The 144,179-nt window shown below is 43.4% G+C and overlaps 1 protein-coding gene across 4 annotated transcripts; it reads right to left on the reverse strand.

Moving 5' to 3' along the window:
• Window positions 1-26,916: 26,916 nt before the first annotated feature.
• Window positions 26,917-114,238, reverse strand: ZFP64 (ZFP64 zinc finger protein). Of its 4 annotated transcripts, XM_038572619.1 has the most exons (9): window positions 113,962-114,238; window positions 110,381-110,620; window positions 98,292-98,453; window positions 97,048-97,110; window positions 93,268-93,519; window positions 40,665-40,814; window positions 40,344-40,406; window positions 31,467-31,718; window positions 26,917-28,832 (listed from the first exon to the last, which is right to left on the reverse strand). In XM_038572619.1, the coding sequence occupies exons 1-9, from the start codon at window positions 114,005-114,007 to the stop codon at window positions 28,123-28,125; spliced, it is 1,938 nt and encodes a 645-aa protein (XP_038428547.1). In that variant the 5' UTR covers window positions 114,008-114,238; the 3' UTR covers window positions 26,917-28,122. The 4 variants fall into 4 exon arrangements, with proteins under 4 accessions (XP_038428547.1, XP_038428545.1, XP_038428543.1 ...); XM_038572617.1 differs by lacking the exons at window positions 26,917-28,832; window positions 31,467-31,718; window positions 40,344-40,406; window positions 40,665-40,814 and adding exons at window positions 85,690-87,555; window positions 111,084-111,166 and having other exon boundaries at window positions 110,381-110,614; window positions 113,962-114,197; XM_038572615.1 differs by lacking the exons at window positions 26,917-28,832; window positions 31,467-31,718; window positions 40,344-40,406; window positions 40,665-40,814 and adding an exon at window positions 85,690-87,555 and having other exon boundaries at window positions 113,962-114,194.
• Between the last annotated feature and the right edge of the window lie 29,941 nt (window positions 114,239-144,179).

Below are 144,179 nucleotides of genomic sequence, written 5' to 3' on the forward strand. Positions count from 1 at the left end.
GTAGCGAGGGTGCTTGGATCCTTCTTGAATGTGTGTTGTATAGAAGTGATATGAAGAATTAAGCTTATTTCCTAACAAAAATGGAAATCTCTCACAATTTATACAGCCGGATTTTTTCTTTTCTTTTTTTCTTTTTCTTTTCTTCTTTTCTTTTCTTCTTTTTCTTTCTTCTTTCTTTCTTTCTCTCTCCTTTCTTTCTTTCTTTCTTTCTTTCTTTCTTTCTTTCTTTCTTTCTTTCTTTCTTTCTTTCTTTCTTTCTTTCTTTTCTTCCTTCCTTCCTTCCTTCCTTCCTTCCTTCCTTCCTTCCTTCCTTCCTTCCTTTCTTTCTTTTTTTTTTTTTAACCACCTTCTGGCTTTTGTCGACTGAACCCCCGAAAGACCACGCAGAAGTCCGACAGGCCGGCACTACATAAATTCGTTCCCAGGACGGTCCAGATTCTCCAAAGGCGGGGAACTGAAAGACGCGGGCAAGGCTGTGCCTAGGAAAATGCACATTCCAGAAAGCATCCAGCACACACTCCCTAAAGGACTAGGCTTCCAGGCAGTGTCCTGCACATGCCTGGCAACTTCTTCTCCACCTGTACTTGGTTAGAGCTGCTGCCGCTTCCAGAACCTCCCAGAGCCGCAATCGGAGTGAGCACAAGGGGATGCCAATGTTTCCAGGTGAGTCTCTGGGGAAGTGTGTGGTCCGTTTGCTCTCTGGAGGGGGCCGTGACCAGTGTGGTCCCCGAACACTGGGGACCGTCAGCTGTGCTTCAGCAGGAGGAGGTGACTGGTGTCACAGGTGAAAGCTGATTGCGAGGGGAGAGGGGGTTAGGGAAGGGGGTTGGGGTCGGTGGGGGGACAGTTAAGGTGGGAGAGGCTGATCAGAGCTGAGTGGGGGTGGGAGCCCCAGAGGCATTCCTTCCTCCCCGTCCTCCTTTCCTCCTGCTTTCTCATCTACCCCCTCCTCCTCTCCCCACCCCTGCTCCCCCTCCTTCCTCATTTTGTTTCCAGTTGCACAGGGATCCAGCCTTTCTTCTCTGGGAATTCTTGATGGCTTCCCACCCTTTGCTTTTGTGTTCCATCCCCCACCAAGTCACTGGAAGCCGTGTCCCGTCCAGTTCCTAGTGTCGAAATGTTATCACAATTATCATTAAAAAGATCGAGAGGGCTGAATGGAAACACTGGCCCCAAACCTTCGCAACACAATATGTGACCCGCAAAAAGAAAGATGCCATTTCTTTGGCATCTTTGGCAAAGGTCAGATGACATTTTGGGGGTGGGTGGGTGCGTGGGAATAAAAAATGTTGCCTCTTAAAGCACCTTGGATGCTTTATGGACCTTTAAATTATTATCTAACCAGAGTATTAATACACAGCACAGAAACCCTCCAGGTATGAAGGTTCAGTTCAGACCTTTTCTTGGTTTGAACAAGTCCAGAGCACAAGCAGAAGTGTGACAACTCTACCCGACACCAACAGAGGGCGGTACACACAGGCTCTGTCTCTATTTTCAGGCGAAGGCACCTCTGATCCTCAGATGCGCTCAAGGATTAGAGCCAAAGACTAGCAGATCTCAGCCTCGGCCCACAGTCATAAATCAACCTAACCTGATTTTAAATAGATCATCGAGTCCTCCTATGTTGACAAATATATTCCTAACGACAAAACCAAAGCCTGTGTAAAGCTATTCAAAGTCAGAAAACTATCACCGATGAGAGAATTCCCTTACAACTGCACGTGTCTGGGTGTTTGTTGTGTTGCTTCCATTTCAATAAAATTACAACCAAGCGTTCTTTTTTTTTTTAATTTTAAAAAGATTTATTTATTGATTTGAGAGAGAGAGCACGAGCGGGGGTGGGAGAGAGAGAGGAGAGAGAGAGAATCTCAAGCAGACTCCCTGCTGAGTGCAGAACCCACCGTGAGGCTTGATCTCAGGACCCTGACATCACCACCTGAACTGAAACCAAGAATCGGATGCTTAACTGACTGAGCCATCCAGGGACCCCCCCCTTTAAAAAATTTTTAAGTCATCTCTCCACCCAACATGGGGCTCAAACTTACAACCCTGAGAGCAGGAGTCACATGCTTTTCTGACTGAATTAACCAGGAGCTCCTATAGTCAAGGTTTTATATAATTTATATTCTATTGACCAAAGGTTGGCAAAATAGGTCTGTAAAGAGGCAGTGTTTTAGGCTTTGTGGTCTATATAAAGTCTCTCTCATATATGTATATATTTAAATTTTTTATTTTATTTAAATTCAATTAATTAACATATGGAGTATTATTAGATTCAGAGAGAGAGTTCAGTGATTCTTCAGTTGCATAGAACACCCAGTGCTCATCACATCACCCTCCTTAATGCCCATTACCCAGTTACCCCATTCCCTCACTCATCCCCAGTCCAGCAACACTCAGTTTATTTCCTAGAGTTAAGAGTCTCTTAAGGTTTATCACCCTCTCTGATTTCATCTTATTTTATTTTGCCTTCCCTTCCCCTATGATCCTTTCTTTTTGTTTCTTAAATTCCACATGAGTGAAATAATATAATTGTCTTTCTCTGACTTATTTCGCTTACCGAAATACCCTCTAGCTCCATCCACGTCACTGCAAATGATATTATATATTCTTTTTTTGTTTTACAAATCTTTTTTTTTAAGATTTTATTTATTTATTCATGAAAGACATAGAGAGAGAGAGAGGCAGAGACACAGACAGAGGGAGAAGCAGGCTCCATGCAGGGAGCCCGATGTGGGACTCGATCCCGGGTCTCCAGGATCCCACCCCAGGCTGAAGGTGGCGCTAAACCACTGAGCGACCCGGGCTGCCCTGTTTTACAAATCGTTAACATAGTTTTTAGCTGCTAAGGACTAAATATAAATAGAGCCATTAGGCCTTTAGAAATAAAATCCTGTCATTTGTTGACTCCTGCTATTGACAATAACCATCTAAAAGACAAAAAAAAAAAATCAAACATAACTCTATTTAAAGGATAAAAGATTTGAGCATATGTTCATTAAAACATTAAATGTTAAAAACCATAAATACTTCATTTAAAAAAAAGATTTTTATTTATTTATTTGACACAGAGACAGAGACAGAGTACAAGCAGAGAGTGTAGCAGAGGGAGAAGGAGAAGCAGGCTCTCTGCTAAGCAGGGAGCCCAATGTGGGACTCGATTCCAGGACCCTAAGATCATGACCTGAGCTGAAGGCAGACACTTAACCAACTGAGCCACCGAGGCACCCAATACTTCACAAATATTTAAAAATATTTTTCTCCTATAATATTCAAAATTATTAAAGATAAAAGGTAAAATAGAAATAATTGGTATCAAGCTTCATGTCAGAATTATCTAAACAAAACTGATATATATATATATATATATATATATATATATATATATATATATATATATATGAATGTTTAGCAAAATCCCCTTTCATATTTAGGTTGTAGAAATAAAACTACTTTCAAGTCGAGCATTCAGTTTTCATCTAGATGCGAATGTTAAGAATCTAAGCGTGTTCATCAAGACCAATATCTAAGCAAATTGAAGAGTGATAGGAATTGCTCGATAGTGTGGAATGCTCCTCAGCTACCATGTGCCCTGGGAAAGCACGTGGCATGACTATTGAGGCAATGAGAAATCAGAATTTCTGGGGAGACCCGCAGCACCTGTATCTACAGTGTTTGTGCTACAGGAGGAGCTGCCCTAGTTCTGTTTCTTTTTTCTTTCTTCTAGTGCTCAGGTCCTCACTACACAGGGTCTGTCTCATGTTGGCAGCAGCGCAAGGACACATCTTCAAGCATCTAGAAGCAAGTGCCTTTTGTTTTGCAGACAGGGACCAGAGATGTAGAGAAGTGCTTCCCTGAGGTCTAGATGGTGTTAGCCACAAGAGCAGGTGTGTGATGCCACAGATGGCATGGTGCCACCCAAGTACCAACACTGAAGGGCAGATTTGCCCATGATGTGTAATAAATATTTTGCATGTGTATTTTTTAGTTAGAGCTATCATAGTGAGGAATTCAGGGCAGTGAGGAGTCCAGGGTCCCTCTGGCTCAAGGCTAATGGGAGACCAAAGGCTGGATTCTACAAACACCTCAAGTGTGAAGACATGGGGTTGAGGATACTTGGTCATGGAATCCAAGAGCAGACAGGAAGTAGACTGTGGTCATCTGGGGAGCCCATGCCCTGTCTCGAGAGGGCTGCCAATATTCTTCCCTTAGCAATTACTGACCTGTAGGAGAGCGGACCTGGGGTGGCTGGACTGTCCAATTTCTCAAGGCCAAATGTGGGGTATTTATGTGAAAGAATTGATGTTGATAAAGGTAATCCAAAATAAAAAACAAAAAAGCATGGGGGAGGTTCACATCTTTGGCTAGATTTGCTACCAAAGCCACTGTGATCAACCTTCTGGTCTATTGTACTTTGCTGTGGCTTGTGTTTATTTTCGAAGCATTTGGGGTCATTAATTCCTCATTTTGGATAAATATTAAAGCAATGACAGAGTCAAAAGTGTGGAGGAAGAGGAGGTACAGGATGAGGGTAGGAAAGAAAGTGATGGGCACATGGGGTCACATGTATTTCTGTCACTTAGACTCAGCAGGACATGGACCCAGCGATATCCTGCTTATAAGTAGAGAAGCTGCCGCAACTCAAACAGTTAATCTGTTTTTGGTTCTGCCCCTAAGTTCAGAGAAATTTTTTTAAAGAGAGCTTCATTGTACTTCAACTTATTTTCAGTAATAGGAGAGTGGTGCCAAATGTGAGCCTGGAGTGTGGAAGAATGAGGTCAGAGATCTGAGAAGAGTATTTTCAAGAGGTGTGAAGATTCAGGACATGGGGTTACATCCTGTGGCTCTGGAAGGGCAAACAGAAGGCATCCGGCATGGGAGCTGGGGATGGAGAAAGGGGAAGGTAGCAAATTATGTTTCGGGCCTCGTGGAGCACAAGTGAGATGCTGAGGGCGGTGATTAAGGGGTCAGATGGTCCCAAGTTCAAACCCTGGCTTTAGTACTCACAAGATGGAAAAGTTGCTTTTCCCTTTGAGCTTGTGTTTCATTGTTGGTAAGAGGGTGATAATGATGACCTACCTCAAAGGGCTGTTCTGGGCAATAAATGAGCGAATCAAAGTCAAGGTCTAGCACACACTCCACAGTAAGTACTCAATACATGCTGACTGCTGTTAGGAGGAGAATGGTCAGGGTTAGTGATGAGAATTTGGGAGTTGGCTGCAGAAAGGTGGATGGTTGACATCCGAAGAGGACACCTTGGAAGGGAGAGGGCATATGTATTTGGGGAGCGTATTTGGGGAGAGTAGAGGAAGGAAGCAGAGCCCTCAGAAGGATCAAAGAAGGAACAGTCGGGCAGAACAAAGGCCAAGACAGGGTTAAGGGCAGTCCCCTGTGTAAAAATAAACTTAGAGACTTATTTCAGATCAATGCTAAGTGAGAGTATTTGGTTAGAAGCTTCATAAACTTTAGGTTACTTAAAAATCACTTGGAAGGGGGAGAGGTTTTGAATGCAGATTTCCAGAAACCCTGGCTCTATAGTTCTGGGCTGGGGCCCGGGAATCTATAGGGGTTCCAACTGTAGATGGGCACCCAGCCACACCTGGAAGGACACCGCGTGAAGACTGAGCATTAAGCCAGGGAGGAGAGCAGAGTGGCCATCATCCTTTCAAGAATGTTAGTTAGGAAAAAAAAAAAAAAGAGAGAGAATGTTAGTTAGGGAATACCTGGATCTCACCCTCCTCCACTCATGCATTGAACAAAGGGCAGTCTCCAAGGAAAAATGGGTTGCTTGGTGAGTAAAGAAAGAGTTGGTGGCTGACAGTGTTTCTCTCTCCTTTATATGTATAATAGCCAAGGGGACTAGAACATCCGTGGCTCTGGGTTGTCATGGGTCAATTTAATTGGATGATTTTCATGTATTAAACCAGCCTTGCATTCCTGGAATGATCCAGCTCAGTCATAAGGGATAGTGGCAAAGAGACATATTGATCAGACTTCACTCTCAGGTTCCACGCTACCTTTCATCCCTCCAGATTTCATCCCTCCAGGTCATCCCAACATGACCTTCTAGCTGAACAGTCCAATAGCTCCCTATGACTTGAAAATAAATCCTTGGTCTCCTGGAGCAGTGATCTTCAAACTGTTTTTAAATAATTTTGAAATTTTAAAAATAATTTTTAAATATTTTAATTTTTAAAAAGTTTGTACTCCTGTAAATGTTGTAAAGTTGATATCTAAAATGTTTTCATGGGCAGCCTAGGTAGCTCAGCGGTTTAGTGCCGCCTTCAGCCCAGGGTGTGATCCTGGAGACCAGGGATGGAGTCCCACATTGGGCTTCCTGTGTGGAGCCTGCTTCTCCCTCTGCTTATGTCTCTGCCTCTCTCTCTGTGTGTGTCTCTTGTGAATAAATAAATAAAATATTTAAAAAAATAAAAAATAAAATGTTTTCACATGTTTAAATAGCTTACAAGGATTCTGAGGTGTTGTAATTATTCATCACATGACTTATTTAAATATATTTAAAGTAGTCTGAATACTGTGTATCTCCATGGTCCATCCATTTAAATAATATATGGATAAGCTGTTCTTTAAAAGTTGAGATTTTTACGACATTATTCAAGGAGTTTTTCTCCTAAAACTCGTATTGCAATTCCATTTCCACATGGGATTTTATAGTCATGCAATAATTATTTTTTAGCTTAGAAGTCTTATATTGATCACCCTGTCAAACTTCTTAGCAAGAAAATTTATATGGAAAGCTTAAAAACCTTTTTAACTTCCTTTGATCAGATCTGAGTTACTATTACAATGATTATTTTAATGTAATTGGTGCAACTGATGAAAACAAGGTGATGGCATTATAAAATCAGAATGCCAGAAGACTGCTAATTGTTGAAGCTGGGTCATGGATACAGAGGGGAACATGATGATCTTCACTCCTTTGTATATGTTTGAGATTTTTCATAATAAAATGTTCAAAAATGTGTGGGAGAATAAGTGTGCCATAAATTCTTAAATTTTATTGGCATTAATGTTTTAATAGGATGGCTACCACTTGAATGGTCTCTTTGGTGCCAATTAAGTAGCAACCACTATTACCAGGTTCTTGTGTATCTTTGCAGTGATAGTGGATGAGCACATGAATAAATGCTCATGTATATTTGATATGTAAATGGTAGCATAGTGTATGCGCATTTCACACTCCATTTTTTGAATATTTATTTTTGCATATGACCATGTCATATCAATATATATGTATACACACACACACACACACACACATACACACACACACACTCTTGCTTTTTAAAAATGTCTTCAGAGAATTCCATGGCATGGATGAACCATAAGTTATTTAGCCAGGCTCCCTACGTGGAGCATTTAAATGATCTCCAATCTTTTGCCTTTACAGTCCGTGCTACCATGAATAACCTCCAGAAAATATTGTCCTGCTCATCTCTGAGTTTATCTTAAAAGAAAAAAACAAGTTTTTAAGACCCATCTTAATAAGAAAATGGCTCCTTTCGATAGCCAGTAAAATACGTCTCATAGATTTAAAAGCAGATTAAAAGTGACTCTCTTGGCTTTCAGGTGAGATGGTTGTCCCCTTTCTGCTTTTCTAATGCAAGTGGGTCAACCTCAATGACCTAATTAATGCAAATCTCACTTCTCATTACTTATTTGCTAAATATATTTTTTAAAGATTTTATTTATTTATTCCTGAGAGATAGAGAGACAGAGACATAGGCAGAGGGAGAAGCAGACCCCATGCAGGAGCCCGATGTGGGACTCGATCCCAGGACTCCAGGATCATGCCCTGTGCCGAAGGCGGATGCCCAACCGCTGAGCCACCCAGGTGTCCCACTTATTTACTAAATATACAAGCACAGCTGATTGTTCCTTTTTCTGAAATGACAGAGAAAGAGAGCACTTATTGAGAATTTATGATGTGCGGGTCCCATGCTAGAAGATGTGTTGCATGAGATACATCATGGAGCCCTCACAACAACCCCACGACCTGGACACTGTTTAAATAATAAAACTGGGGCTCCTGGGTGGCTCGGTGGGTTAAGCCTCTGACTCCTGATTTCAGCTCAGGTCATGATCTGAGTCGTGAGACAGAGTCCTGTACCAGGCTCTGCACTCAATGGGGACTCTGCTTAGGATTCTTTCTCTCCCTCTCCCTCCTGCCCCTGCATGGGCTCTCTGTCTCTCAATCAATCAATGTAAATAAAATAAATATAAGAAAACTAAGGCTCTGAGAGTTTAAGTCACTCTTGCCCAAGGTCACATAGCTTGTAAACTGGTGGGTTGGAGGGAGAAAGAGATTTGTCCCAGGTCTGTTTGATTTCAGGAATTTCTCCATTGCCTCTGGAGTCCTACAATATATACCCATGCCACCTAAGCCAACAATGTCTTATACGCTTTTTGTCTCTTGAAGTGTAGTTGGCATACAATATTGTATTAGTTTCAGGTGTACAATATAGTGATTTAGTGTTTATCTACATTAGAAGGTGATCTCCATGATAAATCCAGCTGCCATGTGTTGCCAAAGTTATTACAATATTATTCATCTTTTTTTATTCTGTAAAGATTTTTATTTTATTTTATTTTAAAGATTTTATTTATTTATTCATGAGAGACACAGAGAGAGAGAGGCAGAGAGACAGGCAGAGGGAGAAGCAGGCTTCATGTAGGGAGCCCGACGTGGGACTCGATCCTGGGTCTCCAGGATCATGCCCTGGGCTAAAGGTGGCACTAAACCGCTGAGCCACCCAGGCTGCCCAAGATTTTTATTTATTTGAGAGAGAGAGAGAGAGATCACCAGCAGCTTGGGGGCAGGGCCAGAGGAAAAGGGAGAAGCCGACTCCCCGCTGAGCAGGGAGCCCTGTGGAGCTCAATCCCAGAACCCCAGGATCATAACCCAGAACCAAAGGCAGATGCTTAACCGAATGAGCCACCCGGGCACCTCTACAACATTAACAACTATATTCCCTATGCTGTACATTGCATCCCTGTGTCTTCTAACTGGAGGTTTGTACAGTTTAATCGTCTTACACACTTTTAAAATTACCTTTAGATTTATGGGAAATTGCAAAGACAGTACAGAGAGTTGTATGTATGGGTCACGGAGCTTCTCCTAATTAACCAACCAAGAAATCGACATTGCTGCAACACTGCTACCTAGAGATTTTATTTGTATTTTACCAGTTTTCCTCCTAATATCCCCCTTTTCTGTTTTGAGATCTAGAATACCACATCGCCTGGAGGATTTTCTATTCCTCGTGGCTGTTTCTTTCTCTGCGTCTCAGCCCCCCCCCCCCCCCACTTCTTGAGAGCAGAAAGGTTGCTGAGCGTTTAAGTCCATCCCAGGGCCCCAGGGACAGTGCTGGACTCACAACACGGAGCCAGTCACAACGTGACATGATTTATCGGGTTTGGACTGATTTATTAAGGTTCTGGCTGTAGAAGAAAACAGAAGGTTCCAGGGCTCCGGAATATCAGGTGTGCTAATGAACGTCCTGTAAAGCCGGGAGAGCACATCAGCACCTTGTCACCTTGTCTGCCAGGCGTTGGCGGAAGTGGGAGATTTGTTCCTAACACCAGGTCATTTCCTCCCTTCCCGGTCTGACCTCCCCGCACTTTGGGCCCCAGCCCTGCAGATGCCGTGAGCCAAGTCACTTAGTGACATCTTAAGGTGAGGCAAAGAACTGACGGGGTGTGCTGGTCCTAAACTCAGAGGGGACCCTCCAAATCCAGAGATCCCCTCCTTGGACGTCTTGCCACGTGGAAATATGAGGAGTCTAGACATTAAATGGATGTTTGAATATATTTTGTAAAGAAAAAAAATTTGCTGTGCAATGTTACCTAATCCCCATGATTATTATCTGGTACTGATTATCCATCATAAGGCTTTTTAAATCTGTAGGGTTCATCCATCTATTTGTTTAACAAATGTTCACTGAATACTTACTAGGTCCTGGGCACTATTTTAGGGGTTAGGTATAAGCAATAAATGATAGGGTCCCTAACCCCTTCCCTAAAAGCACGTATATGGATATGGGAAGCAGATCGATAATCAATCAGCAGTCAATAGGCAAGTGAAAAGTTGGCCAGTTGTGGTAAGTGTGACATTCATTTAGGAAGTATTTGAGCAACTTTGTGTGATAGACACTATTCTAAATCCTGCAGATGTGACAGGGAACAAAACAGTCCTGTCGCTTTGAGAAGACAGATTTTAACTTTTATTAGGGAGGGGATTTTATTTTTTGTTTTTTAAAAAGACTTTATCTTTTAAAATATAAAAAATTATTTTATATTTTAAAAATAGTTTATTTATTTATTCATGAGAGGCATAGAGAGAGAGGTAGAGACATAGGCAGAGGGAAAAGCAGGCTCCTCACAGGGAACCCAATGTGGGACTCAATCCCCGAACTGGGATCATGCCTTGAGCCAAAGGCAGATGCTCAGCCTTTGCTGAGCCACCCAGGCGTCCCTTGGGAGGGGATTTTAAATAAAGGGCGTCAGGGAAGGCCTCTCCAAGAAAGTGCCCTTTAATCTGAGGTCTAATAGATAGAAAGAGCTAAACATGGACAAAAGAAGGAAAAGGCATTCCAAGCATTTGGGGAAGCATTGCAAAGGTCCTGAGGTAGAAAACAGGTTGGTAGATTTGAAGAACTGAGAGGAATGAACATAGTAGAGTGTGGAGTAAGCAAGGGGAGGAGAAGGCAGCCATGCTGTGGAGGGAATGTTAGCCCACAGGAAATTGAAAGCCACTGGGCTAAATTGTCTGTTGCCCTTTGGACATATCTCAGAATCCTCTTCCCTGTGGGTTCCAGGTTAGAGACTGCCAATGGGACGCACTGCAAGCAACTTGGCCTGCAGAGGAAGAGAAGGGCTAGCTGGAGGTAGCTGCAGGCATGGGGTTGGGGTGAGGGTGGAGTGGGGGAGGTTGAGGCAGCTTCCTGGAGAACTTTGTATTAACTGTGGTGCTACCTACTTACCTACTGAGAGCTTTCTAAGAGTTCTTAGTACTTTTGGACAAAGTTTTGAAACTACCTGCTAAGGGAGGCCAAATCCATCTCACTGCCCATTGTGTAAATAAAGCTTTATTGGAATGCAGCCACATTCATTTCTTTTTTTTTTTTTTTTAATTATTTATTTATGATAGTCACAGAGAGAGAGAGAGAGAGAGGCAGAGACATAGGCAGAGGGAGAAGCAGGCTCCATGCTGGGAGCCCGACGTGGGACTCGATCCCGGGTCTCCAGGATCATGCCCTGGGCCAAAGGCAGGTGCTAAACCGCTGCGCCACCCAGGGATCCCCCCACATTCATTTCTTTTCCTAGTGTTCATGTCTGCTTTTGCGCTACAACAGCAGGATAGGGTGGTCCGCAAAATATTGACTTCCTGGTCTTTTACGAAATAAAGCTTGTCAACCTTACACCAAGATGTGGCAGGCCAGTATTCTTGATGGCTGGCTTTGAGCAAGGCTTCAGTTTCCCATGCTCAAATATGTAGTGATTTCTTCAAGGCTTCAGTTTCCCATGCTCAAATATGTAGTGATTTCTTTTTTTTTTTTTTAAGACTATTTAAGAGTGAGAGCATGAGTGGGGGGCGGGGGGGGGGCGGCGCAGAGGGAGAGGGAGAAGCAGACTCCCCAGGAGCAGGGAGCCTGATGTGGGGCTCTCAGGGCTCCATTCTAGGACCCTGAGATCATGACCTGAGCCGAAGGCAGATGCTTAACCGACTGAGCCCCCCAGGCGACCCTCGAATATGTAGTGATTTCTGTTCTCTCAACCCAACCTTGACACCCATTAAGGCTTCATGCAAGAGAATGATATGGTCTAAATAATGTCCTAAGATTATTCTTGTCACCGCCTGGAGGGTGAACGGGAGGAAGGCAAGGCTGCAAGTAGAGGGCCCAGAAAGAGGGGACTATCCAGATGAAATGTGACAGCTTACCAGGGAGGTGGTGGTGGGGGCGGTGGGGGGATGGAGGGAAGATGCAGGATACACTTTGGAGACACCCAGTAGCAAACCTAGTGCCCAGACAGACTTCAAACACTATTCTCCAATAAAAGAAACCTGTGTTTCTTTGAGAAATGGTTGATTCCATGGCTGGGGCCAGGAAATGTGCAAGATGAGCTTGGAACATCTTGTGATGCCAGGAAGTGATTAAAAAATGATGAAGGCTTTTCTTTTCTTCCCTTTTTTTTTTTTTTTTTTTTAAAGATTCATTTATTTATTCATGAGAGAGAGGCAGAGGGAGAAGCAGGCTCCCTGCAGGGAGCCCGATGTGGGACTCGATCCCAGGACCCCAGGATCACTCCCTGAGCCGAAGGCAGAAACTCAACCACTGAGCCCCCCAGGTTCCTGAGAGCTTTTCTTTTTAAGATTTTACTTATTTATTTGGCAGAGGATGAGACAGAGAGAGAGAGAACCAGCAAGCAGAGCGGCAGGCAGAGGGAGAGGGAGAAGCAGACTCCCCCGCTGAGCGGGGAGCCCAGCTCCATCCCAGACTCTGGGATCACAACCTGAGCTGAGAGCAGACACTTAACTGACTTTGGAGCCACCCAGGTGCCTGGATGGGGGGGTTTTGAAAGGACACGGGAGCCAATGTGAAGACCCCTTAGTGACCAAATCGAGACCGAACGGTCAACCAAATAAGTAATGAAAGTAATAAATGATTCAAGTCAACAACTGAATGAGTAAATGGGGGAGAAAGGACAGTGCTTCCTTACAGAAATTCCATGTAATAAATATGAAGAGAACGACAGAATTAAAAAAAAAATTGTCATTTGGCAGGCAACACAGGAATAATCACTGTGGCCACAGAGCATCGGTGGATGCTAAAGTGCAGAGCAGGGGGGTGGGGAGGAAATGAAGAGAAATGGGATATTTGCATGGTATCAAACAATCTCCCCACAAGGTATTTATTAAGGACAAAGGGGAAAAAATGTGACTTGAGAAGACAAACCCTATGGACACAGCCTTGAGACGGCACTGTAGCAAGTTTGTAGATTATGGGGACTGGATCCCCAAATCTCAGGTAATGTGGCCCCTGTCAACATGGGGTATCATCAGCTGTAAGAGGTTTGCCAGTCTTAGGGTTGGAAACCATCTCACCATTCTATTTTCCCCAGCCAGGCTCGGTCCAGCCTCTTGCGTACGGTACTGACCACATGTCTGTTCCTGTTGGTCACCTGTCCACAGCCTTTACCGCATTTCCCCCTGTTGGGTTGTCTTTTTTCTAACTGATTTTAAAGAGTTCTTTGGGGCTCCTGGACCTGTTATTTGTTTAATACAGGTGGGAAATATTTCACTCGGTATCCTGCTTGTTGTTTAATTTTGCCATGTGCCTTATTATTACTATTACTTGATATTTCAAATCTGGAGATACTCTACCTCTTTCTTTGATGGCTTTTGTTTCTTTCTTCTTTTAAAGGCTCCCATTGATTTTCTGACATTCAGGCTTTGTTATTTAATTTTTTAGGAGGGGGGAAGGGCAGAGGGAGGGAGAGTGAGAGTCTTAAGCAGGCTCCATGCTCAGCGTGGAGCCCCACGAGGGGCTCGATCTCAGAACCCTGAGATCACGGCCTGAGCTGAAATCAAGAAGCAGATGCTTAATGACTTGAGACAGTCAGGTGGCCCTAGGCTTTGTTATTGAATTAGTGGGGATTTATTTTTGCAACTAATGTAGGGAATCCAACTTTACTTTTTTTCCCCCACTCAGGAGTCGATTTCCCAGCCATGTTTATTGAATTGTCCTCCCATCTCTCTCTTTTGATGTTATATGTATGATTTAAATCTTCTACAAATTATATACCAATTTTATAATAAAATAAAATTACCTAAAAGGAAAGTAATAAAATCACATATTGAGGTCTCTCTCTCCCTTGTGTGTTGTCTTGCAAAGTGCCAGGCACACAATAGGTGCTTAATAAATATTGCTGAACTGAAGGCATCAACTTTTGTTTTCTACTTAACACGGTTATGAGTGATTCAATCTTCATTAGCTATGGCCTCATTGTGGGCATTTTGGGGTAGGATCAGAATCTTGGAGGTTTTGTTCTCTTAGTACTATTTTTTTTAGTGAAATTATACAGAATCCCACTCTACAGACATAAAACAAGTAATGTTGGGTGCCAGGAGTCTCTATTTTAAAAATGACACCAACAAACTGTATATAATCTTCATGCCCTCTCAGGTCCTTTCTCATTGATGGATTATTCATATCATACATTTTTAGCTATTCTTTTTTTTTAATTTTTATTTATTTATGATAGTCACACAGAGAGAGAGAGAGAGAGAGGCAGAGACACAGGCAGAGGGAGAAGCAGGCTCCATGCACTGGGAGCCCGACGTGGGATTCGATCCCAGTCTCCAGGATCGCGCCCCAGGCCAAAGGCAGGCGCTAAACCGCTGCACCACCCAGGGATCCCATTTTTAGCTATTCTTAAACTAAGTTACTTTGCAGCAATCTAGAATCTTTTCCCAAATAATTAAATGAAGTTATAGAAATGACTGCATGAGTAGCCCCTAAAGCTACTAGATAAGTTTTTCTCCTTCCTTCTTTTTAAATGTGTTGACTTTAAGGACTCGTTGGGGGTCGAGTCCCTCCCCCTCACCCAAGGCTCCCATTCATTTTCTGACATAAGGAGCTTTGTTAACTGCTGCACATTTCTGATTTTAAAGTTGCCCTCAGTTACTGAAAATCCGGCAAAGCTGTACATTTATTTTATTGTGGCCCCTACCCCCATACCCCTTCCTTGATCAGTGCTTTGTTCAGCTATCAAGAGTTACATTTAAATATAGAAGTAGCAACGGTCTTTGAGGCTATTAGCAATGAGAGATAATCAATTGGAAATGGCTCCCTGCTGGACAATTTTCAAGCCGAGTCATCACCAAAAACCAATTGTGCTGCCAGCTTTTGGTCATCATGAACATCACTGCCCAATTAGAAATTACAGTCCTATGACTTATATACAGGCAATATTTAATATTGATTAAGCAAATCAAGACACATGGGATAAATTCCCAACATGGGGGCAAAAAGTCTAGGTTTTTAATAATTTCCCTTTTTGCTGGTTACTAGAATCATTATGTGCTAAATAAAGTGGTGAAATTGCAGATGACTTTATGTCTGTACAGTGCTTATTCTGCTGTTGGATTAAGGGATTGATAAATTTTCTATTTGTGTATTGATACCTGGTCATTAGGATACTCATAATTCTTGAATTTTTTTTGCTATTCTTTTATTTACTATACTATATAAATAGTATAGTAAATGTCATTCTTTTATTTACTAAATTATGTAAAAATATGACCATATATTGATTTAAAAAAACTCCTCTACTAATGCCATTATAAGTTACTAATGCAATCATGATAACTAGCTTATCTAAATTAGTATGGTACTTAGCAAAATAATATCCAATTTTGGAGCAGGGGAAAGTAATCTTGGCCTCTCAGAATTGTGGATGGGTGTAAACTGGTCCAACCTTTGTAGAAAGCAATTTGGCAGCATTTAGCAAGAGCCTTAAAATGTTAATAACCTTTGACCCAGTAATTCGATTTCTGGGAATCTATCTGAAGAAAATAATCCTATATCGGAAAGAGCTTTATGCATTAAGATGATAAATACAACATTATTTTCAATTATAAAAAATAGAAAAAAAATTGGAAGAAGCCTGAATGTTCACTAAGGAAGTAATGAAAAATAACTTATATTTATAAGCGGTATATGACAACATAGGGAAATGTCTTACTACGTTTTAAAGAAGGGAAAATAATCATTTCAAATTGTGCATATGGGTAGTATGTTAGACTATGATGTAAAAACATACCAAGCACAGCAACAGACTATGAAAATAAAGCAAAAATGTTAGGACCTGTTGCCTGTGAATGTAGGGCTGGAGTTATGTTACTTTTCTGTATTATTCTGCATTTTCTGAATTTTCGACGATCATGAATTTGACTTAATCAAAATGATCGTATTATAATAGGTTAAAAGTTAACATTTTAAAATTTGAATATTTAAAAATTAACCTTTAAATATTTAAAGTGTAACATTTTCTTCTGGTATGAAATATAATAATAAATCATGTTGTCCTCTAGTACAGTATTCTCTATTCTTAAGAGATGGGTAACATTCTTGAGAAATATTTTATCAGAGGAAAGCACCGGAGTGGGAGGTAAACTATAGATAGAATCAGTGAACAGACTCACTGTATGACTGAGAATCTTTCTTTTCTTTTCTTTTTTTCTTTTTGGATGGAATCAAGGCCAGCTACTAAAATGACCACTGTACTAACTGAGTAAATTCCTATTTTATCCTGAAGTTAGAATCTCAGAGAGTAACAAACCCACGAAGGTGATCAAATCTTCCGGGCTCACATTTGGAAAGACGAGATTCTGTGCAATTCACAAACTGCCTCATAAAGAATTTTTTAAGTTTGTGGTCCAAGATTTTTCTAGAGACTGGCAGGAAAGGAAGTTAAAAATGTCCAGAAGTGGGTGGCGAGGGGTGGGGAACACAGGTGCAGAAGCAGAGCATAGAAGCAAAAATACGAGAAGGGAGATGTTGTTCATAGAACTTTTAAATTCCAAAGGACCTTATGTGCTTAAATTAATGTATCATATATATTTACAACATGGACATCAAAGTGAATAAGTGAGAATGTGGGAGATAAACTTAAAAGCTATTTTTATTATTTATGTAGTACTTGCTTGTTGTAAAAAGCCTAACAGAAGGCTATTAAAGTAATAAAAGCTCCCCTCTCTCACACCTGCTTCGCTTACCCCAATCACCCTTAAAGATATTTCGTATCCTTTGCAATATCCACACACATAACTTCTTTTTTGAATGCCAGTGGGGACTATACTGCACAGAGAGCTCGGCAACTTGCTTTTTGTTTACTGAATAATTGACCTTCAGCCATTATCCACATCAACACATATGGGTCGATCACACCTTTTAAAAAGGAAAAAAACCCTACAAAGTTTGGGTGGCTGTGTTATAATTTTGCCTGTGCTCATGGAAATTTTGGCTGTATCCTGCTAACTGGTCCCATGGACAATGCTGCTCTCTGCACACCTTTGTATGTATTCACTTGTATACGTAATCAAATTCATTCCATGGGAGAAACTCCTACAAGGAGCATTGCTGGCTCAAGCATAATTGCATTTTGCACTTTGGTAAATATGGCTAAATTCCTCTTCCGATGAGTTGCCCCCTCAGAGAGCACGAGTCTCTTTCCCCCATCTTTGGCTATGGAATTAAGTTTTGCTTGTAATACACAGAGGATTTCTATTCTATTGTGTCCACGTATTTGCAAGGTACAGGCATTTTTTAATTTGGCCAAAGAGAAGATGATAAAGGGCAAGATGTGTGTAGGTTTGTTCAAGTGTGAGCACTGGAAATTACTACCAACAAAATAAATCCAATGCAAACATTACGGAATTAATTCCAAAGTCACACATAAATGATTTGATTAAGGAAACTCTTGCACAGCCTAGCAGGCTTGGATAGAGAGTTATCTGCAGTTATTAACTACACATTTACAGATACAAATTATAATTAGCTAGCTCTTGATCTGGGGCTTATTATATGCCAGCTACTATTCCAGCTCTGTATATAGATTATTTTATTTTATTTTATTTTATTTTATATTTATTTAGTATATAGATTAATTTATTTAATTTTTGAGACAATTCTGTGAGGTGGACACCATTGATTCTCTTCATTCCATAGATTAAAAAAAGGAGGCATGGAGGTCTCATGCAATATAACCAAGATCATGCAGTTAATAAAATGACAGAGCCAGAATTCAACCCAGGCATGATGACTGCAGCCTCTGGGCTCTTCCCACCACCATGCTATATCCGAGGTTCATATTCAAGAAACAAGGATGCACTTTACAGTTATCCGCAAAGCTTTTCGTCATAGGATTCACTACAGGGCACATTCCTTACCTGCCCTTGGGTTGCAGGTGCTCCAATATCAAGACATAGCAATGGTGGCATTACAGGGTTTTAATTATTATTTTGCTTTTCAACATTTTCTCTGATGACCACTTATTGCTTTTCTCGGAAGAAAACAAAGTTGCTTAAAAAATACAGACAGTTCTTGAGGACGGGACACTGTCAATACCACAAAGCGGCTCAACCACCCTCCCTACCAACGGCCACTCGGCATCATTACACCAAACCACAAAAACCTCGTAGACACCAGAGGCAAAGTTTCAGAATTCCTGATTATAACATGTCATGTCAGTGTTTCACATACTTCGCATACAAATCTGGAAGATACTGCCCACCCACGGAATTTACTGTTGACTTGAGGCACCCTGGTGTCTGTATCCCTGGTGGAGGGGTATGACATGGGCAAACGAACACCACACGAACCCTGAACGTGGAATCCGACAACAGCTATTGTCTGCTTTGGGAAGGAAAAAAGGAAGAGAAGGTCCTCCAGTTGGGCAGGATTAGGAGGTGGCATTTGAAATAGGCTTCAAAGGATGGAAAGAATTCCAACAGAGAACGTGAAGACCCTGCTAAGTGCAGGGGTTGTTGGTACTCTCCTCTGATGCTTTTTTGTTTTCATTCATTTGCTCAGCAGTGCAGAGCACCTAACACCCACTGTCCCCACTGCCATTGGGATTGAGTGGAAAGACTAGGAACAGCCAGCCTGGTGGTTAACGCTGTGGGACCTCAGGTTGGTCGTTGGGGCTTCAGTGCCACCGACTCCACCACTCAGAACCTATGTGTCCTCGGAGAAGTTCCGCAGCTCCGGTTGATTCATGTGTAAAATGGGGATAAAAGGGCCTTTCTTGCCTCCCATCACAGTTCTTGTGATGATTCCATGACTGAAGGTAGGTAAAGCACTATGACAACAGCTGGCACACAGTAATCACAAAACCAAGGCAAGCTCTTGCCAGTACGGTGAGTGCCAACTGTTCTGGGTTAGGGCAGGGCGGGCAAGCCCCTTCTGAAAAGATCACGCACAGTCTTAGCTAGTTTAGGCTTTGCGGGACACGTGGTCTCTGCCTCTCCTGGGCCACTGCTGCACAAAGCAGCCATAGACAAGGTAAATGCATCGACGTGCTGTGTCTCAGTGCAGTGTTCCTTACGGACACGCATATGAATTGCATGTAGCTTTCCTGTGTCACAAAACAGTTTTTTTTTTCCCCTTTCAACCATTTAAAAAAATCTGAAAACTATGCTTAGCTCAAGGGTTGTACAAAAAATAGGTGGAGGAAATTAGGTGCTGCACAAGGGCTTGCTCTGTATGATTTCTCACGATCGCATGTGAATCTGTAATGATCTCACTCGTACGTTGAGATTCCAGTACAACTCTTTTACAAAAACAGGTGGCAGGCCAGATTTAGCCCCTGGGCTGTAGAGTGCTGGTCTCTGGATTAGCTTCTAGGTCCCTACTCTTCTCTACTAGAATTGTACACCCACAGCCTTGGCTGGAGAACTCCACAGCCTTCCCACCGCACAGGAAATGTATCTCCCACCTCTCTGATACTGGGCTTGCTGTAGCCAATGGAATATTGGCCGACAGGATGTGAGCAGAGGCTTTATCCAGTTTTGCTTTGCTGTGTGTGCTCCTGTGAGTGGCCATGAGATCATGACCATCACTGACTAGAAGAGAATGAGGAGATTCACAAAGTAGTCTGGAACCCAACGTGAAACCTGGAGCCTGGTCCAGTTAACCTAAAACCTAAACCTAACCCTAAGTGAGAAAAATAACTATCTGCTGAAAGCCCCTGTGGGTTTTTTTTTTTTTTTTTTGGGGGGGGGGGGGGTGTTGTTAGGCAATATTATTTCAGCAATGGTTGATTAACACACTATCTAACGCCCTGAGCCAAGCACTAGGGCACTGCTTTCTGGTCTTAGAGGCCTTTGTCAGGGGGTAGGTTTTGTCTGCTTCACTGTAGTCTCTGTTTTCCAGAGGAAGGACTATGGATTTGTAGCTTAGTCTGACTAAACAAATGTGGGCTTATTTTAATGGTTGACCATGCCCACCGGATATAAAAATGCAAGAGCTGTCAGAGGATATGTGTCCTATTAGTCTTTGCCTATTCAAGAACAATTTTTAAAACTTCAATACTTGTTTAAAAAAAAAAAAAGAAAGCTGATTTTTGGATCCGTGGAATCCTTATTGGAATGGTCACAGGTAATGTGCCATGACTTGCAGGGAATGCATCTCCAAGGTGACCACGATGGCCCTTTGCAGGAGCCTGTTGCAGAGGAGGCCCCCATGTAGATGGGAGGAGTAGAAAAGGAAAAGAGAATGGAGAGAGGTCGTTCACAAGGTGGGAGGCAAGGATCACTACTGCTTGGTGTGTGAGCCTAGACAGAGGGCCTTTGGCCCCATGCCCTGGTGCTTCCTGTGCCGACAATGGGGAGAATGACAAGGAAATGTCTAGGACCACTACCTGCTAGTGACTGATGACTTTTTCAGGAGCTCGATCTATAAAGTGGGGCCAGCATCACCTATGTTGGAAAGTTGCTGTATGGAGTTGAGGTGTTGGAGGCTCCCACCTGCCACTGGGAGCTACTATAATTGCCTTTGGCAGCTAACCCAATACAAAAACAGCCACGATGACAAATTTGAAATTAAAGCTTTTATGGATACAAAGACATTGCTAATGAGGAGCGCCTCTTGGAAGGGACAAAGAGGAACCTAGAGAGACTTCTCACGACACATCCTTTTTTCTTTCCCTAATCCATGTGTATGCATTACGATTTTAAAATACAAACAAGACGCTTAGAATGCAAGACTTTTTTTTTATAAACGACTTTCATAATTAGAAAGCTCGACACATCATCTTTCCTCAATAAGCGAACATCTGACAAATGTAAACTCACTTCATCTATCAGTTAGATGCTTGAGAAACACTGGAGTCTTTAATCACATGGATTCCTACACGGCAAAGGCTTTTTTTCTATTTGAACTACAACACAAAGGCAATATTTAGGAACAGCACACATCAGAAGAAATCATGCTCAAGCATTCTGTTCATGTCGAAAACAATCTAAGAAACGCAAGCAGTTTAAAATCAAATACCGTATTTTCATAAGCTGTTCTGACTGGCAGGGGTTGTAAACTATAGCTTAGGGACCAAACCCAGCCTATTAAAAAACAAAAGAAAAAAAAAGAAAAAAACCCCACACAACACAAAACCTTTCTACTGAGACCTGTAGGTCCATAATGCAGTTGTACAAAGTAACAGAGAGATCCCTTGTACCCTCTGCTCAGGCTTTCCCGGGGCAATCCACCACCTGTTTTTGCACAATCCCGGAGCTAAGAGCGGTTTTTAGATTTTTAAATGCTTGAGAAAACAAATCAAAGAAAGTATTTTGTGACGTGGAAAATTACATGAAGCTCATTTCACTGTCCATAAAGATTACCTCGAGCACAACTATGCATTCCTTTACGTATTGTCCACGGCTGCCTTTATACTACGAGGTCAGAGTTGAATTGTTGCAACAGAGACGGAATGGCCACAAAGCCTAAGATATTTACTACCTGGTTTACAAAAAAGTTTGCCGACCCCTGGGTTAGAGACTGGGTGAGGGTCAGGGAAGAAATGAGTATCTGGAATAAAGATTTTTTTCTTTCAAAGGCTGCACATTTCTAAAGGACATTTGCAACCATGGATGCCCTCAGATACCGATATTAGAGATGTCTTTCTGCACCTGGGGATGGAGGGATGGAAGAGGCAAATGCATCTAGTTTTTCTCAAAATCCAGAGATGTCTGTTTTAAAAGAACTCTACAGGGGGAATCAGTTTCTCTTACTCATAAAGGGATCTTTTACCAAAATGAAAAGAAATGAAGGTAGGTTGTTTCAAATCCATAGGTAACCACCAATACAAGTGAAACACTATTCCCCTCCTGGGACACTTAACACTAACAAGGGCAGAGGACTGTACACTGAATACTAGAATTAACTGTGTCATTCATGTTACCCGTGTGGCTTTGGCCAAAAGCTACACTCTGTGTTAGGCTGAAGACAGTCTTTTGCAACCTTTTAAGAAACATATGGTACAATGTGAGTGGGTACAGTGGCTTGAGAACTTCAGAATTGTTTGACACACGTACAATCTGTGTCTTCAATGGATCAAAGTCCCTAGAACTAAGGAGTGAGGATTGAGTCATGTTAAAGAGCTGCTTATTAGGAAAAGACCATGCACTGTACCACAAAGAGGGCATTTGGTGAAGCCCTCCTAATGCAAAGTATTTTGGGCAGGGCTGGTGGGGCTAAGTTTTTTTCTTTTTTAAAATGTTATTTATTCATTAAAGAGAGAGAGAGAGAGAGGCAGAGACACAGGCAAAGGGAGAAGTAGGCTTCATGCAGGGAGCCTGCTGTGGGACTCAGTCCCGGGAACCTGAGACCACAAGGAGCCAAATGCAGATGCTCAACTGCCGAGCCACCTAGGTGTCCCTTTTTTGTTGTTGTTTTAAGATTTATTTTACAGGAGGAGAGAGAGAATCTCTCTCCAAGCAGACTCCTTGTTCAAGCAGACACATTGCTCTCCAATGGGGGGTTTTATCCCAGGACCCAGACCATGACCTGAACTGAAACCAAGAGTCAGAAGCCTAGCCAACTGTGCCCCCCGGGGGGTAATTTTTCAAATGCTGGTGCTACTAGATCTAGTTATGATGGAAGCAACTGCAAATTCAAATTTGACCACAGACACCAGATCCTGGAAACTGCATTAGCATGAAAGGTCTTCACACAGGGGTAAGGGGACCATGGATGGAATTTACAGGGTCCAGGGGACCTGGACAGGAAAGAAGAATTGATTGCACTAGCCTCTAACTGAAATCAAGCATTTCTGTCAATTCTGGATATACGTACCACACCATGGTAGCATTAGCAAGTCAAAGTCAGTCAGGTATTTTCATATGACGTATGAAATATATCATTTTTCAGGTTCTAGTTATCTTGAAACACCATTACTACTTCAAAATAGATACTAGATCTGCTGCTAGAACTTATTTAATGCACTAAGTGTACATAATTCAAAAAATATTTTGATAACTATTTCAAAATTTTTTTTAAAGATTTTTATTCATGAGAGACAGGCAGAGACAGAGGGAGAAGCAGGCTCCCCATGGGGAGCCTGATGCTGGACTCCATCCCAGGACCATGCCCTGAGCCAAAGGCAGACATGCCAACCACTGAGCCTCCCAAGTGCCCCTATAATTGTTTTCTATTAAGCATCACTCAGAAGGTTTTCATAGACTTCATTGGACTGAAAGAGGTCCCGGACTCAAAAAAAAAAAAAAAAAAAAAAAAAAAAAAAGAAATCCAGCCTTAAGGCAGTATTGGATATTAGAAGGACTTCCACCTGCAGGCCTCAGATGTGGGTTCAAATCCCAACACCCCTGACTTTAGTCAGACGCTACAGTTATGTAACCTACCTGCATTGGAAGAATGCAAAGTTGGTCATGCCTGCAATACTTGCCCCAGCATGTGGTCAGACAGCCTAGGGCCATTTCTACAATCATCTAATGATACCCATAGTTGACTTTTTTCCCCCAATCCCACCACAGACAACATTCTTGCAGAAAGATCTTATCCTTTTTCTGCCTTAACACTCAGAACTCATATGGTCCCATTTCTGATTCCCCCCCTCCCGCCTCTGCCAGGGGAAGACACCCTATACTCAGTGGAGAACTGGACTGCACGTATCATGCAGGTATGTCTGGCACACCTGGGTTTTACTACCTGTACTAGCTGTATTTTTTCTGGAGGTATGTTCCCTTATTAGGACAAATGCAAATACCATTCATAGTGAAGTCTGAATGGAATGGTGCAGAGAAATGCTTGAACATCATGGTTCTCAGTGCTTGTTGCTCCTATGCAAAGCCCTGGGTAGCCAACCAGTGGCCATGACCGTTGCTGTACCAGCAATGCAGACAGGTCTCCTTCTTAGGTTCTTTTTTCTTCCTTCATAGGATCAGCAATGTAATTCGCAGGGTCTGATGCCAAATGAAAAGGCAGGACTCCTTGCTTAAAACTTCAGAACTTCAGGATGCCACGAGCAGAGCACATAGGTATAGCACGGGTGTCACGTCCATGAGGACAGCACCTCCACCCCCCTGCTCCCCACTGCTGTACATTAGAATCACCTGCAGAACTCCAGGAACTACCACTCCTCCTTCCCCCTAGGTAAGATTCCATATACCTAAGTGCTTCCCGGGTAACCGGGGCCACTGTTAAAACCCACCGGACTAGACTGACAGAAAACCTTGGACAATCGCCATGGGCCAACATCAATAAAGAGCAGGCAAAGGCAGCCCCAGTAAAGCCTTGACCAAAGAGAAGTGTTTGTATATTCAGGCATTCAGGATCTGAGCCACGTGTTTCTAGAAAAGTCATCTCCAACTTTTAGGAGGTTGCGTTACTGCTCGAGAGCAGAGAACACTCATGACCTAGTGTCTCTTTCCAGGTTTTAACTTGGCACAGCTACTCCAGAGCCACCACCTCCCCGCACCCTTCACATCAGCAATGGCTTATGACCAGCCAGGTAACCAGGGAAGGTCCTGGGAAGGGGTATGGCCCTTCCCACCTGCTTGGGGCTGAAGGCACTGCCATCTTGGACCACGTGGAAGATCTAGAATGGGTGAGAAGACGAGAGCCACATTCCCCAACCTCAGAAGGTCACAGTACTGGTTCTCAGTTATTTTCCAGTCTGCCTCCCTCCACACAAAACAAGAAAAGGACACACAGGTTTTGTTTTACACCAGTTGATTTTTATCATTAAGCCAAATGCCTGAAGCGGAGCATTTAGAGGAGCAAATGGAGAATCTGAGTCTTGTTGGATGTCAGCCAGAGAGTATGCCCAGAGGCAGGCCTTCCGCACATCCTTCCTCCTCAACCCCATTAACTTACATCAATAAGGCTTCTTTGGGATTGTCCACATCACCCTGTTCAGATCAATTATTACTTGAACAGAATTTTTCTGAGACCCAGCCTAGCATTTTGTTAGCATGGACTCTGGAGTTACCCTACCAGGGGCTGAAACCCAAGTCCGTTCTAGAAGGTTCTTCACCTTTATTATTTTGGTTTTTGCCTTTGGACAAGAGGCAGGGATCAGGGTGAGGTAGATGAGGCAGTCCCCTCAAGTGCCAATATAGAGAGTTGCCAAAAATCTCACTGACCAAGGTCAATGCTTTAATACAATTTTATGTGATAGGATCCAATCTACCCCTGCAGAGTTGGCCCTAATTCCCAGGCCAACTTCTAACACTAATTCACGAAAATACAGTGACTGACCTGTGAGCCAGAGTTTGTCAATTATTTCTTGGTTACAGAGCTTTTGGTGCCCCAGGCAAGTGCCTCCCTTCCCTTACCCTAGTCCCAGTTCTGGATGGCACTGGGAGAAACCAGTGATGGCAGGTTAAGTTCAGCATAGTGCCTGGCTCAGAGTAGGGACTCATGTTGTCATGGCAACAGAAATGGGGGTTTCATCTTTAAGAAACTAGATGCGGGGATTAAAAAAAAATCCCTTGTTCTGTAGTGTTTAGAAGGCAGCAGGAAACTAAGAAAAAAAAAAGTGAGGTCATCTGGATTTCTGGACTCTTCTCTGGAGATTTTATAGCCAATCTAAATACGGATCAGAAAGACCCGGTTTTTCCTAAGGCCTAATCTTGAACTCGTCTGTTGCATGAAGTAGCCCCCTGCCTTGAAGGGACACCCCCCCCCCCCAAGACATTTAGCATTCTCAGTACCTCTTTCCCACATTTTAAACACATGATCATTTACCCCATTGCTTTCACTCAATAGTTTGGGGGCTCAGGGGCCAGCAAGCTACAACCTTCCAAAAAACAGCCTTTTTTGTAAATACGGTTTTATCGGCACACAGCTATGCCCATTTGCTTACCTATTCCCAGCTCCTTTAGTTACAATGGCAGAGTCCAGGGAGTGTGCTACAACAGCAGAGGTGAACAGAATTGAACAGTTTTATCAGACAAAGGCCAGCAAAACTCAAAATATTTACCAGCTGGCCCTTGACTGAAAAAGTCCACCAACCTCTGGTCCGGGGGAAGACAAACTGCAAACATCCTCGATTTCCCTTCAGTCCCATTCTGACCTTGAAAACAGAGGCGCAGAAACTTGGTCTTTCTGGTCTGTACCAGGTCAGCAGCCCCTTAGGCCTTCAAGGCTGTTCCCCCCCCAGTTGTCATTATCTGCATATTTGAGGTCTCATCCTAGAAGGGTTAGTAGCCAGTTTACTCTCCCACTTCCTGAATTGTTTTACAAAGTTTTATCGGAATACAGACAAGTTCATTCTTTTTCTTCTAGCCCATGGCTGCTTTTGTGCTAAAACTGGAGTTTCGTCACATGAAACCTTATGGCCCCACAATGCCTCCAATACTATCTGATCTGGAACTCTTTGCGGACAGATCTTTGCTCTATGGGGAATCCCAAGTTGCTGGGTGATACCCAGGGAGAATTTCAGAGCCCTGAAGTCCATATGACTGGCAGGGTGGCGGGGGTGGGGGACGGGACCCAACTTTCTAAAAAGGTGGTTTTGGAGTTTACCTAAAGAGCTGTGATAGGAGAAGTTCGAGGCACGTTTACATGATTTCAATCTATGGGTTCCCACTTGAAAGGTCAACAGCCCTCCTGCTACTAAAAGAGAAACAAAGATAAGACTCGCGACAAAGGTGACAAAAGGATCTGTACAATGCACTGGCATGCAGTCACCAGACACTCCCCTGGACAATGGAAAAACCATTCCAAAGCAAAGATTAATTCTAACACGGGTCTCTGACATCATTTTCATCTTTTTCTCCTTATAACAAAGAGATCCGATAGTGTATGATCATTCATCTGCTGCCAGACTTAAGTCAGGTACATTCACACAGGATGCATAACAAAATCAGCTGCATATCCTTCATAAGTGAACTATTTATTCCCTTGTATACAATCTATAAAAGTTTTCACGTCTTTCCCCCCCTCGTTTACCAAAAAACAACATATCTATTTAGTCTGTTTTAAAAGCACAGATGTTTAACTTGATGACAGCACATAAGAATTTGTATTAAACAAAGATTGTACTTGAAGATGCCAAACAGGGAAACCACTCTGGATAAATCATATCCACTGGCATTCCAGAGCCTCCTCTAAGGTTTTTGCCCAAGTAAAATGTCCATCGACAAGACGTTTGGATTTTCATTTGTTGGTTCAGCAAACACCAAGAGCTTATTGGGATGAAAGACACTAAGCTCAGGCTGATTCATGCATCACAAGTCCCAGAACCAAAAGCCCCGGCCCAGGGCACCCCTCATCCTTTCTAGGTGAAGGATGTTAAATGCAGGTTCAGGATGGATCTGCGAGCGTTAGCTTGATCTCCGACGCCACCTACAGGTCACACTGCGTTTCCCCTTCGCTGCAGCAGGGAGACCTGAAGTCCCGCGCGCATCTGTGCATCTAGAATGCGTTACCGAACCATCCAGAATCCATTACTGAACAGGGTGGGGATGGAGAGCCCCACACACCTTAATCAGCCTAAATGGAAGAACGTAAGGAGAAGTGGAACGTTCCTCTTACATCATCCTACAGAGGAGTCTGCCTTTTTATTAGAAGACAATGATAAAAGGAACCACACCAAGGCATAAGGCGAACACTCCTAACCATCACCCGGGTTAAGAAATAGAACCTTTCCGGCTGTCCCCAGGCCCTCCACGTGTCCCCGCCGTCCTCTTCCCCTTCCGCTAAACGACACACATCAGTTTAGTTTCCTGCGTGGTCTGGAGAGTTTCATAATGCCATCGGAGGCGGGTGGAGCTTTAGGATCGGAATCCAGCATGAAACTATCCCTACTGGGATAGAGCGGCGCGCAATGGAACCCCCACCTTGGAACCACCGGGTCACAGCCAGTGGAGAAGGTGCACGGGGGGTCTCCGTGGTGTTGCTCCGGCCTGCCTCTCATGCCAGGGGCTGCAGCCGTGGCCTCCAGGGCCTGTCAAGTTGGGGCAGCCGACCCCACTGGAACTGGCAACTTGAGTCTGGCTTGATGGGGGTGTGGGTAGTGGGGGGCTGGCCCGCAGCATCTGTCTGGGATTCGGACAGCTGACCGCCCTCTTTGGCTGATCTAGAGGCACTGGCTGGGCTCCAGCGACGTCTCCAGCTGCCCCGTGGAGACCAGGGTGCCCAGCTGCCCCGAGGCACTGCTTTCGGGTGGGAAGGTGACCAAGTCTGAGTTCTTGGTCTCACTCTGGTCATTGTGCTGCTTCTTATGGCATCTCAGGGAGTCGTCCCTGACGAAGGAGGCACCGCAGGTCTCGCAGCGGAAGGCCCGCTGGGTCACTATTTTGGCCACATGCTGGGAGCTGCCCCCGCGGGCCCCTTCCTGGCCCTGCGGGGCCTGGTTCTCCGTTTTGGTCTCGTCCCTGTGCACCTTGTCAATGTGCTTGGCCAGGCTGCTGGGCCGCTTCGTGTCGAAGCTGCAGAAGTCACACTTGAAGGGGCGGTCGGTGCAGTGCACCCTGCTGTGGACGCGCAGCGCCGCGGCGCTGGAGCACGAGTAGCTGCACTCGGGACACTTCTCCGGGTGGTCGGCCTGATGCAGCCGGCTGTGCTCCAGGAGGTCCGCCCGGTCCCGGCCCTGGAACGAGCAGTGCAGGCACTTGAACGTGTGCTTGATGCGGATGTGCGACTTGAGGTTGGCCTTCATGGTGCAGCGCACGTCGCAGAACTCGCACTTGAAAGGCTTCTCCCCCGAGTGCACGATCATGTGCCTTTTCAAGTCCGAGCTGATTTTGAACTTGGCGCTACAGAGCCAGCACTGGAAGGGGGTGTCCCCTGACAATGGAAGGTGTGTTTCCATTAGAGCAGGCAGGCAAAAGAACTCCCTCCCTGGTTCCCCCCCTTGACCCCAAACATGCGTCAGATGCTTGGCCGCAGAGATGGTGAGGTCTTTGAACTCCCTAAGGCAGCCACTCACCATGGACATTAACTTCTTTTATCCTCAATCTTATGAGCAGGTACTATTAACCCCATGTAACAGAGGCTTACAGGTCAAATAGCCCGATTTTGAACTCAGGCACCATGGCATTCAAGTCCATACTCTTCACGAGGACACTTTACTTCCAAATCTCTTGCATTTCATGTAACACTCCAAAACTGGACACGGAAGACATGCAATTTATAACTGTTCCAAATCAAACTAGGACTTATTGCTTAGTGTTTTAAGCTCTACGGCATCCATTGATTGGCTTGCATTACTAAAGTTTCATGGTTACATACCTAGACGGAATTTTATTTATAAGATACAGAAATAAGGCTCAGGGAACAAATACTGAAAATCCATCGCCTCCTCTGTCCTCTGAAGGCACTGCTAAGGATTTTTAATTCTTTTGGAGGTTGCTACCGTAAAATCCTTATCATCAGTTGAACATAGCAAAGATGAGGATCTCACTTACCCTATACCACTTCCACCCCTCCCCTCTAGCCACTGCCACCACCACTGCCGCCGCCGCCGCCACCACCACCTCCTCCCTCCACTGTTGGGTGTGTTTTACTCCTCTGGCATTGTCTTCTACATTGGGTAATAGCCTCCTTTTAGTCCACCAGCTTGCAAGGTTTCTAGAGGATTCCCTTGTCCTCACTATAAAACCTCTCCCTACTTGTCAGGATTTTCACATTTGAGTTCAAGAACATTTGCATTCTGACCAGTGAATTCCTATGTTTTAACTAGTGTTAGAATCACACTCTAGTTTATGACTGGGTAATAGGTCATTCACCAGAGCCAAATACTTCAACAGAATTCCACCTACCTCCTTAGAGGGTTCACAATTTAGCTTGATTCTTGATTGGACTGTGCATGGAGGAAAAAAAGAATCTTGCAATAATCTCAAAAGTCACCCCGTCTTTTAGTGCAAATTTTGAGGTTTTTTTTTTTTTTTTTTTTAACCTTCAACATAGGAATCATCCTGCTATTTCCCTTTACTGAAATTTTATTAGCTATCTTCAAATATACAAATGAGAAATTTTGTTTTCTCCCTGGAGTTTATCATCCAGTAATTTCCACCAGCATGATAGCTGGAAGTTTGATTTCTTGCATATTTTTTGTCTTATCTCTATTTGTATACTTCATGTAGTTTAGCTGGGTATAGAATTCTTCATTCAAAATCATTTCCTAACTTTGAAAGCACTATTCCACTATCCCCCCTAGAAGCCAATTATTACTGAGAAGTTTTTCTAGGTTTGACTCTGCCCATCCATTCTGTCCTGCTTGGCATTTCATGAATCCTTTCCACTCCCATGGCTCCTTGGAAATGGGAAATTCTTTTCCCAATTTTCTCATTTCTATTTTCATTTTTTCCCCTAGACCTAGTCAGTAACAAAACTATAAGTTTGGTTTTTAGTGGCTGACCCAAATCAGTTTTTTCTTTCTTCTAATCTCTGGGAAATTTCTTTACCTTTGTAGCCAGCAACTCTAGTTTTAACTCATACTTTGTACTATTTTTTCACAGAACTCTTCTTGGATGCTACATTTTTGCTAATGGGTAGATACCAATTAGAACTGAAAGATTCTTGTCCATCATTCAAGTACTCTGTTAACTACAGCGTTTGTTAGATTTGGTGCATTTTAGATGACTCATTTCTTGCCAACGATTCATAATCCATAGTTGACATTTAGATTAAGGAAGAACAGACTGATTTAAGGATTAGATATAGGTGGCTATGGGTTTTACCTACTACTGGGCAGCATGGGCCAAATTGCCAATAGGCTTTAGCTTTTCCTCTGAGCTTTGTGGCCTTGGCAGTCTATATCCCAGTTCCAAGTCCAGAGCTCTCAGGGAATTAAGACACTGTCTAGAAAGATTGGGAGGCAGCCATAGAGTTGGGAGCCATGTATCTGTTGGAAGAGGTTTTTTGTTTTTAAACTTAGTTTCAGATGTCAGCACATTCCATCGGCTTGCCATCTTCATTGAAAAGTCTCATTTTCTGAGCCCTCTTATGAGCCCCCTAGTCCCCAATTTTCTGTGCCATGATGAATTGGTTGATTCTATCTATTGTTATTCAACAGGGTCTCACAAAGGGAAGATAAAGCTCTTTGGCACAAGTCTAATTTTTAGAACTAGAAGTCTGATTTGCAGTTCTAGTCAACTAATTTTGCTACATTTCTGAATTCAACCATGTGATCAGTTTATGTGAAATGTCTGAAACACCTAGCTCATATCAGACTTTTGAGATACATCCTTTGCTTAACGGCTGTATTGGGTACTCATCCCCAGCTGTGGCCTATGTAGTCAAGTTAGAAAACCCAGCTGTCAGACTTTCATGTTTTACTGAAAGTTGTCATCTTGGTGAAAAACCACAGAAATTCCAATTCCTTTACCTACTACAAGTCATTTTAGTTGTGTTTTAGTGAGACGAAGGTTAAGAAACTGGAGAACAAGTGAGGCACAGGTTTCCAGGCCAAGGACTTACCTGTGTGGGACCGCAGGTGGACGGTGAGCTGGCTGGAATTGCGGCTGGCGTAGGGGCAGAGCTGGCATTTGTATGGCCGCTCATCAGAGTGTATCCTCAGGTGCTTCTTGAGACTGCTGCTGTCCACAGCGGCGTAATCACACAGGTGACACTTGTGGGGCTTCACACTGGTGTGGCAACGCATGTGCATGGTCAGGTTGTCTTTCCGGCTGAAGCACTTGTCACAGAACTCACATTTGTGTGGTTTGTCTCCTTCAAACACATAAGGAAGATTCAAGGTTTTAAGGGTTTCTCGATTAAGATGACTGCAAAGAGATCTGACCAGGATGGCGGTCTGGACATATGGGTCTGCCGCTTTTGTCCAAATGCCCAGAAAGGAAGATACTGAAATATTGTTCAGAATGTTGGGAACGGAGAAGGTGTGCTATCCATTGATGGCTCACAAATTTTAAAGAATCCTAAGGAATAGATCAGATCAGATTGAAGGAGAAAAATCATTGGCCAAACCCCGTTTTGGGGGGGGGGGGGGAAGGTGTGGATATAGAAGCATTCAAGATCAGGTGTAGGGATCTTGGAACAGCTTTCATGGGTCAACAGTTGGTGAAACATATAGAATGGTCAAGTTGACTCCTCCCTTACTTGTACCAAATCATATAATGGTATCTACCCCAGGCTGTTAGATACTTCGAGTACAGATATTCGAAGAACAGAACCCATGGCCAGAGCATTTCCTCTAGTGTTCCATCCCTCCCCTACAACCACTCCAGACTGATCATATACAAATAAGACATCTATCCAATAACTACATGCTTGGGGGAAAACCAGAACCAGGAAGACATGCTCAACTCAAGAAGTGAGGCTCTAAAAGCAAACCATTTTCACTTCCATAATAATTCCTATTAAGACTCTCAAGACATTGAGTCAAAGAGCAGAAAGGAGGTCAAAAAAAGGACTTTGAAGTTGGAGCTCAAGAATCTCTCAGAAGGCTGCCCAAAAGGACAACAGGGAAAATATAAGACATGAAAGCCAGTTCTAGATGGTCCAGAACAGAGCAAATAGTTATTTCTCAACAGTAATGACAGTCACAAGTCTTAAGATGGTTTATTAGGAGGCAGGGTGGTACAATTTCAGAGGTCCAAGAATGAGCTCTTAGTTTTCTGAAATGCTCAGATTAGCATGTAACTCTTCAGACAATGGAAGCAGTGTCTGCAAAATTCTATAGAAATTATTTAAATAGACTCCTGTACTTGAACTAGCATTCAGTGGTAAGAGAAAATAAAGCCATTTGATGACTCAGAGCATCACACTTGAACTGTGTACATCAGAAAAAAGGAAGTGGATAAGATGTGGAATATAATAAAATGGAAAGCATTGCTTCCAAACCACAAGAGAACCATAAAAAAAAGGCAACAGGACACAAGTAAAAGTCAAACTATGTATAAGTAAAAACAGATTAAGTTTCCCTGCTAAAAGTTTTAAAACATTAAAAAAAAATCAGCTTAAGGTACATAAATATCTTAGGAAAATGCTTTAAGATAGGAGTGTCAAATACTGCGCAAGACAGAAATCCTGGTGAAAGCTACTAAAAAATTCATACTGAAAAGATAAAACCAAATAGATGTGACTCAAACTTATGAATCTGGTATGGTTTCACAAAAGGTCTTTCAGAAGTTAGGGTGTATTTTAAAACCATTTTCATTTAAGAAGAATCAAAATCAGATTACCAACTCCCTAGCGATGGGCAGGGAAAGCTCCACATGTCAAAACCCAGAGCCTAGCCCCGTTTTCAGAAAGTTTGTAGACTTAAGTTCATTTTTAACAAAAGGCTGGAAGCAAACTGTAATTCAATGTACTAGAAATAAAGAAACATAGGTAAATCAGATAAACAAAAAATGGTTAAAAAGGGAGGTTTGCTCAAGATACCAATACACCAGGGCCTTCGAGCTCAGCATTACTGCCTTTTTGGCCAAGTAATCCTTTGCTGTAGGCGGTTTTTAGCAGCATCTCTGACCGCTTCCCGGTAGGTGCCAGCAACACCTCCATCCCTAGTTTTAAGAGTCAAAAAGGTCTTCGGATTACTATCAAATGTCCCCAGGGCTGGGGGGACAAGACTATCTGGTTGAGAACCATTCCAACCGACATTGGGAAAGGAAAAAGGGACCACAGATCAAGTCCATCACAGCTTAAGTAGAACTTTACCCCAATAAATGAAGACTTGATAAAATGGATAAAGTTCTGGGATGTATCAAATTATAAAGCCTGAACCAGGATAAAAGCAATCAATGACCATTAAAGTTGCTAGGTCAGAGATGAACCCTAAGGTGAACTGTTTGAGTACTCACTGTCTCCTTTCCAGGAGAAAATTCTGCCTCCTTTTCCCAGTGACCACAGGTTTGGCATGTGAATTGTTCTATCTACTAAAATAGGACTGAAATGGAGGGATCCCTCTCAGGCAAATGCTTTTAAGACCTGATGTGTGGTTCACCAGGTTTCCCTTGCCCAGATGACCTGTAACATTCCAGGTCAGAGTTTTTGTTTTTTAATTTAAAAAAATTTGGGGGGGGGGAGGGAAGGGTAGAGGCAGAGGGAGAAGCAGGCTTCCTGCTGAGCAGGGACCCAGACACAGGACCCGATCCCAGAACTCCAAGATCATGACCTGAGCCCAAGGCAGACATTTAATCTACTGAGCTACCCAGGTGCCCCTCCAGATCAGGGAGTTCTTAATTCAGGGTTTATGGATAAAATTGGGGGGGGGGGGTCCAATACCTTGTATGGCAAACAATTACATTTTTATTTCTATTACCTCTAACTGGAATTCAGCATTTCTACCAATTATGCATTCAACAAACCCAGTATGGTACAAAAGACCCTGGGTCGATAAATGGGAGCCATGTTCATACCCTAGGAGATTTGCTGCAGTTCTCCTGAAGGATCATTTATGCTCATCACTACTTCACAATTAATTTAGGATCTAGTAGCTGATCTGCTAACATTAAATGTAGTTTTCTTCATGTTCCTTTGCATACTGATCATCTGGGGGTAAATAGGGGCTCATTAAAATGTGTTTTTTTCCCCCCCCAGCTTTGGGATTAATTGATGTGACATTAAGGTATGCAACGTGATGATTTAATACAAGTATATATTGAAAAAGGATTACCACTATAAGGTTAGTTAACACCTCCATCTCAAATATGTTATTTATTTATTTATTTATTGGGAGAACATTTAAGGTCTACTCTTAACATTACAGACTTGAAAGTTGCTAACGGAACCGTCACCACAGAGTACGTTAGCTCCCAAGAACTCATTCATCTTAGAACTGGAAGCTAGTACCCTTTGACCACCATCTCCCATTTCTCAAGTCAAATTTAGAGAAACAGAGTAAACAGTAGTTTCAGTATGTCCAGGTTGGCTCTGAGATTTGGGGTTTCTAACAAGCTCCCAGGTGATGCTGACACATCTTGTCTTTGCTACACTTCAGGTAGCCAGAGTTTATGTATTAAAATACCACACGTTTAGCACAGCTAGAACTTGTACTGAAATATAGTTGAATGTGACTTCATTTAAAAACATTCTGGAAAGGATTCAGAAGCTTCATAAAATTGCCAGGAGCCCACAGCAGAAAAAAGGTCAAGACTGCCTTCATCTGGCATGTTCCAGACAGGCTATTCCACCGGCCAGGTCCTGGACAGAAGACCACAAGGTGCAGAGTGGTGACGGGCTCTGGGAGACCCAGGGAGGGATGGAGCCATCTTCACTTGTCCCTGAGATGGACACTGTCCTAACAGCCTAATCTACACTCCATCCGCTGAAAGAGTCATAAGCAGAGAGCATTGCAGGCGTATTCTATCAGGCTTTCCAGGAAAAATGTTTAACATTCAATTAACGGTCTACAGCACAGGGAAAGAAAAAAAAAAAATGCCTCCACTCTTTTCATGACCAATTAACCCTGATTCTAATGCCAAATGAGGAAATAAAATAGGATAAAAAAAAATGGAAACACTAAGTCAATCTCCTTTACTAAGCTAAATAAATGCTACATGAAGGGTGCCTGATGGCTCAGCTGGTTAAGCATCTGCCTTCAGCTCAGGTCATTATCCCAGGGTACGGGGATTGAGCCCCACATTGGGCTCCCTGCTCAGTGCTTTTCCCTCTGCTTGTGCGTGCTCTCTTTCAAATAAAATCTTAAAAAAAAAAAAAAAAAAAAAAAAAAGTACACGAACATCTTGAACATTTAAAATTCAACTCTAATTTTCGATTAAAAATTTTCATCCAGGATAAACTGGCATTTGAGGTATAGAAAAGAAAGATAACTTTTAGAATAAAGGTAATAAAAACCCCCAAGATCAAGGCCTTGTTTCCCAGGTCTTGAATGCAAGCACATCCAGCTTTCTAACTTACTCTCCCCCAAATAAGCCCACAGCAAGTCCCTACTCTGGGCACACAGAGGTCCTGTTCTTTGGAGCTGCTCCTGTGTCTGCTGCACTCCCCTCCCCCTCTCCCCCTGCCATTTGCCTGTCAAACTGCACCCCTTCGGTTCTCAAAGTGCAGGGAGTGCCTGGGGGGTCCTGGAATCTCTTCAGGTGGTGTGGTCTGCAGTCAAAAGCATCTTCATACTACTAAGAGGGGACGACTTCATGGTCGACATTCTCTCTCCTGTGGGAGCACCTGGGCAGCCCTTGCAGGTGCCTGAGCCCGATCACCAGCCCCTGCCGACCCCCCACTAGCAGGATGGAGATGCATCAGGGCCACACCCTCCCACTAAACCCAGGGCCAGTTTCACTCAGGAACAGCCCTTCCAGCAGCAAACCCTATTCCTTACATTAAAATCTCTCCCCCTGAAGCTGAACACTGTCATGAAATGGGAAGTATGCAAACCAAAGTACGCTGGTAGTTTTGAGGAGAAGACCTGGCAGGGTGGCTGCATTGCAAATGAGGTGAAGAAAGAACAGACCCGCTGTGGCTTTTTCAAATCTGGTATTTGGCGAATTCTTGAAGAATGAATGAAGTCAGCCTGTCATTTCCAGGAGAATTACTAACAATGCTGTGGCAGTAACATTCCAGTTTTAAACCCAAAGTAGGATATGGAACATCTATCCCTTACCCCTGGTCTGCAGCTTCCTTCCTGGTGCTTAGCTTTTACTGAGAGTGGGAATATTAACAAGGGATTTTTTTTTTCTATTATAAAATGGGTCAGTGTCTAGAAGAATTATGTAAGTTGGTAAACCAGGATTCTCTAAGTGACCAACGTAGGCCACGTCAAAAAAAAAAAAAAAAAAAAAAAAAAAATCAGGCATGAGTAAGAGCCATTCAAGTGTATTCAAGTAAATACACTCTGAAACTAATATGTTAACTGGATTTAAACAATGAAATGTGTTACCTCTAAAAAACAATTGATTTTATCAATTCGAAAAGCTTATGGATGGGTCTTCAGAGTCTATATAGCAACTGATCCTTAAACTACCCTCAGGCACCTTGGGGTGGGGCTCAGTCCAGTAAGCAACGGATTCTTGGTTTCAGGTCATTTCTTCATGGGTCATGGGATGGAGCCACGTGTCCAGCTCTGTGCTAAGTGGGGAGTCTCCTTGAAGACTATCTCCCTCTGTCCCTCCCCCACCTACATTTTTTCTAATTTATTTTTAAAGACTTGAGAGTGAGGGAGAGAATGAGTCAAGGGGAAGGGTGGAGAGAGAGGGAGAAGCAGACTCCACACTCAGCAGGGAGCCCAACATGAGGCTCAATCCCCAAACCCCCATACCACAACCTGAGCCAAAGGCAGATGCTTAACCAATTAAGCCATCCAGGTGCCCCTCAAATAGTCCAAAGAAAAGCTACCCTCCGTTGTGTTTTGGTAGAATGTTAGAATTTCTCTGGAAAGGCTTTCAACAAAATATTCCATTTCCAACCACATGTGAGGCATCAGATTTCCTTCAGATATTTCAAAATACACGGCAATGGACTGCATGCAGCGGTGAGAATCCAGCTGACTTGAGGAAATTTGCAAAGATATAGATAATACCACTGCTCACTTTTTTTTTTGGGGGGGGGGGGAATTAGTTACTTCTCATAAAAGATAGTTATAAGGAGCTTCCGGGTTTTTTGTTTTGTGTTTTTAAGATTTATTTTTTAAGTCCTCTCTCCACCCAGCGTGGGGCTCTAACTCACAACCTTGAGATTAAGAGTTGCATTCTCTACCACCCAAGCCAGCTGGGCGGCTCTGGCTGCTATTTTAAGTGGATAAGTATTTTAAAGTTTGGTTTTTAATTTCTAGTGCAGTAGATATAGACAGCCACAAATTTGGGATAGGGGTGGGGAAGATCTTCAATCTTTAGATGTAAAAGGATCACACACAACACAGTGCTTTGAGCAGCACCACTGTATCAGTTTGGCAAAGGTGCAGCCGAAGCCTGAAGAGATGACCTGCACGTATCACCAGCCTCGGTCAGGGATGCCCTTCAGCCCACACACCAGTTCTTGATCTTGTAAGTAGAACCTTTGCTCTATGAGCCAGCCATGTGGCCAGAGTCAAGACTTCTTTCTCCCAGCCTTCATTTCCATAGCTAGGAATGGCCATGTGACTATGTTCTGGCCCTACAGACATGAACCCCAGTGACATGAAACTTGTGGGCAGTAAGCCAGCTCGGACCATGCCAACGTGGGCTACATCCTCAGGATGCCGAAGCAACAGCATAAGAGCCTGAGTTCCCAAAACCACAGGACTGTCTACCATACTTAACTCAGACTGTCCCAAGACAGAAATATCTTGGTTTTAAGCCACTATTAGGTCTCACGATCACAAGGGATACTACTTCTGGGTCACACCCTGAGGGAGAGATGCTGTAAGGCCCCCAGACCCCTCTCTTGTTTTTCACTAGTTAAAATATTCAGAGAACTAGAGCATTTGCCCTGGAGACGGAGAAATAGCTTTAGTATCTGCTAGAGAAGCCATCTGTCTGCTCCCCTCTGTATCACTGAGTCTGAAGCCCCACCCGTGACAGGGCCTTGCCTTCTTTCTGTATCCCCATCATGGTCTGTATTATTCCAACAAGACATTAATCCAACCCCTTCCTATCTTCCGAGGCCCGGGCACTGCTGACATTTGGGGTCTGGGAATTCTTTGTCATAGGGCCCAACCTGAGCATCGCTGGAGTTCGATGGCACCTTCTGGCCAGCTACATAGGGGAGGTCTCCTCTTGGTTCACGTAGCTTCTGCAGTCTGCGTGCTCCTGCTGACCTCATCCTGGCAGCCCTTTCAAGTTGAGGACCAAACTTCCCCTTCACTATGGTACCTCTCATGACCTACCTTTTCCTGGGAAAAAGGACCCTTTGTCCTATTTGCATAGGACGATGCCCATTTCACTAGATGCCGAGAAAGCGGTCCTCCTATTGGAGCTCTCAGGTTTAGCTGTGCATGAGGCTGCCCTTCTGGAAAAAACCTCCCTGCTCTCCTTGATGCCTGAGGTGGCTCATATCCCGCTAGTCACCAAGGATGCTGCTTGGGGAGGATGCAAGGCAGGGCATAGCCCATGGGAGGGATGCTGGGAGTCCCTTCCCTGCTAACGCTTTCCACTAGTTCACAGAGCAGTTGCCTTGTACCTGGAGATGAAACTATAGGTTGAGGAGGACAGTCATTCTACCAGCGGTGGAGTACCAAGTTGTGCTTAAAAGAAAGTGGATTATAAGCCACTTGGTTCGGTTTCTGTAAGAGCCAATCGATCAGTATCTTTTTTTAAAGAATCTGAGAGAAGGAATGGGTAGGAGTGGGGGGGAAGGGCAGAAAGAGGGGCAGGGAGAAGCAGACACCCTCCTGAGCCCAGGGCTCCACCTCAGACCGGAGATCATGACCTGAGCAGAAGGCAGTCAGGTGTGTGCCCCGCCCTTTTGTAGTCTTCTTTACGCTCAATGTAGGGCCTGAACTTCCAAACCCAAGATTAAGATCCTTGCTCTCCCAACCGACTAAGCCAGCCGGGTGCCCCAGAGACCACCAGATCTTAACTTTCACAGGCTCATACAGGGTCTACACCAGAAATCAAAAGGTGGGCAAAGTTTCTGTGAGGAGCCAGACAGTAAACGCCTTCAGCTTGATGTATCGTGCAGTCTTTCTGGCAAAGACTTAATAATGCCACTGTAGGGTCAAAGCAGCCACAGATGACAAATGACAAATTGTCACAAGCTGCATTTGGCCCACAGGCCATAGTGTACAGACCCTTATTATAGATCATAGAAATTCCTTTGCTCCGGCACATCTTATTTCTCTGTGTTCTCAGTAGCTGGCTGCTCTTAAGGAGGAACTGTTAAGAAGCAACTTTATTATTATTTTTAAAGATTTGAGAGAGAATGTGTGCACACAAGTAGGGGAGAGAAGGGAGAGGGAGACTCCCCACTGAGCAGGGAGTGCAACGTGGGACCCGATTCCCAGGACTTTGGGGAGTATGACTTGAGCCAAGGCAGGTCCCTTAACCCACTGAGCCAGCCAGGTGCCCAACAACCTTATTACTCTTACGTGAGATTTAATAGGGCCACAATGCCTCTTAGCCCTGCCTCACCAACCTCTCCAATGAGCTCACACCTTCCAAGCCTTTGCACTTGCTATTCCCTCTGCTGGAATGTTCCTCATCTGGTTACATAGCTATCTTTATAGTTTAAGGCAAGCATCTTCAGAAAGCCTTTCAGGAACAGCCTAGATCTGATATCCTAGGATAGGATCTCCCAGGATGGTCTCCTAAGCCTCTTTTTAGGTCACAGCCCAACCCGCCAGACCATTTCATGGGGCAGAGTCCATTTCTGTCCTGCTCACTGCTATATGTCAGCACTTAAATTCATATCCATTTCCTTTTTTTCGACATTAAAGTTTCAAACAAATGAATGGATACCTACCCGTGTGGATTCTCAGATGGCGGTCCAAATCTTTCATGCCATGAACAGTTTTGAAGTGGCAACCTGGAGGAGGAAAAAAAAAAAAAAATCAGCTTTTCTCAAAATACAGCCTCAAAAATAAGTTACTATAAACCTGAAGTTCTCGGGGAAAGTCACACCGAGCTCTGATGCCACAGGATGCTTGGAAGGCATAGAATGTTCCTGTGTGGGGATTACACGGAGTGTGACAAGGACTCCGAGGATCAGTCAGGCCCAGCTTGCCCACCAGTGACACCCCCCCACCCCCAGAACGGGCTCCGTACATTCAAGTTGATGCTTCACCTGGGTAGCAACAATTGAATGTCCTTTCTCCGAGGGTCACGGTTTGTTCCTTGGACTCTGAGGGGGGGGCCGAGGCAGGGGCTTTCTGGGCATCACTGCTGTCCGTGGAGGGACAAGTTGGTTTGGGAACATCATTATCTAGTTCTGAAGCTGAAATGGAGACAAAAAGAAGTATTAATTTCTCAAATATAACCACCATGGGAAGTCTTACAATATAAGCAGGCTTGTTTTACCTCCATCACCTCTCCAAAAAAAAGAACCATTAAAATGGAAAGCCATAGGGGACCTGTGTGGCTCAGTTGGTTAAGCAACTGCCTTCGGCTCAGGCCATGATCCCAGGGTCCTGGGATTGAGCCCTGCGTTGTTGGGCTCCCTGCTCAGTGGGGAGTCTACTTCTCCCTCCCTCTGCCACCCCCCACTTGTGCTTTCTTGCTCTCAGATAAAAGCCTTCAAAATTGAAAGCCACAAAAACTCTGGCCTTACAGAATTCCTTTCTTGAACTACCAACTTCCAGGAAATATAGGAGACAAGGGACATAGTAACAGGACAGACAACTGGCAAGGTTCAGGCTGCCAAACTTTGCAATGGTGGCTTCTCAAATGACCAGTGAAGACTTAGTTTGTAGATTTTTGGACCACAAGCTGATTTTATTATAACGATAACACGAATTACAAGTGGTACACAACAACGGCCAAATATTAGAGATGATACAAGGCTGGTCCAGCAATGTCAAGCTATTTTTGAAAGCTTACTCAATTTGAGTTGGTTTTGTCTCCACTCAGTAGGTCAGACCACACTTCAAGCACCACTGATCTCCTGGACAAAATGCCACTGCTTCAACAAATCATTTAGAGAGGGAGGAGGAGAAAAAGCCTGGAGAGGAGGAGGGCTTGCGTGATCAGGAGGTTACTTGGGTCCTGATTTTATTTTATTTTTTTTAAAGATGTATTCATTCATGAGATACAGAGAGAAACAGAGGCAGAGACACAGGCAGAGGGAGAAGCAGGCTCCATGCGGGGAGCATGATGTGGGACTCGATCCCGGGTTTCCAGGATCATGCCCCGGGCTGAAGGCAGACGCTAAACCGCTGAGCCACCCAGGGATCTCTAATTTTAAACATAAGAGCCATGTAAAACCATGACAAAGCCTGAACACTAGTTTTTTTGTTTTGTTTTGTTTTAGGGTGTGAAGATGAAATTAGAGTTTTTAGAGAACATTCTCCTAGTTCAGGGATGGTTATTTACAAGGTGTATAGATATCTGATTTGCTTCAAAACAATCCAGGGCAGGGGAAATAGCTGGACAGAAGAAACCAGACTGGCTGCGTGTAATGGATATTGAAGCCCAGCACCAGGTACATGGGATCATTTCCTGTGTAGAACTATGTGAAATTGACATTTTTTTGGGGGGGCCACAACGGTCAGATAGTTTCATGGGGTTCAACCTAATGTGGAGGTTTAAAACTTTCTGTAACAAAACCCAAGCATTCCTAAAAGATTAGAAAGTGAGTGCTTTCCAAATAGATTTAAACCCAAGGAACAAGAGGCACTGTGCTGTTAGTCGGAAATCTAAAACAAAATTTACTAGTACATATAAGTTAGAGGCCAAAAATTGGGGCTTTCTGCTCCAGATACAGAAGGTGGATTTTATGCTCAGTGAGAGGTTGGTTTCCCTTGAGAAGCTAGTGAATACGGTGAAGGCTTCAGCTCTGGGCACAGGGCTTGCTTAGCTATTTGCTAACAAAAAGACTTAACCTGAGCCTCTGTTTACTGCTCTGAAAAAGGATCACTGACCTGCTGTAGAGTTAACAATGCAAATTCTCAGCACATCACCCAGCCTGTGCCTTGTAAGTACTATTCAGGGATGGAGGACCTCAGGGGTCACAGCTTAATGGTGGTAGTGCTCAAAGTCCTATAACGGGCTCTGAACAAAGTGACCTAATCCTATGGGTCTCAACTGAGGGTCATTTTGCTCCCAGGTGACCTTTGGGAATGCTTAGAGATTTTTTTTTTTAAAGATTTTATTCATTTATTCATGAGACACACAGCAGAGGCAGAGACACAAGCAGAGGGTGAAGCAGGCTCCCTGCAGGGGGTCTGACACAGACTGGATCCAGGACCTGGGTATCAGGCCCTGAGCTGAAGGCAGCGGCTCAACCACTGAGCCCTGCCCCCACCAGGTGTCCCTGCTTGGGGACATTTTTGATGGTAATATGCACACATATAATAAGGAACACTGGCCCCTCACTGGTAGAGGCCAGGGATGTTGCTAAATAACCTACAATATATAGGAGAGCCCCCATACCTGTGTCAGTCACCTGAATTGTGGGTTTTAAATGTAGCTTCCCAGGGCTCACCCCAGATTACCAGGGGTGAGGGTGGTTAAGGATAGGTCCCAGGAACCTGCACTTTTGAAGTGCTGTCCGGGGACTGACACTCAGTCCTTGCTTCTCAAAGGGTGGTCCCCAGGGCTCCAACATCAGCATAACTTGGAAGCTTGTTAGAAATGCAGAACCTCAGGTCCCAGCCAACAGATTCCATCTGCACGTTAACAAGATCCCTAGGTGATTCCTATGCACAATAGGAGGAGCCCAACGCCAAGGCAAGGCTTCTCAAACTAGCGCATCAAGAGTACCTGGAGGGCTTGTCAAGGCTCAGGTGGCTAGGGCTTCACCTTTAGAGTTCCTGATTCAGTAGATCTAGGGTAGAGCTGGTAATTTTTCATTCTAACAAGTTCCCGCTGATGCTGATCTGGCAACTATCCTTTTCAAAACTGCTCAGTGAGAAAATAAACTGGCTCAGAGATGCTGAATAAAGGGTGCAGGGCTAGAAGTTTTCAGCTGATCAAAACGCACACTTGCCAGATCTGAAGGAAGCCCATCACTAGGCCCCTTAAGGGAAACCTTAAGAGGAAACCCAAAACCTTAGCAATTCATATTAAAGAAAACCATTAGACGGGTAAGGATTTTTAATCCCAGAGAAACCAAAAGAGATTGAAAAGTGAAATCGAAGAGAGAGGTTGTTAAGGCACTGTTTCAGGAACTAACTGGAAAGCCAGCTACGTTTCAAATTTCAGTTCTATCATTTATTAGCTGTGTGACCTTGGAGAAGTTACTCCACCTTTCCTGTTCCTCAATAACCACATCTAAAATGGGGATCGTGGCCCTCACCTCCTAGGTTTCGGTGAAGATTAAGTCCTTTAATATATGTAAAGGGACCTGGTACAGAAGTCAATGCTACATAAACATCGATTTTGTCTAATGATGTATACACACGAGCCACCAGATTCTGCAAGGGAGCAAAATGCACTGGGCCAGGAGACAGGCAGAAGAGATGGGGTTAAGGCGATAAAGCAGTCATCCAGTGCACAAAGGGCCTCCCAAAGAGACTTCCTTACTTTTAAACCTCCCAGAAGCCAAGCCAGGCTGGAAACCCACTCTCTTCTGATGATGAGCTGGGCCAGAGACCCTTCTAGCATGAAAGTGGGGGTGGACCACATAATAGAACTCAGTTTAGCACAGTCAACATTTTAGCCCTATGAAAAACCACTGTTCCTTTTAAGGTTAACCTTTTTTTTAAGTCGATTTTTTTTTTTTTTTTAATTACTGGTCGTGACTGAAGTCTACCTGTTGACCTGCTCCATTTTATTTCTTCCAAAAACCTATTTGAGTCACAAAGCCATTTGCAAATTAACAGTGGCCCACTCCTGCTAAATTTGAGGGGGGGGGGGGGGAAGGAGCCTAAACAAACCTCAAAAAGGAGGTGGACTTTTGTTCAGTTTGACGCACCTAAAATGCAGGAGGAAAAAAAACACCGCATCAGTTGGAAGGTTGCTTTCTCACTACAGTGGTGGCTGGTGCTTAATTCTGATTGTGTCCTGCTCCCACAGGGGGCATCCCAAGTTCCTCACAACGCAGAGCACCCTCAGCCTTGGAAACAGAGGGCGTCTCCAGGAGGCATCTCCCCAGCAGTGTGTGCAAGAACAAAAAGGAGCCCATGGCACTAACTGAGCAACAGCCAGGGGTCATTCAGGTTATGGTCTTTTATGATTGCTTCGCCCCAAGATTCAACACCCCCAACAACATTCTCCAGTTCCTCTTTTACAGAGGATCAGCAGGGGGCCCTGCCCCCTCCCCCAGCTCCCTTCCCAGGAAGACCCTCCCGAGGCAACGCGTGTCCATTACAATCCTGGGGCACAAAGGCAGTTAATGGTGTTTTGGTTAATGGTAGCTCCAGCCAGCCAGATTTTAGTTTTAGGGACTGTCGTTTCAAAGTAGCTTCGTTGAACGTCTCCCCTCCACCACCTCCTCGGGCCTGTGGTCCTCCAAGCCCACGGGACCTGCCTGCACCGTCGGAGGTGGGAGCCTTATTCGCGGAGACCCCCCCCCCCCCCTTGCTCCCTTTCTAGGCCGGAAAAACCCAGGGGGAGACGGAGAAAGAAGTTCACTTCGAACTAAGAGGTTATCAGCTAATCGCGAAGGTGGGGTGGGGGGGGGGGTGGGGTGGAGAGGAGATCGAGTGGAAGTTACGTTATCTTAATCTGAGGGCAAGATAATCAGAAAGGAAGCGCCTTAGAAATGCAGACTCCGCAACCCCACCTCACCCCCGAGATTCCAACGGGGGGGGGGGGTGCGCGAGCTAAGGGTGGACCGAGGCATTTAGCGGCTTAGCAAAGCTGCCCACCTGCAGCTTCTTCAGAAGTGGAGGCTCCACCGGCCACTGGGTGAGAAATGCCGCCCTGAGGGTTTAGGCTAGCCCCGGGGTCCCCCCTCCCCTCATCCCTCCTCTCCAGCCACCTGGCTGCCGGCTCAGCCCGCAGAGCCCGACCGTGCACTGTTCTGCTCAACGCACCCCTCCCTCCAGAGCTTCATTTAAAGTAAACAGGAGGGGAGCCCTGGGTGGCTCAGCGGTTTGGCACCTGCCTTTGGCCCAGGGCGTGATCCTGGAGTCCCGGGATCGAGTCCCGCATCGGGCTCCCTGCATGGAGCCTGCTTCTCCCTCTGCCTCTCTTTCTCTGATACACATAAATAAAATCTTAAAAAAAGAAGTAAAAGGGAAAGTCCTCCCATCACCTGTCGTACCTCAGGTGCCCCCCCCCCCCCCGCCGGCTGTAGCCTTGCTGACGTCCCCGGCCTCTGCGCTGCGCCTGCAGTGCCCTCTGCGCCCCCCGCTCCCCCCCGCCCCAGCATCTCCAAGCCCCTCGTCGGGTTTTTACTCGACGCCCACCTCCGCGAGGCGCTCCCTGGGCCGCGCATTTGCAGGGCCCCCTCCTCTGCGCCTCCGCGCTCACGCACCTGACCCCCGGCAAGCCGAGGGGACCAGAACTCCGTCTGCTTGGTCCTCGCCGTTGCCCACCCGCCCCCCCCAGCACCCGGCCACCCCCCGTCCCCCGGCCGCGCCGCCCCAGGCCAGCACCAGGAGGTCGGGGACCCGGCGACCCGGGCCGGCGCATCCTCCCGGGGACCCGCGGCTTCCCAGCGCAGGGACGGAGCCGCAGAGTTTGCCGGAAGACGGGGCAGCTGCAAGGAGGTGCAACTTCCAACGGCGCGGGGCGGGGCGGGGCGGGGGGCGCGGGTCCCAGGTCCCGGGGCGCGCGCGGCGCTACTCACCGGGCACCCCGGCGGGCGCGGGCGCGGCCTCGGCGGACTCCCTGCGCGCGGGCTGCGGCCGCCGGGGCCCGAGGTGCTGAGGCCGGGCCTGCTTGCGCCGCGACATGGCGAGAGGGACCTGCCTCCCGCAGCCGCCTCCCGGAGTTGGGCAGTCACCCCCCCGCTCCCCCGGCCGGAGCGCGCATGTCCCGGCAATTCTGCTCCTCTGCCGAGCCCGGGCGATTTATCAAGAACCCTGACGGCTGATTGGCCCGGAGCCAGGACCTCGGGGGTCCCCGGGCCGCGCGCTCCGCGCCCCTGCAGCCCTCACCACCTGAGCGCTCGTTAGAAATGCAGACTCTCGGGCCCCGCCCCAGACCCGCCGAATCAGAATCTGCATTTTAACAAGCTCCCCAGGTGATTCGCAGGCACATTAAGGTCTGGGAAACCGCGTCTGCATTTTAACGAGATCCCCAGGTGATTCGCTTGCCCATTAAAATTTCAGAAGCACAGCTCTCCTCCAACTTTCATGTGCGCGCGAATCACTGGGGATCTCGTTAAAATGCAGATTCTGACTCAGTGGGTCTGGGGTGGGGGCCTGAGCTTCGGTATTTCTAACGAGCTCCCAGGTGATGCCACGGCCGCTGCCGCTGCTGCACCGGCCGTGTTTTTTGGATTCTGGATTCTGACTTAATTAGTCTGGGCGGAAACCTGGGCATTGGTTTTTTTCTTTTTTTTTTTTTTTTTAAGCTCCCCAGGTTATTCCAATGTGCAGCCAAGGTTGAGAGGCCTGACCTCCAGCATCTCTGCATTTAAAATTTAAATGAGGCTAGAGAGTCTCCAACTGCAGAGGAACCACTTTATGGAGGAGTCCATTAAAAATGCAGATTCTGAAAGTTTTGGCTTCCGGCGGGCGGCCGAGCCCAGTAGTCTGTGTTTCTAGACGGCGCCCCCCTCCATCCCCCCATCCCCCCATCCCTGGCGCGGTGACTCGGGCGCCCCAGGTCTAGGACCACCCGCGCAGGAAGCCTGGGGCCAGCAGGGGCGCGGCCCGCCCAGCAGGTGACGGGGGCGTGGGTCCTGGGGGGCGGGTGCGCTAATTGGCGTTCATGCTCAGACTGGCTGGGACCTTGATGAGACCCGAGGGGGACCCCTCCTTGCAGCAGGTGAGCGACATCCAACAGGGAGCAAAGGAAGCCACCTACATCCCTCGGGTGTTTACTCTCTACAAATTGGGGAAGTTGCTGGAGGCGGGGCAGCGCCCTAAGCTTGCCCAAACCTGCGCGTCACGTGGGGGCCCTTGCGAGAAAAGAGCCGGGTTCGGCCTGAATCCGGGTTATCTCACAGCGCCCCTGCTGACAGTCTACGCTGTGGCCCGCCCGGCGCTGTGGGGTCTCAGCAGCCGCCTTTCGCCCGCCCTTCTGTGGGGTTGCCGGTGGCAACTCCTAGGGCAGGGCCTGTGAGATGATGGTTTTTTACGTTTCTCAAAAACTGAGCTGGTTTTCTCCAACTTCCGGCCGATTTTCACGTGGCTGAATGGATTTTAGGGAGGGTTGTGTAATGCCAGGTGATGTCACCCAAGGTTAAATGTACTTATTTACGCGTTTCCTTACGACTTTTTAGAAAAGCAATCTCTACCCTCCACGTGGGGGCTTGAACTCACCACCCAGAGATCAAGAGTCCCAGGATCTATCTATCCACTGAGCCAGCCAAGTGCCCCAAGGTTAAATTTTAGAGCCAAATAAATTTTTTTTAAAGCAACTTTAAAATTTTTCTTTGGGATGTGCATCTGCCTACCTACACACATGTATAAAGCCATTTGAGAACTTAGGTCTGTGCTTAGGGTTATCGTGCCTTGTGGGACGTCTCAGCAGAATACTGGATTCCCGCAGGGACAGGGGCTGCCTCTAGGGGAAGCTACCCAGCCAGAAGGAGGGGAGGTATCGGATACCTGCCTGAAGCGAGTATATGGGTTTATATTTAATATTTATATAGCATCTTGCCAGGTCAGGTGCACTCAGTTGGATTAATCCTTGGTACATGACACCTGGTCATTACTGATCCGTTGCTGGCTTATGTTTGTGTGGCTGCTTGTTTGTCCCAGGGCTTATTAGGATATAATAAATACCAGGGAACCCATCACCCAAAACTGGGAGCATAACCTAAACCCCACGTACTTCATTCCTTTGCTTTATCTTTTCAGCAAGCTCTTTTGCACCTACATGTAATCTTAAAACACCATTTTAATTTTTAAAGAACTTAAGGGTGTGTAATTTTCTATGAATCCCTCCCTCATTTATTATATTGCTAAAACCATCCAGATTGCTGTCACTGTCCTTGTCTGACTGCTGGGTAATATTCTATGGTGTGAAAATAGCACAGTTTATTCATCTGCCTTCCTGTTGATGGACGCTTGGGTTGTATCCCAGTCTTTGTGAATCGTGTGGCTATGATCTGGGATCCTTCTGAAGTGTCAGAGGTTAAGGTTAAGTGACTGTACACATTTTTGGATGGTAGGTGACTGTTTTAAGAGATTATGCCAAAGTGGTGGCGCAAGTTTACATTTCAACCAGCCAAATAAGAAATACTGGGGAGCCACGTCCTTTACTATACTCGGTATTTTCAGATGTCTTAATTAATGTACAGATGTCAAATTAATATTCAATGATATTTCACTATGGTCTGGATTTGCATTTTCCCTGCACGTACGGTTTCAACAAAAAACAAAGCAAAAATTGTTTTTCACAAAAGGACAGCAACTGATTAAATTTCTTTCATTTTTTGAAGGTATTGTTGTAATACTTCTTTTTTTTTGTAATACTTTTTAATACATCCGTTCAAAGTTATGGCTGTAAATTGAATTCACTACCATGATTGGTTTTAATGGCTTGACTTCAAGGGTCATAACTGAAAATCTGAAAAAAAAAAAAAAATACAGGTGTACCTGGCTGGCTCAGTCAGTAGAGTACATATGTGCCTCTTGACCTAGGGAGGGGCTGTGAGTTCAAGCCCCACGTTGGGCATAGAGCTTCCAAAAAAAAAAAAAAAAAAGAAAAAGAAAAAAAAGAAAAAATATAACTCATACAGTAGATATCTAAGTAAAAGCCGGGTATCATTCATTAGCTATGATAAGTCATGATTTTCCTCCAATCCCATTCATCAATTATACAAGTTGACTATTTGTTTTTTTTGAAATGCAGCTCATAAATTTTCATCTTCCCTGATACTCAACCTGGGGCCTTTGCCAATTAAACTGAAGAGGGCGCATCACTAGATCTTTAACAGATGAATTGAAACCCACTGGACAATGTTTAAACCGATCAGAAAATTCTGTTGCTTAAGTTTAAACACGCAGAATGAGGTTTTTCCAGGTGATACCTTTTCATTGTCCTTCAGCAACAAAATTACAGAACAAGGAAACTATGTCCAAACATGCATTTCAAAATACTTTCACCACAGGATGTTTCTCTAGGCAATGAGTTACTTTTTCATTCTTTATATATCATCTTGATCCTGAATTTTTTTTTTTTTTTTTTTTTAATGCTTGTGGGATGCCTGGCTCAGTGGCAGGGTCCTGGGATGGAGTCCCACACTGGGCTCCCTGCAGGGAGCCTGCTTCTCCCTCTGCCTATGTCTCTGCCTCTCTGTGTCTCTCATGAATAAGTAAATAAAATCTTAAAAAAAAAAAATGCTTGTTGGGTAGTTCCCTTCAAGAGAAAGTAAAATTTTCTTTTTTTTTTTTGAAAGTCAAATTTTCAATGCTTGTCACTTTTTAAAGGAAAAGTGGAAAATCTCTATAATTTTGATAACTTAAGTCTTTTGCCAAGAGATAAACGGTGCACTTATGAATTATATGAAGGATTCTCCTCATCTCTCTATATCTCTTTTCAAAGCATTATAAAGCCTGAGAGGCAGTAAAATGTAAATAACACATAGACTAGAGCCAGCATGAGTTAGAAAACTGGCTTTGTGACTGTATGGCCTCGGGAAAGCTGCTGTGTGCTCCAGTTTTCTCATCAATAAAATGGCAATGTTAACACAGCTAGGGCGAATGAATTTCTATACGCAAAGGACACAGGACAATGTCTAGTGCCGAGTCAGTACTCCCTAAGTGTTAACCGTGTCTATTTATAATAATAGAGTGAATGTATTAGTTTACTAATAAGTTATTAGGTATAACAATAGCTCACAGTCATCTACAATTGGTGGTTCCAATTAAGTAGGCACAGATATTGTTGTCCATGGGAACTAAATTGGAAGCAAACAAGCCTGTGTCTTCACTCAACCCTTCTGAGTTGCAGATTTTCCATTCTTTTCATACCAGTTTCAATATATGTATATTATTATTTTTTGAGAAATAGGGTGAGACAGCATGAGTCAGCGGTGGGGGGGGTTGGGTAGGGAAGGCAGCGGGAGGGGCAGAGGGAGAGGGAGAGAAAGAATTTTAAGCAGGCTCTCTGCCCAGCACAGAGCCTGACGTGGGGCTGAAGTCACAACCCTGAGATCATGACCCGAGTGGAAATCAAGAGTTGGATGCTTAACTGAGCCACCCAGGAGCCCCGTTATATGTATATTAAATGAGAACTTCATTCATTTAATATTGCTCAACTAATTGCTCTCTTTTTTAAGAGATAAAGTCATTGCTCACCTGACTTCCGTCTTTTCTGCTACCTTTCTCCACTATGGATACAGGAATGAATGAATAAATGTTTATCCAGGTACAAATAATTCCCCAAATGCGTGTAAAGGCAGGAGCAAATCTGACTCTTTTCTCTGCTAGGAATTTATTTGTTCAATTGATAATTTTTTGAGCTCATACTACTACCTGGCTCTGTTCTGGGTATGGGGTATAGAGTAATATGCAAGACAAAGAAGACCCAGCAGGGCAGCCAGAGAATGAATGAATGAGTGCATGAGGTCATGTCAGATAAAGATGGGTGCCCACAATCAAGATGACATGGGGTGGTAGGAACCTAGAGTGACTGGGTGGTATTGGGGAGGGTTGCTGAGTTTGGCTAGAAGTGACCTTTGAGCTAAAACCTGATAATAATAGGCAACCATGGCAAGAACCACAGAGAGCATTTCTGGTGGAGATAACCAACAAAGGCTCTACGGAGATCAGCTTTGGTGTGTTTGAAGCAAAGTAAAAAGCATTGGTGACCAGTTGGTTCCCAGAAAAAAAAATATGGCTCGTAAAGAGTTGGGAAAAAGAAAAAAAAAAAAAGTCCAAGCTCGCTTATGAAAGACATGCAAGTTAAAATACATTGAAATTCCATTTTTATCTTGTCTGAACAGGAAAGATTAAACACACACATATTCGCAAAGGTGCACATCTGCCACGATCCAGCTATTCCTCCCCCACACTGCACTTCTCGCACTTCATGAGAATCACCTGGGGACCTTGTTAAATGCAGATTCTGACTCCAGTGAGTCTCAAAATTTAACATGAATACAGATCACCTGGGGACCTTGTTAAGGAGCGGATTGCGATTTCAGGGCTTCTCAGACATCCACATGCAGAAGACTGACCTGGTGATTTTGTTAAAAGCAGATTCTGGGCAACCAACCTATAAAGAGGTATTCAGCCTCACTAATTATGAGGGAATGAATATTAAATAACCACAAATTCCTCTCTTTTCTCCCCCCATTAGATCAATAAAAATTAAAAATGCTGGTAACATCTACCGTTAGCAAGAGCACAGGGAGTTGGGTCTTCTAATGCATTGCTGGTGGGAGTGTGAATGTTTATAGCCACTTCAGAGGGCAATTTGGCAATACCTTTTTAAATGTGCCCTGCCAGTGATCTATTAATTCTGCTCTCCATGCATTCTCCAGAGAAAGGTCTGCCCATGCGCACAAAGGAGCATATCCAAGGATATTTGTGGCAACACCACTGTCGTAGTAAAAACAAAGCAAAGCAAAACAAAACACACACACACAAACACTGAGAAATAACCTAACTACCCAACAACAGGGGACCGGCTAGGTTAAATTAGGGTTTAGCCATACCATGGACTACCAGGCAGCAAATAAAATAATCATCCAGATTTATGTACACCAGCATGGCTAGAGCTCCAAATATAGTGCACTGAAGACAAAGCAAGTCCCACACAGATAGAGTCAAACACCTATTCAAATCCATATATGCTTTCAATGGTGAAATATAAAAATCCAGAAAATAAAAAGTACTAGAAGGATACGCACTGGCTATGTGTTAAGCAAGATGATGGCAGGGGTAGCAGCTTGAGGGAGGAAGGATTGGAGAGCCTCAGTGTTCTGTGTCTGGGTAAGAAGATGTGATCCTTAGTATTATCTCCTTTTTAAAAAAAAATATTTTTAAATTTATTCATGAGAGACACAGAGAGAGAGGCAGAGACATAGGCGGAGGGAGAAGCAGGTTCCTTGCAGGGAGCCCCGATGTGGGATTCCATCCTGTGACTCCAGGATCACGCCTGAGCTGAAAGCAGATGCTCAACAACCACTGAGCCACCCAAGCATTCCGTATTATCTGTTTTTTTTTTTTTTTAAAAAGGGGGAAGTATTCCCATATTGCTTGATAGTTAAATAGTGAAAAAGCAATAATTAAAATAACTAAATTATGGTTCTGTCATACAATGGAAAACATTCCAAATGACCATGACGAGAATGTTATTTCCTTGTGCACTGATATGCAGTGTTCAAGATATGTTAAGTGAAATGTTCAAAGGACAGAACACAGAAATTATGCTATTGTGTGTGTATGTATGTTTTTACACACATAAATTGTGCATATACAATGTACGTATATATGTATGTATGTTTTTACATACATGCACACACAACAGCATAGTGAAAACATACACATATAACGGCATTTCTCTATTAAATTGAACACACACAGATACACACAGACACATGAATGCCGAGGAGACCAGGGAACTGGTAACATGAATTATTCCTGGGGACTGCACAGCAGTTGTCTGAATGACTGACATATAAGGTATATACTTCTTGGCAATCTCTTAAGTTAAAAAATTTTAAGTCATAAAATTTGGCACACCCACAAGAGTGTAAAAAACACATAGGTGTGATTTATGGAATAAAGCAAACACCCTTATAAACACTCAACAACTTAAGATCTAGAACGTTCTTAGTTTTAGAAACTCTTTACATGTTCCCATCCATTAGCTTTTTCTGCCTTCTGCCACCTTCTTCCACTAGCTCTAATTTTGTGTAATTATTATTTAAAAATAGTTTTATTACTGTATGTCAACTATACTTCAATTAAAAAAAAAACCCAATAGATTTGTCACCTAAATAATGTTGCTTAGTTTTGCTGCATGGCTAATATTCCTTCCATTGCTTCTTTCTTTTTTAAAAAAGACTTTATTATTTATTTGATAGAGAGAGAGAGACTGAGAGTACAAGCAGGGGGGAGGGGAAGGGAGAAGCAGGCTCCCCACTGAGCAGGGAGAAGATGCAGGGCTTGATCTCAGGACCCCAAGATCATGGCTTGAGCTGAAGGCAGATGATTAACCCACTGAGCCACTCCAGCACCTCCTTCCATTGCTTCTTTAAGTTTGTGAGATTCACCATGGTGTGCAGGCAGTGCAGCTGATTTTTACTCTTGCATAAGCTCCACATGAATTTAACCACGTTTTACACCTTCAGTGCCAACGGGTGGTTTCCACTTTGGTAATTATGAGCAAACATAGCTGTGAAAATTCTTACACAGCTTTCCTGGTTCTTGTGTGTAAGTTGCTCTGTGCCCAGAATCTGCATTTTAGCAAGATCCGCCCCCCCCCCCCCCACGACTCTTGCGTGCGCTAAGTCTGAGGCGTGCAGCGTGGGGAGGAATAGTTGGATCCCAGCATCTGCTCACCTTCAACTTTCCTAGGAACTGCCAAACGATTTTCCCATGTGACTGTATCAATTTATGTTCCTATCAGCATATGTAACTTTTAGTTTTTTAATAATTTATTTATTTGAGAGAGAGAGAGAGGGAGCGAGAGAGCACAAGTGGGCGGGGAGGGGCAGAGGGAGAGGGAGAAGCAAGCTCCCGGCTGAGCAGGGAGCCCCATGCGGGGCTTGATCCCAGGATCCTGGGATCCTGAGCCGAGGGCAGATGCTTAACCTCCTGAGCCACCCAAGCGGCCCTCAACATATGTAACTTTGAAAATGAAAATGAAAGAAGAAAAGGGGGGGCAGGGAACTAGTTAAAAAAAGTCACTAGGGCACAGTCTTGGTTGAAAATATTAACAACCACTACACAGATCTTCACTTCTCCTTTCTGCTCCCACACCCCAGCTCCTCCCCTTCAGGACTTAGAATCTGAAATGACGAAATGAATTACTGGAGGAAGATACTGTGTGGGTGACACGGTGGATCAGGGCCTTTATTTGTAGAGAGAACAGCCTCCACTTCACCTGCTGGCTCCTACAGGTTTGGTAGTTCCTGAACTATAAAGGAATGTGGTCCAAGAATTAGACCTGGGGCAGGGTGTGGCAAAACTGGGGTTGCCAGTTGTCTTCCTTAGTCCTGGGGAAATGTGAATTTCCGATCCCTTTGTGGCAACACTGGGATCACCCAGACCAAGTGTCACCTGCAGATTCTCTGAGTGTTTCTATATGTCTTAGGCCACACAGTCACCCTGGCTCTGACACTGTCCACTAGGGTTTGCTCCAGAGCCGTTCCTTTGTTTAATAAACATTAACTGGGTTCTGTCTGGTTGTGAGACACCATGCTCACATCCAGGAACGCAACAGCAAGTCTTTAAGGAAGTCACGGAGCAACGAGGAGGGACAATGAGCAAACAGGCAGGTGCAAGACTGTGTAAAGGTAAAGGTTGGCACGGTGGTCAGAGAAAGCTTCCTGTAGCAGGTGGATTCAGGAGCCTGGATGTATAGGACGAGTAGGTTTTGGGCAGGTGGAGAAGTGAGGTGAAGAGGCTTTCAGGCAGAAGGGACAGTTTGTGCAAAGAACAGGAGGTAAAGAGATGGCCCTTTTGGAGAAACTCAGTCTGGCTGGAGGTGGGCGGAATGCTGGCAGTGAGGCAGAGGAGGAGGTGGGAGAAGGAGGTGCAACCGCCGTGCAAGGCCAGCAGGACACACTCAACCCTTTTCTGCTTCTCCTTTCTCCTCTCTTCCTGTTCAACGTGGACGCATCCAGAGGCGGATCCCAGGCTTGGTGTGACAAAGTGAAGGTTACTTCACCTTTCCTTACCCAAGAAGCAGCAACACTGGCAGTGGAATGACTCTGACAATGAAAACAGTGAACGCTCACAGACGCTCACTGCGTGCTGGGGGCTGCGTTAGAACATTCTACAGGGAGTATCTCACCCGAGTCCAGCTCTCCACAGATGTGTGTTTTGAGCAAGTCCCTTAACTCTTGAGCTTCAGACTCAGCTGTAAAATGAGGATAATAATTCTGCCAACCTCGAATGGTTTTCCCGAGTATTAAAAGGCAATGTGGGCACCTGGATGGCTCAGTTGGTTAACTTGGTTTCAGCTCAGGTCATGATCTCAGGATTGGGAGATCGAGGCCTCTGCGCTGAACATGGAGCCAGGAAGATTTCTCCTCTGCTTCTCCACCCCCTGCTTACATGCTCTCTCTCTCTCTTTAAAATAAAATAAAATAAAATAAATAATAAAATAAAATAAAATAAAATAAAATAAATAAAATAAAATGTATGTAAAGAGATCAGTAAACAATAAATAATGAAGAATATTACTTATAATTATTATTGGCAGTCATCCACCTACTCCCCAACACTATACTAACTTTGAAAACTACTCTAAAATATAATAACAATGATTGTAAATGTGATTGACCATAATATCTATATTGCACTAGGCATGGTGGGGATACATCTGTGAAAAAGACAGAAGGGGCTGTGTCACCAAATAAAAGTGACAAAACAGAAGGTTATTTCCGGTGGATGATGCTCCAAGAGATTATCTAGGGACCCATCTCCTAGCTTATTGCTATACTGTCCCCTGGAGTGTTTCTCTCAAGATGAACATCCACACCTATGATCTAGTCCATGGGAAGGGGCAAAGAGGCAAAGAGGAAGAGGAAGGCAAGAGGCTGCCCTTTATAGAGTGACCTAGAGTGTGTGTGTGTGTGTGTGTGTGTGTGTGTGTGTGTGTGTGAGACTTTCTGGTTGTGTCCCATTGGTCAGAATTTAGAGTCACATGTCACATGTAGCTGCAAGGGAGTCTGGGAATGTGGCTCTAATACGGCGGCTGTGTGCCCAGCTAAACCTTGGAGGACTTCTGGGAATTCATCCTACTGATATACAGGCACACTCATAAAATGCCTCCTCTACAAGATTATTCATTGCTGCACTCTCTGACATTGCAGAAGCCAGGATGCAACCCAAGTATTTGTTTACAGGTCACTTGCCAAATAAACTGTGGTAAAGCCACACAGTGGCATACTTTGCAGCTGTACAAAGAAAGAATGATGAATCTCTATATGTACTAATATGGTTAAGATTTTCTGAATATATTAAATGAAAACAGCAAGGGATAGAACTGTGTATATAGTATGCTACTTTTTTTTTTTTTTTTACAAAAGGGAAGGGGAAAATGGAAGAGTATATTCATATTTGCTTATGTTTGTATAGAGAGACATGGGAAGGCTATGGAGTGCAGCAATTGCTGTTGGCATCCCATACCTATCCTCTCGCCCTGGTCACCCTGGTGCATGCTGGAGTGACTTTCAGCTCTCAGTACTTAGCATTTTTTCCTCCCTGAGGGTTTTCTCTATTTGCCAGCATCCACTTTGCCCAAATGTGCAGCAGCCTGAAAGACATGGGCTATTAATCTCTTCTTACCACCTCAGGAGTGGCCCTCAGTCAGCAAATGCTGGGAGTTGGTGGATAAATACCTCAGCTCCCTTGCCCCACCACTGGATAACTCAGAGGCATCAGTTCAGTTCCTTCCTGCCTCCCAGGGGGTCCCCAGCAAGAGTAAGTGCCAGATGCCTGCAGTGGCAACTATGCCGATAACAGTCTGTATCAGCTCTTTCACTCCTTTGTGTCACTTCTCCACCTATCCCACTATATGGGTGTTTCCTGGGATCACCTCTCAAATAAGCTACTTGCTCTTTGATCCTTGTCTCAGGGTCTGCTACTGGGGAAGATCCAATAAGACCACAAAGAAAAAAAAGAAAAGGAAAGAAAAGAAGTTATCCATATGGATCAGGAAGGGACACAGGATGGGAAAGAGACATCTCAATATATAACACCCTATATTGTTTTGTTTTGCTATTTGAACATTGTGAATGGTATGAATTATTCACAAAAGAGCTCACAAAACATTAGTGATTCTAGTCCTAAAAAGAACACATTGGTTGTTGGGGTACAGTTAACAGTTTTGGACAGAGCCCTATTCCTGCTATGCTCATTTCTGGTTGATGCCAAACAACTTGCCACATCGCAAAGGTGTGAGTCCCCCCCGCAACTCCTCTCTCCCTTTTCTGTTAGGGGCATGAGTCCTAGGTTGCAAATGGAATGGGGAAGTTGAGTGTGATGGTGAATCTTGGCATTGCCTGTCTGGCAGTGTGCATGCGGTATGGACTGGTGTTGAATCCGTGACTTCTGGGCTTCAGTGTTACCACCTAACAAGTGGATACAATAAATACACATGCTGCTTTCCTCTCAAAGTTATAAGGAAAATTCTGGAGCTTATGGCTCCATCCATCAATCAGTCAATAGGGTAAATGTATTTAACTTGAGGTGCTGGGCTTATAAAGAGTCTACAAAGAACTAAAATGTATGATTTTTTTCACCAGAGACACTCACTGAGGAATAATGTAGCCTAAAGAATATTCAAAAATATAAACTTTTATTTTTTTATTTATTATTATTTTTCAAAGACTTTATTTATTCATAGACACAGAGAAAGAGACACACACACACACAGGCAGAGGGAGAAGTAGGCTCCATGCAAGGAGCCCGACGCGGGACTCGATCGTGGGACTCCAGGATCACACCGCAGGCTGCAGGCGGCGCCAAACCGCTGCGCCAAGGGGGCTGCCCTATAAACTTTTATATTAGACAGAACTGGTCAAGTCATAGCTCTGTAGCATGGAGTAAATGGTTTTACATATATCTATATGTAAATATCTATCATCTATCTATCTATCTATCTATCTTTAGATTTTATTTATATGAGAGGGAGAGAGCACACACACGAGTAGGGGTAGGGGTAGAGGGAGAGGGAGAAGCAGACTCCTCACTAAGTGGGGGAGCCCCACAGGGTGCTTGATCCCAGGACCCTGAGATCACAACCTGAGCCAAAGTCAGATACTTAACTGACTGAGCCATCCAGGTGCTCCCAAATGATTTAATATTTCTGGACTTTAATTTTCTCATCGGTAAAAAGAGCATTATTGCATTGTCTACAGTGTAGGGCTGCCAAAGGGTTGGTGAGATAGTAGTTGTAACGTGCTCAGGGCATTACTTGGCACAGAGGGAATGGTTAATGAAAAATCATTTTTTTTCTATGAATTACTAGAGATATTCAAGGCTTCCTTTGACTCAACTTCTGTAGTGGAGGGTCTACCATTCAGGATTGTATGTTTGCAATAATAAAACACCCTTCCTTTTGTTCCTTAGGAAGAAACAATAATTTGTGCCAAAGAATTGACAGTTGGGAGTACATTTTTATTTCAGCTCTAACTTTATCCAGGGGCTCAAATATCATGCTGGCTTTGTCTTCCTCTGCTCCTCTCAGCACAGCTTTGCTGTGTGTTGGTTCACTCTCAGGTACTTCTCTCATGGGGGCAGGCAGCTTCTGACACAGCTCCTAAAGAGCCCCACTTCCTCATGTGCTTGCTCTTGGCTAATCCCTTCCTCTTGGCTGAACCTAGAGACTCACTTCTAACAAACAGAATTTGGCAAAAGTGATGAAATGCACTTCTGAGATTACATTACAAAAAGACTGTCTTCCTTCTTACTCACCATATCTTGTTCTCTCTTGCTTGTCTGTTTTGAGGGAAGCCAGCTGCCATGCTGTGAGCTGCCCTATAGAGAGGCCCATGTGGCAAGATACTGATGATTGCCTCTAACAGCCAGTGAGGAAATGAGGCCTTCAACCCAGTGGCCCCCAGGTAACTGAATCCTGCCAAAACCCATGTGAATGAGCTTGGAAACAGATCCACACCCCCCAGCTGGGCCTTCAGATGAGACCCCAACCCTGGCCAACAGTTTGATTATAGCCTTGGGAGAGACCTTAAGACAGAAGCTCCAGTTAAGCTATGTTTGAATTTCTGACCTACAGAAACTCTGAAGTAATAAATATTCTTTGTGTTAAGCCACTAAGTTTTGGGGTAATTTGTTACATAGCAATAGATTAATAATGCATCTTTAGTTGGAGGTTGGGGGCAGTGCCAGCCCTATATCCTCATAGCTCCAAAGAAAAGAAAGGTAGAGAAAGTGCTCTTTTCGTGATCATTCAAACAAAAGTCCCAGGATTTAGCCCTTCTTAGGCTTGATTGGCTTATCATGGGCCAAAGGCCCATCCTTTAGACCAAGAGAAGGCAAACTATGGTCTGTGGGCCAAATTGGGCCACTGCCTGTTTCTACAAATAGGTTTTGTGGGAACACAAGCTTATTCGTTGATGTTTATTGTCTAGGGCCGTTTTTGTGCTAAGAGTGCAGAGTTGAGTAGCTGCAACAGAGACTGGAGGCCCCCTACATCTGAAATGTTTATTATCAAAGATTTCTGTTGAAGTCAGTAACTATTTCTGTTGCTTTAGAAAGAATTTGCTGACCCTTGCCTTAGACCAGTATCTTTGACCCAAGGTCACGGGATGCTTTCATTGACCAAGCATGGGACCATGCCTTCCCCTTATGGAGGGGGTGTGTCAGCCCCATTTGGAGCATATGGGCTGAAGGGGTGGTGGTGGAATGGATCCCCAAAGATCATCTAGGAAATGCTCAGCTCAGGGTAGGAGATAGTTAGCAGAGGGAGCAGAGGCTCAAGGCCTCAGCAGTGAACACTTATGGTTTTGTATAACCACACTACCCTCCTTCCTTTGGGAGCTAGTTGTGGGAATGGCAGTGTTGAGTGAGGTCATCTAGAGGATGTGACCACTGGTTGACCTGTGAGCTGGACCCAGCAACTGGAGGCTCCTCGCTCCCTCCTCAGTCCTTGAAATATGGGTTCTACTTGCCTTCTTGGCTCCCAGGAACTGCCCCAAGGACATAGCCTTGTGACCATCTGGATGGTCCATGACTGAACCAGTTAAAGTCTCTATGTAGACTTTTAAGGGATGCCTGTGGGGTGCAGTTGGTTAAGTGTCCAACTTTTGGTTTTGTCTCAGGTGATGGTCTCAGGGTCGGGAGATTGAGCCCCGGGGTGGGCTCCATGCTAATTGCAGAATTGGCTTAAGACCGTCTCTCCCTCTCTCCTTCCTCCTCCCCCCAGTAAATAAATAAAAAATATTTTAAAAAGATTTTATTTACTTATTTGAGAGAGGGAGAGCACAAGCAGGGTTGGGGCAGAGGGAGAGGAAGAAGAAGCAGACTCTTCGCTGAGCAGGGAACCCAATGTAGGGCTCAATCCCAGGACCCTGACTGAGATTATGACCCAAGGCTGAGGCTTAACCTACTGAGCCACCCAGGTGCCTTAAATAAATTTTTAAAAAAATTTAAAAATTAAGCTTTTAAGATTTGGCAGGAGGGTGCGGAGATCTATTTCTCTTGCAGTTACCCAAGACAAGCATCGTGTGCAAGTTCCCTTACTTATTAAACCTACCATGTACCAATCTGGAATGACTTGACTCTTCCTTCCAGTATGGAGCCAGTTTCAGATTTCCCAAGAAGCTCTCCAAGAAGTCTAGGATTGACAGCTAGTTATAGAAAGCTACTGATGGCCGGTGGGCAGGATGGGCTCGTCCTAGCTCACAGTATCCCCAGACCAGAGCTGCTCTAGCACTGGGCATGTGCCTCAGTGAACTATTCCTGGACTATGTATATGTCAAAGTATAGAGAGAAAAGGGCTGTCCTCTGGGTTTGCTGAATTGAGATGACATTAAGCTGGAGTTGTCTGTGCCCATATCCTTCTGTCATGTACAGAAAACCATCTGTAGGAGGAAAGAATAAAGCCAAGCAAAGGCCTGCCATGATGGGCATGATTGCAAAAAAAAGAAGCCATGCAAGACCGTCTCCCTGGGTTAGGTCCCAAGGTCCCCAGAGCAGCTATGACCCATGTTTCTTTCTCAGATTCTGGAAACTACCTAGTGTCTGTCCAGGAAATGTTCTTACTTCTGCTAGTTTTTATGTGTTTCCTGTTACTTGTAACCAAGAGTGTTGAAAATATTGAGCTGTAGAAAAAGACTAGAGAGGGGCTCCCCTCAACTAAAATCAGGAAAAAGCTAAAAACCTAGGTAGAAGCCATGTGGTATGCAAAATATAATAGAATAGAGGACGAGGTGAAGAGTCAAAAAAAGAAAATAAACAGATAAAAGTGGAATATCTGAGTCTCATCTACGGCAGAGAAAATACCTAAGAATTCCCAGAACTGATAAACTGTAGTTCTGGGGACGCCTCGGTGGCTCAGCGGTGGAGCGTCTGCCTTTGGCCCAGGGCGTGATCCTGGAGACCCAGGATCAAGTCCCACATCGGGCTCCCTGCATGGAGCCTGCTTCTCCCTCTGCCTGTGTCTCTGCCTCTCCCTCCCTCTCTGTGTGTCTCTCATGAGTAAATAAATAAAATCTTAAAAAAAAATAAATAAGTAAACTGTAGTTCTGGCTTCTGATCTCCTGGTGTCTGGTGGCCAAGCTTTCACTGTCATCACCTGGGTCTTACGACCATTTAAGCCTTGGATTAAGAGTCCCTCTAAGGGGATCCCTGGGTGGCGCAGCGGTTTGGTGCCTGCCTTTGGCCCAGGGCACGATCCTGGAGACCCGGGATCGAATCCCACGTCGGGCTCCTGGTGCATGGAGCCTGCTTCTCCCTCTGCCTAAGTCTCTGCCTCTCTCTCTCTCTCTCTCTGTGTGTGTGACTATCATAAAAAAAAAAAAAAAAGTCCCTCTAAGAATGAACTAATTTTGGGATGCCTGGGTGGACCAGTCAATTAAATGGATGCCTTTGGGTCAGGTTGCGATCTCAGGGTCCTCAGCCCCACATTGGGTTCCCTGCTCAACGGGGAGTCTGTTTCTCCCTCTCCTTCTGCCCCTGCCCCTGATCATGTTCTCCCTCTCAAATAAAGAAATAAATCTTAAAAAAAAAAAAAAAAGAATGAACTAGTTTAGAGGTGCCTGGCTGGCTGGTTCAGTTGGTTAAGCCTCTGACTTTTGCTTTCGGCTTAGGTCATGATCTTGGGATCCTAGGATTGAGCCCCACGTTGGGCTCCACGTAGAGTCTGCTTGAGATTCTCTCTCTCCCTCTCCCGCTGCACCTCCCCCCACTCATGCACCATCTCTCTCTAAAATAAATAAAATCTTAAAAAAAAAAAAAACTAGTTTAGAGGTACTGGCTGACTCAGTTGGTAGAGCATGTGACTCCTGATCTCTGGGTTGTGGGTTCCAACCCCACTCGGTTAGAGATTACTTAAAAACAAAATGTTAAAAAAAAAGGAGAATGAAGTAGTTTCACATCAGCTGATATAGAATGATTTCTAAATCTTTAGCTCCAGATGGTGGCTTGAAACTATTCCACCCTGTCAGGGTACTCACTGTGTAGAAAAAGTACCTGGCACATAGTAGGTGTTTAATAAACTTTATGGAAAAAATCCTGAAAGATATATTGTTAAATGGAAGAAAAAGGGAAAGAGAAGACCAGCTACAAGACCACTGCATACAAGACCACTTGTCTATAGAATAAGAGCCCATTAAAAAGAATCAAGAAAGAAAAGAAGGAAAATCTATACATATAAGCATATGTAAGCACATAATTGCTTTCGGGGAAGGGAGTCGAGAATCTGGTGTGGGAAGGAGAAAAACTTTCCATTAGATACCACATTGAAATGTTTGAATTTTTCCACTCTGTGCATTTATTACTTTTTCAATGAAAAATTTATGGTAATGGAAAGATCTTTGATAAAGCAAATATAGTATCACGGTGATTGAATCTTCATGCAAAGGATATGGGTGTTCACTAGAAAATTCTTTCAACTTCGCTGTATATTTGAAACTTAAAAAAAAATTATTAGGACATGTTTACTTTAAAAAGTTCCCCCTCAAAAAAATAAAAAATAAATAAAAAGTTCCCCCTCTGATGAAATCAAAGGCCAGCCCCGAAGCTGGTATCCATGCAGCTCTCAGAAGGGAGGGGAGTTCCCATGGCAGTGGTGGGGGGCATTTTTCTGAATAAAAATGCCAAGGTTTACACTGATAGAGGGGCTGAGTCTACAGCAAAGACTTCTATGTTGGTATAGCCTCAAATTCTGTCCATTGAAGCCCTCAGTTTTGGTTGGTACCAAGGGACCCAATCAAAGTGTTTCTCTTTGGGAATGTATCAGTTGGGGTTTGCTGGGGATATGCAACAGAAACTGTTGGCCACTTGAACCAGAACAGGAACTCCTTGGCAGCATGGGAAGCAGCTGAGTGCCTGCAGGGGCATGGAGAGCCTGGCCCAGGTGATGGGCAGAGAGGAAAGCTGGCCAGACAGGTGTAACCATGAATGACATACTATCTGCTTTGGATGCTGCAGGGAGACATCTCTGATACTGATGTGGGAAACCCCTAAGTTGTACCCTGTGCCACCATCCATCCCATGCTGTTTTGGCCTCTCTCTGCTAGAGTGCAGTCACTGTGAATGAACTCTGGTGTTTCCCTGTGATTTGTGCTGCTTGCTGCGTCTTGGGCAGAAGTATCTGACTGGCCAAGTATAGGTCCTGTGCTTGTCCTCCAGCTGCAAGGAAGTGGTGGGAGTAGCTGATGTTCCCCAGCTTGTACAATGGCAGGTAGGACACTGCCTTCCACCCAGGTGAGCACAATGACAAGCCCTCTGCACAGGAAGGAGTTGGCTCCTGAGCAGCCCTAGGGATGATGAGCACGAGCTCTTGACAGCTCCACCAAGGATACACAGGCACTGAGAAAGCGGATCATTAGTGCTGCCATTGTATATGGCTCCATAAATTGACTGCCTACTATGTGCCAGGTACTTCACATGTATTATTTTATTTAATCCTGCTTTATAAGGCTGAGGTAGGTATAGTTATTAGTCTCACTATACAGAAAAAGAAATTGAGGTTCACAGAGGTGAGGTCACTTGCTGGGTCATATCTCTGAGAAGATGTGGAACTGGGATTTGAACCCAATTCTTTCTTTCTTTTAATTTTTTTTTTCTTTTTTAAAAAGATTTTATTTATTTATTTGAGAGAGAGAGAGAGAGAGAAAGAGCACAAGTTGGAGGAGGGAGAGGGAGAAGCAGCCTCCCCACTGAGTACAGAGACTAATTTGGGGCTCAATCCCAGGACCCTGGGATCATGACCTGAGGCAAAGGCAGCTGCTCAACTGACTGAGCCACCCAGACATCCCAAGAACCCAATTCTTTTTGATTCCATGGCCCTTGTTTTGTTTTGCCTGCTAGGCAAACCAGGCAAGAGAGGTCTTTGAATGACTTCTCATCTGCTCATGGGTAATTTGGGTGTGTCTATGCTGTCTGCACTGCACTGGATTAGGTTGAAATATACTCTATAAAGATGACTGCCAGTTTGCTAACTTGCAAGAAATTTAATACTAAAAAAAATGAAATTCTCATTGAGCCTTCAACATACTCATCTTTAAATTAATCTGAACTCTGTCTTTCTGAGGACACTGGTAACTGAGAGTTAGCTCAAAATGAGCAGAATGCTCTATGGGAAGGTCTAACGTCTCATAAAAGTGGAGGCCATTCCAGCACGCATCCCTTTCATGTATCTTCTACTGGGAGGCATCAAGTCTCACAGCCACCTGGGAAAATGCTGCCTCTAACAAAAGATATCATGATGAAGACCAACAGGTCCTATGTAGATTGGGTAGGGAGTCATATGGGCAGGTTGTCCTTTCCCATGGAAGGAAATTGACCAGAAATTTAAAAAATAAATAAATAAAAAGGAACCAAGGAAAAAGAGGCAAGGCAAGATGGGAGGAGAGACCCACTATATTTGGATACAAATTGTACCTTCTCATCATAATTGTGTTGAAAGTGATTTTTAAGTAGTACTGTAGGAGAAATATCACTTAATTCATTCAAATAAATACTGAATCCTGGATAAGGCAATTCCATAGGCAGTTGTTTCACTTATAGTCTCCTGCATTAGTCACCTTTGGTGTGTAATAGGCAAACTCAATATCTCAGTGGCGTTCCAGAATGAGTATTTATTTTCTTTTTTATAGGTCTGTGAGTTCATTGTGGCTCTGCTGGCTATGGCTCAAGCGTGAGGTTTGGGTTGAGGTCAGTTCCATTGGTCTGCTGATTTCTCCTTGGGCCATCAGCCACATGGGGCATGTTCTTTTTATGACAGGTCATTTGAGAACAAGAGGAGAAGCCATACCATACAGGCACATTGAAAGCCCCTCATCTCATCAGGTCTACTAGTATTCCACTAGCCAGAGCAAATCACAGGGCTTTGCCCAGAATCAGTGTGGTGGGGAAGCACATTCCACCCCTCCAAGGCCAATGGGCAAGGGTGGATACATAAATTCCAGACCAGGGGTGGATGGTCGAGTTGGAAACAACAATCTACCACAGGGGTTAACATTGAAAATAGGAATATGGGATGAGCACTGGGTGTTATACTATATGTTGGCAAATCAAACTTCAATAAAAACAAAACAAAAAAGAAAATAGGAATATAGTCACAAAGTAAAGTATAAATGTATTGATAAAGACTGACAGATTTATACTACTAATAAATTTATGTCTAAAGTATTAGGCCAAGGGTGCCTGGGTGGCTCAGTGGTTGAGCATCTGCATTTGGCTCAGGTTGTGATCCCAGGGTCCTGGGATCAAGTCCTGCATCAGGCTCTTTGCTCAGTGGGAAGCCTGCTTCTCCCTCTGCCTGTGTCTCTGCCTCTCTCTGTGTGTCTCTCGTGAATAAATAAATAAAATCTAAAAAAAAAAAAATAAAGCACTAAGCTGAAAACCCAAACTTCAATAAGCTTTGTGGCATAGGACTTCTTTTTCTTGAAAAAACTAACCAGTGGGAGGTGACACAGTCCTCTTTGCCTCTTGTTGTGATGCTGCCTTCCACCGCTAGGGTGAAGCATGAGTCATTATTATTTTACAGCTTCTGGCTTCCATCCATCAGTAATAACGGCAGGTCAGAAGCTGATTCACACCTCCTCTCCCAGCATTTTTATCAATAATGCCTCCACACTCCGAGTTTGGATGAGGAACTATATGATCGTCTTATATATATGGTATAAATGTGGCATTTTTAAAATCCTGAAATAACATTCTGAGGTGCACAAGGTGCACCAATCTTTTTTCTCTTTTTCCCCCCTTTACCCTTCTGGAAAAATGCTCCAATTACAAATGACCTCTCTCCCTCCAGACCTTCATATGTTATCCTCCACCTTAGAATGTTCATCCCCCATTTCTCGGTTCCTCCTTTTCAACTGTGTCTCCTATTCATCACTTTGACTTTCCACAGACAGCCTCCCTTGGGCAGTCCAAATCTGGGTCATACAGCTTCCTCATCATCTTCTGTGTCCCCCACTAGAGCACTTATGTGCTGTGGCAAATGCGTATTTGCCTATTTGCCCTATTAGACCATGAGCTCCCATAGGGCAAGGATCCTGCCTGCCTGGCGACACCAATATCCTATGTTCACTCCTTTGGCAATTGGTGTTTGCTGAATGAATGCAATTGCTATTGCTGTTTTAATGAATATTGTAATATATGTCAGATATGCACAAAACACAGAATAATTCTCTCGTCAACCTCATGGTCTACCTGCTTCTCTTTTCATGCTCTGTCTTCTCCAGCTACATCAACCTCAGACACCACAGGCACATTTCTCTTTTAGGGTGTTTCCACTGGCTTTTCCCTCTGGGATTCTCTTCTTCATATCTACATGGCTCCCTTCCTCGCTCCCTCCCTCATTTCAGTCTTTGTTCTAATCTTAACTTCTCAGGGAGGTCTTCTCTGACCACCCTATTTAAAATCTCAAGCCCTCTCTCCATACGAAACTATTCCCCCCACTCCCCGCAGCACTCATCACCTCCTGACAACGCTTGACACACTTATGTATTCTGTTTACTGTGTATTGTCTGTTTCTCCACCACAGAAGGTGGACTCCACACAGGCAAGGATCACTCTGTGCTCAGTGATAACCTCCAAGTTTCCAGAACTGCACCCAACATGTAGTAGGTGCTCAAAAACACTGAATGAGTGAATGAATGAGTTCAATAAACATTTACTGAGCACTTTCTTCTGGGGGTTTAGAGTGGTCAGAATTAGTCTCAGCCCTCAAGATCCACAATTTTGGTGGAGGAAACAATGGTACACTGAACAATACACTGCTCCAAAGCAAGGGCTCAATTATACGATCTGGTATCCTCATAGCCCCTTGGGCCTGTTACTAGTTCCATACATGTACACAGAATGATTCTACCAATGAACTGCCAGTATCATAACAGTTGATAGTGTCTAGAACATTTACTCTATAGTCTCCCTTGGTCTAATAATTCAATAACACTCAGTTCCACCTTCAGAAATCAGTGAGGTAAGTCTCAGGGGAAGGATAGTACTGGAGAAATAGAGCCCAAGGGTAATGACCATCACCATTGCTCAAGAACCACAAAATCAGCATTAAAAACTTAACTACTGGGGTGCTTCAGTGGCGCAGTCAGTTGAGTGTCCGATTCTTGGTTTCGGCTCAGGTCAAGATCTCAGAGTCACGAGATTGAGCCTCACACTGGGCTCTGTGGTCAGAGTAGAGTCTGCCTCCTTCCCCCTCTCCCTTTCTCTCTCTAAAATAAACAAATCCTTAAAAGACAAAAAACAAAAAAAAACTACTTCCAAAATTAATTCTTCTAAAATGTTATAGCTAACTTTTGAAAAAGGAGATCGATTTAAAGAAGACGATGAAAAGTGCCATTTGACTTCTAATTTTTCTGTCCAAAAAGTCTTCACTCTCCTAAGAAGCTATATTTTAAAAATACCAATAAATATATCTTTGTTAAAAAAATATGATATGGGTAGCCCTTATGGGCTAAGTCAACTACAAGAAAAAATTTGGAAGGACCACAGATACTTTTCCAGGGGGCTAAGTAATGCCAGTGTTGTGCTGGTAGAAATGTCAGGACTTTCCTCTGGTTCATTCTTGATGTTTTGGGGAGTTGGTTGTAGGAGGCAGTAGTTAAATGCTTAGCAAGGACCCAGCCCATGGTAAGTGCTCAAAGGATGTTAGCTTAGTAAGAGAACTGAGTAGCTCTTGGCCAGGCACCTCTACCTTTCCTCTTTACCTGAGGGAGAAATGTGTCTATTCCCCTGCCATGTCCTATAATTTTCATGTTGGCCACTGGGCTAGAAGCCACTGCTTCGTCTTTGTGTTCATACAGAGATGGACTGATGTGACCTGCTCTCTACTGGATTTCCAACATGGGATTCTGGCTCCAGAATAAGATCTTAATCACTGTATGATTCAAATCATATCAAATCAACTAGCTGTGTGACCTGCTAACCCATTCCACTGCCCGGCCTCATCAGCCCTAAAATGGTGGTGGTAATAATAACTCTGTTAGGGGGCACTGCTGGGGACGTTCATTGAGTTAGTGTGATTCATGCAGAGTAACTGCTCAATATGTAGCAGGTATTTTCATGAAAATTCCCAAATAATTCTAAAAATTTTACTATATTAATATTTTTAAAACTAAGGCAAACAGTGAAACCACCCAAATTTCCATCAACTGCTGAACAGACAAACAAAATGTGGTCTGTCTATACAGTGAAATACTAAATGGATGTGAAAAGGAATGAACACTGATGTGCATTCCAACATGGATGAACTTTGAAAACACGATGTTGAGTAAGAGAAATCACTCACAAAAGATCCCATGTGGTATGATTCCAAATATGTGAAATGCTCAGAATAAGCAAAATCAGTGACATAAAGCACATCTGTGGTTGCCAGAGGCTGGGGAGAGGAATGGGGAGTGATTGCCCCTGGGGACAGAGTTTCTTTCTGGGGTGTCGACAATGTTCTGCAATTAGATGCTGGTAATGGTTGCACAACTTAGTGAATGTACTAAAATTATTAACTTATATAATTTAAAGGGTGGATTTTTATGGTGTATGAGAAATATCTTAAGAAAACTTTTGTAAACAGATCATCTAAGCAGAAGATCAACAAGGAAACTAGGGCTTTGGATGACACACTGGACCAGACAGAATTAACAAATATATTCAGAATATTTCATCCTAAATCAGTAGAATCCACATTCTTCTTGAGGGCATATGGAACATTCTCCAGAAAACATCACATGCTGGGTCACAAATCAAATCTCAGTTGGTACAAAAAGATTGAGATTATACTCTGCATATTTTCAGACCATAATCCTTTAAAACTTGAAGTCAACTACAAGAAAAAATTTGGAAGGACCACAAACACAAGGAGGCTAAATAGTATCCTATTAAAGAATGAATGGGTCAACTTGGAAATTAAAGACAAATTAAAAAAATATATGGAAGCAAATGAAAATGAAAACAACAGTTCAGAATCTTTGGGATGCAGCAAAGATGGTCCTAAGAGGGAAGTATATAGCAATACAGGTTCTCCCTCAAGAAGCAAGAAAAGTCTCAAATACACAATCTAACTTTACACCTAAAGGAGCTGGAGAAAGAACAGCAAATAAAGCCTAAATCCAGCAGGAGAAGAGAAATAATAAAGATTAGAGCAGAAATCAATGATATAGAAATTAAAAAAGGGCAGCCTGGGTGGCTCAGTGCTTTAGCGCTGCCTTCAGCCCAGGGTGTGATCCTGGAGACCCATGATCGAGTCCCATGTTGGGCTCCCTGCATGGAGCCTGCTTCTCCCTCTGCCTGTGTCTCTACTTCTCTCTGTGTCTCTCATGAATAAATAAATGAAAAAAAAAAAAAGAAATAAAAAACCCCAGTAGACTAGATCAACGAAACTAGGATCTGGTTCTTTGAAAGAATTAATAAGATTGATAAACCACTAGTTTGCAGTCAAACTTATCAAAGAGAAAAGCAAAAGGATCCAAATAAATAAAATCATGAATGAAAGAGGAGAGATGGAAATCAACACCAAAGAAATACAAACAAATATAAGAGAATTTTTTTTATATAAGAGAATATTATGAGTCATTATATGCCAGCAAATTAGAAAATCTGGAAGAAATGGATGCATTCCTAGAAACATATAAACTACCAAAACTGAAACAGCAAGAAATGGAAATGTGAACAGACCCACAGCCAGCAAAGAAATCAAACCGCTAATTAAAAATCTCCCAACAAACAAGAGTCCAGGGCTGGATGGCTTCCCAGTGGAATTCTACCAAACATTTAAAGAAGAAATAATGCCTATTCTGAAACTGTTTCAAAAAATAGAAATGGAAGGAAAACTTCCAGATTCATTCTATGAGGCCAGCATTACCTTGATTCCAAAACCAGAGAAAGACCCCACCAAAAAGGAGAATTACAGACCAATATCCCTGATGAACATGGATACAAAAATTCTCACCAATATACTAGCCAATAGGATCCAACAGTACATTAAGAAGATTATTCATCACGACCACATGGGATTTACTCCTGGGCTGCAAGTATGGTTTAACATTCATAAATCAATCAATGCGATACACCACATTAATAAAAGAAAAGACAAGAGCCATATGATTCTCTCAATAGATGCAGAAAAATCATTTGACAAAATATAGCATCCTTTCTTGATAAAAACCCTGCTGTGTAGGGATAGAAGGAACATATCTCAATATCATAAAAGCCGTATATGAAAGACCAGCAGTGAATATCATTCTCAATGGAGAAAAACTGAGAGCTTTTCCCCTAAGGTCAGGAACATGACAGTAATGTCCATTCTCACCACCACTGTTCAACATAGTAACTGGAAGTCCTAGCCTCAGCAATCAGACAACAAAAAGAAATAAAAGGCATCCAAATTGGCAAAAAAGAAACTCTTCTCTTGCTCTTTGCAGACAACATGATACTCTATGTAGAAAACCCAAAAGACTCTACCAAAAAATTACTAGAACAGATACAGGAATTCAGCAAGGTCGCAGGATATAAAATCAATGCACAAAAGTATGTTGCATTCCTGTGCACTCACAATGAGGCAGAACAAAGTGAAATCAAGAATCAATCCCATTTACAATTGCACCAAAAACCATAAGATACCTAGGTATAAACCTAACTAAAGAGGCAAAGGATCTGTACTCTGAAAACTACATAATGCTAATGAAAGAGATTGAGGAAGACACAAAGAAATAGAAGAACATTCCATGCTCATAGAGCATCTAAACATTCAATGCGATTCTTATCAAAATACCATCAACATTTTTCACAGAGCTGGAAAAATAATCCTAAAATTTGTATGGAACCAGAAAAGACCTTGAATAGTCAAAGGAATGTTGAAAAAGAAAGCCAAAGCCGTAGGCATCACAATGCCAGACTTCAGGCTATATTACAAAGCTGTGATCATCAAGACAGTGTGGTACTGGCACAAAAACAGACACATAGGTCAAGGGAACAGAATAGAGAACCTAGAAATGGATCCTCAACTCTGTGGTCAACTAAGCTTCAACAAAGCAGGAAAGAATATCCAGTGGGAAAATGACAGTCTTTTCAACAAATGGTGTTGGGGAAATTGGACAGCCACACGCGGAAGAATGAAATTGGACCACTTTCTTACACTGTACAGAAAAATAGACTCAGAATGGATGAAAGACCTAAATGTGAGATGGGAATCCATTAAAAACCTAGAGAACACAGGCAGCAATCTGTTTGACCTTGGCCACAGCAACTTCTTGCAAGACTTATCTCCAAAGGCAATAAATAAATAAATAAATAAATAAATAAATAAATAAATAAATACAAAAATGAATTATTGGGACTTCATCAAGATAAAAAGCTTTTGCACAGCAAAGGAAACAGTTGACAAAAACCAGATGACAACTGACAGAAAGGGAGAAGATACTTGCAAATGTCTTATTGGATAAAGGGCTGGTATCCAAAATCTATAAAGAACTTATCAAACTCAACACCCCAAAACCAAAAAATCCAGTCAAGAAATGGGCAGAAGACATGAACAGACATTTCTCCAAAGAAGATATACAAATGGCCAATAGACACGAAAAAATGCTCCATATCATTTGGCATCAGGGAAATATAGATCAAAACCACAATGAGGTAACACCTCATACTGGTCAGAATGGCTAAAATTAACAACTTAGGAAACGACTGATGTTGGTGAGGATGCAGAGAAAGGGGAACCCTCCTACCCTTTTGGTGGGAATGCAAGCTGGTGCAGCCACTCTGGAAAACAGTATGGAGGTTCCTCAAAAAGCTAACAATAGAGCTACCCTATGACCCCAGTAATTGCCCTACTAGGCACTTATCCAAAGGATACAAACATAGTGATTCAAAGGGGCACCTGCACCCCAATGTTTATGTGCAGCAATGTCCATAACAGCCAAACTATGGAAAGTGCCCAGATGTCCATTGACCAACAGATAAAGAAGATGTGTATAGTATAAATAGTATAAATGGAATATATATAAATATATATAAATATATATATATAAATGGAATATATATATATAGTATACAATGGAATACTACTCAGCTATCAAAAAAATTGAAATGTTGCCATTTGCAATGATGTGGATGGAACTAGAGGGTATTGTGCTAAGTGAAATAAGTCTAGACAGAGAAAGACAAATACTATATGATTTCACTCATATGTGGAATTTTTTTTTTAAGATTTTATTTATTCATGGGAGACACACACACACACAGAGGCAGAGACACAGGCAGAGGGAGAAGCAGTCTCCCTGCAAGGAGCCCGATGTGGGACTCGATCCTAGGATCACGACGACCTGAGCTAAAGGCAGATGCTCAACTGCTGAGCCATCCAGGTGTCCTTCATATGTGGAATTTAAGAAACAAATCAGATGAACATAGGTGAAGGAAAGGAAAAATAAGATAAAAACAGAGAGGGAGGTAAACCATAAGAGACACTGAACTCTAGAGAACAAACTGAGGGTTGCTGGAGGAGAGGTGGGTGGGAGGATGGGGTAACTGGGTGATGGGCATTAAGGAGGGCATGTGATGTCATAAGCATTGGGTGTTGTCCCCCCCCAAATTAACATGTGTAAGATTTAATTTTATGAATATACACAAACTGACAAGTATTAATACTTGTTGATAACACTGTAGAATACAGAGGAGGGTCTAGTACAAAGCAAGTATGTCTAGAATCCCAATTATTCAGTCAGTACATGTTCAGTAAGCACTTTTTATATGAAGGATATTCTGCTAGGAACTATGGAAGATGCAAAGAATGTTCATGGCGTTGAGTTCATAATCTAGTTGTAGATATAAAAAAAAGTGAAAATATTAAAAAAATCAATTATACAAAAATTTTCAAATTAAACCCATGGTTAATTGGGGCTAGAAAAGGAGGAAAGAAAGCTGTTATCTTTAGATGGTGTAGAGGGTAGGTTGCCATGGAAGTAGAACTCCATTGAAAAGAATTAAAGACAGTATTCCTATTTGTTAATAGTGCCCTCCATTATGGACTCTAAGAAAAGATTTTAGTGGGGCTTCACATATATAACCAATATATACTAATTTGAAATGTGTGTGCTTATATCAAATGACACTACAGTCAAGCCTCAGATAATTTAAATTTTATTTGTGTGCACATGCATGCGTGCACATACACATGTGCTCATTTTAACACCAAATATATCTTGGTCAAAATACACTGACTGCTAATAAGTATTCATCTCCTCACTATATAATTATGGAAATCAAATCTTTGGGGGCATTATATAAAGTACCGATGAAATTATCCTGTTTTCCCTAGACTTTATGGAGCACTGGGTATTATATGCAACTGATGAATCACTGAATTCTATCTCTGAAATGAGTATAATACAATATATGTTAACTAAATTGAATTTAAATAAAGAATAAAAAAATAGGGACGCCTGGGTGGCTCAGTAGTTGAGTGTCTACCTTTGGCTCAGGGCCTGATCCTGGGGTCTGGGGATCGAGTCCTGCATCGGGCTTCCTGCATGGAGCCTGCTTCTCCCCTCTGCCTGTGTCTCTGCCTCTCTCTGTGTGTGTCTCTAATGAATAAATGAATAAAATCTTTAAAAAAAAAGAATAAAAAAATAAAAAAGGAAAGTTTTTGTAATAAACTGGAGCAAAACAAAGATAAGTAAATATCTGTCTGTCCCACCTATCTCTTCTCCCTGTTGAATGAACCTTCTCTTGTATTCCTCATGTTGATTACAATGTCCCAGCCCCATTTTCCATTAGGGTCAGTGGGCGTCATGCTCAGAATCCATGAAAGTGTTTTCATTTCTTTTGAAATCAAAAGAAAAAAAAATGGGATATAAGCCAGCCTGGATTACCCATCTCTGTACCCATACAGTTGTAAAATATAATTTTAAGTGTGTGTGTGTGTGTGTGTGTGTGTGTGTGTGTGTGTGTTTGCAGGAAGGGGGCTTATGTAGGAAAAAGTCCCCACAGCCCAAGACAAAAGACTTCTGGTTCTATACCTTAATATTTCTTAACTGCCTGGATCAGAAAAATCTCCAGAGGTTCTAGATTTCTAATATAGATGATCAGGTCCCTGCCCAGATGCACTGTATTGGAATTTCCAGAGCTGGACTGTGGCTGTGGGCATGCTAACACGTTTTCCAGGTGATTCTTATACCAGGCAAGTTGGGAAACACATCCTTTTCAGCATAATGTGAGCTCTAAGATTACTTCCCTCGTGGGATGTTGGGTGCATTAAATGAGATTATTGTGTACAGCATTCAGCACTGTGTTGGCGAGTCAATAAATATCAGCTTTTATCACTGAAAATCATGAGTGCCATTTATTTAATAAATATTTATTATGCACCTACTATGTGCAGGGTCTAGTAGATCAAGGGTTAGCAAACTATGGCCCAGCACCTGCTTTTTGTATGATCTGTGAGCCATGAATGGTTCTCACATTTTTTTGAATGGTTGAAAAAAATATTTCCTGACATGTGAAAATTTTATGAGATTCAAAAAAAAAAAAAAAAAATTTTATGAGATTCAGATCTTGATGCCTATAAATAAAATTTTATTGGAACACAGCCACACCCCTCTTTTGTACTGTTGATGGCCTCCACACTCCATAGCTGAGTTGCAGAATTGCAACAAAGACTGTGGCCCACAGAGCTGAAAGTATTTACTACCTGGTTCTTAACATGGAGTGCTGAACCACTGCTCTAGGGCAAGGGTCTTCAACTAAGGTTCTTGTATTTTGGCAATATACAAAGATTTTTCAAAGGCATGATTACAGAAATCAATTCTCAGAATCTCAATTTTTGTCTGTACTTTTTCTTAAAATTGATCATTTATGAACACCCCCCCCCCCAACATACACACATGTCCCCTTGAATCATCTATGCTGAATCAATGCATGGAGCTATAAAATATCTGGGATAGCAAAAAGAAAACAACAAAAAAAACCAAAAACAAACAAACAAAAAAAACATGTTGGAAATCATGGTGTCAATGCTGAGAAATCGTTCCATGTCTGGGAGAGAAATCCAGGTGGTTTTCAGTTCTTTGCTTTTAAGAAAATTGACCCACTTAGTTATGATCAACCATTATGTGAGATTTTTCTAGTATTTAATTCAGAAGGAATTAAAATAATTGAGACTCAACACTATAACAATACAATTTCTGTTTCCATATCCTTATTTGTATGAAAGAGACTTCTCAGAATTTACATCAATAAAAAAAGAAAACAACTGAAAATTATCTTATTCTAATAGTTGGTAAAAAAATTTTTTTTAGAAAGTAATATACATCAAGGATATATAAGCTGAAAAAGAGTAGGTCTATCTATCGCATTAAGACACATATTACCAGTAAAATTTTCCTTATATTTAATAATTATCAAAATGTGTAATATATCTGTTATTTATAGCATACTAACAAAAAATTGTTTCTTTTTAAAAAAAAGTTTAAGTAATCTCTATACCCAATGTGGGCTCAAACTCTTGACCCCAAGATCAAGAGTCACATGCTCCTCTAAGCCAGCCAGGTACCCCCGAAAATTGTTTCTAATGATTTGGTATAGAAAAAATGTTGAAAGCTTGGAGCTCTATATAAATTCTTGTAGCCACTATGGAAAACACTGCAGAGTTTCCTTAAAAAAAAAAAAAACCTGAAACTAGAACTACCATATGATTTAGCAATTCCACTTCTGAGTATTTACCAAAGAAAATGAAAACAGTAGTTCAAAAAGACATTGGCATCCCTGTGTTCATTGCAGCATTATTCACAACAGCCATGATACGGAGCAACCTTAAATGTCCATCAATAGATGAATGGGTAAAGATTTTGTATAATACATATATAATGTATATATGAATATTACTCAGCCATAAAAAAAATGAGATCTTGCTTTTTGTGACATGAATGGACCTAGAGGGTATTTTGCTAAATGAAATGAGTCAGAGAGGACAAATGTCATATGATCTCATATATGAAATCTGAAAAGCAAAACAAATGAACAAACCAAATAGACTTTATAAATACAGAGAACAAACTGATGGTTGCCAGATGGGAGCAGGGGAGGTGCAGGGGATTAATAGGTACACCCCTCTGGTTATAAAATAAATAAGACATGGGGATCTAACGTACAGCAAGAGAATATGGTCAATAATATTGTCAAAACATTGTATAGTGACAGGTGGTAACTAGACATATGGTGGTAATCATATTATAATACACATCCATAATTGTATTATAATATACATCACTATGTTGTACACCTGAAACTACTAAAATATTCTATGTCAATTGTACTTCAACGAGAAAAAAGAAGCTTAGAGCAGTATGGTTATAAGGAATAAAACATTTTTGAATTTTTTCAAAATACAAAACCATAATTTTGTTGCTGAGAAGCAGGAGATGAGCAACAAAAAGTCTTCTAGATCATAATGTTCAAGCCCCATGTTCAAGACCTCCTCTCTATTCTGGAAGCTTCAAAGTTTGGTTCAGTCAATGTGATTGGCTAAGTCGAGTGAGGTAAGTCCCCACTTTTTTTCCTAGCAACACTGACACTTTGTCTCAATGTGACTGGTCACTGGATCTAAGGCATCTGAGAATTGGATGAGATTGATCTTAAACCCTTCATCTCCACCAGAACAGAATTTGAAGATTACTGAAGAGAAAAGAATCCTATGTCCACAGGTATCATTCATCTGCCAGGAAGAAAGAAATGCCAACTGAGGGGCCCGTTCTAAGGAATATACTCAAGAACACACTCTAATGGAATAAAGATAAGATCAGAATAAAGACGTGAAATAGGGAAGAGGAAGAATAGAGAAGAAACGATGGCAAACAACGTCTATTCTCATCTTTGGCCAAATCTAAGTAGGTGATGGTAACATGGGAATTATGGGACAAACCACAGGACAAAACTTAGCAAAAGCTTGGAAATAAGCTCAGGAATTGTCTCAGCAAAACTTGGAACTTGGGGAAAGGGAGTGGAGGAAGAGATAAGGTCCACGGGCCTCCTGTCATGGGGGAGGAGACTTTTAGTGGGAGGTTGGGGGATGGTTAATATTTATATTTGAGAGAGCAATAGAGAAATATAAATTTAAAAATCATTAGTGAAGCTTGGAAAGTAACTGCTAGCAGAAATGAAGACCTAGGCAGGAACTTTCAAGAGAACGGAGAAAAGCTAGAAAGGAAAAGGGAGAAAAAAATCACAACGTTCAATAAACAGTAAATATTCAATAGGACAGAAGTGAATGGAGGCACCTGGGTGGCTCAGTCGGTGGAGTGTTTGCCTTCAGGGCAGGTCATGATCTCAGGGCCCTGGGATCAAGCCAAGCATCTAGCTCTCTGCTCAGCGGGGAGTCTGCTTCTCCCTCTCCCTCTACCACTCACCCGGATTGTGTTCTCTCTCTATCAAATGAATAGATAATTTTTTTAAAAAGTGAATTACGAAGTCTATGTGACTGATAAATGCCAACAGTGTGAATTCTCCTACCAAGGACAAAGGGAGGCTGATAAAAGAAAGATAATAAATAACGGAGTAGGCAAAGGTAAGCCAGGCACATGTAAATAAATATCAAGTGGGACTTAAAATATTATTATGAGATCAAGTATAATTTAAGGTCAAAAGCTATGGAATGGAAAGGATAAGTATAGAATAAAGGGAAAAAAGGAAAATTGACAGAACATATAACAACTACAAACTCGTACACCTCAAACAACATAGGGCAAGGCATAATAAAACAAAACACCTTAGTAGTTATAAGAAAAGACTGGTTAAAAAAAAAGTAACCATGGTGAGAAGTTTACAAATACTTCCTGCAAAGTTTATCAAATAGACAAAAACTGAGAGAGGCTTGGAAGAACTGAGTAATTAAGTTAATGTGTTTATTTTTATTTATTTTTTAATGTGTTTATTTTTAAAAAAGATTTTTATCTATTTGAAAGAGAGAGTGCATACTTGCACACAAGCAGGGGAGGTGCTGGCAGAGAGAGAGGGAGAAGCAGATGCCCTGCTAAGCAGGGAGCCTGATGTGGGGCTCCATCCCAGGACCCTGAGATCATGACTCCAGCCCAAGGCAGGGGCTTAACCAACTGAATCACCCAAGCACTCCATCCCCCCTTTTAAAGATATTATTTATAATATTTATTTATAAATATTTATTATAATATTTATATATTACAAAATTTTAAATTTATAAAAATAAATTTATATTTATAAATATTTATTATAATATTTATTTTTTTAAATGTGCTTATTACATAAATACCTGCTGATCATAGCAAAAACTGGTCATGTCCATGGCCATAAAAAAAACCAAACAAACTAATAAATTACAAAAAGCACGTATTTTCACAGATCACATCCTCAGGCCCATGACTATCAGAAACTATAACCCAAATACAGTTTCCCAAATTGTAACTACTTGAAAAATAAGAAACATACCTTTCTATGGCTCTTGCATTCCGCCTGACAATCCACTAAACCAAGCAACCCACCCTAAAACTGAAATAACAAAGCATCTAGAAACTTATGAAAGAAGGATACCTCATATAAACATCTACAGGGATATGGATATTGGGAACATTTTGGAAAGACTCCAAAACAGGCAAAAAAGATGACTGGGTGTCCTGTTATCTGCTCTGGGTTATCTGCATGTGGTTATCTGAGCCTTTCTGCATGTGTCTGCGAATTCACTGTAGCATTTCTCATGGCCTACGTAACTATACGTGCACGGAAATCTCCTTTGAGCCTATTGTAACCTGTTGAAGCCAATGCCCTCATTAATATTTTCATTATAGTTCATCTACTAATATTTTATATTTGTGTGACAGTCGTGATTTTAACATTTAAAAACATGATCCTTTAACATAAGTGAGGTCACGATGGAAAATATGTAGCTTTAAATGTGTTCGTTATGAAAGGCTACAAATAAGTGAACTTACAGGAAATTAGAATAGCAAGATAAACTGAAAGAAAAGCAGGAAAAAGAATTAGTAAAAAGAGAAAAGCCAAAATGGATAAAATGGAGGAGGGCAAAGAAAGTAACTATAAGCAAAAGCTTTCATACTACTATTTTTACGTTTACTTTAATATAAATGAAAAATAGGGACGCGTGGGTGGCTTAGTGGTTTGGCACCTGCCTTTGGCCCAGGGTGTGATCCTGGAGTCCCGGGATCGAGTCCCGCATTGGGTTCCCTGCATGGAGCCTGCTTCTCCCTCTGATTGTGTCTCTGCCTTTCTCTCTCTCTCTCTCTCTGTGTGTCTCTCATGAATAAATAAATAAAATCTTAAAAAAAAAAAGAAAAATAGATAAACCCTTTGACAAACTTAGGAGAACTGAAAATACAAAACAAAAACAAAAACAAAAAACAAAAAAAACAAAAAAAACAGAAACTCTCCCCTCCTCCGAAACCATCAGTAATAAAGCTGATAGACTCACCCGCCAAAATGCCAAAGATTTAAAAATAATTTTAAGAGCATGTATAATGGAATCATAGAGCTAGCAATGTGAAAGCCAGAGCAAAGGGAATGGTTTTTTTATTTTGTAAAATATAAATGATCCAAACGGAGCCACATGGGTTATAAAACTTACACAGGCTGGTCATTGTGGAAAAGGCATGGAAGTTTTGTTGAGGATATGTAATGAGAAAGGGCAGCAGCCTACACAATAAACAGATCATTCCCAAGACAGTAAAACTATTGCTGAGTTGCTGAAAAAGAAGGAATGAGCCCCAATTTATTTTCAGAGTCACATCACCTACAACAAACAAACAAAAATCAGAGCACAAAAAAGAATCCCAGAGTTCAACTGCACTTATGGATAGAGTTGGAAAACTTTCAAGTGAATGATAGTAAATGCAACCCAGCAGTGTGTTAGAAGAAGCCAACGTGCCCATGAGGGCTTGCTGCAGGAACGCAAGGTGATTCTGTACCAGGCTATTCCAATTCATGACATCGGCATACTCAAGTGTAAAATCAAGGAGTTATGTCAAAAGATCCTGAAAGGATATTTGCTAAAATTCAGCAACTGACCCTGATACAAACTATAAGTGAAGATTGCAGTAGAAGTGACCCAAGTACTAGAAAAAGCACCACTCAAAGGAACAGTATATATATTATATTAACCCAGGAAATTCTGAAGCCATTCACATTAAAAATGGAGACATAAAAAGACATCAGCTGTACCAGCTTTGTTTGGAGGCTGTGGCTAATTGCAATTGGACAAGGAAACAAACGAAGTAGGATAAATGACAAGATAAAACACCGGGGAAAGGAGAGGACTGTATCATAACCGTCATAAATTATATTTATCAGAGACCAAGAGTTTCTAATAAATATTTACTGTCAAAAAATAAATAAATAAATAAATAAATAAATAAATAAATAAATATTTACTGTCAGTTAATAAGAACTTTTTAAAAAAGATTTTGTTTTTAAGTCATCTCTCCATCCAACATGGGGCTTGAACTTACAACCCCAAGATCAAGAGTCTCACACTCTACCAACTGAGCTAGACAGGTGCCCCAATTAATAAGAATTTTTTGCTCAATATAGACAAATATACCAAATATAGTTATTCTTTATATGTTTGTGACATTTATTTTAACATAGAAAAAATCTTATTTACAATTATAATAAAATTATATACCAATAAGGAAATACAGGACTCATATCATAAGAATGGATTGCATATGAAGACAACTATATGAATAGTGGTTACTCCCGGGATTTGAATAAAGGTTCTTAGGCATAAGATTTAACATATTTTAGAAAGTTATTATTTTTTTAATATTTTATTTATTTATTCAAGAGAGACACAGAAAGAGGCAGAGACACAGGCAGAGGGAGAAGCACGCTCTCTGCAGGGAGCCTGATGCGGAACTCGATCCCAGGACCCCGGGATCACAACCTGAGCCGAAGGCAGATGGTCAACCACTGAGCCACCCAGATGCCCCAAAAGTTATTCTTTTTATAAGTTCAATATCACATTGATCCATTTCTAATAAAAATTCTCAAAAGGCTTTTTTTTGGGGGGGGCTTGAGAAGTACTGGATAGAGTGAGCGCATTTGGAAGAATGAGTATCTAGAAATTGCTACAAAAATTTTGGAAAAGAATAGCTAGAGGGTGGCTTTATAATCCTAAAAGACAGTGAAGCTTTCCTTAATACTAACACAATAGATGTGTGCTGCAGACAAACCAGAGAAGATGTAAAGATCAGTGACACAAAGCAGATTCCTGAAACAGATTCAAGCATATTTGAGAACTTCTGTCAATAAGTGAAATTAGGATTTTAGGACCGAGGAAAATAATATTTTATTTAACAAACGGTCCTGGCATATGTGGGCCGCCAAATTCCCATGTCACACGTGCGCAGATTGGGATTTTTGCTGTCGTACGTTGCCAACTAAAAAAACAGCAAATATATTAAAGAAAGAAAAACACCTTTTTTTTCAGCTGAGGGAAGAGAGGACTGTTCCAGAAAAAAACAGGAGCCACGAATGAAGCAATAGGAGACCAGACTATAGGAAAAGAGAGTTTTCTGTGAGGTGACAGCACCACAAGAGCAATCAGAAGACAAAGGACAGGAGAACAGAAAGATCTGCCATCTATGACAGACATGGGGCTCGGGTCCCCAGTGCCCAACGACCCAAGGAAAAACATGAGGGAGAAGTGTTTTAGGTTCACAGACAAGAAAACTGCAAATGATCAACAAGTTTCTAGAGAGATGTCACAAATGCAAATCAAAGCAGCAGCTGGGGGACGCCTGGGTGGCTCAGCGGTTGGGCACCTGCCTTTGGTGCAGGTCATGATCCCGGGATCCAGGATCGAGTCCCACATCAGGCTCCCTGTATGGAGCCTGCTTCTCCCTCTGCCTATGTCTCTGTCTCTCAGTCTGTGTTTCTCATGAATAAATAAGTAAATCTTAAAAAAAACAAAAAACAAAACACACAAACAAAGCAGCAGCTGGGGAGATGCACCGAGCCCAGATGGCTCCTTTTACTCATCAGACCGACAAAACTTCGAGAGATGGCTAACACCCAGGACTAGTGATAGTTGGGGCCCACACCGCAGATGAGGTTACCGCTTCGAAAAAAGTTATCTAAAGGGCGCCTGGGTGGCTCAGTCGGTTAAGTCTCTGCCTTTGACTCAAGTCATCACAATCCCAAGGTCCTGGGATCGAGCCCCGTATAGGGCTCCCTGCTCAGCGGGGAGTCTCCTTGAGATTCTCTCTCTTCCTCTGCCCCCTCCTCCCATTGACTTGCTCACTCTCTCTTTCTCAAATAAATAAATAAAATCTTAAAAAAAAAAAAAAGTAATCTGAATCTATGCAAGTACAAACTATGGATGCTCACCGTAACTCCAGAAGCACAACTGAATGCGAGCAATCTTGCAGGAGGTTTCCTGCTGCAGTTGTGATGGCAAATGAAAACAAAACCACCTGAATATCCCCGAGTACAGAGACAGTGGAATAACGCATGGTATGTTCACATTACTGCCTTTTGCTTAAAAAAAAAATTAGAGATAGCTGTATTCACCTGCAGTACTGTTAATACATGGAAGAGTAAGAGCAACTTGCACAGAAATATACATGGTGTGATACAGTTACTAGAAAAATAGGAAAAAATCTTTTCTACACTACTGAGTCTGTGTATGTTAGTATGAATACGGAGAAAACTTAACATTCCTAACCGGGGGTAGGAGGAGAATAAGGAGGGAGCTGGAGATGATTGGCTCAGTGTTTGTACAATTGTGTATATAGTTTATTATAAGGAACAAGTTTTGCTGTTGTGGTTTAAAAAAATCCACTTATGCATGTGTGTGTATATAGAAATGCATGTATAGGTGCATATTGGAGGGTAGCAGCTAGCTAGAGATAAATTATATAAAGGGAAATATATCAACAGAAAATAGTGTGCTCCATTCAAACCCAACTCTGTAACTGGAGTGGAAACCATATATATACATAAACATAGAAATAAAAGAAGTTCATCAAAAAAAAGTCCATCAAAATGGTCACAATTTTGTGTCTGGGTAGTAAGATTACTAGTAACTTTAATATTAAATGTTTTTAAAAAATTTTTTAAAAGTTGTATTTTTTTTTAAGATTGATATTTATTTACATCATGCATGGGTGGAGGAAGACAAAAGGAGAGAGAATCTCAAGCTGATTTGGTGCTGAGTGCAGAGCCTGACATGGGGCTTGATTCCATGACCTAGAGATTGTGACCTGAGCTGAAATCAAGAGTCACTGGCTGAGCCACCCAAGTGCCCCAACTTGAGCTTTTTAAAATAATATAATGTGTTTTACATCTTTTCTACTTTGAATGCACATTACATTTCTAACCAGGGAACCATTCCTTTAAAAGTCGAAGAAAGGGGTACTCTGGGAAAGAAAGATATAGAAAACAGGTTCATGACAATAGAAGTTTCTTGGCTAAAACTGAATAGCTAAATAGTTTCCTAAGAGCTGTAAGCAGGACACCTGGGTGGCCCAGTTCATTAATCATCTGATTCTTGCTTTCGGCTCAGGTCCTGTTTTCAGGGTCCTACTATTGAGCCTTGTGTCAGGCTCCCCACTAGGGGTGGAGACTGCTTAAGATTCTCCGTCTCCCTCTCCCTCTGCCCCTCTCCCCCCTACCCCGGAGCTCCCCTCCTCAATTAAAAAAAAAAAGAGCTATAATCAATAATTCTAAAGCAGTGAAATTATTAAAATATGAACATAGCGTGCTGCAAGCTCTCATTTTCTTGCCAATCCAGTTAATGACTCATTATTACCGTTGCTAATATGACAATAAATTGTGGCAACACCCCCCTCCCCCAGAACTCTCAGAATTGTGTTCAAATATTAAGGATCAAAGAAAGAAAAGAGACAACGCAAACTTTATAGCTATTTCCTAAGGGAGGCCGACTTTTCCTATTTCCAGTAGGCAAGGCCTGAAGGTTTCCGCATCACCATTTTGTGTATTTCCTTAGTTTGTTATTACCAAAGAAATAAGGGGGTAGGAGGGTAATATCTTTGTGTACGAGTGAGATGATCGCCGTGAGACTGTTAGTAAGTTCGTGTGCTAGGAAAGTCAAAGCGGTGAGGGATCTGGTAAAAATATACGTAAGAGTTCTCGTTACATTTTAAATATGCTTCTCTCACAAGGGAAACCTCTCTGCACCCGACCTTGCTGACGCTCTGTGAGAGCATGTTTCAATCATTCCGTATGTTTAAGAGCCCACGATGAATTGGAAGATGATGCTAGAAGCTGGAAATTGTAGGTAACTACCCCACCTAGTTATGGCTTTTTTGGAGGTTAATTCTAGCTTGCTCTCTGGCGCCACCTACTGATCGAACAGCATTTCAACTCCCAAACCATAACCTTTGAATTTCTCTTTCCTCAGTAGAGCCTAATGCTTTGGAAAAACCTAGATGCTTTTCCAATCCCACTGCCTGGCCCCTGGGATTGCACATATATTGATATTTAAGACAATGGCATCCTAGAAAACCATCCTAAGGGTTAGTAGGAACTCACATCATCTTTGCATCCCTAAAGAGAAATGTCAGGTTTGTCAATCTCAAGTTTCAAAACGGAAATGCTACAGGTTGGGTCACTTTAGGCACCAGGCACATTTAAATCGACCGTGAATGCTTGTGTCACATTTACTGGAGGACTCAAAAGCTTTGTTTCTTCAAATCCTCTTTTTGGATAATTCACACCCCATCAGGTCCCAGTCATACTGTGACTCTCAAGAATCATTAACATTCAGTATATTTTACTCACGTATCAATTTATTAGGAAACCATTCCTTTTTTTTCTCATTAGCACTAAACATCTTTTTTCGGGGGGGGGGTGTCAAGTATCCACGTAACATCATGTAGAAAATGGTCCTCATGCCAACAGATTTGTATCCATGTACTAAAACACTAATAAGCCCAGATTTTGGGGGGCAGGGGTAATATTTCAGGATGGTGACTTAAGAGACGTTGGGAAGTCCCGTCTCCCACATAAATTTCACTAGATTGGAAAAAACCCTTCTCAGAACTGGGAAATCAAGCTGGACAAAACAAATGTATTCACTACTCAATGCATTTAATTCCAACCCCTAACTGGAATCATCTTGGCAACGTTCTACAACAGTTATAACACGGCGATTCAGAGGTGGTCTCAACATTATTACAGCATTTAAAAAAATTATAGTAAGCAGTATAAAATTACAATTTATTACAAGGGGAGGGGTTTCACAGCAAGCCTTAAAAACCTTAAGAGCAAACCTCTTACAGACTTCTATTTACGCCTTCTTTTTTTTTTTTGGTCACACCTTCCCCCCCTTTCTTTTGGTTTTTAAGTATTAATCTGGTATGGAATCTGCTGGACAGAGCAAGGCTGGGTGGGCTCCCCCTTGAATGATGGAGTAAGTCTGCTTAGGCAATTCTTGTTGGGAGGAGGAGGAGGAGAATATAGGTGGGGCCGTGGTGGCCACGGCGATGTTTTGGTCTCCATCACTCACCACTGTCACTTCAGCTGTCCCCTCCTGAATCAAAGCGTTAAGGCCTTCAAAGTCAGTGCATGTAATACCCGAACTGGTGATGAAAGTCTGGTTGCCGGAGCCTTCCTGGGGGCTGCCTGGGGTGGTGGGGATGAGCGTCTGGTGCAGGGTGGCCCCATCGGCCTGGTCGTGAGTGGTCAGCAGGACAGCGGGCTGGCTCATCGCGCCCGCCTCGCTCGGGCACCCCGAGGGCTGAGGGGGGGCGATCAGATTGACCTGGCGCAGGATCTGCAGCCGGCTGTTCCCGGGGAGTTCCTCCGGGTTCTGGGCCACCAGGGCGGGCGGTACGATGTTCACGGCGGCGGCCGCGGCCTGGATGATGGTGTTGGCCTGGGGCACCTGATGCCCAACGATGATCTTGACTCGCCCCTCGCTGAACTGGGGCACTTGGCTGGGCTGGAGGGGCACCTGCAGGTGGCCCACGGTGAGGGGGGCGGCCGGCTGCTTGCTGGGGTCTATCTGGAACTGCAGGACGGTCACATCCGAGTTCTTATTCTCGTTGTACTCACTGTGCTGCCTCTTGTGGCTGCGGAGCGAGTCCTCGCGCATGAACGAGGCATCGCATATGTCACAGTGGAAAGTCTTCTTGGCGTCCAGCTTGGCCACCTGCCGGCTGCTCTGGCGGCCCGCGTCTTTCCTCTCTGACACCTCGGTCTTCACCATGTCCCCGTGGAACTTCTTCATGTGCTTGCTCAGGTTGCTGGGCTGCTTGGTGTCGAAGCTGCAGTAGTGACACTTGAAGGGGCGGTCGGTGCAGTGGATGCGCTCGTGGATGCGCAGCGCCGCCTTGCTCGAGCAGGAGTAGCTGCAGTCCGAGCACTTCTCGGGATGCTCCGACTGGTGCACCCGGCTGTGCTTCCGGAGGGTGGCTTTGCTGTCACCCAGGAAGTCGCAATGCGGGCACTTGAAGTTATTTCCGCTGTGCTTGATGCGGATGTGCGACTTGAGGTTGCCCTTCATGGTGCAGCGGACATTGCAGAACTCGCACTTGAAAGGCTTCTCCCCCGAGTGCACGCGCATGTGCCTTTTCAAGTCCGAGCTGATTTTGAACTTGGCGCTACAGAGCCAGCACTGGAAGGGGGCGTCCCCTGTCAACACAAGGTGAGTTTCGATAAGAACAGGCAGGCAACAACCACAGCGGATTCCCCCCGAAGCACACACCAGAAAACCGCTTATACCAAAGGCGGGCGGGTGGAGACCTTCTAACTGCAGCTGCTAGCAGCCCCTGGGAGGAAAAAAAAGGGGGGCTGGGGGTGGGGTGGGGGGGCTTCTTTTCTTTCCCCAAACCTAAACCACCAGCACTGTTATAAAAACCCACAAGAAAAACGGGAGATGGAAAAGTGCTATTCAATTGTCCCAAATAAAATAGTACTTGTGAGCATACTCATGTTCTTTAAAACGATCAAGCTACCGTTCATTTTGCTAAAGGACCCACTCTGCTAGTTAACGGTTCACAGTTGTGTAAATTTTGCATCATCCGTTCACTTTGATTGAGTTACATGTTGTAACAGATTCGAGGACACATTTTGGAATCCGTCAGCTCCATGCTCACTCATCAGAATCGTCTGTATAAAGCGACTGAAACGCCCAGCTTACACTTCATGCAGATTTTTATTAATAAAGACGTGTTTATTGCGCCAAATTTATTTATCCCACATTGCCAGCTGCGTTCTTTACTTGTGAAGTTACGAAATCCAGCTGCTTGATTTTATTTTATTTTATTTTTTTATTCATGTTCGCTGAAAGATGAGCAGGCAAAGTGAAATTGCAACCATCTGAATGCACATGATACTCCAAATTTATTTCCTCAATGAATGGCAAGTCCGAATTATCTAAGGCACTGATAATTCAAGCAAATTGGTGACCCCGCCCATTTCAGTATTGTTAAAGCAAAGTAGCAGCTAACATTCTTCGGTTGCTTCCAGGATGGCAGGCACTCTGAGGAGCACTCCACAAGAATGGTCTCATTTGATGCTCTCAACATTCCCACGAGGTGGGTACTATTATCAATATTATTCTTAACACTACTGTACAAATGAGGCCTAGAGAGACTACGTAACTTGTTCACCGTCCCCCTGTAGTACGTAGCAAGGCTTGGATTCCAACCCAGGCTGGTTCCAAAGCTGGTATTCTTAGATGCTGGGTAATTATCTGTGCATATGCCTGATGTTCGCTTTCTTAGGCCATAAGCTCAAAGATGGGATCGTATTCCGGCTTTTTGGTATAAGGCCTAAAACATCACCGTAAGCTGCTTAATAAATGCAAGTAAGTAACGATGACAGGGAGCAAATTTAACAAGCTCCTAGAAAACTGAGAAGCTCAAACCTAAACAATGCTTTGTATGACTAAATACCACCAAGATCATCCACACTAAGCTCCAGAACAAGGAATGGTAAGCTATAGCCTGTGGGCCAAACCTGGCCCACAGCCTGTTTTTATAAATAAAATTTTATTGGAATCTAGACCACGCCCATTTGTTCATGTGTTGCTTATGGTTGTTTTACACTACAAAGGCAGGGGTGAGCGATAGTGACAGAGACAGTATGGCCTGCAAAGCCTAAAACATTTACTATTTGGCATTTTATAGAAAGTTGGCTGACTCCTGCCTTGGAATCTTATTCTTCTTTTATGCCATCAACTCCTTTTTGGCAGTTTAGTGAAATGCACAGATCTTTTCTTAGAATAATGTTTAAATACACAAAGTAAACTGAAATAAAAATCTGTAGGAATGCAAAAGAAGCCAAGTATATTGAAATAGTTATATAAAAAATTAAAAGAAAAAATTCATGATATAGCAATGTGTGTGCTTTAATAAAATCTTTTAAGTAATCTCTACACCCAATATGGGGCTCGAACTTATAACCCCAAGATCAAGAGTCCCATGCTCCACCAACTGAGCCAGCCAGGCGCCCCATGTGTGCTTTATTTATGCATTAAATAAGAAGCTCTAGTAGCAGATCTATAACTACAATAATTTCTAAATAGAGAAGAGCATAAATGATATATTGATCTATCTACAACAACTGTTATGAAAAGATCTGTGATCTCTGCTGAAGACAACTTCACAGGCACTATTCTTGGATCAGTTGCCAATTTTCATAATTGAAGGACACACCCAATTTCAACACAGGTTAGTGAAAATGAGGATCTAACTTTTTTTCGATGTAAGTTCATGGACCATCTAAATTCTATTCATGGATCCCTGAGTGGAGGTATCTGTATACCCAGAGTAAGAATCCTTACTTTAGAATATTCTAAATAGGTTTAGAATATTCTAATAGGTTTTCCTGTTACATCCCTGCCCAAATAAGTGACAGTCTTTTTGCCTTTTTTTTTTTTAAATAATCAGCAGAGGTGAAACCCAGAAACACCAGATAACCAAATCTCACAGCAGAGATGCAGAGTTAACAACACTCTTTGATATGAAAGCAAAGGTTTTAAATCCCTTTGTCATTTCTTTTTCTTTCTTTCTTTCTTTCTTTCTTTCTTTCTTTCTTTCTTTCTTTCTTTCTCTTTCTTTCTTTCTTTCTTTCTTTCTTTCTTTCTTTCTTTCTTTCTTTCTTTCTTTCTTTTTCTTTCTTTCTTTCCTTTTTTTTTTTAACCACAGATTTCTTAATTGAGGCATACTGGTCAGTAATTGTTCCATGGGATCAAAAGCTCTCCAAAACTAATGATTACATTTATTCCTGCCCAGTATGTGATCCTCACAGTGTCTAGTACCTAGTGGGGACTTAATGAATGTTGTTGAATGAATAAGCAACTGATATATTTAAGCCGACAGATCTTTTTTGAGTTTAGGTTGCTACTAAAACCATTGATGATGAGTCAACCCAAACGATCAAAGGATGAAAACCAAATCCTATTAATTTTACAATCTGTAAAATTTTCTAAATGCCACAGATTTATAAAAGGGAAATGAACATTCCGTGGAAACACTGCGTAAATGGTACACATTTAAAGTTTTAGAAAATGCACCTTTTCTAGACCAATTTGAAGATGCTACTATAAATGGCAAGTTTATCCTAAGAAGTCAAAAATGATTCTGAACCACTTTCATAAATGAGTCCTTTAGCTCATCTAACATAGGCTGGGGAGATTTCTGAAATACATCAGTTGGCCATTGGTTATGCCCATGTCTTAACTGGCTTTAGCAGATGACAAAAATGTTCCCAAAGCTCACCACCTCGCCTCCCTCCCTGTAGCCACGGCCTCTGCCATGTGTGTAGTTGTGCATTGTCTCCTGATAGGGACGGGATGACCTGCCATGACCCTCAACAATTGTGTCATTGGATTTGGCTGATAGTATCTTAAGTAGACTTGATATGAGGAACGGCTTGAAATGGGCTTGTGCACCGGGGTTTGCTTGCTTGTACCTCCATCAGCCTTCACCATGAGAAGAGTGAGGCTGGCTTAGCACGCTGGTCCCAGGAGGAGGGTGACAGAAATGTGGAGCAGAGCTGGATTGCAGCAGCCAAGACCAGTGGACAGACAGCTCACGGCCAGCAGATTCTCAGACATGTAATTGACTCCAGCCAAGATCAGAACTGCCTACGTGATCCCCAGCATGTCAACGGAAAAGACATGTCACCGCATCCACTGAGATTTTGTGGGAATATTTGTTCTGCTGCATTTGTGTGACAACAGGTAGCTAATACAGAGATTGGTATCTAGGAGCACAGTGCTGCCCTAACAGGAAATGAAAATATGTAGCATTGGCATTGGGATGGATGGTAAGAAAAGACTGGAGAAGTGGCGTGCACACTACTGAATGGCAAACATTTGGTCAAACTGTCACCTGCAGTAACTTAGAAGATAGAGAATATAATACACTTGTTCAATTTGGGACTTGAGCAAAAGAGATTAATTCTGGGCAGAACAGTGGAAGTGTCTCACGAGCTGCACATGATGAGGTCCTATAAGGAAACGAAAAACTCAGAAAAAGAAACGGCCATTTTCTAAATGGAATTTAGAGAGAATAGACCAAAACAAAGATGTGCTGGGTTAGATAAAATTTCTCACCTCCAACTAGCAAAAAGTCTTCAAAGTAAGACAGAAGTCTAGGGACAAAGATCATCCCCAGGGACGTGATCTCAGGGGGAAGACTGATTGAGAAATGATGGGTATGAATATAAGTCTCTTCGTAAAAATCTCCAAAAGAATTAGGTTGGCGCCAAGTAGGTGGACAAGGATTCCCAGGAACATCAAGGGATTCAGCCACAGAAGGTCATACGCCAAAAGTGCCTACAATGGGGTTCAGAGGAAAGGAGAGTCTCCGAAAGAATCGTGGGGTGGCTTTCGGCACGCAGATGCACAGGAAATTCATGAAATTTTGCACATGGCTCTACTGGCAAACCCGTCACCACCCTCAACTAAAAAGAGCCCTACTTTTAGTAGGCAGGAAGCAGGCTGAGAAAGTTTCACAAAAGTACATTTTCCACTACTTTTCGGAAGTGGCTCAGACAGGTGAAGGAAAGGATGCTGCAGTGGGCAGAGTCAGGAACCAGGGAGCAGAGCCGAGCCCCAACCAGGAAACATCTCCTGTCCCCAGAGTGTGGGGATGTGGGGACATTTGCCCAGAGGGATTCTGGTAACCTGTGGAGCAGTGATTGCCAAGTGCCGCCCATTCTTCCCCTTGCAAACAGGATTACTGGAATTACCTTGGCTCTGTTTCACCACGGTGCATCGGGAATGTAGGAACAGATGACTTGTCATTTACTTCAAAGGTCTCTGGGTCAAGAGAAGCCATATTCAGACCTGATGGAGATCAGACAGGATCCCGGTGTCTGAACCTGATCCCGTGATCGAATGTGACTTACATGGCTCTTGGGAAGACATGACTACACCTGCATGTCCCGAATTGTGAGTGATGGTGGAGTGGACTGTGGTTGCTTGCAAAATGGTCCCAATTCTTTATCCTTCCTCCTATCTCGGCCTTTGCCCTGTAACCTTGTGGTGACCTCCCACTGTGGGTGAGCCCAGCCCCACCACATAGCATGCTTCAGCCAACGGGATGCAAGCAGAAGCTTGAGATGGGCTTATCCACCGGCATATCCTTGCTTGTACCCCTGCCACTGTCATGAGAAGGATAAGCCTGGGGTAGCCCATAGGTCCAAAAAGAGGATGAGAGGCACGTGGAGCAGAGCCAGACTGCCCCAGCTAAACTGAGTGTACAGCCAGCTAATCCACAGGCCACAGATCCCCAGCCAAGGTCAGTGGACACCCAGCCTTTCCTGCTACATGTGATTGAGCCCAGTTAAGATCAACAGTGTCTAGCCAGCTGGCTAGACCTGCAGTGTGTGAGCAATAACCACTTATTATAATCTGCCACTGAGGTTTTGTTGTGGTTGTTACACAGCATCATTGTATCAATAGCTAACTGGTCTACTTGAAACGTGGATGATTTGTTAGGTTACCTACTCTGCTGCGTTTTTCCACAAAGCTGTCCCAGGCTGAACTGAGTTTGCTTCAAAAATGATCGAGATGCAGAAACTATGCAGAAATGTATTAAGAAGGCGTTGTTTATATTTATAGCTCTTCGTCATTCGGCTCACCTCCTCATTAAATACTTTACTAGTGAATAAGTTATAAAGTTACAGGAGGATACACAGGAGGTTATAAACTCGAGGTTTTTCCCTAATGGACTGAGAAAGGCACTTCCAGCTGGATGCAAAGTGAACCCGCAAACAGTGCCACGAGCGGACGTCCCCATTCGTGGACTTAGATCGTGACTCAGTGCTTTAAGGTGCTTTTAAGCAGCTGGAAGTGAGGAGCACAGCGCGAGAGCAGTACGAGGGACCTACCTGTGTGGGACCGCAGGTGCACGGTGAGCTGGCTTGAGTTGCGGCTGGCGTAGGGGCAGATCTGGCACTTGAAGGGCCGCTCATCCGAGTGTATGCGCAGGTGTTTGTTGAGGCTGCTGCTGTCAGCTGCGGCGTAGTCGCATGTCTTACACTTGTAGGGCTTCACACCCGTGTGGCAGCGCATGTGGGTCTTCAGCTTATCCTTCCGGCTGAAGCACTTGCCACAGACCTCACACTTGTGGGGCTTGTCTCCTTCAAACACACACACAGATGGCATCAGGAAACAACACTAACCAAGAAAGAGGCTTCTTTCCCCACTACCTTATGGGTAAAAGGACTATGTGGTCACTGGAGAAAATTTAGGAAACTCCAAATGCCAGAGAAGAAAATATGCCAAGACCTAACATCCCGGGAAAAGGGGAGTTTTTTTCCATTTTGCCTATTGTGATTTTCTAATTTTTCCTACATTCAAGATTGTTCCTAATTGGCCCCTATTCATTTTCTAATCAATTCCTTATCAATTAAAAATAGAAGGCCATGCAAACGTCTAAAGTAGAGCCAAGTAAAGTAAGGAACTGTTGATTGTCTCATCCCGTTCCCTCCTCTCGTCTTCACAGACACACGCTACAACTCAGAGGGTCTAAGTTTTCGGAGAGCTCCTGGGAAGGCAGCTCAAGGCTAAGCCTCGCCCGCAGCCAGGTGTCATTCTGCTACAACGTCCTCGCCCATGAAATGGCAGAGAAGGTAAATGTGTCCCTTTTGTAAAGGACGTGGTTTGTCTTTTATTTTTCTTTTTCCACTCTTTCTGCCAACTGTTTCCAAGATGTGGGGTGAACTGGCAGGGGAGGGCAGCTTGCCTGTAGAAGGCAGATCTGTGACATGATGCATTATAATGACACAGAAGGAACTTAAGTCCCTGGATTATCTGGTAGGACAGAGCCACCTGCCTACCCTAGACACCTGCTTACCTCCGGACACTTAGTTGAAAGACACATAAACGCCTATCGCGTGGGAGCTGGTGTTTGGGTTTCTTTGTCCTAGCAGCTTCGTTGACTTATACTCACTAATGTACATGTCAACTTACTCCCTGTGAACAACTGCTGATTTCTGGATGGATATCTTTTCAGTTATTTGTGTGTCTGTATGTATTTTTGGTACCAAAAACCTTTCTGGCTAACATCAGCTTAAATATTTTCTGAAAGGCACTGTGCCTCTCAATAATGGTTTTCCTTGATTCTCTCAAGAACTGGGATTAAACTCACAACTCTTTTGTTCTCTGAGCCAAACACAACAGTGCCTCCCTGTTGACTTTCTTGTACTTAAAATAATTCTGATCATGTTCACATCATGAAATAACTAGGACATGACTTTTAAAGCTTTTAAATACTTTTAAAAGTATTTTACTGGTTAATGTACCATCAATTATTGAACCAGTTCCCTATCAGGCCACTGAAAAGAATGAAGCACATATGTACTACTGATGTGGAAAGATGACCAATATTAAGTGGAAAACAGCAATTTGCAGTGATAGGATATATAATATTAACTTAATAAGAGATGGAAAAAGTAGATTCTGTGTGTTTTAGGCTCAGCATAGGTATGCCAAAATTTAAGAACGAGACACAGTAGATTATTAAAACTGGTGACTCTGGGCTTATATTGGATAGGGAAGCAGGTTGTGAATCAGGATTTCCGCTTTTTACTTTATATATTAAATATGTCTTTTGACCAAATCCTATATAGCTAAGTGTTAAAGTCAATTGTCAGCCAAAGCTGATCACTACTGTCATAGAGCAAACATCTGGGATTTAAGAGTATACCTAAAAGTGTCTAAAAGATTATCATTTTATTAATAAAAAATGTTAGTAGCCAAATTTAGAAATCCACAAGCAATAATTTCTCATGATTGTCAGCGGCTGATTAGCTGCCGTGGTCGCCAGGCTGTATATGTGCCACACTGAGCAGCTGCCAGATGCTGGTGAAGGATGGTTTCCAGCTAGTTCTGCTGGTGAAGAGCTTGCCAGTGCTGCTCCTGGCCACGCCATCCTCTCTGGAAGTAACTAAGGTGAGGACACCTTGTCACCTCTCTGGCCTGAAGATGTTATTGGAGATGCTGCTGTCATGGAGAAACTATCCTACGAGCCCACACTGGGCCAAGTGCGTGTATAAGGTGCTTCCTGAAGGTGTGCAGAACCGGACTTAAGGTTGCAGCTTCGCTTATGTATTTACAGTGTTTCCTTAATCCTCATGAATAATGACAGCACTCTACTCTGGCAACGATGAGTATGCTATGCTTCACTTGACTGACGGAACTCATTAAACCCGCACGGAGATATTAATTTTTTATTACATTGAGAATGCTTATCAACACTTGAAACTTACTATTCTGATAATTAGAATAAATCCAAATGACGTGACACCATGAAGTTGGCTAGGATAGGATGGTGACCCCAGTATAACAAGGCAATCGCTGGCCATGGCCAACAAATTTCAAAAATCATTGCTGGGTACTTGATCTTCCAAAGGTTTGAGGCTAAATAGCAATCTTTGGGCAATTAGTGACACCCCAGCCAAATTTCAGCACACCCCTACCTTATACACACACTCTCTGATTCATATTCTCTCATTTGAATTAAGAGTATCTAATATTTGGTTAAAAATAGTCTAGGGACTCCTGAGTTGCTGGAACTCCTGGGTGGCTCAGTGCATGATCCCAGAGTTCCGGGATCAAGTTCCACATCGGGCTCCCTGCGAGGAGCCTGCTTTTCCCTCCACCTATGTTTCTGCCTTCTCTCTGTGTCTCTCATGAATATATAAATAAAACCTTTAAAAAAATAGTCTAAATGCAGTTCCTGCTCCATTCAGAAAATCTGGGAGACATAAAAATAATATATTAAAGAAAATTAAAATCACCAGAAATAAGCACATTTTTCTTTTCCATGCATCAACCTTTCCTTCTCCTTTTATTTTTATTTTTTTATTTTTTTAAGTAATCTCTACACTTCAGGTGGGGCTTAAACCCACGATCTCAAGATCAAGAGTCACAGCCTCCACTGACTGAGCCAGCCAGGCTCTCCATCAATCTTTCCCTCTCCTTTAAAAACAAAAACAGAAAATATTCACTTATTAAATTTCACCTTCAAAATGACAAAAATAATACACATATGCTGTGTGTCCAGTGATACAATGTAAAGATACATAAAGAAATTTACTATTTTTCTCCCTTATTCCTTTATCAAAAATTACACATACACATTTATAGGATCATCTCCTCAAAATGAGAATATGCACGTTTATTTATTTATTTATTTTTTAAAGATTTTATTTATTTATTCATGAGAGACACAGAGAGAGACAGAGACGCAGGCAGAGGGAGAAGCAGGCTCCATGCAGGGAGCCCGACGTGGGACTCGATCCCGTGTCTTCAGGATGAGGCCCTGGGCCGAAGGTGGCACTAAACCGCTGAGCCACCCGGGCTGCCCGAATATGTACATTTAAATTTTAGTTAATTCTGGCAGATTGTCAAAACAGTTGGAGCCATTCACACCTCCACCAGCTAAGTTTGCTCCTATCTGTTCCAGCACTGGATTTTATTGCTTTAAGCATTTTCTGCCAAAATCATGTGTGGAAACACCATCTTATTTTTATTGAATTTCTGTTTGTTTTCCTGTGACAAACAGTGAGGTTCTGTGTCTTATGATACGTCTGGCTCGTCTGGATCCCCGGCTCCTAGCACTGAGCACACGTTCCCGGCAGATGTGTCAAAGAAATGTCACTTACCAGTGTGAATTTTTAAATGACGCTCCATGTCCTTCATGCCATAGGCAGTCTTGAACTGGCAACCTTAAAAAGGCAGGAAAAGATTAATTACAAGGGAAAACAGTAATTTAAAGGTGGAGAAAGCTGGCAGAAACTTCCTTAACCAAGTGACAAGGGTAAACCCCACAATAAAGAGGACAAACAGGTATCATGTGCCGTCTGATACGACGCACGAAGGATACACATCACTTCTGTGCTTCCCAGCCAAAGCGCAGAGCCTAAATCTAATCATGAGGAAATATCCGACAAACTGAGGAACATTTTACAAAATAACTGGCCTGTACTTTGCAAAAATGTCTAGGTCATGAAAGACACAAGTTTAGGATTCAAGGAAACTAAAGAGATAGGAAAACTCAAAGCAACATGTGATCATGAATTAGGTCCTAAACCAGGAGAAAATGTTTTTCTTTTGTGATAGAGGACATGAATAAGAAGCTAGTAAGATATTAATAAGGTCAATGGTTTGATAATAGTGTATATAAATGTTAATTTCCTTTCCTTTTTTTTTTTTTTTAAGTAAAGTCTCTGCCCTACATGGGACTCAAACCACGACTCTGAGATCGAGTCACATGAGCCAGCCAGGTGCCCCTAAGTATGAAATTCCTGATTTTGATGATTGTGCTGTAGTTTATAAAAGAACTTCCTTGGTTCTAGGAAATATACATTGAGGTATTTAGGGGTAAAAGGACATCATGTTTGCAACTTACTCTAAAGTGGTTTTGGGGGAAAATATGTATTTATAGAAAAAATGATGAAGCAAATACAATAGGTTAACATTTGGGAAACCCAGATTAAAGGCATACAGAAATTTTTGTCCTATTTTTGCAACTTTTCTGTGAGTCTGAAATTATTTCCAAATAAAGATTTTTGTTTTTGTTTTTTAAAGGAAACAGCAATCTTTCTGGATGTCTCCCTAAGCTTAGCACAGAAAGAAAAACACAGTAACCTGGATACTCATGAGTCCCGTTTCAAAGGTCCACGGCTGTAAAAATCGTCCACATGCATGGTGACCAGGGACAGCGAGAGATAGGTCGTATGTGATGATGTAAATGCTGGTGGGCTCTGGCTTTTTTTTTTTTTTGGCTCTGGCTTTTAAGCCCGGCAGTTTGGAGCACATCTATACCCAGTTGTCAGCACGAGCGAGAGCCCTAGAATCTGCTAAATGTCACATTCTCTATGCAAGCCGGACACAATGCTGCCTATACCTGGATAGCAACAGTTAAGCCTCTTCTGAGCAGGTGGGGCTGTGGGCTTTTTGGCACGTGACTTGGCAGGCAGAGAGATGACAGTGGCTGTCTGGTTTTCATTGCTTTCCGTGGGCAGATATGTCTGATAGCCATGTTCAAACACAAATTCTGGAGCTGAAACTAAAAGATGATTATTAGTTTTCATAGTATGAATACCCAACAGTTATTCCCTTTGCCTACCTTCCTTTGTAGAGAATGCACAGGCTAAACTGCTTTCCCAGTCTTCTCTGCCACTTAAGAGTAATCCTGTGACCCCATTCTAATCACTGAGACACTAGAGAACATTTGTTGTTCTGGGGCTTCTGGACAAGATTTTCTCCCTGATTTAAAAAAAAAAAAAAAAAAAAGCATTTGAGGAAAGCTCATTTGTGCTGTCCTGGTTGCCCATATCCTAGGTCTGCTGGGGAGAGGAGGTGATGCCTGGATCTGTGGCAGCCGTTCTGTAACCATAAGAGGAGAGCAGGAAAATCTGCTGTTGAGCCAGAGCTCTGAAACTCTTCAAATCTAGACCTATTAAATAAACAAGAATTGTCCCTGTCATTTATACCAGGCAAGCTTTCCATTATCTCCAGCCAAACGCATTTGGTACTTTCATAAGCTCTATCACAAAATCCTAGCAAACAGCTGGAAAGAAACTGATCAAGGGAATTCTGGCCCAAACTATAAATACTCTCTAAAAACACAAGTCCTCCTAAAAGAAAGCCTTGTTTTCTTACTGAAGTCTTCAGAGGAAAAAAAGAGAGATCAAACACCTTTATCATCTTTATTTTTGTCATCATAAAAGATAAAATAAGCACTCTCAAATTTCTTTCTCTGCTTATACAAATTTTCGTGACTACTCTGTTAACTAAATTTATGGTTTTGGGTTTGGAAATCTTTTCTTCCTTTATTTTACATAATTTGTCACATGGAGATCTGGTTTCACATGAGGAGTCCATATGACCAGTGGTAGTTTCTGTTCGTTGGGTGAGTTTGTCAGGTTGAGAGGCCCTAACGACGTCTCTGAAAAGCCACTGTCACATTCTGTTTCCCCAACTTCAGTCACTGAGGCATCACCTTCAGCATTTCTGCCATTGTATTTATAGAGTCTCCTTATTAAAATCAGCCCCGGCCTAATATTACTACTTATTTTGGCTTTGTCTAGAGCATAATGTCCATGCCATGGGTTTGTGGTACTAGTTATATTTTCTCTTAAAACAAACATCATCTTTCTTTGAATCTAAAATCTTGTCTAAGATGCACCATTATTTTTTGTACAATAAATTAAAAAGCTGCCAACTTTATGATGCAATGCTTTCACATTCCTTATTTTACATTTATTGATATTCCTTAGAAATTGTACATTTATTGAATGCATTATTTTCGGTTTCTTTGGACATTTGACAGGAAACCCAGGTTCCTTATCTCCACCTCTTGAGCACCTCTGGCAATGACAGCATCACTGATGCATGTCCAAGAACACCCCGTTTCTACCAGCATTTGCTACTTCAGTAAATGGTTTCACGGTTTCAACTGCAATATGCAGGGTGAAGTTAAGTGGCTTTTATTTAAAGTTGGCCAAAAGATTCTGACAAACTGATGTCTGTCTTCACCCAAGTGCCTTGGAGGCCTGGATCAACCACACCTGCCTCTTGTTGAAATGTTTCAACTACCCTGTGGGTTTTGGCTTTTGCTCCTGCTTCCCTTGCTCTGCTCAGTTCTCAAAGCAGAGGGGTCCCCAGCCAGCAGCACTGCACTTATGGGGGGAACTTGCTACAAAGACAGATCCTCAGGCCCCGCCCCAGCCCCCTGAATCAGAAGCTCTGGGGTGGACCCAGCAAGCCTGTGTTCTAACAAGCCACCCTGAGTGTTCTGATACATGCTCAAGTTTGAGAACCACTGGCGTACACGATTCTTTTCCATGAACCTCAGCAGTAAAACTTAACCCAACTTTGTCTGATTCTGGGAATCCATCTTTCCTGTTTGTTGCTTTGCAAGAACTGCAGTTGTTCCTCCAACAACCACCCTTTGCTTCATGAATATCAAGTGGACCCCCGCTACTGTTTGCAAGTATTTCTGGGTACACAGTTACTTTTCATCTTTAACTGGAATCATCACACAGTTATCTTGGAAGATGTTTCAACAATGAAGCTCAATACACGGAGTTCCAAAAAAAAAAAAAAAAAAAAAAGCATGCCACTCTGCCAAAGTGACAAAAACGTGTTCAGCCATGTTCAAGTTTGTTCACAGGCTCACAAAAGACTTTTTTTTTTTTTTTTTTGGTGACTGCCTATTGGTTGACAGCAATCTCATTGATTCTGACATGCTCCTCTATTTCAGATATGTTAAAATCTATCTTCGAATTAATATGAGGCCAAGTCTTGCCACTTACTGTGTGTGTGTGTAGGCCAGATACATAACCTTTTGGGTTATTTTTTAAGATTTATTTATTTATTTCAGAGACAGAGCATGCAAATGAGTAGGGGGATGGGCAGAGGAAGAGAGAGAGTGAGAATCCAAAGCGGATCCCACACTGTGTGGAGCCCAACGTGGGGCTCGACCTCACAACCCGGAGACCATGTCCTGAGCAGAAACCAAGTGTTGGTCGCTCCTATGTAACCTCTCTGGGGCTCACTTTCCTCACCTGGGGGATGGGGATAATTTCTATCCCTATCTCCTAGGGCTGTGGTGCAGATTAAAAATCAGGCATGTAAAATTGTTAGTGCCGTTGTCATTATTCACGACCTTATCCAGCAAATATTTATGAAGCACCTTCCTTGTGCCAGGCACTCTTCTAGGCACTAGAGACACATCAGTGAACAAAAAGGACAACAAACCTGCCTTCATGGAGCTGACACTGGTTGGGAGTGGTGCAGGCAATAACTAAACATATGCTACACAGCTAATACAGAGCTAAAGGCTATGCAGAGAAATAAAGCAGAAAAGGGGCACAGGGAATGCAAGGGGGGAAATGCAATTTTATGTAGGGTCATCCATGAAAGGTGACATATCAGAATACGGAAGCACATACTTATTAATACTTTCTGTCGCAGGTGGAGGTGGCTGAAATTCAACAGCCAGCAAAGGGGCCTGGGGGCATCTCTTACCAAGTCTTGCTGGAGCCTCTTGGCTGGCTTTATAGAGGGTCATCCCCTCCCATCATAGATATCCCCACACCTGGCTTCTTTCCAGGCTGCCCTGGGAACAGCAGAGCCTATAGATCCCCCGGGGAAAGGCTTCGAATGGCTTTGGTCCTTGGGAGGTTGCCTCAGGCCTGGTGAAGTGTTTGTGTGATTTGATGTTGGACTCACCACTAATCCCCAGGTGTGTATAGTCCCACTGACCCGAGACCAACTCTTTGCAAGCACTCAGGGCCTCATCTCCCCTGGCTTGGCTACTAAAACCAGTCCCACATTTAGTGAGATCAGCCCCCCCTACCCCCAGTAGCTCACAGCCTCACACCCCTCCTGAGGGCTTTTGCTTTGTTTCTTGTCCCCCTGGAATTTCTCTTGCTGCCCAGTGTGTCCAGGTGTCCACCCGAGAGCCTGTTTGTTGTAGTCAGCCCTGGTCTGTAGCGGTAGCACCTCGGGTGTTCGGTGACTCAGTTACGATGCTGCTTAAAATGTAAGACTGTTATATGAATGCCACAGGGAACCAGAATCTTTCTCTCTGAGGTCATACCCATCCGTGTCTGAACCTGCTGGGCTCACATGGACCACTAGTCTAGCTCCTTTCCCACGAAGCTGCCCTTTGGATATCTGAAGACAGTTTTCACATCTTCCAACCCATTTTACTTCTCCCTTCTCTTCTTCAATTTAAAAACTCCACTTTTTAATTCTCTTTTTAAATTAAAAACTGTGTTTTTCTTAAAGATCTTATTTTATTATTTTTTTTTAAAGATCTTGTTTTTAAGTCATCTCTACATCCAATATGGGGCTCGAACATACAACCCTGAGATCAAGCATCTACTGACTGAGTCAGCCAGGCACCCCTGTATTGCTGCTGCTGCTTCTTTTTTTTTAAATAAAAGTAAACACTAATTGTAGAAAATCTAAGGAGTACAGAAAAAGAGTAGAGAAGAAAATAAAAGCTGCCCAAAGCTGCCCATGATAATATATCATATGACAATATATACCCCTTCATTATATGCTCATTATATAGTATACTTTTACTCTAAAGCACTTATCTCTACTGTGATTACATAATTAGTTGGGAAGTTATTTAATGACTATCCTCTCCTCCCCTTTGGCTGGATGAGCCACTCGAGGACACACCTGTTCTCTCCCTCACTGTCTCCCAGCACCTAACACAGAATTTGGCAAAGGGCAGTGGCTTAACAGACATTTGCGAATTAATGATCAACCTAATGGAGAAGATATTCTTTGTATACAGATTTTTAAAAGTATAAAACTGGCAATGTGGCTTAAATAATTTGTAATCTCCTTTTTTTTTTTTTTTTTTTTTTTTTTTTTTTGCCATTTGAAGCTGTTTGCCATGCTATCATTCATCCAAAACACAATTTCAAATGGCTGCCTACTACCCCTTCATTTTGGTTGTGGCATGGCTACATTATTTATTCCCTTGTCTTTGACAGTGAGTTGGCTTCTAGGTATTATTTTTATAAATAACACCTATGCCCAATTTTTAACTGATGTCCAGATTCTCTGGATACCTTCCTCTAAAAGTTGAAGAATTGGTCAGAATGCTATGGCCATTTAATTGCTTACTGATACATAATTATAAGATCCTTTCCAAAAATCTAAATCCATTTACATTCTCTCCTTTATTTCTGCTAGCTCGATGGCTATGTGACAGGACAAAATGAGATCAATTTAGTTTCATGTGCATTTCTTTCATAATTGGTGAGGATGGACCCCTTTCAACACTTTTTATCCATCCCTATACTCTCTATAGTGAATTCCCTGTTTATGCTATTAGCTCTTTCTTTTTCTATTGAATTTCATTTTTTTCCTCATTGACTTGTACATGAGCTTTACAGATGAAGGATATTACTACATTCTCATATATTCAAATCTATTGTTCTTTTCTTCCTGTTTCTTAACCAATGGTCTCCGGGCCTACGATTCACATTTAGGGTTCTGGATTCAACTGCAAACTCCAAATTCCTCTCCTGAGAGAAAGAGGTTTTCATGCCAGTGGTGCACATGGACCCCACCAGGCAAGAGACCCCGGGGCTGACCCTCCGCCAGGTTCCCATCCCTGAGTCCACCCCCATCTCTCTGCCACAGCTGATTGGTCCAGCAGCAGATACCTGACAAAAGCCGAGCCAATCAGACCCGCTTGCCCTTGAAGGTGAAAATTGGAACTAATATGCTGCAGTTTGGTGTGCACTTCTGGAAAAAAAAAAAAAAAAAAAAAAAGGAGGCATTAAATTGGGAGCAGTCAGGTAGACAAGCTTCTTGGGATCTTGGGATCCATCTGGGGAAGCTCTTTAAAACACAGATTTGATTCAGTTCTTTAACATGAGCCCCCATTGGCTGGTTCAAATTCCCAAGGCCCAGCTCAGAGCCATGGAGATGTTACCCTGGGGCAGAACACGGGGTCTGGGTATCTGCAGGGTCCACCGGGTCACAAACAAGTTTGAGAAACACTGTCATGAGGGCTCTTCCAAGGGTGGGGTGTATGCAGGCAAGAGCAGATTCTGCAGCCGGGTAGCTTGCATTTGCCACTTCGTGGCTCTGTCATCTTGGACAAGCTTTCAACGTTTTGTGCCTGAGTTGTTATTGGTAAAATGGGGATAATAACTCTCAGTACCTAATTTATGGTTCATACGGAGTGCTTAGAAAAGAGATGGCAAAGAAGCACTACATCAGGATTGGCTGTTGTTATTATTATTGTCAGATCCTCTGAGCAAATCATTAGTTTGTCTTACTAAATCGCTCACCTGCTCAACAACCTTCAATGGCTCCACAGCTCCTTCGGAATAAAGGCCAGAGCTGAGCATGACTCCTACCACGTAGGCTCTTTGTCATCTCTAGCCACTGTTACCAGATCTTGCCTTGAGCTTCCCCACCTCTAAACCACCATTAAGAAATGGTCCCTTCCCACTATCTTCCTCCCAAAGGCCAGTGAGTCCTTCAAGGGCTATTATACATTTGATCTCACTCAAATTTTCCCTCTGGCCTTCCCCACTGGGACCAATCTACTCCATTTACTCTTTGCACAAGACTATGCTTGTCACAGACGGCTGGTCTTGTATGTCTTACGACGGAATTCTCCTCCTTCACGGGCTTGAAATTCTCCAAGGGCAAGCAACACCCACAGTCAGCTCCAGCATCTGGCACACAAGAGTCCCAACACTGCCACTGCCGGACCCTCCCGAGGGGGCAGACCCCATGCCACCAGCTACATTCACACTAACCTAATTCTCACAGCTGCCCTTCCCCTGCGCTCACTCCATTAACTGTTTTATTGAGTGCCTATGGTATGTCAGGCCTGGTCCTGGAGGGTGATGGGGGGTGGGGGGGGGGGGAAGCAGGAAAGCAAGACTGATGAGGTCCCTGCTGGCAGGGAGGTTTACAATCCAGTAAACTAGAAATCAAACCACTAACTTGGGGCCCCCAGGCCAAACAGAGCCTTCAGATTCTCTTTTAAGGTTTTTAAAATCAACTGGGTGGGCTGGGTCTTCCCTTTGTCAACATCCTCTGGCCAGAGACCACCAGGGACACGGCTGTGGCTGTGGTTGAGTAAGTTGTTTACTTGGTGTGACAAGGGAACCTCATATCACGGGAGCCCTGGGGTAGTTCAGCAACAGGGCTGCTACAAAGGACTTATTCCCGGTTGTGGGCTCAGGTCAGATGAGGTGTGGGGAGGCTTGAGGAAGCCTGCAAGGGACCTGTCAAGAGGTGGGGAGAAGCAGAGGATTTGGTTATGGCTCATCTGGAATAGCTAGAGAAACAGGTGTTACTCAGAGCAGCAGAGGAGGGGATGTTGGGTATTTTGTGCCTTAGATGGGAGGAGGCAGGGGTCCTGTTTCGGTCTTGTTCTGCATGGTCCCAGAGCACCCAGCTCATGCTGATGTTTTGTGAACTGTTACGTTCAACAGGAGGACGGCATGGCCTACCTGTGAGAGCCAGCCCAGCTCCTAGTCCCACCAAGATGTAGCCGGCGATGGTTCCTGGCTGTCGGACTGCTTTCCTTTCCCAGCTGGCTGTCCACAGGCCCTCCCACTCCCCATCGTGGCATATCTGCAGCTGTACTCCCTGCCGCTGCCTGGCCTCTGACAGCATCTGAATCCATTTCTCTATCGAACTAAAGGCCGCGTGTCACCAAATTACTAGTTAATTGCAATGGAGATAAATAGGTGCCGGGAGGGGAGCGGTGAAACACCTAACCTCAGGGGAAGAGAGGTGGGGAGAGGGAGAAACCGTGGCTAGCTTCTAGGTGGAGGTGACTGCGCCTGGGACCAAAAGAGTAGGAACTAACCAGAAGGGGAGAGAAAGACCATTCTAGGTCAAGAGGTCAACTCAAAAAAAAAAAAAAAAAAAAAAAAAAAAAAAGAGGTCAACTCAACTACTATTGGCTGGGGGGCTCGTCATGAGCCAGGCACTGCATCCACATTTTCCGTGCGCTGCTTCACAGCCCCCTGATTTGGTAAGTAAGGAGAGCTAACCCTGACAGCTCTGAGTGTCTGGCATTTAGGAGCCCTGGCTAGACCCCTCGGAGGTGGGGACGGTCATGTTACAGTGGGGAGAACAGACACCGAGATCCTGTTACATGCCCAAGGTTACCTGGTCAGCAAGTGGCGCCGCGGGAATCGAACCCGGGCAATCTGGTCCGGACTCTTTACCAAGCCCGTGGCCTTTCTAGTTATTCTCGTCCTTACTTTAAAAACGAGACACCAGGAGCTCTTGTAATTCGCCATGGTCACGAGGCTCCTCAGTCCCTAAGTGGCCAAGAGGCCAAGTCACGGGCCTATCTCCTCGGCCCCCCGAGATTTTCAGGACTTAGGAAAGGCATGTGGGATGCTAATGGTTTTCACCGGCGTCGATCTTTAACGTCACCGCCCCTGTAGAAAAGTTCTTAAACCAAATGCCAAACAGAAGGCAGCTTTCAAAGCCAGCAGGCAGAGAATATGTTTTGCTTATTGTAAACTACTGTCCGACTATTATTGGACAGAGAAGGGGCAGAGATGAGCTGATTGGGGAAGGGTTTGGCTTTAATCGTGGCCTGAGAGGCACAGACAAGTTTGGGCAATGTCTGGGGGGGGGGGGGGGAGTATCTGGAGAAATCTGTGCAGGGTCGGGGGTCAGGCTGTGTGGCCTTGGGTGGTGAGTGACTTACCACACTGGCTGAGACCTGGAGTCCCCCAGGAGCTCGTTAGAAATACAGATGCCTGAGCCTCAGCCCCGGAGCCTCGAGTTCAGGAGGTAGAGCCCGGGCACCGGTATCTTTAACAAGCTCCCCGGGGATCCTGGGCCCCAGGCCGGTCGGGGAGCTGCACTAAGTGGAGCACAGAAGCCCACTCAGGTGCAGGGGGGGGAGTTGGGCCCAGAAAACCAAGTGAAACGTGTGAAAGGAGGGAAGCAAAGCGGGCTTCTGCTTGTTTTGTGGCAGAGAAATAGGAATGGCGAGGAAGAGCCGCTGGGTCAGGCAGAGACGGAACATACAGCAGATCTCAGCATCCGTCTGCCACCTGGTCATTAATCTCCACGTTAATAAAAGCCGTTGTTTCCTGGGCCCAATTATTCCGTCCCAGGCCCTTTATGTTCATTATCACAGAGTCCTCCAATAACACAATGATTACTAGGTAATTGGCATCTAATTCTATTACCTAATAGTATTAGGTGCCACTCTAACCACCCCCCCCTTTTTTTTTTTTACGGATGATAAGTATTAGGGAGCAGAGGGTGACTTGCCCGCAGTCTGGGGCTGGGGGTGGCAGACAGGGATGCAAGCCCAGCAGTCTGTCTGACCGTGTAGTGGGTGCCACTGTGAGCTGGGCACACGGAGGTCTCCAGGCCTGGCCTGAGCGTACAGGGTGGCCGGCAAAACCCAGGCTTGCCCACGGCGAGTGATTGCACGGTGGTGAAAACGCCAAGGGGAGGGTGAGCGTCTCTGAGCAAAGACCCAGGACAGAGGCAGGAGCGGGTATGTGGGTGTGGGGTCAGCTTTACCGATGGACGGGGATGGGGCCAGCGGCTCATTCCCTGAACCAAGACCCGCACTAGGGATCCAGGGTGGACACGAGGGGTGCAGGCCTGACCTCAGGGTGCTTACGGCCTAGTGATGGTTTATTTACAGGGACCTGAGCTGGCCTGGGGGAACAGTGTGTGTGTGGGGTCATGAAAGGGGTCTCTAAGGAGCGCCTTTAAGCTCAGCTCTGATGTCCACGTAAGAGTCAGTTCCAGGCAGATGGAATGACACATACACAGCTTCTGGGGCAAAGCGACGTTGCTCATTTGTTAGGTAGAGCACTTCATCTTGGCCGCTGCCACATAGAGCAAAGGGGAGTATCTGGAGATGAAACAAGACCCTCTGTGTGTCCACCCTCATGCCAGAGAAAGCTGGGAAAAGTATTTCAGGCAGAGGGGACAGTGTAAGCAGAGGCTCAGAACCCAGGAAGGTGCTTTGGCCACAAATAAAGTGTGGGCCTTGAAGCCTCCTGACACTGAGGCATTGTTTGAGAGTTTTCACACCCAGTGCGTGGGGTTACTGGGAGTCTGATGTTGAGGACCCTGAACAGGAAGATGACCATTAGGGTAAAGTCCAAAATGGGTAAGTCCCCCAACCGTCCTAACCTGGCTGTGTCTCCTCCCCACCTGCGGCTTCCCTTTGTCCAGAAGTAAAATAGGAAAGTTGTACCCAGGCCCACTGCTAAGGTGGCTTTTAGTTTTCACGCTTTCTTGGTGACTCCCTCTGGGATGATATTTAAGATAAACTCAGGAGAAAAGTGGGAGGTGCCTTTCTTAAGGCTTGGGAGGTGATCAGGTAATTATATTGCAATATTTAAAAAACTCAGCAGAAGCATTAGTTTGGATGCATTAAGGAGACAACCACGAAACTTTGCTTATTGTCAAAAAACTCAAACACCACACCAACACAAAATCAAGGAGATAAAAGTCCGTGCCCCCACGTTCGATGTTCTTTTCACCCTTTGGCTCCAGATTAACTGTACTAAACACTGTCGGAGAAAAGTCTGGGAAAGGCCTGTGGGCCCAGTCAGGCTTATTGATATATTTCGTTTGGCCAACAGAGTTTTAAAATTTGGGAAATTTTACAGTTTTCAGCTTCTCTGAAAAACCCAAGTAGCTGACTGTATCCAAAGGGCAGCTGTCCCAAGTCATGCATGCTTACTCTACTTAACCAAAGTCCCCACCCATCCCCATTACCTTACACACAGCTTACTTCTTTCGTTAACATTACCTGCCTTGTTCCTGTTCTAGAAGCTTGTCTTGAATATAATACTATGTGTGCATGCATACGTGCGGTTTTTTTTTGCAATTCTCCTGAGGATCTTTCTGTCTTTCTGTATCTGTACAAAGATCGGGGTCCCTTTTTAAAGGTTAGGTCATATTTCATTGTCTGAATATCTGAGGTTTATTCATCTAATTTTCTCTTGATGTACACAAAGGTTCCACTTTCTTTATAGCATATACTGGAGAGGAATGCCCTTATACATCTGTTTATAAAATTTTACGGGATAAATAGCAAGAAGTGGATTTACTAAGTAAATGTGTCTATGTACAGTTTTAAACTTGAAAGATTTAAAAGATATCACAAAATTGCTCAGGTTATAGGAATTGACATCCCCAGAAAAGGAAAGCAGTATCCTGTCCCAAGCCTTCCTTTGACTTGCATTAATTTAACTACTACGGTGACGGAGGATCCTTTTCTCTTCAGTGGCCTCCTTTATATACCATCTGCTGCCCTTTGAGGACTTTTTCACTGGGTTCTTTTCCTGTACTTTTATTGATTTTAGGAGTTCTTTATATATAAAGGACATTAAACCTTAGACATCTGTGCTGCAGTTTTTTCCCCCCAGTTGCTGTTTAGTTTTATACATTGTTTTTACTTTGGAAAAATTTAACACTATTTGTAGCCACATACAGGATTCTTTTTCTTTTGCTTGAGGGGGCCTGGCCTGTCTTCTTTGGTAGGCATAGTATTGAGATATACATAGAAAATTATTTCTTAAAGACTTTATTTTTAAGTAATCCCTACATGCAATGTGGGGCTCAAACTCACAACCCCAAGACCTAGAGTCACATGTTCCACCAACTGAGTCAGCCAGGAGCCCCATATATTTTAATTTAAAAATCTGAAAGCCTTTAGCTAAGGGATAATTCTGTTTCCCACAGGATCCAGCAGTGTCTGCGCCATCTATCTCATAAATGGGTGACTTTAAAGTTGTCTGTCTCGTCCCTTGAGACAGATTCTACAGGTGTAGGTATAGGTATGGGTTAGTGTGAGCGTGTGTATGTGTGTGTCTGCGTCTAATATTTACTCTAGAGCTTTTATGGTTTTACTGCACACATTTAAATTTTGGATCCATCTGTAAATTATTTTTGGTGGAGTAAATGAACACAACCAAGATCTAGGATGAAGTTTTCTATTTTCCTGGCTGGCAGCACAGGGGGTCGGGGGGTAACCATGCCTGTTGGTAAATTAAAAAAAAACAAAAAAAGCAAAAACAAAAGCACACCCCATGTTTTTTGTCCCTTTATAAAAATAATGCAAATTTGGGGATCATACCCATACTCCCACTACCCAGAATAATTACTTTTTTTTATGCAACGTATTTCCCACAAGTATTTTTTTTCTTAGTGTATATATATATATATATATATAGGTTTTTGTTTGAGAACTCTGTTTTTTGTCTGTTTTAACATGTGACAACATCTATAACTGCTAACAGCTCATGTTTTCACCCAGCAATTCCCAAACCTGGCTGGGCAGCTGGCTTCCCAGTGGAGCTTGTTAAAAATAATGAATCAGCAACCCTACGGGGTGGACCCTGGGAATCTATATTTTTAATAAGCTCCACGGAGGTGTTTGGGACATAACCAGGCCTACTCTCACCATCTCTCCCACCCTCCGGGCTGTACCTGTGATCGTCTGGGTCTCTGAGGTGATGGTTCTGGTGGTGGTCTGAGTTTGGGTGGCAGGCACTGTTTCTTCAGATACAAACTGGACCGTGCTGGGGGCTGCCCCGGACGTGCTGGTCAGCTGGCAGCCACTCTGCTTGTGAGCTACAAAGGCATCCAGGTTGTTAAACTGCTGCTTGCAGAGGCCACAGATGTGGATGTCGGGAGTAAGCTCAACCAGCACCGTTGTACCACCTGGAACTCCATGGGACAAAGCGGAAGTCACAGATTAATTAATTAATTCCAAACTGCTCGACATAACAACAGAAACCAGACTCATGTTAGAAAAAAAAAGGCACTGTGGCAGAGATGGCTAGTTGCTGGCCAGATGTCCATTCTACTCCCCTCTTCTCTCTTAGCAGCACCGGATGTCCATTCTACTCCCCACTTCTCTCTTAGCAGCACTGGATGTCCATTCTACTCCCCACTTCTCTCTCAGACCCAAGTAATGGCCAGTGGGGCGCGAGTGGCATTTCATGCAAGGAATCTTTTTGATGTGCAACGTTGCTTGCACTTTGAAGGACCAGTAGCCATGTCCTATCCCAACAAAAGGTAGTTGTACTTCCCAGTCCTTATGAAAACCAATCCCTCCACTTTTATACCCTCACCTCCATCCCCACCCCAACCCCATGAAAACTACTCAGTAATAATCTTGGTCCCTTACATGCTTGGGAACTTCTGGGAAGTTTGGCTTCCATGATAAAAAGGGATCAGACGTGATTGGCACTGGTTCCCTCTTCTTTTGGCCTGGAATGCAGATGGGATGCCAGGTTCTACAACCATGTTCTTACTATGGGGAAAATGCTAAGATACCTACATATGCTGATCCCTACCTCATCGATCCCCTGAATCAACTAATTCCAGACTTCTCATTAGGCTGGTATATAGTTCAGTTGTTACTTGTCGTCAAAGTTCATTCCTAACGTTTAGGGACATTGTTTCTCAACAGTAATGATGCCAAGAGTTAATACTGTGTTAACATTTGCAAAGCACTCACCACAATATCTGGCACTGTATTAGTGCTATGTAAATGTTGGTTAAATGAAGAAATTCAATTAATAAGTCTCTAATAGGACTACCTTAATTTTTATTTTTAAAAGTTTCTTTGCCTTATGATAAGGAAACTCATGCTTATAACAGTGAATCTGGAAGAAGCAGAGGGAAAATCACTCACAATCCTTCCACCTATGTGTACCATGAACATTACAAAATATTTTCTTTCATTCTCTTTATGCTTAAAATTTTTAAGATCATAATGTACTGTAAAATTAGTCTTTTCCCCACATAATATTGCATAAGCACTGTGCCTAGATCACTAAAATTTTTACAAGTATAATTATTTAAAGTATAATAAGCGCCTGAGTGGCTCAGTAGGGTAAGTACCAGACTCTTGGGTTTTGCTCTGGTCATGATGTCACGGGTGGTGGGATGGAGCCCCGTGGTGGGCTCTGAGCTCAGTGAGGAGTCTGCTTGAGATTTTCTCTTTGTCCCCCCCACCCCCAACTCTCTCTCTTCCTCTCTCAAATAAATCCTTAAAAACATATGTAATCACCTAAAACACACTATTCTATGTTATCTATGCATCATAATCTCAGTACTTATAGGGTCTTTTTATTATTTCTAATTTTCCTCAGGTCTAAATCACACGAGAACTACCTTTGTGCATATATATAGCTGGTATATATATGAAGCATAACTTTCTGAAAATTTATAAATATTTTCAATTTTCCCCAAGTCAAGCTAAGACAAGAAATCGCTGTGGGAACACAATCTGGTTGACTTGCTAAGGAGAGCTAGTCTGGGCTCTGTTGTAATGTTTTATAAGCTGTTCTGCAGAGCGCCCTGCACCCTAAGTACATCGAAATCAATGAATGGAAGGAATGAAGGCTTTTCTGTTCCCCTGAAACACTGCTTCCCTGGAGCTGAGGCGCCCATGGGACTAACAGGAAAATAAGGAACCAGGAGATGAGGTGACTGACATTGATGAGGATTCCTTAGTGATCTAACAAGACTGATACTCAGTATGAAAGGGTTTTAATAACCAATGCCTCCAGCATGTGGCAGACACACAAGTAACGACCTAGACTTTCTTTTAGAATCCTGACACTACAATTTACAAACCGTGACTTGGACTTGGTCTCTCCCATCTGTAAAATGGGTATAAATTTCTGTTTCACAGGACCATTAAGAGAATTAAGTAAGATTGCGCTTGTAAAAAGCCAGCACAGGGGGCCTCATGCCCCAGCATGATACGTGATGGGGTTATTCCCGAGACATCCTATTGAATGTGACATCCCCCTCTGAAAATTTGGAATGGTGAATATATACCTAACCTCCTGCATTTGTAGTGAGAATTAACAGATCAAATAGAAAACACTGGGTACAGGTAAGAGCTCAACAGCAACAAGAGAGAATTCCTTTATCTTCAATATGTTCTCCAAACCTGTAACAGCATCATAAACAATCAGGGTGCGTGCGTGTGTGTGTGTATGCGTGAAACACGGACATATCTGAGGCCACACCTAAGTCCCACTTCGGGGATACTGAGTCCTGATGGAGGTAGGATGCAGAAGGGGCTGGTGTTTAGAGAAATCTGTGCTTTCCACAACTTCTGCAAGGAATACCCAGCTAAGTTTGGGAGGCAATGTCTCCAAAACAGCTAACAAGCTGAGCGCTTACCATGTGCCAGGTGTCTGCAAACCCCCGTGCCAGGGGTGCGTTTCAAACTGTGTGCAACCGAATGGCTCAGGGTCTGGCCACAGATCCCCTCCCCCCACGTCCCCCATCTAATGGGTGGGGCCTGGGGAGCTTTTTCCTTTTTCCTTTCTTTTTCTTTTCTTTCTTTCTTTCTTTTTCTTTCTTTTTTTTTTAAACAAGCGCTCGCGCTCCCAGGTGGCTGGTCTGCGCTCAGTCTCTGGACCACACTTTGGGGAAACAATGCGGCGGGCGAAATCAGGTACTTGGATAAGGCTGCTGTCCTCACCAGGAAAATTACGACGAGTCCCAAACTCAAAGAAAGCGACCACCGCCCCATTCCCCATTCAGATCTCCACCTTTAATGTGCAAAAGGCTTTCCAGGGCAAGCCCAGCCCGCCAGACCTCACGAAACCCTCGGATCCCCACACTTCAAGGATTTCGAGCCACCGAGGCAGAAGCTTTCCCATCAGCGTAATCGCGGTTACCCCCAACCCCCCCCCAAACTCCGCCTGGAAGGGGGGGAGGCGGGGAATGCCCCGAGGGGGTGGCGATTGTCTGAACGGCGTGCCCTCCTCCTCCTCCCCCGCTCCCCGCTCCCTTGCAAGGGGTCCTGGAGGCTGGAGAGCGCCCCCCGCCTTGCGCGGGGCTGGGTGCCCCGATCCCGAGCCCACTCCGCGCGCCCCCTGCACGGCGCGCCCTCCGCGGTGCCCTGGACGCCGGCGCGGGGCCGTCACCCCGATTTCGGGGCCCCGGGCCTGCTCGCTGCGTCGCAGACGTGCTTGGGCCCGGGCCCCGGAGCGCGCACTGGGCCCCGGAGCGCGCACTGCGCCCGGAAAAGCACTTACTTTGCACCGAGCCCGGGAAGCCGTCGCCCTCGCTGCTCGCGTTCATGGCCGCAGACTGGGAGGCCCCCGGCCGGCCGGGGTGCCAGGCTGCGGGGCGCTGATCTACATGGTGCAGGGACTTTTCCTTTTATTTTTCCACACCCCCCAGCCTGCCTTCTCCCAACTCCGCCAGGCGGGGAGGACGGATGTAAAGCAAGCTCCACTTCCGCTGCCTAGAGGGCGCTGGCCCGGCCCGGCGGCCCCAGCCTGGCTTTGCAGCGGCGGCTCCCGGGGGAGGCTGCGGGCCAATCCCGAGGCCCCGGACCGCCGGGTCCCCCGGGATCCCGACCGCGCGCAGACGTCCCGGCGGGCGGGGCGACCGCGGGCGGCGAGCGATGCGCCCCAACCCCGGGCCGCGGCAGCCGGCGCCCCCCACCCCCACCCCCGCCCCCACCCCCCCCCCCCCCCACCCCGCGGCCGTGGCCCACGCGCCTGGCCTCCCCGGCTCGGGCGCCTTTGCACCTGCCGCCCTGGGACGCTGGTCCCCAAGGCGCCGCTGCCCGGTGGCCGGGATGCTCTGCCCGGGGGCGGGGGTGGGGGACCGCGCCGAGCTGCGGCTGGAGGGCGGGGTGGGGGGGGGGGCGCCGGGCTTGGGAGAAACCCCAGCGGAGCATCCGCGGCGGGCAAATCAGCGGAGCGCTGGGCGGGTCCCCGGCCCTGCTAGGGAGATAAAGAGGACAGGGATCACGTGCATCCCGGGAGTAACGACGGGGACCAGACGCCCGAGGCCCACCTGGCCGCGCGCCGTCACCCCGAGGGCTCGCCCCCCCCCCCCGAATGTCTGACTCCGTAAGTCTGGGGCGAGGCCCGAGAACGAGCATTTCCAAGTTTGCAGGTGTGGGTGGGTCGACGCTGTCCCCGCTGATCTGTGTCTACGCGGCCGACCTCACCTCCTGCAACTCTCTCCCCTTTACTCAAGACTCCCTCCGGCCTCGAGTCTCCTGCGGGGCTGTCCCCTCTGAATCCACCTGCCACCCTGCGGCGATCTCCAGTCCTTGCTCGATTCAAATTCACTGTTCTTGGAGAGGCCCGTCTTGGCCAGCCCTTCTTAATAGTACAACTCCCTCTTCCCCCACCCTCCCTGTCTCTCTGGTCTGCCTTTTCTTTCTTCTTAGAACTTGATACATTGAACGTTTTTTTTTATCTAGAGTATGTCTGTCTACCCATCAATGGATCGATTGATCTATGAGATAGATATGAGACAGGTGATGGATCTATTTATCTATGAGATAGATAATTTACTTGTGTATTACCTGTCCCCCCTTACACATTCAAAAGCTCCCAAGAAACTTTTTTTTTTTAAATCTCTTTGCTTCACTGATCTATCCCCAGCCAGTTGGCCTAGTGCCTGGCATATAGTAGGCTCTCAGTAAACATGACTGTATATTCCCTGCTGCCTCCTTTAAGGGTTTGTTCATTCCTCCAACAATTATTTATATATTAAAGAGTTCCAAATGTGCCAGACACTGTGCTGGTGCCTGGAGGTACAAGGGTGATCCGTATGATTTGGTACCTTCTCTAATAGAACTTGGCTAGTGGCTCGTGATTCAGTCGACACTAAATAGTCAAATCAACAGTGTGATTTTTTTTTCTTTTTCTTTCTTTCTTTCTTTCTTTCTTTCTTTCTTTCTTTCTTTCTTTCTTTCTTTCTTTCTCTCCTCTCTCTCTCTCTCTCTCTCTTTCTTTCTTTCCGATTTTATTTATTTATTTGAGAGGGAGAGCAAGGGAGGGTACAAGCAGGGAGAGTGGCAGAGGGAAACATGCAGACTCCCCGCTGAACGGGCAGCCTGAAGCAGGGCTCCAGATCTCAGGACCCTGAGATATGACCTAAGCGAAGTCAGACACCTAACAGACTGAGCCACCCAGGTGCCCCGCACTGTGATTTCTTAATAGTGATGATGTCTTAAAAGACCTAAAACAAGGTTGTGATCATGGCTGCAGGATTGGTCAAGGAAGACTTCTCTGAATTATCTCTGAATAGATAATAGTCAGAGAGCAGGTAATATTTGGAGGTGGGGGGATGGGAATGCAATTCCAGCCTGAAAGGTTGGCAGGAGCAAGAGCCCTGAGACAGGAATGAGCTGAATGTGAATTGGCCATTACCCACCATCCCATCGCACTTGGCACATCGTACTGCTTCCCTCTTGCTTTGTTCACAACAGCGCTACCTGCTTTCTTGAAGTTGCCCCCAGGGCTCTTCATCTGCTCCTCCCTCTGCCTGGATTGCTTTTCCTGGTCTTCTGCAGGACTGGATTCTTTCTGTCACCCGAGGCCAAATGGAATGTCACCTTCCTCAGGCAATTTTTTCCTGTCCCATATCTAACTCCTCTTGGCACTCTCCCTAGCTAACATGATCCAGAAAGGCAGCTGCAGCTTAGGGCAATGTTGATTTTTGAATGCTTGATAAATGTTCACATATGTGCACACCTGGGTAAGCCCCCCCTGGATCAAGATGCAAAATGTTTCCAGCCTCATGATCCTTTGTCAGTCTACTCTAGTTCCCCAAGCCCAGGTGAGCACCCCTCTGACTTCTGTTGCCACGGATTCCTTGTGTTGAGAGCAGCAGTCTTCATATTAACCTGGAGAGAAGAAACACCTAGAGGGCTTGAAAGACCAAATTCTCAAGTCCCAGTTACCTAGAGCAAGACCTGGTAATTTGCATATATTTCCCAAGTGCCTCAGGTAATTCTTATTGAGATGTAAGCCCAGATCTTAACCAATTGGTGGTTAAGTCTGTAGGTTCTAGAGTCAGCCTGTTCTACCACCAAATAAATCCTGGAGCTGCTACACTGTGACTAGTTAGGTGAACTTAGGCAACTGCTCTGTCTCAGTTTTCTGTAAGTCAAGATGATAGTAGCTACTTCATTAAATTATTTTTCAGAGGAAGCCAGGAAATGTGTATAACGTGCTTACAACAGTGCCTAGCTCATATAACTAGGCAACAAATCCCTGCTATTCTTATATTTTTAAAAATCTCTACTTGGTTATTATCTATTTCCCCACCAGACTGTGAGTTCCAGGAGAGCATAGACCTGGCTTATTTTAATTAACCCTGTATCCCCAAAGTCTAGGACAGGGTCTGGTACCCAGGGGCCTCAATACATTTTTTCATTGTTGAATGAATTTATGTATGTTTCCATCAGCTCCGTTTTTTTTTTTTTTTAAGATTTTATTTATTTATTTATTCATGAGAGACACAGAGAGAGGCAGAGACACAGGCAGAGGGAGAAGCAGGCTCCCTGTGGGGAACCCGATGTGGGGACTCCATCTCAGGACCTTGGGATCACGACCTGAGCCAAAGGCAGACACTCAACCACTGAGCCACCCAGGTGCCCCATCAGCTCCATTTTAAACATTTGCTACTATGTCCAGCCCATACCTTCTCTTGTATGTACCCATCACTACAGTGTTTTTTTTTTTTTTCTTTCTATATTTGTTTTTCCTATTGTACAAGCATGGCAAGTTCACTGTTAGAAATTTGGAAAAAAATACAGAAAATATAAGGAAGAATATAAGATCCATGTATAATCCACTACCCAAAAATAACATTTTTAAAAAAGTAAACTCTACCCCCAATGTGAGCCTTGAACTTAGAACTCCAAGATCAAGAATTATATGCTCTAATGACTGAGCCAGCCAGGCACCACCAGAAATAATATTTTGATTGATAAATATAACAAAACTCTTTTTTCTTTGTGTCTGTGTATGTCTGTGTATGCCTGTGTGTGTGTGTGTGTGTATATATATATATACCCCATATATATATAAACACAAGTTATATTAATATATTTTATAAAAATGATTTTAATTTACATGTTTTTTTCAATCTCCCTTTTTGGGTACATATTATGATCATTATTTTTGAAAATAACAGAATTAATACCTGGCTACCTGAGATCCCACCATCCAGAGATAAACAGTAGTCACATATATACTATATATCACTTCAGATTTTTCCACAGAAATATAATAGGATCATATGAGCTGCTGATATTTACCTATTTTAACTAAAAAATGTTAATTTCATGTGGTTCAAATCAGTATGATTCACCATATTAATATTATACTTCCAGTAGAGATTGCTGTTTGTGTACCCAACATTGTTTGTCTAAAATTCTGTTAGTAGCAGAATTTCTGATTTGCAGCTGAGTGCATGGCCCCCTGGAAGAAGACTTTTTTCCAGCTGCCTTTGTTGCTAGACATGGCTAGACCACTACATTCTCACAATGTAAATGAAATGTTGTGATGTAACTTCTGGGAAATCGCATTGACATAGCCATTTGATCCTTCTTTTTACCCCTCCCTTCCTTGCTTACAAAGATGTGATGGGTGGAGCTTCAGCTGCCATTTTGAACTATGAGAATAAAGTTATACTCTACATATGGTTGGGTAGTGAGATGGAAGTAGCTCAAGCCCCCAACTGCTTTGTGGAACTGTCAACTGGACTGCCTACTTTTACCTGAGAAATGCGTTTTTAATTTGTTTCAGCTACTGTTACTTGTGTGCATGTTCATGTGCCAGGGGTGTGTGTCTCTTTCATCTGTAGAGGAGTCAAATCCAAATCAAACACAATACTATGCACAGTGTTTCATAACTGGCTTTGATTTTGAAGAATTTTCCCAGTTCAGTTGGTGCATTAGAATCCCCTGGGAGGTTGTGAAATGTGCAGATGCTGCAACTCCATGTGTGGAGACTCTGCTTTAGTGCACTGGTATGAAGCCTGGACGGCAGTATAGCTGATAAGCTCCCTGGGTGATTGTGATGCTCTTGGTGTTTGCAAGCTTCTCCTTCTCACTGTTAGTTTTAATGGTTGCATAATATTTTATGATAGGATTGCATCATTATTTGATATGCTACTGAGTGTTGCTAATTATTTTTTAGATGTCATAAGTTAACATACTCGGTAGCTTTTTTATTGGTCTATATGAACCTATTATCTCTCTGTGCCAGCCATCCTGAACAGAGCTGCTAGGATAACTTGTTTCAACACCATTTGGAAGAGCTTTTCCTCCCCACTTCTTTTCACATCATTTTTTGCCAGCTGAACTTCTTGGTAAGAATTACATATATTAGAAAGCCTTTGCCTGACTAGAATGCTCATGGTTGCTTCTGTTTTTAAGGTTTTGACTACTTCTCAATTAGTAGATAAAATACAATTTACCAAAGGCAAACTTCCTGTAGGTTATCAATATAATCTGGCTACATGTTGGAAATCTAGACTCTAGAATAAATTTAAATCTGTTGCCAATGCTTTTGTTGTTGTTGTTGTTGTTGCCAATGCTTAAAAGATGGTAAATGTCTCATAAAAATTGGGATTTAAAGTGTCCCCCACCCTCCAAGTGGAAAGATCTGGCAAATCTGGGCCTGGATTATCTGTATGTGTATGGTAGCACTTGCCTGCGTCTGAGAAGCTTCTTGTTTGGGTGAAGCCCAGCCTCTCCAGTTTACCCCAGTACCCACTCCTCCCTGTTGCTTCTTGGTATCAGGATTGAGTTTCAGTTCCCTACATCATTGCCCTTATGCCACGTGTATTTGAGCTTATCCAAAATTTCTAGTATGTTTCTGATAGATAAGGAGATTTGTCCCTTCCTACAGTTTAAATATCTCTTTTGACTAAAAATATCTGCCAAGGAATTGCCTACCTACCCTATGTGTATTTTGCCATTTAATCCTCAAAACAACAGAGGGGTAGGCACTATTATCACTATTTTATAGATGTAGAAACTGATTCTCAGAAAGGCTTAATAAATTTCCTCCTCCAGTCAGAAGGCCAATGCAGGATGATCTCAGGTAAGAATCTTTGAGGGCAGGTAGCATAACCTGTAGAAGAACAGAGATTTGGATAGTGTTTCAAAATCAATATATCAGAAATATTTTCTTAAATAATTTCTGGGAGGAGATTTTCAGATACTTCCTTAAATTATTAAGAGAATACACATTTTAAAATTCTGATGATATTAATCATAACAAGGATAATAAGGTCATAATCACTCGATTAATTGTCATAAGTTTTGTGAGCAAAATGCCCTACTCTTCACAAGATAGTTCCTAATTTCAAGTAACCATTTTTTTTTCAATAGTAAACTTTTTTTTTTTTTTTAAGTAGGCTCCATGCCCAGGATGGCACCCAACATGAGGCTCAAGGTCATGACCCTGAGATTAAGACTTGAGCCAAAAATCAGGAGTCAGGTGCTAAACCCACTGAGCCACCAAGGTACTCCTTCCATAGCAAACATTTTAACAAATGTAGTTTCCTATAGCAATCATGCATAGTCCACTAAAAAGTAAGTTCTCAGGATTCCCAGGTGGCTGAGCCATTTAACCCCTGCCTTCAGCCCAGGGCATGATCCTGGAGTCCTGGGATCGAGTCCCACATCAGGCTTTCTGCATGGAGCCTGCTTCTCTCTCTCTCTCTCTCTTTCATGAATAAATAAATAATTTTTTTTTTAAAGTAGTTCTCAGGGCAGGAACATTTGTTTATTTTCTTCTTTACTGTATACCAGCAGTTATTAGAGATTGGTATATAAAAAGTAATGGATGGATAGATAGTATCAAAGCTCCTTTGGAAGATCACTCAAAGCAAACCTTTGGCTATTACAAGAAAGGATTTTTCCCTTTTTAGTTAAACATACAGACAAAAGTGTGATATGATGACCAAATCTAGAAAAATTATACCTTCCACTGAAATTGTATCGTAACTGGTGTGCAAATATTTTTAAACCTCTCTTACTTTTCGAGTCAAAGGCTAACAGGAATGGCTAACCCAGCACTTTGCACTTTCAAAGGCACTCCTATCAACCACCTCTCCACTCAAAGTTTGTCAAAATTATACAGAAAATTATGGTGCAAGGTTTCCACTATACATTTAACCAAAGTAGGGGGTCCCCTTACCCCGAGTCTGTTGTTCTCTGATCCATTCCCTGTCTCCTCTGCTCAGCTCTCCTTGTTAGGGCAGCTGACCCCCATCTGGGTTTTCTAGGTTTTGGGGGGTTTTTGGTTTCCAGCCGGGTTTGGTTAATGGGTGGAAGGGAAAAGCCAGAGTGTTGCTTCCCCTCTCTCTCTGTCTTGGTAGCTGTGACTGGGTCTGCTCTGTGGCCCCAGATCCCAGCCAGACTGGACCACTGTGGTCTCATCTCTGCCAGGTGACACTAATCCCTTGTCTCTGCAGACACCCCTTCTCCCTTTGTTCCCAGACTCATCCCTGAGGAGGAGGGGTGGTGCCTTCCAGCTGTTATTAATCTCTTGGTTGCCTAACCACTCCCATTTGGCTTTTCAGCTCTATTATGCTGTGTGTATCAAATTCCCTGCATTAAGTTTACACTTAAATCCTCAGAATTGCTTCTCTTTTGCTGATTAGGTGCTGACAAAGCTGTAATAAGGTTTGTGGGGCTTACAATTTAATTCTCACTTTTTTGGATGCTGCTTTGATTCCTAACTGGAGAGCCCCCCCCCCCCCCCCCCCCGCCTCTCCATGGAAACTTGCTGGGGACACACATGCTCAGGTACCTCCCAGATGGAGCAGTCTCAGGGCATGGGGTCCCCGCACGCAGCATGGAGACACCTTGGGTGACTCTAGCGAGCCCCTCCTGACTTCATCGGGGAAAGCTGATCCAGAATCTTTGAAGGGGCTCAGGGAAAAATGTATTCCAAAATTGATTCACTAACGATATTCAGCAACGACCTGCAATCCTTATGTAAACATAAAAGTCAACAAAGAAAAACTTGAAAGCTAAAATAAGTGCAAAACCCCCTCTGTAATAGGATATGATCAAGACTCAACCCGTTGTGCAGTAAGTGGTGATTACACAACCAATTATTTTGATGAGAGTTGGCTTTGAGTGTTGCCTGGCACCTAACCGAGGGTGGCACACCTGTGTTTTAGTAGTTATATTGACTTAGATAATTTCATAGGAGCAAGCAGATACAGGCCTTGCTTTTCCCCCATTCTTTTATATAGTTAATGCACGAACATGAAAATACTCCAACGGTATAAAAGGGTATACGGGGGAAAGGTGGGTACCCTTCAACCTCCCTGGGATCCCCCAGTTTCCTTTTTAGGAAACAACTGCTATTACCAGTTTCTTGGGTGTTCTTCAGAAGTTTCCTACGTATGTAAAAAAAAGTATATGTACACTCATCCATTTCTTTTGTCCAAATTCACTACAATGCATACAACATTCTATACCTGCCTTTTTTTGGCGGGGGGGGCTAACAATGTATCTTGGAAAATACTGACTAAGGGTGGTCTAGCCTCCTTGCTTCAGGAAGAGTTGTTTTCCATTGTCTACAAGCATTACTAAAATGTACCTAATTCCTGTTAACAGACATTTAGTTTGTTTCCAGTTTTTTGTTACTATGAACAATCTGCAACAAATATCTATGTCTGTTTTTTATATCTGACAGAAAAGAGTATGTTTGTAGAATAATTTCCTAAAATAGAATTGCTAGGTCAAAGGGCATTTAAAGTGGTGATGCATTCCAACAGGGTCGTGCCCCTTAGAGCCCCCTTCGGCAACTTGTTAGAGCACCGGTTTCACACTCACTCCCACAGTATTATCACATTTCTGATCTTTGTCAATCTGATGGGTAAAAAAATGCTAAGTTGTAGACTTAATTTGCATTTCTCTAATTGTAACACAGGCCTAAATTTAGGCAAACTAAAGCAAACTTTTAATGCCCATCTCCAAGAAACCAAAATGATGTGGTTACAATCTACATAATCATGGACTCAGAGGAGGCTCAAGGATAATGCATAGATGGTAAAGGAGACACTCTGTTCCAAAGTTTGAATGTCAGAGAGGGAATCTGAAAGCCCTCAGTGTGTTAAAAGTTAGCATGTAACACTTTGGGGTGTGTATTTTCCAATGGTGTTAATTCTATATTAAAGATGAAATGCAAATCAGATATTTGCTGAGCTGTTGGAACACTCTTCGTAACACTATGCTTTGAATACTACTGATCCAATTCTCATTTTAGCTGAAATCTAGTTCCCATTTTAGCTGAGACCCTTCCCTTCTTGTGGGAATCCATAGCTACTGGCGGATGTTTGAAAAAAAAATTCTTTTAACCTTTTATGAATATCTTTTTATACCCTTTTATTTGGATATAGTTTGACCCACATGAAGTTGCAAAAGTAGTACAGAGAGTTCTCACGTACCCTTTACCCAAATCCCAGCAAAGATAGCATTGTACTCTTTCTGAGTTGCAAAAAATCTTAAAATGTGGATTACTCTTAAATGTTTTTAACCCATCCACATTCATGGCCGTTCAAAAGGTAGTCATATCACAATTGTATTGATAATCCAGATTTTTATTAAAATGTCCTGGAAAGCATTTCAGTTAGGGCCACCTTTGCTCCTGAAATCAATAATCCCCCAAATACAAAGGTTTGAAGTCATGGAAACTGGCTGCTCATTCTCAAGTCTGAGATGGAAGGTCTCCTTCAAGGGCCTGGACCCTTTCCACCTTGTGGCTCTGTTGTCCCCCACAGCTGCATGTGGAGAAGGTCCAATCATGTCCTAAAATCCTTTGGTCTAAAAGATGCACGTCTACTTCCTGCTTATGTACCATCGGCAGAGCCTAGTCACCCAGTGGTTGCAAGGGGACCAGCCTGGAAGTGTAGACCCCGGATGGGGACCCCCCTTGTAAACTATAACTCTAGGCTGGAGGTTCTGCAAATTTTGATGGACAGACAGCTGTCTGCCACAGAAGGTTCTATCCTTTGGCTCAGATCATACATCGCCAAGCAGATCTATGAACCCAGGCTTTGCTTCAGCTTATTATTATTCAGCTAATTCTAGTGGAGGTTGGTGGTTTTGTTTTGGAGTCAGCCTGGTATCTCTTTCTAACTTCTCGTAACAGGATGACTTCTTTCCAAGTCTTCCTTTTGGCAAAGCTTCCCCCTACTCCATGTAACATCAATCACAGCCCCCAATCCCAGTGGTCACAAAGGCGTGACCAGACACAGCCAGTATCTCCTACCACATGACTTATCTGCAGCTCCTCCAAGCTTCTGTATCCTGTATAATCTGTTCTGTTTCCTATTTGAAATTGTTTCCCACCGTATGTATAGGAGTGGACCTGGTTTCCAGAGCTATAGTAGCTACCTTGTGGCCCTCACCTGGCGAGCTTGGGTGTGGAAGCTGGGATGCTAAGAACAAAAATAAAAGGAACCTGGCTTCTTGCTGATCTTACTGAGCCATTGGAGCTACTTTGATAGTGCCTACCTTCTGACTTTTCATTAAATATAATAATAAATGTCCTGATTTCAGCCAGTTCTTTCCAACTTTCTTTTTTTTTTTTTTTAAGATTTTGTTTATTTATTCATGAGAGACACACAGAGAAGCAGAGACATAGGCAGAGGGAGAAGCAGACTCCCTACAGGGAGCCCAATGTGGGACTCGATCTCAGGACCCTGGGATCATGACCTGAGCCAAAGGCAGACACTTAACCAACTGAGCCACCTGGGGACCCCTGAAAATGAACCATATTTCTTTATGTTATTTCCTCAAAATGTAAAAAACAGTAAGTTTTTGGAAGTAATTAAATGTCATAATTTTATAGAAGTTCTTGTAAAGTGTCAGATTTTTATTTAGTATTGTTTCTAAAGATTTAATTTATTTGAGAGACAGCATGAATGGAGGAAGAGGGAGAAGGAGAAGCAGACTCCTCACTGAATAGAGAGCGTAACATGGGGCTTGATCCCAGAGGGAGCCTAACACAGGGCTTGATCCCAGGACCCCAGGATCATGACCTGAGCTGAAGGTAGGTGGTTAACCGACTGAGTCACCTATGCACCCCAGGTGTCAGATTTTCATACAAGAAACTTGAATTTGTTCCACAGACATGACTTTTGTGTGTCAGACTTTTCTTTTTAATTTTTAAAAATATTTTATTTATTTATTCATGAGAGACACACGGAGAGACAGAGACACAGGCAGAGCGAGAGGCTTCCCTGCAGGGAGCCTGATGTGGGACTCGATCCCAGGACTCCAGGATCATGCCCTGAGCCGAAGGGAGACGTTCAATCGCTGAGCCATCAAGGCGTCCCTGGGTGTCAGACTTTATGATTCAAGTGGGTATATGCAACCCCTATTCAAATATTTTTAATGATGATCTTGTCACATCACATATTTGACAGGCACTATCCCTGAAAAGCTCTGTTAGCACAAAGAGGATACATAAAAGTACAAAACTATTTTTAAAAAAGATTTATTTATTTATTCATAGAGACACAGAGAGAGAGAGGTAGAGACACAGGCAGAGGGAGAAGCAGGCTTCATGCGGGGAACCTGACATGGGACTTGATCTCCGGCCTCCAGGATCACACCCCGGGCTGCAGGTGGTGCTAAACCACTGCGCCACCAGGGCTGCCCCAAAACTATTTTTAAAACAACCTTTCAGAAATTTTCAATACTAATACATTTAATTTTTTTAAATTTAATTTAATTTTTAGAGATTTTATTTATTCATTTGAAAGAGAGCAAGTGAGATCACAGAGGGAGAGGAAGAAACAGGCTCTGCTGAGCAGGGAGCCCAATGTAGGGCTTGATCCCAGCACCCCGAGATCATGACTGGAGCTGAAGGTCTGCAGATGCTTAACCAGTGGACCCATCCAGGCGCCCCCTAATATATTTTTTTAAAGCCTCTAATAGCAAACATCTTCTTTCCTGTCATTGATAAATATTGGCATTTCTTGTGGTCATGCAAATGGCTTTCCAGACCAATCAGACACACAGATGAAATGCCATGTTTCCCAATAGTAGTAAAGCTCCCACTTGCAGACCTCACAGGCATGGCTTGAGCGATCCCCGGCAGCTAGACTAAATTCACCAAATAGGAACCGCTGGGAAAGCAGAGCAGTAACCAAGTTATAAAAAGGACAAGAGATCGGGACCACTACCTGGAAATGGACCAACTGTTGTTCTGGCCAGACCACCCTCCACCCCACCAACCAACTTGGGCAACATGTTCCTTGGGCGTCTGGAACACAAAGTCCTTCAGGAGCTCCCTGGTGCCTTGGCCACTGCCTGCAGCAGCGAGTCCTGGAGTGTTGCAGTGGAGGTCCAGCTACTGGAGAACTTTCTCCGCCACCTTCAGCATGTTGGGCTCCATCAGGGCTGTCCAAGGGAGGACCTAAATGAAAACTCATGATGCTTTCTGATGTGGAGGGTCCACAGCTTTGGTAGTTGGTTTCCTTCTGGTTGCTAGATGAGAGAAATCCAAATTTGAATTGGCTTTCAACAAAGAAGGGAGTTTATGACTCTCGCTCAAGGCTGACATTATCAGAAATGGCTGTTTTTCTCTTTCTCTTGACCCTGATTTAGGAAAAAACAGATTTCTTCATGTGAAATTTTAAAATTTAGTTTTAATTTCTATCTGTGTTTTACAGGCATGCAATTTAAAGAGTAAAATCGGTCTGCAAGGCTGGTTATGAAGAAGAGTGATCTCCCCACCATTATTTCCCAGGCCCCAAAGGAATTGCAGTGTAATTATGTTCAGACAAATATTCAATGTTTACATCGTGTAAATACTAGTTGCAGCTGAGCCATAGTATATTCTGATTACTTCCTGTTCTGCACAACTTTTTGTTTTCATTAGGGTTCCTAAAAAATGTCCTTTTCTGTTTGTCTGCTTACTTTTTGGGGGTATTAACTCATCTGAATTAATCCCTACCCATTGTGAAAATCTCTTCTCAAAGTATTCACACACATGCCATTTCTGTGGATTTCATCTTTTGAAGAAAATTCTCCCATCTGGGTAGGAGCAGCTGAGCACCAATTGTCTGGAGATGGTGTCTCCTTCATCCTCATCCTCCCAGGATTTCTTATGCCTCTTCCTCATGGCAGACCATCTTGTTCGCTTATGTCTTTCATCTTCACCTTCTTGGGTTACCCTCTTTTTTGGTGTGCTAGGTTCCTGTGACAAAGTACGAGGGAGGTACATTTTAAGATGTAACACTTACATCCTCCTACTTCGTTGATGATTTGCATTGGAAATTCCAGGCTGGATAGAATATGACTCAGCAATAAGAAAGAAAGAAACTGCTGATAGGTGTAAAAACTTACATGGGTCCCCAAGATGTTATGTTGAGTGAGAGAAGCCCGTGTCAAAATGTTACATGCTGCGATCCCATTTATGTGGCATTCTGGAAAAGACTAAATGATAGTGATGGGGAATGGGTCAGCGCTTGCCAGAGTTTAAAAGGAGAGGGGATGGGGCACCAGGGTGGCTCAGCGGTTGAGCATCTGCCTTTGGCTCAGGGCGTGATCCCGGGGTCCTGGGATCGAATCTCGCATCTGGCTCCCTGTGGGGAGCCTGCTTCTCCCTCTGCCTGTGTCTCTGCCTCTCTCTGTGTGTCTCTCATGAATAAATAAATAAAATCTTTAAAAAAAGATAAAAGGAGAGGGGAGAGTTTGAGAACACGGGGGGCAACATGAGGGTATATTTTAGGGTGCTGGAAGTGTTCTGCATCCTGATTGCGGTGGTGGTCACCCAAACCTATACATGTGTTAAAATTCAGAGAACTATACACTGTAAGGAAATAAGATCTCATTATATTGTACTATGTAAAAAGACCCATTCTAGGGGCACCTGGGCAGCTCTGTCAGTTAAGCATCTGACCCCGGATTTTGGCTCAGGTCATGATCTTGGGGTCCTGAGATTGAGCCCTGCTTTGGACTCCCCACTCGGTGGAAGTCTGCTTGTCTTCCTCTCCCTCTGCCCGCCCCCCCCGCTTTCTCTCTCTGAAATAAATCTTAAAAAAAAAAAAACCACATTCTTTGTTAAAATTACAGCTAATTCTTATTATTTGCTGTAGTCATGTTTTATGGTTACCATGACCACTGAACCAGGGAAGAGCGTTCCTAGGTGAAATACGGGGTTGGGTCCATTTGAGCCTCTGGTCATGGTATTTTCATCAATCCTTCAATGCATAACCTTATGTGTGTTTCTGTTTAATGACGCCTTTATTTAATATTATATTGTCGATTCATTAGCACTGAACTCTGCCAACGGCACTGTTACTTATGCCTGAACAAACCTGATCTAACGTACTAACATTTTCTCAGCACATCCCAGCCTTCCTGTGCACAGGAGTAAGAGCCAGCACCTCATCACTGCTTGGGGCCATTTTATTACTATTATTACCGTTGTTTTAATTAAGTATTCTCTATACCCAACATGGGGCTTGAACTCATGACCCTGAGATCAAGAGTCACATGCTCCACCCACTGAGCCCGCCAGGTGCCTCTGCTTGGGGCCATTTTAAATAGTTTTGAAATCACAAACAAAAATCACAGGCACACAAAATGTGTAAAATGTGACACCAAATAGACTGGAAGAAGACACTGGCTCAACTGACGTGAGGAGGCAGGAAGTCACCATGGTTGAACCTTAGCGGGGAAGGTGGTGTCCCCCTTGCCCCTCTGCACATGTCCCTGCATGGCCAGGAAAACATCTCGAGCATTGATTTCAGTGTTAAAATAAATTTGAGCCAGTAGGTAAATTCCAAATACTGAATCTGGGAATAACGAGGATCAACTGGAATGGGCCCTGGGAAATTTGAAGTGTTTGTTCCATTGTTTCTGTCTTTCCCATCTCCCAGATGACCTACATCTGATGCCATTCTAATCATTGTGCTTTTATTTATTTATCTGTTAATTAATTGATTGATTTCCTAGAGAGAGAGAGAGAGAGAGAGAGAGAACAAGCAAGGGGATGGGCAGAGGAAGAGGGAAAAACAGGCTCCCCTCTGATCCCAGGACCCCGGGACCATGACCTGAGCCCAAGGCAGATGCTCAACCAACTGAGCCACTAACTAAGCCACCCAGGTATCCCAGATCATTATGCTTTTAGAAGAAAACTTGATTTTTCACTCTTTTAGCTGCATTTTCTTGTCCCTTAGTAACTGGAGTTTCGTGACAATGTTTACTGGTGGGTCCAGTTTCCGCCCACTGCACGGGGTACAGAGAGGAACCCCGTCATCTAATAACTACTGTCCTCTGCCATGAGTTGTGGCACCCTCCGTTGAGTTTTTTTTTTCTTTTTTCTTCCCATTTTCTCTGTCATCTTGCCAGAACCCTGGCATTTGGAACTGGAGCTCCTGCCCTGGTCCTGTCATTATGTATCATTTCTCTCTGGTTTTGTGACTTGGTCTTTTTGCTCTACCTTCTGGGATGTTTCCTCTACTGTATCTTTCAGGCTTTCTATGCAGTTTTCCATTCCTGCTCTCACGTTTTTAATTTCCCAGAACTCTTTTCTTGTTATCTGATTTAAAAAAAAAAAAAAGGCACCTGCTTCTTGTTTTGTGGGTGCGGTATTTTCTCTTCTCTCTCTATGTTGATATTTTGGGGGAGGGGCTTTCTTCCTCCTGCATCATGTGGTTTCCTCCAAGTGGCCTGATGCTTCGCTGCTTAGTTGTTTTTGCCTCTGTCTTTTGGGTTTCCTCGAAGGTCTAATGCTCTTTGGCTATCCAATCTCATTCTAGAAGGAGACACTGAAGCGCTGATTGGCAGCTCTGAGGGCAGGGGGTGGGATGGGCTGCTTGTCAAGCCTAAGAGCATCAGTGCAGGGTGACCTGGTGGGGCTGTGCCATTGCCCAGGCCTGCAGGTTTCTTTTTCCTACACCTGGCAGATTTCCCCGAGAATACTTGCCACTCAGCTGCCAGGAGGAGATCAGCCTTCTTGCCTGTGGTCTTGAAAGGTGGCAGGAGGCAGGGGCAGGGACAGCAGAAAAGGAAGGTCGGAGGTTTCGGGCATTGGTTTGTAACCCTCTCCTTGCCCTTTCTGTTTTCAGTTCAGTTCCTGTGCCTGAAGCTCCCTGTCCAGAGACCTTACACATCAAAAGGCACTTTGCAGATGTGATGAAATGAAGGATCTTGAACTGGGGAGATGATCCTGGGTTGTGTGGGTGAGCCCAAGGCAATGACAAGTGTCCTCACGAAGAGGGGCAGGAGGGCCAGAGTCACAGAAGGTGCATCAAGGGAAGAAGAAGTCAGAGAAGGAGATTTGGAGACACACGCTGCTGACTTTGAAGATGGAGGAAGGAGCCACGAGCCAGGGGATGTGGGTGGCAACATCTAGAAGCTGGAATAGGCAGGAAATGGATTCTCCCCTAGAGCCTCCAGAAGGAACCAGCCCTGCCAACACCTTGGTTTTCAGACTTCGGGCCTCCAGAACTGTAAGATAAGAAGCCACTTAGTTTTTTAAGCCACTAAATTTGTGGTGATTTGTTGTAGCAACTGTAGGAAACAACTACAATTCGATTTGCACAGTCATTTCAATATTCCTGATCTGTGACTACATCAGCTCTTTGGATTCCCCTTTGAATGGGTTCTAACACCCCCAAAAGGAGCCAGCCCTGCTAACACCTAGAATGTAGCCCAGTGAGACTTGAGTTTGGACTTCTGGGCACCTGAGCTATAAGATAATGAGTCTGGAGTGTTTCTAGCCCCTAGGTTAGTGGCAGTTTGGGAGAGCAGCAAGAGGCCACTGTCCCACCTCCCTCGGCTGCAGTGTACAGAGGGCCCTTTGGAACCCCAAGGACGAAAATGTTGGTGTGGGGAAGCTCCTGAATCCCTCTCTAACTTCATAAATAACTCAAAAGGAAGCCTGCAGCCGACACTAACGTTGCCTTTTATTGTATCAGGATCACTTACGTGGTTTTTGAAATGCATGCAAAGTCCCCAGACTGATTCATGTAGCAGAAATTGAACTAAAAGTGTGAGAAACGAAGATCCTGTTGGGTCAGCAGGAATGTCTGCCCGCGGGACATGAAAGGTTCCCAAAACCTCCTGTCTCGTCCTAGGACAGAAAGTCGGTGTTAACAAGGCCACGTCCAGGGGGTGTCAAAGGTAGAAGGAAGGTGTGCGGTGATAGTCAGACTTTAATCTTTTTGCCCACATCGCAAAGATGACTTCATGGTTGAAACATCACAACTGACTTCCTCTTTGATTTTTACCAGAGCTTTCGCTGTTCTCTTCATTTTTTTTTTTTTTTTTTTTTTTTTTTGCTGGCAGATATGTGACATTTTTTTTTCCCCAAAAAACTTACTCAGCACTTCAAAGTGTCATTACTCTTTAGTCCTGTGTCCTAGCATATTTGGCTCAAGCTAAAAAAGCAAAAAAAAACCCCAAACAAAACAAAAGTTGGCTTTGGTCTGTGCACTTGGCTGACCAGACCTAGAATGAAGAAGAAAAAAGCGAGCAGAATTGACTGAGAAGATGCAGGCAGGTCTCACGGTGGCTCATTTTTGGCCTAAGTCCTACATATTTATCCCTTGTTTTGTTTTGGTTTTCTTAATGGCCTCCAACCTGGGAACTACTTAAAAGACACATGAATAACTTAATTTAGACCTTGACTTTGGTTGTGGGTTGAATTGAACACCCTCCTCCCCAATATGTTGACGACTTCACCCCTGGTATTTGTGAATATAGCCTTATTTGGAAACAGGGTCTTGGAGGAGGTAAGTGAGGGTGAGATCCTGCGGGAGGATGGTGGGCCCTTCATCCAACAGGACTGGCATCCTCATAAGAAGGGAAGAGACACAGACAGACAGACAGGCAGACACACAGGAGAATGCCATGTGAGGACAGAGGCAGAGACTGGAGAGATGGAGCTACAAGCCAAGGAAAGCCAAGGACTGCCAGCTGCACCAGCAGCCAAGAAAAGGACATGCGACAGATTCCCCCCTACAGACTTCAGAGAGAACATGGCCCTACTGCCACCTTGATTTTGGACTTCTGGCCACTGGAGCGTGAGGCAATTCATTTTTGTTGTTTTAAGCCACCCAGTTTGTGGGGCGCTGTTACAGTAGCCACAGGAAATGAATATAGCTCATCGACACCGCACTACTGACATCTGGCCCTGGATAAGTCTTTGTCACTGGGGCTGCCCTGTGTGCTGTAGGAGCGTTAGCCGAATCCCTGGCATTCACCCACTAGATGCCAATAGGACCTGCCCACTCAGGACTACCAGAAATATCTGCAGATACTGTCAAATGTCGCCTGGGGACCATATCGCCCCTGTGATTGTGGTTGAGAGCCACCGGTTTATAGTTTAGGAATCTTCTGTCCGTTGCAATTATAGGGACGTAGCCAGAAGCACTGATTATAATGAACCTTGCTCATTCTTTTGGCCAATAAACCACTTCTAGCTACTGACTACTCTTGGTGGAGTGTATCTTTCTCAAACAACATCGCCAAGCTCTGCACTCCCTCCTGGCATGTTTCTCCTCTCTAGGCAGTTGCTGGACTTGGGTTTTCTGTGTTTCCCTCCTTGGGCCATGCTTAGAACACACCTGCCTCCGCGTGGCTGCAGACCGCCTGCCTCATGCCGTCTCAGGGCCATGACTTGGTAAAAAAAAAAAAAAAAAAAAAAAGGCAGATTTCTGGGCAGAGACTATTAACTCTGAATATATGAGGATGGGACCCCAGAACAGGTATTTTCACCAGCCTCCCCAGGTAAGTGACATGGGAGACATTCTAAGTTTGTGAACTACTGGCTTAGGAAGCAGAAAGCATCCTGAATGTAAATGGGCTTGTGTCTGTCTTTCATGTACATTAGAGAGGAACTTCTGGGTCACAGTTATGCTGTAAAGTCCCTTCAAATAGACTGTTTGTAGACATTTGTTCAAGATTTATTTAGAGGGAGGCTCAGGGCTGGGAGGGAGGAGCGCTGAGGATACCAGTCAGTCCCCCAGAAACGATTCAGAGCCGCGTATCCCCTTGGCTCACACCTGCTACAGGGAGCAGAGAACGTGAGTACTGGTGGGCGGCAGCCCCAAGCTCTCTGTGGCTGATTACAAAGAAGTCTGGGTACAGGGAGCCTGTTTCAGGGATCTGCTGCTTCAGGTGTCCCCAGAGACCAGGCTGTACCTGTCCTGCTCCAGCTCACTCAGCATGTGGCTTTTGTCTGTAGGTTAGTCATGTCACTCTTTTTTTCTTTTAATATTTTATTTAAATTCAATTTGCCAACATAGAGTATAATACCCAGTGCTCATCCCATCAATGTCATGTCACTCTCTTTCCAGGGGCCCTAGGTCTCCCCTGTACTTGCTGGTAGGCCTGCATCCCCAGATGGGAGAGAAGCAGAGAGGTGACCAAGGGGAAGGAGAGGAATGTCCTAATGGAGCCTCTCTGCCCTTATTCCAGGTGGGGTGCCCTCTCTGGGACAGTTCTCAGCTGACCCCTCCTTACATTTTATTGCCTGGGTCACATGGCCCCTCATAGCTGGACGGCAGGTGGGGGAAGTATGAGCTTTCCCAATCTCTATGGTAGGAGGTGATGAGTGGAGGAGAGGGAAGGTGAGGACCATAAGGTGACCGAGCGAGTCAGCCACAGCTCCCGGCTTCCCACCCGGTCACTGACCACAGCATCCCTACCCGGAGCCAGCCCGATTCCTGGCTCCTCGCTCATTAGGGAGCCACTCAGGGATGCCCCCCCCTTTTTAAAAAGATTTTATTTATTTATTCATGAGAGACACACAAAGGCAGAGACACAGGCAGAGGGAGAAGCAGGCTCCCCCAATGAGGGACTCAATCCCTGGACCCGGGATCATGCCCTGAGCCAAAGGCAGACGCTCAACCACTGAGCCACCCAGACATCCTGGAATTAGGAATTCAACATATACGTTTTGGGTGGGTATAAGAACATTCAGTCCGTGGCAGCTCTCTAGAACTGCTGTGATTAAGATGGGGGCCCCCAGCCACATGTGGCCACCGAGCCCTTGACATGGGGCTAGTCTAAACTGAAATATTCCACAAGTGTGAAATATACACCAGGTTTTGAAAACTCAGTACAAAAAAAAAAAAAAAAGAATATGAAAGACGTCATTAGTGATTTTTAATATTGGTGACATATCGAGATGGTATCTTTTGACTGTAGCAGGTTAAGTAAATATGTATAATCAAAATGATTTTACGTGCTTATTTTTGCTTTGGTAAAAACGTAGCTACTAGAAAACTTCAAATGACACAGATGGATGGCCTGTCCTTTCTACTGGGCAGAGCTGGTTTATACCCTTGCCCTCATGAGTTAAGGTCATCGGTTGGTTCTGGCCTTTCTGGCTCTACTTGATCCCAGACAAAACTGGCATCAGAAGCTTCAAGTGGACAAAGAACCCAAGTGCTTGACTGTCGGGCGTCAGAGTGTCCTGGATTCTGTGTGCAGGTCAACGGGATCCCCAAGGGTACGACGGTGCACTGATGTCGTCTGCTATAGTCCGTGTAATCCCTCTCCCGTGAGTTAGTTATAGTCTCATTTATGTCAGCTTTATGTATGTATGTAAGCATGTATAGCATGGAGCCCAATGCAGGACGTGAACTCATGACCCTGAGATCAAGACCTGAGCCAAAATCAAGAGTCCAACGCTCAACCGACAGAGCCACCCAGGCGCTCCCATATAAACTTCTTTTAACACAAAAGTTCATCGTGAGCAATAATATTGTGGCATCTCAGGCTTGGTACACTAGTAATATTTATTTCTAAGACCCATTTAAATAAACACAAAACTATTAGAGTAGAATCATATTTATCTCCTGTCCCACCTATGGTGCATATTTTGGAACATTCTGGCAAAAATCAGTGTTTGCTAATCTTCAGCAAAAGAATTCTTTCAAAAGAATAGTCAATCATTCTCTGATATGTGTAATTATGACTTTCCTTCTTTTCGATTTTATGAAGCCATTTGAATTCCTCCAATGTGTTACTTTGACACTTAATGCAATGTTTATGCAACAATCATAAAAATTAATTGTCTTCCTTCTTGAAACTATTTAAAATCCTCATCCTTGGCCTGCCTTATTGACATGTGCACATTAAAGTATGACTATGTGACAATAATAATTTTACAACAATGAATAAATGTCAAATTAATTATGTTAAAATAGTAATTTGTCTGCTTCCTTTCAAATATATATAATTATTAATTTTGAGGAAGTGTGCAGAAAATATTAAGTATATTGTCAGAGCTGAGGTTCAATCTCTGGAGTGATATTTATTTTTCCTTCTGAATTGTATTACTTGGGAGTTTCCTTTTTGTCAGAATCTGTAACTTGGTGGTCAGTAAGTTTTAGGGAAATTCCACACTATGTTTTACATTTCAAACCAGTGGCTAGGAGGTTTTAATGGCCATAATACCAGAACTTTCTGTTCATGAAAACTTTGTGGGTTTTCTTGGGGGAAGGGGGCAGATTTTCCTGTCATGATAAGCATTGTGCCATCTTCTAATTTTGTTTGTTTGCCAGAATATCTGCAGCTAAAAATAGAAAGCATGTGTCCTTCTTTTCATTTTTCAAATGTTGTCTTAAATATACATCCTTAGAGAGTCCTTCCCAATTTAGGCTTAACATTTTTGGTAGTGTTCTGTCTTCATCTCAGATGGTATAAAGAGATGAACTGAATCTCTATTTTTTTTTTGTAACTATACTTAGTTTATAACTTTTACACAAATGATGTATCACATATATATATTTTCACAGCATTTGGTAAATGGGTTTGGTGAAAACCACGGTGGATATTGTGGGCTTTGCGGAGATCCTTGGGGACTCTGGCAGGTTGAGGTGTAGCTCCCAAACGCCTCTCTACTGTAATATGGTCATATTGCAAAATTTCTTACTAGAAATTATAGGGTGCAGCATTCCCCATGATTTTCCTAAAGGCCTGGGAAACACGAGAGACAATTAGAGCTGTTAAATGTGGCTGTTGGCAGAGCCTGGAGACCGGGGTCTGTTCCCAGGGCCGCCCACTAGCCCCTGGGTGCTGGCTGCCTGCCGTCTCCTGCGGGGTCAGCTCACCTCCAATCTTCTGGGTGTGTTTTGGGTGAACCGCTCCTCTCTCTCCTAGGCTAGGACTTGCCTCTGAGCAATGAGCTCTCCCTCCCTCTTCCTTCCTTCCTTTCTTCCCCCCTCATTTCCCTTTTTAGAAGGCAGGCTTGAGACTAGGGTGAGTCCTGCAAGTGGAGGGAGGGCTCCTGTCCTTCCTTAAATTTTTGGTACGTGTTCAGCACGAGTTTTTTTTACATTAATTTTGATTTCAAAAAATATTGCATTAAAATATCATTGATCTTGATGACTGAGCTTTTTGGTGCCACCTTAAATTTTCCACCTGAGGGGAGGGTCTCACTTGCTTCACCTTAACACCAACCCCACTACCACCACTTCTGGGCTCTTTCCTGAGAAACTGAAGTACTTGCCTCCTGACAATACTCGGTGATTACCAAATACGGGTAAGGAGAATATGGGGCCTCATACTGCCTGTGTATGTTTGTATTTTTCCAACAAAAAATACAATTTTACAAATACAATACAAATATATATACATTTATGTATAATAGGGAAAGCTTTGTTGTATTGCTTTACATATTGATTATGTGTAAATGTAAGTATTAATAATAACATTTTTATTTTTTTAAGATTTATTTATTTATTTAGTTTAGAGGGAGGAGAGAATCTGAAGCCGACTCCCTGCTGAGCGAGGAGCCAGACATTGGGCTTGATCCCATCACCCTGGGATCATGACCTAAGCCGAAATCAAGAGCCAGACGCTCATCCCCCTGAGCCAGCCAGGAACCCCCCTTTTTTTTCTTATGTAGACAGTTTCACATTTACATTGTAAACATTTGGAAAACCTTTTTCCAGGCAGAATGGAAAAGATTAAAGTTACTCCTAAATCCCACATATAGAGGATTATTGATAATATTTTTATATATCTCTGTCTTATCTTTGGCTTGTGTGTGTGTCTGTGTGTCCATCTGTGGGACATCAACCACACAACAATTGATGTGAAGACATCAATTGGAAAGTCCCATTAGCATGGAGGTTTAGGACTTCAAAATTTGAGATGGCTCTTTTATAATATATGCAATAGGCACCTTTCACTCTTGCTTACTATATTACATCATTAACCATTCATAAAGTGATTAAAAATAAGTCCTTTTATGTCTGATTCTGATTACAAAATGCATGTTAATTTTAGAAAATTCTATGTTTGTATATGAATGTTCCCCACTGAAGTATCATTATACTACACATTCTAGGTTGCATTATATATATTTTTTAATTTATTTATGATAGTCACACAGAGAGAGAGAGGCAGAGACACAGGCAGAGGGAGAAGCAGGCTCCATGCACCGGGAGCGCGACGTGGGATTCGATCCCGGGTCTCCAGAATCGCGCCCTGGGCCAAAGGCGGGCGCCAAACCGCTGCGCCACACAGGGATGCCTGCATTATATATTTTTATGCAACAAGAAATCACCAGTATTTTTCCATGTCAGTCATATTCCATGATCTTTAATGGCTACCTTATATTCCATCAAATTAATATAGATTAGTGTCTTGGTTGAGATTGTGGGCTTTGTCTTCTTCTTCTTGGGTCTGTTCTCTGCTTTACTTCTCTCTCTCTCTCTCTTTTTTTTTTTTTTTTTTTTTTCAGAGAGGGCAGGGAGGGGAGAGGGCAAAGGAGGGAGAATTTAAGCAGGCTCTATGCCCAGTACAGTGCCTGACTCGGGACTTGATCTCAGCCCTCCAGGTGTCTCCCTGCCTCTTGCTAGCTGTGGATCTCTGACAAGTTATTGGAATGACTCATATTTCTGTTTCCATATCCGTGAAGATAGAAAGTTACAGTGCATACCTCTTGGGTTGTTGAGAAGAGTACAGGAGCCAATGTCCTTTAAGCTCCTGGAACAATGCCTAGCATTTTGTAAGTAATCAATCAGTGAGGGTTTAAAGATAATTTATTTATCTAATCCTCTCTGACTAGTTGTCTCCTACTTTTCTGTTCCTAAGGTCATGCTATGAGCATCATCTTTTTCTTAGGCTAAGTTCTTAGAAGTGGAAATACTGGACTACAGAACACAGATGCTTGTAAAGCTCATGACAGACAAACAGAAAGTGTCCTCCAGAAAGGTTATGCCAGCTTCTGTTCCTGCCATCAGCTGAAATATTTTCGATACCCTTTTTTGCCAAGGTAGATAGTATTATTATTATCATTATTATTTCACACTCCTTTCGCTAAATAATTTGCATTTTTCATTTCCTAGTCCCTGATACGCACCCCTGTTTTAGAATTATCCCCTTATACCTCAAGTAAGTGACATTTATTTCATTCCTTGCTGAGCCGGTATATAGACAAAGTGGATATTGTTTGAAGTGGTAGTGTCTTTTGTTTAAGTGGACACAGGTAACAGTGAATGCTCTTTCCCTCTTATCCTGCTCACTGCAATAACCATTGACAGGCTGTTTGCTATTCTTCTAGAACCTTCAAATAATCATTTAAAAATAATACCGTGACTGATATTTTCTTGTTGTAAAAATGCAAACAATCTTCAAATCTCTCTACGAGTACTTCTTTCTAGATGACATCTTGGGATTCCTACTGAATGCAGAATGCTTCTTGTGTTTACCACCGGGTCACGGATATGCCCACATGGGTATATGCAGATCTGCTCAATTTTTCAAAATGTCTGCAAAGCATTCTATATCCTGCTTATTTGACTCTAATCAAAATTGATTAGCTCTTCCCTATCGATGGACAATTGTCTCCAATTTGTTACGACTATAATTTGATATATTCGACATCTTTGTACATGTAGTTTTGCTTCTTTGTATGTGGATAAATATCTCAGTGTTCAATTGTTGAAGTGATTCGTTAAAAAATACTGATGCAGCCAGTAAACAAAGACAGATTAAAGATTTGAGACAATACAGTTGTAATCTCTCTTCTTCCCCTAGTGGTTGTGTGAGGTATTCCAGCATAAATAATAAATGTGCTTAATTAAAAATGGAAATTAACCAAACAAAAGAAGTCAGATTTCAGTTTTAAATTCCTATTTACAAACATTAGTTGTACCTTGTTTTTTTTTTCCCCCTGCCTTCGCTGTGAACTTTAATTTTTAACTGTAACCTAAACCACCTTTAAAACAAATCATTTATTCCAAAGGTTTGCGATGTCATAATTGCCTGGTTATTTGGATGATGGATGTGTCATATCTGAAAACAAACTAGTTATCTTGTGAGATTTATTTCAACATGCATTATCTGAACCACCAAAGATGAGAACACTGCGTGGATAAATATGATAAAAACTATGATGGATTTAGAAGCCTTGTGCCCAGGTTTGCTATTTCGTCATTTTTATTATATTGTTGGGTCAAAAATGTAAAAGAAGGCCAGCAAAGGAACCGTTAACGTGCCTCGTGGAGTTTGTGCCTGGGAAGCAGGTAATTCTAGCCTCGAAGCTCTTGAATGCTTTACAAGTAATAGGAACCAAGTGGGAAAAACATGTTTTATATTTTAATGCTGACATCCTCAAAGAAAAAAAAAATTAAAGATTCAGAATACTTGGCTGTGATTCAGTACCTAAACACTTCCTGGTGTTTTTCAGAATTCCCTGGAGACCTATAAATGCTCCTGTGCTGGAGGTATCCATTGTCGAGGCACACTTAGGCCAGTTTATCAAACTAACGAGCTCAAGAGTGATGCTATTTCAGGTTCAACTCCATGGGGGAGGGACAGAGAGAAAACAAAACCAAAATTCAGACAGGAGAGTAATCCTAAGGGCCAACCTGACAAAAAATTTATTAACTCCTACACACCAAATCTTACCCAGAGTGATACTCTTTGTGGAGATTCAACTCCACAAATCTTATGCTAGTTCCTCAAGTCGAAGCCTCGTGGATGAAGCACGATGGTTTTTACACCGAGTGATGTTTATGGGTCTAGACTTGAAAAACAGTACTGTATGGCTTTCTCCATGAACAGAATACTTGCAAATAACTGGGGAAGAGAGAGAATTTTTTTTTTCTCTTATGAGGTGCCTAATGCTTCATCTCTAAATTAACAGAAGGAGGAGGAGGAGGTGGTTCTAAAATTCATTTAGAAGAACTTCTCCTTTACTTTGGAATTCGAATGACAGGTAAGGTTGAGGGAAAAGAATGAATTTCTGTTTCATTTGTCTCATCGAAACAACCATTAAATTAGAATGAAATAATGCATAATAATGGGAAAAGAAAACAGAACTTATATAAATGTGTATTTCTTTTTTTAAAAATTATTTATTTATTTGAGAGAGCAAGAGAGAGAGCAAACAATCAGAGGGAGCAGCAGAGGGAGAGGGAGAAGCAGACTCCCCGCTGAGCAGGGAGCCTGATGAGGGACTTGATCTGAGATCATGACCTGAGCTGAAGGCAAACGCTTAACCAACTGAGCCACCCAAGTGCCCCATAAATGTGTTTTTCTTAAACGCTTTGCTATCCATTACTTTCTAGGTGAACTTAGGCACATGTTGGGTACACCTGTGTTGATAGTAACATATCATGTGATCTGAAGTGGAAAGGTGATCTTACAGGCTTGCCTCATGCAATGCTGAATTGTTTTGAAGTCCAACTGGTGTTTATTTATTTTTATTTTTATTTTTGTTTTTATTTTTATTTTTTTTCCAACTGGTGTTTAAATGGGTTCTTCCAACATTGTTAATGGAACGTGAAAACATTTTCTCAGAGGTGACTTACTACAGTTTGGTTTTACCATTGACAACATGACCAAATTCCAACCTTTGAGTTGTAAAGGTGTTATGTTAGTGCTTCAAATTTGGGTTCTTTTCGGCTGTTTTCATGTTCCTTCTTTTTCTTCTCCCCACCTGTTTGCCTCCTCCTGCAGCAAATTCACAGCCTTCTGTATTAATTGCATTACCTGCTTATTTTTAGGCTTTTCTTTGGGACACATTTTCCACATACAATTAGAATGAAGCATGAAACAATTTTAATCAGTCCATTTTTTTCTTGTTTTATGGTAGAAAAACTAAAGAAACGTCAACAAATAAAATCTAATATTTCCTACCCTTTGAATCTGTGCTCCAGAGAAGACATTTTTCCTGGAATGGCATTTAAAGAAAGAAAGAAAGAAAGAAAGAAAGTCAGGTAAAATGTACATAACTCTTGCATTCTTTAAACTTTAAGACGTTTTTACTTACATTAATGTTTGAAGTCTTTCCTCTTGAGGAACTAGCTATGTGCTTTTATGTTTTTTTTGTGTTTTTGCCTATTGGCCTAGGCTTCAATCGTAATACTTGGTAAATGATGATGGTAAAATTTATGTTCTTAGAACTTCAGGCCGTGATTCACTCTATTTTGGACCTAAACAAGAACAATTTCTTTCCCAACGGAGTGACCATGCCTCATATTTATCCTAGGTTCCTGATTGACAATTTTGGCCTTAAAAAGGCATGATTATCATGGTTTTTTTTATCATCAGTAATTTCATACACAAGTACGAAGCATGCAGATTTCCTCGTGCTCTGCACACATTTACTTATTTATCTTTCTGCTGTATAGGCTGGACACTTTTGGGAAGAAGACTTTAAATTTAGGATAAACTTAAAGCCTAGGTTTGCAACGAAGGACATGGTCTTTTGCTACAAGGCTGGAAACCAAAAGAGTGTGAAAAAGCCCTTCAGGGAAGCGAAGGCTGCTCACTTGAAATGTGTAGAGCAGGGCTTCTTGCTAAACGATAAGAAAAATGGTAATATCACCACCACTTTCCGTTCGTGCAACCTTTGATATTGCAGTCAACATTCATCTCCCTTCCCTACTCAATATTCACCTTCCCCCTCCTCTCACTGGATCCTAATCTCTTTTTTGAAATTATATTTCCTCCATGAGTATGATCAGAGTGTTCTGACCTCCCACTCCAGAGGCCAAGGAGGTCCCTTCTGGGAACTTCTTAATCCAGAGCAGCCAAGGGTAGACAAGTGGCCTAAGGCCAGCCAATCAGATTCTTGAATTGTGAGCATGACTCAGATGGAAAGATGGTCCGAGGGCAATGGCCCCTGATGGGTGCGCTGCGTTAGGTCCTGCCTTATTCCTGATCTTTGTTCATGTTGATTTTGCAGCTGTCCCACAAGTTCTGGAGGCTTCTAAATATCCTTCTGGTGAATTTCCTTTTTGCTAACCAAACCACGGTGGCCAGACACTTTCTGTTTCTTGCCACCAAAGAACTCTAACTGATGCAGCATGCATGCATTCACTGGACTGGGGTGGTGAGTAGGTATCATCATCATCCCCCTTTGACAGGGGTTCAGAGAGGCTGAATGACTTGCCCCAAATCTCACAGTGAGTCAACGACAAGAGCCATGATCTATTCTTGTAGTTTTGACCTCTGCTTTGGAGGTGCATCTGCAAAGGTAATTGAGATTTCCCTTAGTGGCAAAGCATGACTTCAATACCAAACAGCCTCATACTTGCCTCTTGGCTGGTGTCTGAAACTCTGAGCTTTATGAATGGAGGATAATAATACCTATGGGTGAGGGACAATAAGATCTACTCCAAAGGACTGTTGTGAGGACCGTGTAAGATAATGATCTGGGAAAGCACACAGGACAGGGCTTGGCATGGAATACATGCTCAATAAACACAATTCCAAAATGAGTAGTTACAAGATTAAGATTTGAGCTCTCTAGATGTTGTGTGGGCAAGCCTAGAGGAATAAAATTCCTTAGTAGTAGGAGAGCTTGTATGTTGGAGAAGAATCATCAGAACAGCAGCCCTGGCTGGTTTAATGAGGATGTGTGGTGGTCAGGTTGCTGGGCCTTTCCCATGCCAGGTGCCTACGTGTCCTGACCCCTTTGGGAGCCACTGGGTATATACATCTCTCCCTCCTTAAGGACAAATTGGCACAGCTGTTCCCCCATGAATATTTTTGCAAGACTTTGTTGAGTCATGCCCTTAAGCAAGGAGATATATTGCCCTGCCAAGCATATGAGGCAATAAAATGGGGGTGGACAGAGGTCTCTGAATTTGAATCCTGATTCCACCCCTCACTGGCTCTGTGATTTTAGGCCAGCAGCTTAAACTTCTGAGCAACAATTTCCTCTATGCCAGGGTTTGTGGGTGTCCAGCCTCCCCTTCAATACTTTTGTGAATCTCTGGGACACTCAGATCCAGTCACTATCTACTGGACAAGGAGTGAGGAGAAGTCTTGAAGAATGAAGTTTAATCAGAAGGTTTTTCGAATGGCAAGAGATGATCTCAGGCCAAGAGATGGGAGCTGCCCCGGAGAGCACAGCAGTGGAAACACCTGAGCAGCTGAGGGCAGGGCACCAAGCTGATTGGTTACAATAGTTTTGGGCAAGGCACTTTCTCTTCTCAAGTTTTATTTTCTCCAATCCTGTGAGAAGCTGGGGTTTGGTGAAGATTTCTTACACTGTGAACATGGACCACTAGCACTATGGGAGGTGATTTTGCTGCTACATGGACACTAGTTTGTTTGCTTGTTTGTTTGTTTCTTTCAAGAAAGCATCTTTGAATTTTTTTTTAAATTTAAATTCAGTTTAGGGCACCTGGGGGGCTTCTGTGGTTGAGCATCTGCCTTTGGCTCAGGTAGTGATCCTGGGGTTCTGGGATCGAGTCCTGTGTCTGAGCTGTGTCTGCCTGTGTCTCTGCCTCTCTCTCTCTCATGAATAAATGAATAAAATATTGAAAAAAGTAAAAATATAAATTCAGTTTAGTTAACATATAGTGTATTAGTAGTTTCAGGGGTAGAATTTGGTGATTCATCAGTTGCATGTAACACCCAGTGCTCATCTCATCATGTGCCCTCCTTAATGCTCATCCCCCAGTTACCACATCCTCGCACTCACCTTCCCTACTGCGACCCTCAGTTTGTTTTCCAGAGTTAAGAGTCTCTCATTATTTGTCTTCCTCTCTGATTTTTACCCATTCAGTTTCCCCTCCTTCCCTTAGGATCCCTTTCACTATTCCATATATTCTGCATGTGAATGAAACCATATGATAATTGTCTTTCTCCAATTGACTTACTTTACTTAGCATAATACCCTCCAGTTCCATCCATGTTGATATAAATGGTAGGTATTCATCCTTTCTGATGGCTGAGTAAGATTCCATTGTGTATATAGACCACATCTTCTTTATCTGCTCATCTGTCAAAGGACATCTCGGCTCCTTCACAGTTTGGCTACTGTGGACATTGCTGCTACGAACATTGGGGTGCAGGCACCCCTTCGGATCACTACGTTCGTATCCTTTGGATAAGTGCCTAGTAGTGCAATCCCTGGGTCATAGGGTTGCTCTATCTTTGACTTTTTGAGGAACCTCCACACGGTTTTCCAGAGTGGCTGCACCAGTTTGCGCTCCCACCAACAGGGTAAGAGGTTTCCCCTTTCTCCAC

This window comes from Canis lupus, chromosome 24 (genome assembly GCF_011100685.1).
Source record: "Canis lupus familiaris isolate Mischka breed German Shepherd chromosome 24, alternate assembly UU_Cfam_GSD_1.0, whole genome shotgun sequence".
NCBI lineage: Eukaryota > Metazoa > Chordata > Mammalia > Carnivora > Canidae > Canis > Canis lupus.

What these genes read in the sequence shown, in the direction of transcription:
- ZFP64 (XM_038572615.1), bottom strand. Translation starts at nt 114,007, where the DNA reads ATGAACGCGAGCAGCGAGGGCGACGGCTTCCCGGGCTCGGTGCAAA. An exon ending in GCTTAACTGTTGCTATCCAG is followed by an intron (nt 97,111 to 98,291) that starts GTATAGGCAGCA and finishes TGCCTTTTTAAG; the next exon opens with GTTGCCAGTTCAAGACTGCC. An exon ending in TCATTTAAAAATTCACACTG is followed by an intron (nt 93,520 to 97,047) that starts GTAAGTGACATT and finishes GTGTGTTTGAAG; the next exon opens with GAGACAAGCCCCACAAGTGT.